The sequence below is a fragment of the Ambystoma mexicanum genome, chromosome 7q (genome assembly GCF_040938575.1).
Source record: "Ambystoma mexicanum isolate Mex_15411 chromosome 7q, UKY_AmexF1_1, whole genome shotgun sequence".
Taxonomy (NCBI): domain Eukaryota; kingdom Metazoa; phylum Chordata; class Amphibia; order Caudata; family Ambystomatidae; genus Ambystoma; species Ambystoma mexicanum.
The window spans coordinates 1,137,478,692-1,137,622,870 of record NC_090941.1 but is presented as its reverse complement, the minus strand read 5'-3'; positions in this window follow the sequence as shown (position 1 = coordinate 1,137,622,870).

Here is a 144,179-nt window from a genome sequence, read left to right as displayed (position 1 = left end):
CAACAATTGCTCACCTAACATAGAAGCACTTACTAACTAAAGAAAAATAGAAAGAACTCCTGTTAGGTGAACACCTGATGCTCAAATGCAATCCATCCCTAAATAGTATACCATGTACTTCCAGAGTTGTTGTTTATTTCACAGAACTTCAAACTCAAAAGGTAAGCACTTATAACCATGAAGCTGTATTTCTATGAGGTTTCAAGACATCTGAAATTCAAAACTGCAATGTTCAGCCAGTTGGCCTGCATCACTGTTGTCATCCGAGGCCGTTCCTGCTATGGGCACTGTGGAGAAGGGCCCACCTTTTTATCCCTTGAAAGGCCCTCAAGGCACCAGACCATTAAGTAGCTCCTCCCACATTTTTCCCGCTCTTTTCTGAGGTTGCTTGGTGAAGATTTTGAAAGTATAGAGAGATGGTTTTCTGTAGTGGGGATATTGCAACAATTGCTCACCTAACATGGAAGCACTTACTAACTAAAGAAAAATAGAAAGAACTCCTGTTAGGTGAACACCTGATGCTCAAATGCAATCCATCCCTAAATATTATACCATGTACTTCCAGAGTTGTTGTTTATTTCACAGAACTTCAAACTCAAAAGGTAAGCACTTACAAGCTTGAAGCTGTATTTCTATGAGGTTTCAAGGCATCTGAAATTCAAAACTGCAATGTTCAGCCAAAGGGTCTGCATCCCTGTTCTTGTCAGAGGCTGTTTCTGGTATGGGCACTGTGGAATAAGTGCTCGCCTTTTTATCCCTTGAAAGGCCCTGAAGGCACCAAACCATTAAGTAGCTCCTCCCACATTTTTCCCGTTCTTTTCTGAGCTTGCTTGGTGAAGATTTTAAAAGTATAGAGGGGTGGTTTTCTGCAGTGGAGATATTGCAACAATTGCTCACCTAACATGGAAGCACTTACTAACTAAAGAAAAATAGAAAGAACTCCTGTTAGGTGAGCACCTGATGCTCAAATGCAATTATTCTCTAAATATTATAACATACACTTCCAGAGCTGTTGTTTAGTTAACAGAACTTCAACCTCAATAGGTAAGCACTTACAAGCTTGAAGCTGTATTTCTATGAGGTTTCAAGACATCTGAAATTCAAAACTGCAATGTTCAGCCAGTTGGCCTGCATCACTGTTCTCATCCGAGGCCGTTCCTGCTATGGGCACTGTGGAAGAAGTGCCCACCTTTTTATCCCTTGAAAGGCCCTGAAGGCACCAAACCATTAAGTAGCTCCTCCCACATTTTTCCCGCTCTTTTCTGAGCTTGCTTGGTGAAGATTTTGAAAGTATAGAGAGATGGTTTTCTGTAGTGGAGATATTGTAACAATTGCTCACCTAACATGGAAGCACTTACTAACTAAAGAAAAATAGAAAGAACTCCTGTTAGGTGAGCACCTGATGCTCAAATGCAATTATTATCTAAATATTATAACATACACTTCCAGAGCTGTTGTTTAGTTAACAGAACTTCAACCTCAATAGGTAAGCACTTACAAGCTTGAAGCTGTATTTCTATGAGGTTTCAAGACATCTGAAATTCAAAACTGCAATGTTCAGCCAGTTGGCCTGCATCACTGTTCTCATCCGAGGCCGTTCCTGCTATGGGCACTGTGGAAGAAGTGCCCACCTTTTTATCCCTTGAAAGGCCCTCAAGGCACCAAACCATTAAGTAGCTCCTCCCACATTTGTCCCGCTCTTTTCTGAGCTTGCTTGGTGAAGATTTTGAAAGTATAGAGAGATGGTTTTCTGTAGTAGAGATATTGCAACAATTGCTCACCTAACATGGAAGCACTTACTAACTAAAGAAAAATAGAAAGAACTCCTGTTAGGTGAGCACCTGATGCGCAAATGCAATTATTCTCTAAATATTATAACATACACTTCCAGAGCTGTTGTTTAGTTAACAGAACTTCAACCTCAATAGGTAAGCACTTACAAGCTTGAAGCTGTATTTCTATGAGGTTTCAAGACATCTGAAATTCAAAACTGCAATGTTCAGCCAGTTGGCCTGCATCACTGTTCTCATCCGAGGCCGTTCCTGCTATGGGCACTGTGGAAGAAGTGCCCACCTTTTTATCCCTTGAAAGGCCCTCAAGGCACCAAACCATTAAGTAGCTCCTCCCACATTTTTCCCGCTCTTTTCTGAGCTTGCTTGGTGAAGATTTTGAAAGTATAGAGAGATGGTTTTCTGTAGTGGGGATATTGCAACAATTGCTCACCTAACATGGAAGCACTTACTAACTAAAGAAAAATAGAAAGAACTCCTGTTAGGTGAGCACCTGATGTTCAAATGCAATCCATCCTAAATATTATAACATACACTTCCAAAGTTGCTGTTTAGTTCACAGAACTTCAACCTCAAAAGGTAAGCACTTATAACCATGAAGCTGTATTTCTATGAGGTTTCAAGACATCTGAAATTCAAAACTGCAATGTTCAGCCAATGGGTCTGCATCCCTGTTCTTGTCTGAGGCTGTTACTGTTATGGGCACTGTGGAAGAAGTGCTCGCCTTTTTATCCCTTGAAAGGCCCTGAAGGCACCAAACCATTAAGTAGCTCCTCCCACATTTTTCCCGCTCTTTTCTGAGCTTGCTTGGTGAAGATTTTGAAAGTATAGAGAGATGGTTTTCTGTAGTGGAGATATTGCAACAATTGCTCACCTAACATGGAAGCACTTACTAACTAAAGAAAAATAGAAAGAACTCCTGTTAGGTGAGCACCCGATGCTCAAATGCAATTATTCTCTAAATATTATAACATACACTTCCAGAGCTGTTGTTTAGTTAACAGAACTTCAACCTCAATAGGTAAGCACTTACAAGCTTGAAGCTGTATTTCTATGAGGTTTCAAGACATCTGAAATTCAAAACTGCAATGTTCAGCCAGTTGGCCTGCATCACTGTTCTCATCCGAGGCCGTTCCTGCTATGGGCACTGTGGAAGAAGTGCCCACCTTTTTATCCCTTGAAAGGCCCTGAAGGCACCAAACCATTAAGTAGCTCCTCCCACATTTTTCCCGCTCTTTTCTGAGCTTGCTTGGTGAAGATTTTGAAAGTATAGAGAGATGGTTTTCTGTAGTGGAGATATTGCAACAATTGCTCACCTAACATGGAAGCACTTACTAACTAAAGAAAAATAGAAAGAACTCCTGTTAGGTGAGCACCTGATGCTCAAATGCAATTATTCTCTAAATATTATAACATACACTTCCAGAGCTGTTGTTTAGTTAACAGAACTTCAACCTCAATAGGTAAGCACTTACAAGCTTGAAGCTGTATTTCTATGAGGTTTCAAGACATCTGAAATTCAAAACTGCAATGTTCAGCCAGTTGGCCTGCATCACTGTTCTCATCCGAGGCCGTTCCTGCTATGGGCACTGTGGAAGAAGTGCCCACCTTTTTATCCCTTGAAAGGCCCTCAAGGCACCAAACCATTAAGTAGCTCCTCCCACATTTGTCCCGCTCTTTTCTGAGCTTGCTTGGTGAAGATTTTGAAAGTATAGAGAGATGGTTTTCTGTAGTAGAGATATTGCAACAATTGCTCACCTAACATGGAAGCACTTACTAACTAAAGAAAAATAGAAAGAACTCCTGTTAGGTGAGCACCTGATGCTCAAATGCAATTATTCTCTAAATATTATAACATACACTTCCAGAGCTGTTGTTTAGTTAACAGAACTTCAACCTCAATAGGTAAGCACTTACAAGCTTGAAGCTGTATTTCTATGAGGTTTCAAGACATCTGAAATTCAAAACTGCAATGTTCAGCCAGTTGGCCTGCATCACTGTTCTCATCCGAGGCCGTTCCTGCTATGGGCACTGTGGAAGAAGTGCCCACCTTTTTATCCCTTGAAAGGCCCTCAAGGCACCAAACCATTAAGTAGCTCCTCCCACATTTTTCCCGCTCTTTTCTGAGCTTGCTTGGTGAAGATTTTGAAAGTATAGAGAGATGGTTTTCTGTAGTGGGGATATTGCAACAATTGCTCACCTAACATGGAAGCACTTACTAACTAAAGAAAAATAGAAAGAACTCCTGTTAGGTGAGCACCTGATGTTCAAATGCAATCCATCCTAAATATTATAACATACACTTCCAAAGTTGCTGTTTAGTTCACACAACTTCAACCTCAAAAGGTAAGCACTTATAACCATGAAGCTGTATTTCTATGAGGTTTCAAGACATCTGAAATTCAAAACTGCAATGTTCAGCCAGTGGGTCTGCATCCCTGTTCTTGTCTGAGGCTGTTCCTGTTATGGGCACTGTGGAAGAAGTGCTCGCCTTTTTATCCCTTGAAAGGCCCTGAAGGCACCAAAACATTAAGTAGCTCCTCCCACATTTTTCCCGCTCTTTTCTGAGCTTGATTGGTGAAGATTTTAAAAGTATAGAGAGATGGTTTTCTGTAGTGGGGATATTGCAACAATTGCTCACCTAACATGGAAGCACTTACTAACTAAAGAAAAATAGAAAGAACTCCTGTTAGGTGAGCACCTGATGCTCAAATGCAATTATTCTCTAAATATTATAACATACACTTCCAGAGCTGTTGTTTAGTTAACAGAATTGTTGTTTATTTCACAGAACTTCAAACTCAAAAGGTAAGCACTTACAAGCTTGAAGCTGTATTTCTATGAGGTTTCAAGGCATCTGAAATTCAAAACTGCAATGTTCAGCCAAAGGGTCTGCATCCCTGTTCTTGTCAGAGGCTGTTTCTGGTATGGGCACTGTGGAAGAAGTGCCCACCTTTTTATCCCTTGAAAGGCCCTCAAGGCACCAAACCATTAAGTAGCTCCTCCCACATTTTTCCCGCTCTTTTCCGAGCTTGCTTGGTGAAGATTTTGAAAGTATAGAGAGATGGTTTTCTGTAGTGGGGATAGTGCAAAAATCGCTCACCTAACATAGAAGCACTTACTAACTAAAGAAAAATAGAAAGAACTCCTGTTAGGTGAACACCTGATGCTCAAATGCAATCCATCCCTAAATAGTATACCATGTACTTCCAGAGTTGTTGTTTATTTCACAGAACTTCAAACTCAAAAGGTAAGCACTTATAACCATGAAGCTGTATTTCTATGAGGTTTCAAGACATCTGAAATTCAAAACTGCAATGTTCAGCCAGTTGGCCTGCATCACTGTTGTCATCCGAGGCCGTTCCTGCTATGGGCACTGTGGAGAAGGGCCCACCTTTTTATCCCTTGAAAGGCCCTCAAGGCACCAGACCATTAAGTAGCTCCTCCCACATTTTTCCCGCTCTTTTCTGAGGTTGCTTGGTGAAGATTTTGAAAGTATAGAGAGATGGTTTTCTGTAGTGGGGATATTGCAACAATTGCTCACCTAACATGGAAGCACTTACTAACTAAAGAAAAATAGAAAGAACTCCTGTTAGGTGAACACCTGATGCTCAAATGCAATCCATCCCTAAATATTATACCATGTACTTCCAGAGTTGTTGTTTATTTCACAGAACTTCAAACTCAAAAGGTAAGCACTTACAAGCTTGAAGCTGTATTTCTATGAGGTTTCAAGGCATCTGAAATTCAAAACTGCAATGTTCAGCCAAAGGGTCTGCATCCCTGTTCTTGTCAGAGGCTGTTTCTGGTATGGGCACTGTGGAATAAGTGCTCGCCTTTTTATCCCTTGAAAGGCCCTGAAGGCACCAAACCATTAAGTAGCTCCTCCCACATTTTTCCCGCTCTTTTCTGAGCTTGCTTGGTGAAGATTTTAAAAGTATAGAGGGATGGTTTTCTGCAGTGGAGATATTGCAACAATTGCTCACCTAACATGGAAGCACTTACTAACTAAAGAAAAATAGAAAGAACTCCTGTTAGGTGAGCACCTGATGCTCAAATGCAATTATTCTCTAAATATTATAACATACACTTCCAGAGCTGTTGTTTAGTTAACAGAACTTCAACCTCAATAGGTAAGCACTTACAAGCTTGAAGCTGTATTTCTATGAGGTTTCAAGACATCTGAAATTCAAAACTGCAATGTTCAGCCAGTTGGCCTGCATCACTGTTCTCATCCGAGGCCGTTCCTGCTATGGGCACTGTGGAAGAAGTGCCCACCTTTTTATCCCTTGAAAGGCCCTGAAGGCACCAAACCATTAAGTAGCTCCTCCCACATTTTTCCCGCTCTTTTCTGAGCTTGCTTGGTGAAGATTTTGAAAGTATAGAGAGATGGTTTTCTGTAGTGGAGATATTGTAACAATTGCTCACCTAACATGGAAGCACCTACTAACTAAAGAAAAATAGAAAGAACTCCTGTTAGGTGAGCACCTGATGCTCAAATGCAATTATTATCTAAATATTATAACATACACTTCCAGAGCTGTTGTTTAGTTAACAGAACTTCAACCTCAATAGGTAAGCACTTACAAGCTTGAAGCTGTATTTCTATGAGGTTTCAAGACATCTGAAATTCAAAACTGCAATGTTCAGCCAGTTGGCCTGCATCACTGTTCTCATCCGAGGCCGTTCCTGCTATGGGCACTGTGGAAGAAGTGCCCACCTTTTTATCCCTTGAAAGGCCCTCAAGGCACCAAACCATTAAGTAGCTCCTCCCACATTTGTCCCGCTCTTTTCTGAGCTTGCTTGGTGAAGATTTTGAAAGTATAGAGAGATGGTTTTCTGTAGTAGAGATATTGCAACAATTGCTCACCTAACATGGAAGCACTTACTAACTAAAGAAAAATAGAAAGAACTCCTGTTAGGTGAGCACCTGATGCGCAAATGCAATTATTCTCTAAATATTATAACATACACTTCCAGAGCTGTTGTTTAGTTAACAGAACTTCAACCTCAATAGGTAAGCACTTACAAGCTTGAAGCTGTATTTCTATGAGGTTTCAAGACATCTGAAATTCAAAACTGCAATGTTCAGCCAGTTGGCCTGCATCACTGTTCTCATCCGAGGCCGTTCCTGCTATGGGCACTGTGGAAGAAGTGCCCACCTTTTTATCCCTTGAAAGGCCCTCAAGGCACCAAACCATTAAGTAGCTCCTCCCACATTTTTCCCGCTCTTTTCTGAGCTTGCTTGGTGAAGATTTTGAAAGTATAGAGAGATGGTTTTCTGTAGTGGGGATATTGCAACAATTGCTCACCTAACATGGAAGCACTTACTAACTAAAGAAAAATAGAAAGAACTCCTGTTAGGTGAGCACCTGATGTTCAAATGCAATCCATCCTAAATATTATAACATACACTTCCAAAGTTGCTGTTTAGTTCACAGAACTTCAACCTCAAAAGGTAAGCACTTATAACCATGAAGCTGTATTTCTATGAGGTTTCAAGACATCTGAAATTCAAAACTGCAATGTTCAGCCAATGGGTCTGCATCCCTGTTCTTGTCTGAGGCTGTTACTGTTATGGGCACTGTGGAAGAAGTGCTCGCCTTTTTATCCCTTGAAAGGCCCTGAAGGCACCAAACCATTAAGTAGCTCCTCCCACATTTTTCCCGCTCTTTTCTGAGCTTGCTTGGTGAAGATTTTGAAAGTATAGAGAGATGGTTTTCTGTAGTGGAGATATTGCAACAATTGCTCACCTAACATGGAAGCACTTACTAACTAAAGAAAAATAGAAAGAACTCCTGTTAGGTGAGCACCCGATGCTCAAATGCAATTATTCTCTAAATATTATAACATACACTTCCAGAGCTGTTGTTTAGTTAACAGAACTTCAACCTCAATAGGTAAGCACTTACAAGCTTGAAGCTGTATTTCTATGAGGTTTCAAGACATCTGAAATTCAAAACTGCAATGTTCAGCCAGTTGGCCTGCATCACTGTTCTCATCCGAGGCCGTTCCTGCTATGGGCACTGTGGAAGAAGTGCCCACCTTTTTATCCCTTGAAAGGCCCTGAAGGCACCAAACCATTAAGTAGCTCCTCCCACATTTTTCCCGCTCTTTTCTGAGCTTGCTTGGTGAAGATTTTGAAAGTATAGAGAGATGGTTTTCTGTAGTGGAGATATTGCAACAATTGCTCACCTAACATGGAAGCACTTACTAACTAAAGAAAAATAGAAAGAACTCCTGTTAGGTGAGCACCTGATGCTCAAATGCAATTATTCTCTAAATATTATAACATACACTTCCAGAGCTGTTGTTTAGTTAACAGAACTTCAACCTCAATAGGTAAGCACTTACAAGCTTGAAGCTGTATTTCTATGAGGTTTCAAGACATCTGAAATTCAAAACTGCAATGTTCAGCCAGTTGGCCTGCATCACTGTTCTCATCCGAGGCCGTTCCTGCTATGGGCACTGTGGAAGAAGTGCCCACCTTTTTATCCCTTGAAAGGCCCTCAAGGCACCAAACCATTAAGTAGCTCCTCCCACATTTGTCCCGCTCTTTTCTGAGCTTGCTTGGTGAAGATTTTGAAAGTATAGAGAGATGGTTTTCTGTAGTAGAGATATTGCAACAATTGCTCACCTAACATGGAAGCACTTACTAACTAAAGAAAAATAGAAAGAACTCCTGTTAGGTGAGCACCTGATGCGCAAATGCAATTATTCTCTAAATATTATAACATACACTTCCAGAGCTGTTGTTTAGTTAACAGAACTTCAACCTCAATAGGTAAGCACTTACAAGCTTGAAGCTGTATTTCTATGAGGTTTCAAGACATCTGAAATTCAAAACTGCAATGTTCAGCCAGTTGGCCTGCATCACTGTTCTCATCCGAGGCCGTTCCTGCTATGGGCACTGTGGAAGAAGTGCCCACCTTTTTATCCCTTGAAAGGCCCTCAAGGCACCAAACCATTAAGTAGCTCCTCCCACATTTTTCCCGCTCTTTTCTGAGCTTGCTTGGTGAAGATTTTGAAAGTATAGAGAGATGGTTTTCTGTAGTGGAGATATTGCAACAATTGCTCACCTAACATGGAAGCACTTACTAACTAAAGAAAAATAGAAAGAACTGTTAGGTGAGCACCTGATGCTCAAATGCAATTATTCTCTAAATATTATAACATACACTTCCAGAGCTGTTGTTTAGTTAACAGAACTTCAACCTCAATAGGTAAGCACTTACAAGCTTGAAGCTGTATTTCTATGAGGTTTCAAGACATCTGAAATTCAAAACTGCAATGTTCAGCCAGTTGGCCTGCATCACTGTTCTCATCCGAGGCCGTTCCTGCTATGGGCACTGTGGAAGAAGTGCCCACCTTTTTATCCCTTGAAAGGCCCTCAAGGCACCAAACCATTAAGTAGCTCCTCCCACATTTGTCCCGCTCTTTTCTGAGCTTGCTTGGTGAAGATTTTGAAAGTATAGAGAGATGGTTTTCTGTAGTAGAGATATTGCAACAATTGCTCACCTAACATGGAAGCACTTACTAACTAAAGAAAAATAGAAAGAACTCCTGTTAGGTGAGCACCTGATGCGCAAATGCAATTATTCTCTAAATATTATAACATACACTTCCAGAGCTGTTGTTTAGTTAACAGAACTTCAACCTCAATAGGTAAGCACTTACAAGCTTGAAGCTGTATTTCTATGAGGTTTCAAGACATCTGAAATTCAAAACTGCAATGTTCAGCCAGTTGGCCTGCATCACTGTTCTCATCCGAGGCCGTTCCTGCTATGGGCACTGTGGAAGAAGTGCCCACCTTTTTATCCCTTGAAAGGCCCTCAAGGCACCAAACCATTAAGTAGCTCCTCCCACATTTTTCCCGCTCTTTTCTGAGCTTGCTTGGTGAAGATTTTGAAAGTATAGAGAGATGGTTTTCTGTAGTGGGGATATTGCAACAATTGCTCACCTAACATGGAAGCACTTACTAACTAAAGAAAAATAGAAAGAACTCCTGTTAGGTGAGCACCTGATGTTCAAATGCAATCCATCATAAATATTATAACATACACTTCCAAAGTTGTTGTTTAGTTCACAGAACTTCAACCTCAAAAGGTAAGCACTTACAAGCTTGAAGCTGTATTTCTATGAGGTTTCAAGACATCTGAAATTCAAAACTGCAATGTTCAGCCAATGGGTCTGCATCCCTGTTCTTGTCTGAGGCTGTTACTGTTATGGGCACTGTGGAAGAAGTGCTCGCCTTTTTATCCCTTGAAAGGCCCTGAAGGCACCAAACCATTAAGTAGCTCCTCCCACATTTTTCCCGCTCTTTTCTGAGCTTGCTTGGTGAAGATTTTAAAAGTATAGAGGGATGGTTTTCTGCAGTGGAGATATTGCAACAATTGCTCACCTAACATGGAAGCACTTACTAACTAAAGAAAAATAGAAAGAACTCCTGTTAGGTGAGCACCTGATGCTCAAATGCAATTATTCTCTAAATATTATAACATACACTTCCAGAGCTGTTGTTTAGTTAACAGAACTTCAACCTCAATAACTAAGCACTTACAAGCTTGAAGCTGTATTTCTATGAGGTTTCAAGACATCTGAAATTCAAAACTGCAATGTTCAGCCAGTTGGCCTGCATCACTGTTCTCATCCGAGGCCGTTCCTGCTATGGGCACTGTGGAAGAAGTGCCCACCTTTTTATCCCTTGAAAGGCCCTGAAGGCACCAAACCATTAAGTAGCTCCTCCCACATTTTTCCCGCTCTTTTCTGAGCTTGCTTGGTGAAGATTTTGAAAGTATAGAGAGATGGTTTTCTGTAGTGGAGATATTGTAACAATTGCTCACCTAACATGGAAGCACCTACTAACTAAAGAAAAATAGAAAGAACTCCTGTTAGGTGAGCACCTGATGCTCAAATGCAATTATTATCTAAATATTATAACATACACTTCCAGAGCTGTTGTTTAGTTAACAGAACTTCAACCTCAATAGGTAAGCACTTACAAGCTTGAAGCTGTATTTCTATGAGGTTTCAAGACATCTGAAATTCAAAACTGCAATGTTCAGCCAGTTGGCCTGCATCACTGTTCTCATCCGAGGCCGTTCCTGCTATGGGCACTGTGGAAGAAGTGCCCACCTTTTTATCCCTTGAAAGGCCCTCAAGGCACCAAACCATTAAGTAGCTCCTCCCACATTTGTCCCGCTCTTTTCTGAGCTTGCTTGGTGAAGATTTTGAAAGTATAGAGAGATGGTTTTCTGTAGTAGAGATATTGCAACAATTGCTCACCTAACATGGAAGCACTTACTAACTAAAGAAAAATAGAAAGAACTCCTGTTAGGTGAGCACCTGATGTTCAAATGCAATCCATCCTAAATATTATAACATACACTTCCAAAGTTGCTGTTTAGTTCACAGAACTTCAACCTCAAAAGGTAAGCACTTACAAGCTTGAAGCTGTATTTCTATGAGGTTTCAAGACATCTGAAATTCAAAACTGCAATGTTCAGCCAGTTGGCCTGCATCACTGTTCTCATCCGAGGCCGTTCCTGCTATGGGCACTGTGGAAGAAGTGCCCACCTTTTTATCCCTTGAAAGGCCCTGAAGGCACCAAACCATTAAGTAGCTCCTCCCACATTTTTCCCGCTCTTTTCTGAGCTTGCTTGGTGAAGATTTTGAAAGTATAGAGAGATGATTTTCTGTAGTGGAGATATTGCAACAATTGCTCACCTAACATGGAAGCACTTACTAACTAAAGAAAAATAGAAAGAACTCCTGTTAGGTGAGCACCTGATGCTCAAATGCAATTATTCTCTAAATATTATAACATACACTTCCAGAGCTGTTGTTTAGTTAACAGAACTTCAACCTCAATAGGTAAGCACTTACAAGCTTGAAGCTGTATTTCTATGAGGTTTCAAGACATCTGAAATTCAAAACTGCAATGTTCAGCCAGTTGGCCTGCATCACTGTTCTCATCCGAGGCCGTTCCTGCTATGGGCACTGTGGAAGAAGTGCCCACCTTTTTATCCCTTGAAAGGCCCTCAAGGCACCAAACCATTAAGTAGCTCCTCCCACATTTGTCCCGCTCTTTTCTGAGCTTGCTTGGTGAAGATTTTGAAAGTATAGAGAGATGGTTTTCTGTAGTAGAGATATTGCAACAATTGCTCACCTAACATGGAAGCACTTACTAACTAAAGAAAAATAGAAAGAACTCCTGTTAGGTGAGCACCTGATGCTCAAATGCAATTATTCTCTAAATATTATAACATACACTTCCAGAGCTGTTGTTTAGTTAACAGAACTTCAACCTCAATAGGTAAGCACTTACAAGCTTGAAGCTGTATTTCTATGAGGTTTCATGACATCTGAAATTCAAAACTGCAATGTTCAGCCAGTTGGCCTGCATCACTGTTCTCATCCGAGGCCGTTCCTGCTATGGGCACTGTGGAAGAAGTGCCCACCTTTTTATCCCTTGAAAGGCCCTCAAGGCACCAAACCATTAAGTAGCTCCTCCCACATTTTTCCCGCTCTTTTCTGAGCTTGCTTGGTGAAGATTTTGAAAGTATAGAGAGATGGTTTTCTGTAGTGGGGATATTGCAACAATTGCTCACCTAACATGGAAGCACTTACTTACTAAAGAAAAATAGAAAGAACTCCTGTTAGGTGAGCACCTGATGTTCAAATGCAATCCATCCTAAATATTATAACATACACTTCCAAAGTTGCTGTTTAGTTCACACAACTTCAACCTCAAAAGGTAAGCACTTATAACCATGAAGCTGTATTTCTATGAGGTTTCAAGACATCTGAAATTCAAAACTGCAATGTTCAGCCAATGGGTCTGCATCCCCGTTCTTGTCTGAGGCTGTTCCTGTTATGGGCAATGTGGAAGAAGTGCTCGCCTTTTTATCCCTTGAAAGGCCCTGAAGGCACCAAACCATTAAGTAGCTCCTCCCACATTTTTCCCGCTCTTTCTGAGCTTGCTTGGTGAAGATTTTGAAAGTATAGAGAGATGGTTTTCTGTAGTGGGGATATTGCAACAATTGCTCACCTAACATGGAAGCACTTACTAACTAAAGAAAAATAGAAAGAACTCCTGTTAGGTGAACACCTGATGCTCAAATGTAATCCATCCCTAAATATTATACCATGTACTTCCAGAGTTGTTGTTTATTTCACAGAACTTCAAACTCAAAAGGTAAGCACTTACAAGCTTGAAGCTGTATTTCTATGAGGTTTCAAGACATCTGAAATTCAAAACTGCAATGTTCAGCCAAAGGGTCTGCATCCCTGTTCTTGTCTGAGGCTGTTCCTGGTATGGGCACTGTGGAAGAAGTTCTAGCCTTTTTATCCCTTGAAAGTCCCTGAAGGCACCAAACCATTAAGAAGCTCCTCCCACATTTTTCCCGCTCTTTTCTGAGCTTGCTTGGTGAAGATTTTGAAAGTATAGAGAGATGGTTTTCTGTAGTGGAGATATTGCAACAATTGCTCACCTAACATGGAAGCACTTACTAACTAAAGAAAAATAGAAATAACTCCTGTTAGGTGAGCACCTGATGTTCAAATGCAATCCATCCTAAATATTATAACATACACTTCCAAAATTGCTGTTTAGTTCACAGAACTTCAACCTCAAAAGGGAAGCACTTACACATATATAAAACGCAGGTGCCAACCTTGAAGCTGTATTTCTGTGAGGTTCCAAGACATCTGAAATTCAAAACTGCAATGTTCAGCCAGTGGGTCTGCATCCCTGTTCTTGTCTGAGGCTGTTCCTGTTATGGGCACTGTGGAAGAAGTGCTCGCCTTTTTATCCCTTGAAAGGCCCTGAAGGCACCAAAACATTAAGTAGCTCCTCCCACATTTTTCCCGCTCTTTTCTGAGCTTGATTGGTGAAGATTTTAAAAGTATAGAGTGATGGTTTTCTGTAGTGGGGATATTGCAACAATTGCTCACCTAACATGGAAGCACTTACTAACTAAAGAAAAATAGAAAGAACTCCTGTTAGGTGAGCACCTGATACTCAAATGCAATTATTCTCTAAATATTATAACATACACTTCCAGAGCTGTTGTTTAGTTAACAGAGTTGTTGTTTATTTCACAGAACTTCAAACTCAAAAGGTAAGCACTTACAAGCTTGAAGCTGTATTTCTATGAGGTTTCAAGGCATCTGAAATTCAAAACTGCAATGTTCAGCCAAAGGGTATGCATCCCTGTTCTTGTCAGAGGCTGTTTCTGGTATGGGCACTGTGGAAGAAGTGCCCACCTTTTTATCCCTTGAAAGGCCCTCAAGGCACCAAACCATTAAGTAGCTCCTCCCACATTTTTCCCGCTCTTTTCCGAGCTTGCTTGGTGAAGATTTTGAAAGTATAGAGAGATGGTTTTCTGTAGTGGGGATAGTGCAACAATTGCTCACCTAACATAGAAGCACTTACTAACTAAAGAAAAATAGAAAGAACTCCTGTTAGGTGAACACCTGATGCTCAAATGCAATCCATCCCTAAATAGTATACCATGTACTTCCAGAGTTGTTGTTTATTTCACAGAACTTCAAACTCAAAAGGTAAGCACTTATAACCATGAAGCTGTATTTCTATGAGGTTTCAAGACATCTGAAATTCAAAACTGCAATGTTCAGCCAGTTGGCCTGCATCACTGTTGTCATCCGAGGCCGTTCCTGCTATGGGCACTGTGGAGAAGGGCCCACCTTTTTATCCCTTGAAAGGCCCTCAAGGCACCAGACCATTAAGTAGCTCCTCCCACATTTTTCCCGCTCTTTTCTGAGGTTGCTTGGTGAAGATTTTGAAAGTATAGAGAGATGGTTTTCTGTAGTGGGGATATTGCAACAATTGCTCACCTAACATGGAAGCACTTACTAACTAAAGAAAAATAGAAAGAACTCCTGTTAGGTGAACACCTGATGCTCAAATGCAATCCATCCCTAAATATTATACCATGTACTTCCAGAGTTGTTGTTTATTTCACAGAACTTCAAACTCAAAAGGTAAGCACTTACAAGCTTGAAGCTGTATTTCTATGAGGTTTCAAGGCATCTGAAATTCAAAACTGCAATGTTCAGCCAAAGGGTCTGCATCCCTGTTCTTGTCAGAGGCTGTTTCTGGTATGGGCACTGTGGAATAAGTGCTCGCCTTTTTATCCCTTGAAAGGCCCTGAAGGCACCAAACCATTAAGTAGCTCCTCCCACATTTTTCCCGCTCTTTTCTGAGCTTGCTTGGTGAAGATTTTAAAAGTATAGAGGGATGGTTTTCTGCAGTGGAGATATTGCAACAATTGCTCACCTAACATGGAAGCACTTACTAACTAAAGAAAAATAGAAAGAACTCCTGTTAGGTGAGCACCTGATGCTCAAATGCAATTATTCTCTAAATATTATAACATACACTTCCAGAGCTGTTGTTTAGTTAACAGAACTTCAACCTCAATAGGTAAGCACTTACAAGCTTGAAGCTGTATTTCTATGAGGTTTCAAGACATCTGAAATTCAAAACTGCAATGTTCAGCCAGTTGGCCTGCATCACTGTTCTCATCCGAGGCCGTTCCTGCTATGGGCACTGTGGAAGAAGTGCCCACCTTTTTATCCCTTGAAAGGCCCTGAAGGCACCAAACCATTAAGTAGCTCCTCCCACATTTTTCCCGCTCTTTTCTGAGCTTGCTTGGTGAAGATTTTGAAAGTATAGAGAGATGGTTTTCTGTAGTGGAGATATTGTAACAATTGCTCACCTAACATGGAAGCACTTACTAACTAAAGAAAAATAGAAAGAACTCCTGTTAGGTGAGCACCTGATGCTCAAATGCAATTATTATCTAAATATTATAACATACACTTCCAGAGCTGTTGTTTAGTTAACAGAACTTCAACCTCAATAGGTAAGCACTTACAAGCTTGAAGCTGTATTTCTATGAGGTTTCAAGACATCTGAAATTCAAAACTGCAATGTTCAGCCAGTTGGCCTGCATCACTGTTCTCATCCGAGGCCGTTCCTGCTATGGGCACTGTGGAAGAAGTGCCCACCTTTTTATCCCTTGAAAGGCCCTCAAGGCACCAAACCATTAAGTAGCTCCTCCCACATTTGTCCCGCTCTTTTCTGAGCTTGCTTGGTGAAGATTTTGAAAGTATAGAGAGATGGTTTTCTGTAGTAGAGATATTGCAACAATTGCTCACCTAACATGGAAGCACTTACTAACTAAAGAAAAATAGAAAGAACTCCTGTTAGGTGAGCACCTGATGCGCAAATGCAATTATTCTCTAAATATTATAACATACACTTCCAGAGCTGTTGTTTAGTTAACAGAACTTCAACCTCAATAGGTAAGCACTTACAAGCTTGAAGCTGTATTTCTATGAGGTTTCAAGACATCTGAAATTCAAAACTGCAATGTTCAGCCAGTTGGCCTGCATCACTGTTCTCATCCGAGGCCGTTCCTGCTATGGGCACTGTGGAAGAAGTGCCCACCTTTTTATCCCTTGAAAGGCCCTCAAGGCACCAAACCATTAAGTAGCTCCTCCCACATTTTTCCCGCTCTTTTCTGAGCTTGCTTGGTGAAGATTTTGAAAGTATAGAGAGATGGTTTTCTGTAGTGGGGATATTGCAACAATTGCTCACCTAACATGGAAGCACTTACTAACTAAAGAAAAATAGAAAGAACTCCTGTTAGGTGAGCACCTGATGCTCAAATGCAATTATTCTCTAAATATTATAACATACACTTCCAGAGCTGTTGTTTAGTTAACAGAACTTCAACCTCAATAGGTAAGCACTTACAAGCTTGAAGCTGTATTTCTATGAGGTTTCAAGACATCTGAAATTCAAAACTGCAATGTTCAGCCAGTTGGCCTGCATCACTGTTCTCATCCGAGGCCGTTCCTGCTATGGGCACTGTGGAAGAAGTGCCCACCTTTTTATCCCTTGAAAGGCCCTGAAGGCACCAAACCATTAAGTAGCTCCTCCCACATTTTTCCCGCTCTTTTCTGAGCTTGCTTGGTGAAGATTTTGAAAGTATAGAGAGATGGTTTTCTGTAGTGGAGATATTGCAACAATTGCTCACCTAACATGGAAGCACTTACTAACTAAAGAAAAATAGAAAGAACTCCTGTTAGGTGAGCACCCGATGCTCAAATGCAATTATTCTCTAAATATTATAACATACACTTCCAGAGCTGTTGTTTAGTTAACAGAACTTCAACCTCAATAGGTAAGCACTTACAAGCTTGAAGCTGTATTTCTATGAGGTTTCAAGACATCTGAAATTCAAAACTGCAATGTTCAGCCAGTTGGCCTGCATCACTGTTCTCATCCGAGGCCGTTCCTGCTATGGGCACTGTGGAAGAAGTGCCCACCTTTTTATCCCTTGAAAGGCCCTGAAGGCACCAAACCATTAAGTAGCTCCTCCCACATTTTTCCCGCTCTTTTCTGAGCTTGCTTGGTGAAGATTTTGAAAGTATAGAGAGATGGTTTTCTGTAGTGGAGATATTGCAACAATTGCTCACCTAACATGGAAGCACTTACTAACTAAAGAAAAATAGAAAGAACTCCTGTTAGGTGAGCACCTGATGCTCAAATGCAATTATTCTCTAAATATTATAACATACACTTCCAGAGCTGTTGTTTAGTTAACAGAACTTCAACCTCAATAGGTAAGCACTTACAAGCTTGAAGCTGTATTTCTATGAGGTTTCAAGACATCTGAAATTCAAAACTGCAATGTTCAGCCAGTTGGCCTGCATCACTGTTCTCATCCGAGGCCGTTCCTGCTATGGGCACTGTGGAAGAAGTGCCCACCTTTTTATCCCTTGAAAGGCCCTCAAGGCACCAAACCATTAAGTAGCTCCTCCCACATTTGTCCCGCTCTTTTCTGAGCTTGCTTGGTGAAGATTTTGAAAGTATAGAGAGATGGTTTTCTGTAGTAGAGATATTGCAACAATTGCTCACCTAACATGGAAGCACTTACTAACTAAAGAAAAATAGAAAGAACTCCTGTTAGGTGAGCACCTGATGCGCAAATGCAATTATTCTCTAAATATTATAACATACACTTCCAGAGCTGTTGTTTAGTTAACATAACTTCAACCTCAATAGGTAAGCACTTACAAGCTTGAAGCTGTATTTCTATGAGGTTTCAAGACATCTGAAATTCAAAACTGCAATGTTCAGCCAGTTGGCCTGCATCACTGTTCTCATCCGAGGCCGTTCCTGCTATGGGCACTGTGGAAGAAGTGCCCACCTTTTTATCCCTTGAAAGGCCCTCAAGGCACCAAACCATTAAGTAGCTCCTCCCACATTTTTCCCGCTCTTTTCTGAGCTTGCTTGGTGAAGATTTTGAAAGTATAGAGAGATGGTTTTCTGTAGTGGGGATATTGCAACAATTGCTCACCTAACATGGAAGCACTTACTAACTAAAGAAAAATAGAAAGAACTCCTGTTAGGTGAGCACCTGATGTTCAAATGCAATCCATCCTAAATATTATAACATACACTTCCAAAGTTGCTGTTTAGTTCACAGAACTTCAACCTCAAAAGGTAAGCACTTATAACCATGAAGCTGTATTTCTATGAGGTTTCAAGACATCTGAAATTCAAAACTGCAATGTTCAGCCAATGGGTCTGCATCCCTGTTCTTGTCTGAGGCTGTTACTGTTATGGGCACTGTGGAAGAAGTGCTCGCCTTTTTATCCCTTGAAAGGCCCTGAAGGCACCAAACCATTAAGTAGCTCCTCCCACATTTTTCCCGCTCTTTTCTGAGCTTGCTTGGTGAAGATTTTGAAAGTATAGAGAGATGGTTTTCTGTAGTGGAGATATTGCAACAATTGCTCACCTAACATGGAAGCACTTACTAACTAAAGAAAAATAGAAAGAACTCCTGTTAGGTGAGCACCCGATGCTCAAATGCAATTATTCTCTAAATATTATAACATACACTTCCAGAGCTGTTGTTTAGTTAACAGAACGTCAACCTCAATAGGTAAGCACTTACAAGCTTGAAGCTGTATTTCTATGAGGTTTCAAGACATCTGAAATTCAAAACTGCAATGTTCAGCCAGTTGGCCTGCATCACTGTTCTCATCCGAGGCCGTTCCTGCTATGGGCACTGTGGAAGAAGTGCCCACCTTTTTATCCCTTGAAAGGCCCTGAAGGCACCAAACCATTAAGTAGCTCCTCCCACATTTTTGCCGCTCTTTTCTGAGCTTGCTTGGTGAAGATTTTGAAAGTATAGAGAGATGGTTTTCTGTAGTGGAGATATTGCAACAATTGCTCACCTAACATGGAAGCACTTACTAACTAAAGAAAAATAGAAAGAACTCCTGTTAGGTGAGCACCTGATGCTCAAATGCAATTATTCTCTAAATATTATAACATACACTTCCAGAGCTGTTGTTTAGTTAACAGAACTTCAACCTCAATAGGTAAGCACTTACAAGCTTGAAGCTGTATTTCTATGAGGTTTCAAGACATCTGAAATTCAAAACTGCAATGTTCAGCCAGTTGGCCTGCATCACTGTTCTCATCCGAGGCCGTTCCTGCTATGGGCACTGTGGAAGAAGTGCCCACCTTTTTATCCCTTGAAAGGCCCTCAAGGCACCAAACCATTAAGTAGCTCCTCCCACATTTGTCCCGCTCTTTTCTGAGCTTGCTTGGTGAAGATTTTGAAAGTATAGAGAGATGGTTTTCTGTAGTAGAGATATTGCAACAATTGCTCACCTAACATGGAAGCACTTACTAACTAAAGAAAAATAGAAAGAACTCCTGTTAGGTGAGCACCTGATGCTCAAATGCAATTATTCTCTAAATATTATAACATACACTTCCAGAGCTGTTGTTTAGTTAACAGAACTTCAACCTCAATAGGTAAGCACTTACAAGCTTGAAGCTGTATTTCTATGAGGTTTCAAGACATCTGAAATTCAAAACTGCAATGTTCAGCCAGTTGGCCTGCATCACTGTTCTCATCCGAGGCCGTTCCTGCTATGGGCACTGTGGAAGAAGTGCCCACCTTTTTATCCCTTGAAAGGCCCTCAAGGCACCAAACCATTAAGTAGCTCCTCCCACATTTTTCCCGCTCTTTTCTGAGCTTGCTTGGTGAAGATTTTGAAAGTATAGAGAGATGGTTTTCTGTAGTGGGGATATTGCAACAATTGCTCACCTAACATGGAAGCACTTACTTACTAAAGAAAAATAGAAAGAACTCCTGTTAGGTGAGCACCTGATGTTCAAATGCAATCCATCCTAAATATTATAACATACACTTCCAAAGTTGCTGTTTAGTTCACACAACTTCAACCTCAAAAGGTAAGCACTTATAACCATGAAGCTGTATTTCTATGAGGTTTCAAGACATCTGAAATTCAAAACTGCAATGTTCAGCCAATGGGTCTGCATCCCCGTTCTTGTCTGAGGCTGTTCCTGTTATGGGCAATGTGGAAGAAGTGCTCGCCTTTTTATCCCTTGAAAGGCCCTGAAGGCACCAAACCATTAAGTAGCTCCTCCCACATTTTTCCCGCTCTTTCTGAGCTTGCTTGGTGAAGATTTTGAAAGTATAGAGAGATGGTTTTCTGTAGTGGGGATATTGCAACAATTGCTCACCTAACATGGAAGCACTTACTAACTAAAGAAAAATAGAAAGAACTCCTGTTAGGTGAACACCTGATGCTCAAATGTAATCCATCCCTAAATATTATACCATGTACTTCCAGAGTTGTTGTTTATTTCACAGAACTTCAAACTCAAAAGGTAAGCACTTACAAGCTTGAAGCTGTATTTCTATGAGGTTTCAAGACATCTGAAATTCAAAACTGCAATGTTCAGCCAAAGGGTCTGCATCCCTGTTCTTGTCTGAGGCTGTTCCTGGTATGGGCACTGTGGAAGAAGTTCTAGCCTTTTTATCCCTTGAAAGTCCCTGAAGGCACCAAACCATTAAGAAGCTCCTCCCACATTTTTCCCGCTCTTTTCTGAGCTTGCTTGGTGAAGATTTTGAAAGTATAGAGAGATGGTTTTCTGTAGTGGAGATATTGCAACAATTGCTCACCTAACATGGAAGCACTTACTAACTAAAGAAAAATAGAAATAACTCCTGTTAGGTGAGCACCTGATGTTCAAATGCAATCCATCCTAAATATTATAACATACACTTCCAAAATTGCTGTTTAGTTCACAGAACTTCAACCTCAAAAGGGAAGCACTTACACATATATAAAACGCAGGTGCCAACCTTGAAGCTGTATTTCTGTGAGGTTCCAAGACATCTGAAATTCAAAACTGCAATGTTCAGCCAGTGGGTCTGCATCCCTGTTCTTGTCTGAGGCTGTTCCTGTTATGGGCACTGTGGAAGAAGTGCTCGCCTTTTTATCCCTTGAAAGGCCCTGAAGGCACCAAAACATTAAGTAGCTCCTCCCACATTTTTCCCGCTCTTTTCTGAGCTTGATTGGTGAAGATTTTAAAAGTATAGAGAGATGGTTTTCTGTAGTGGGGATATTGCAACAATTGCTCACCTAACATGGAAGCACTTACTAACTAAAGAAAAATAGAAAGAACTCCTGTTAGGTGAGCACCTGATGCTCAAATGCAATTATTCTCTAAATATTATAACATACACTTCCAGAGCTGTTGTTTAGTTAACAGAGTTGTTGTTTATTTCACAGAACTTCAAACTCAAAAGGTAAGCACTTACAAGCTTGAAGCTGTATTTCTATGAGGTTTCAAGGCATCTGAAATTCAAAACTGCAATGTTCAGCCAAAGGGTCTGCATCCCTGTTCTTGTCAGAGGCTGTTTCTGGTATGGGCACTGTGGAAGAAGTGCCCACCTTTTTATCCCTTGAAAGGCCCTCAAGGCACCAAACCATTAAGTAGCTCCTCCCACATTTTTCCCGCTCTTTTCCGAGCTTGCTTGGTGAAGATTTTGAAAGTATAGAGAGATGGTTTTCTGTAGTGGGGATAGTGCAACAATTGCTCACCTAACATAGAAGCACTTACTAACTAAAGAAAAATAGAAAGAACTCCTGTTAGGTGAACACCTGATGCTCAAATGCAATCCATCCCTAAATAGTATACCATGTACTTCCAGAGTTGTTGTTTATTTCACAGAACTTCAAACTCAAAAGGTAAGCACTTATAACCATGAAGCTGTATTTCTATGAGGTTTCAAGACATCTGAAATTCAAAACTGCAATGTTCAGCCAGTTGGCCTGCATCACTGTTGTCATCCGAGGCCGTTCCTGCTATGGGCACTGTGGAGAAGGGCCCACCTTTTTATCCCTTGAAAGGCCCTCAAGGCACCAGACCATTAAGTAGCTCCTCCCACATTTTTCCCGCTCTTTTCTGAGGTTGCTTGGTGAAGATTTTGAAAGTATAGAGAGATGGTTTTCTGTAGTGGGGATATTGCAACAATTGCTCACCTAACATGGAAGCACTTACTAACTAAAGAAAAATAGAAAGAACTCCTGTTAGGTGAACACCTGATGCTCAAATGCAATCCATCCCTAAATATTATACCATGTACTTCCAGAGTTGTTGTTTATTTCACAGAACTTCAAACTCAAAAGGTAAGCACTTACAAGCTTGAAGCTGTATTTCTATGAGGTTTCAAGGCATCTGAAATTCAAAACTGCAATGTTCGGCCAAAGGGTCTGCATCCCTGTTCTTGTCAGAGGCTGTTTCTGGTATGGGCACTGTGGAATAAGTGCTCGCCTTTTTATCCCTTGAAAGGCCCTGAAGGCACCAAACCATTAAGTAGCTCCTCCCACATTTTTCCCGCTCTTTTCTGAGCTTGCTTGGTGAAGATTTTAAAAGTATAGAGGGATGGTTTTCTGCAGTGGAGATATTGCAACAATTGCTCACCTAACATGGAAGCACTTACTAACTAAAGAAAAATAGAAAGAACTCCTGTTAGGTGAGCACCTGATGCTCAAATGCAATTATTCTCTAAATATTATAACATACACTTCCAGAGCTGTTGTTTAGTTAACAGAACTTCAACCTCAATAGGTAAGCACTTACAAGCTTGAAGCTGTATTTCTATGAGGTTTCAAGACATCTGAAATTCAAAACTGCAATGTTCAGCCAGTTGGCCTGCATCACTGTTCTCATCCGAGGCCGTTCCTGCTATGGGCACTGTGGAAGAAGTGCCCACCTTTTTATCCCTTGAAAGGCCCTGAAGGCACCAAACCATTAAGTAGCTCCTCCCACATTTTTCCCGCTCTTTTCTGAGCTTGCTTGGTGAAGATTTTGAAAGTATAGAGAGATGGTTTTCTGTAGTGGAGATATTGTAACAATTGCTCACCTAACATGGAAGCACTTACTAACTAAAGAAAAATAGAAAGAACTCCTGTTAGGTGAGCACCTGATGCTCAAATGCAATTATTATCTAAATATTATAACATACACTTCCAGAGCTGTTGTTTAGTTAACAGAACTTCAACCTCAATAGGTAAGCACTTACAAGCTTGAAGCTGTATTTCTATGAGGTTTCAAGACATCTGAAATTCAAAACTGCAATGTTCAGCCAGTTGGCCTGCATCACTGTTCTCATCCGAGGCCGTTCCTGCTATGGGCACTGTGGAAGAAGTGCCCACCTTTTTATCCCTTGAAAGGCCCTCAAGGCACCAAACCATTAAGTAGCTCCTCCCACATTTGTCCCGCTCTTTTCTGAGCTTGCTTGGTGAAGATTTTGAAAGTATAGAGAGATGGTTTTCTGTAGTAGAGATATTGCAACAATTGCTCACCTAACATGGAAGCACTTACTAACTAAAGAAAAATAGAAAGAACTCCTGTTAGGTGAGCACCTGATGCGCAAATGCAATTATTCTCTAAATATTATAACATACACTTCCAGAGCTGTTGTTTAGTTAACAGAACTTCAACCTCAATAGGTAAGCACTTACAAGCTTGAAGCTGTATTTCTATGAGGTTTCAAGACATCTGAAATTCAAAACTGCAATGTTCAGCCAGTTGGCCTGCATCACTGTTCTCATCCGAGGCCGTTCCTGCTATGGGCACTGTGGAAGAAGTGCCCACCTTTTTATCCCTTGAAAGGCCCTCAAGGCACCAAACCATTAAGTAGCTCCTCCCACATTTTTCCCGCTCTTTTCTGAGCTTGCTTGGTGAAGATTTTGAAAGTATAGAGAGATGGTTTTCTGTAGTGGGGATATTGCAACAATTGCTCACCTAACATGGAAGCACTTACTAACTAAAGAAAAATAGAAAGAACTCCTGTTAGGTGAGCACCTGATGTTCAAATGCAATCCATCCTAAATATTATAACATACACTTCCAAAGTTGCTGTTTAGTTCACAGAACTTCAACCTCAAAAGGTAAGCACTTATAACCATGAAGCTGTATTTCTATGAGGTTTCAAGACATCTGAAATTCAAAACTGCAATGTTCAGCCAATGGGTCTGCATCCCTGTTCTTGTCTGAGGCTGTTACTGTTATGGGCACTGTGGAAGAAGTGCTCGCCTTTTTATCCCTTGAAAGGCCCTGAAGGCACCAAACCATTAAGTAGCTCCTCCCACATTTTTCCCGCTCTTTTCTGAGCTTGCTTGGTGAAGATTTTGAAAGTATAGAGAGATGGTTTTCTGTAGTGGAGATATTGCAACAATTGCTCACCTAACATGGAAGCACTTACTAACTAAAGAAAAATAGAAAGAACTCCTGTTAGGTGAGCACCCGATGCTCAAATGCAATTATTCTCTAAATATTATAACATACACTTCCAGAGCTGTTGTTTAGTTAACAGAACTTCAACCTCAATAGGTAAGCACTTACAAGCTTGAAGCTGTATTTCTATGAGGTTTCAAGACATCTGAAATTCAAAACTGCAATGTTCAGCCAGTTGGCCTGCATCACTGTTCTCATCCGAGGCCGTTCCTGCTATGGGCACTGTGGAAGAAGTGCCCACCTTTTTATCCCTTGAAAGGCCCTGAAGGCACCAAACCATTAAGTAGCTCCTCCCACATTTTTCCCGCTCTTTTCTGAGCTTGCTTGGTGAAGATTTTGAAAGTATAGAGAGATGGTTTTCTGTAGTGGAGATATTGCAACAATTGCTCACCTAACATGGAAGCACTTACTAACTAAAGAAAAATAGAAAGAACTCCTGTTAGGTGAGCACCTGATGCTCAAATGCAATTATTCTCTAAATTTTATAACATACACTTCCAGAGCTGTTGTTTAGTTAACAGAACTTCAACCTCAATAGGTAAGCACTTACAAGCTTGAAGCTGTATTTCTATGAGGTTTCAAGACATCTGAAATTCAAAACTGCAATGTTCAGCCAGTTGGCCTGCATCACTGTTCTCATCCGAGGCCGTTCCTGCTATGGGCACTGTGGAAGAAGTGCCCACCTTTTTATCCCTTGAAAGGCCCTCAAGGCACCAAACCATTAAGTAGCTCCTCCCACATTTGTCCCGCTCTTTTCTGAGCTTGCTTGGTGAAGATTTTGAAAGTATAGAGAGATGGTTTTCTGTAGTAGAGATATTGCAACAATTGCTCACCTAACATGGAAGCACTTACTAACTAAAGAAAAATAGAAAGAACTCCTGTTAGGTGAGCACCTGATGCTCAAATGCAATTATTCTCTAAATATTATAACATACACTTCCAGAGCTGTTGTTTAGTTAACAGAACTTCAACCTCAATAGGTAAGCACTTACAAGCTTGAAGCTGTATTTCTATGAGGTTTCAAGACATCTGAAATTCAAAACTGCAATGTTCAGCCAGTTGGCCTGCATCACTGTTCTCATCCGAGGCCGTTCCTGCTATGGGCACTGTGGAAGAAGTGCCCACCTTTTTATCCCTTGAAAGGCCCTCAAGGCACCAAACCATTAAGTAGCTCCTCCCACATTTTTCCCGCTCTTTTCTGAGCTTGCTTGGTGAAGATTTTGAAAGTATAGAGAGATGGTTTTCTGTAGTGGGGATATTGCAACAATTGCTCACCTAACATGGAAGCACTTACTAACTAAAGAAAAATAGAAAGAACTCCTGTTAGGTGAGCACCTGATGTTCAAATGCAATCCATCCTAAATATTATAACATACACTTCCAAAGTTGCTGTTTAGTTCACACAACTTCAACCTCAAAAGGTAAGCACTTATAACCATGAAGCTGTATTTCTATGAGGTTTCAAGACATCTGAAATTCAAAACTGCAATGTTCAGCCAGTGGGTCTGCATCCCTGTTCTTGTCTGAGGCTGTTCCTGTTATGGGCACTGTGGAAGAAGTGCTCGCCTTTTTATCCCTTGAAAGGCCCTGAAGGCACCAAAACATTAAGTAGCTCCTCCCACATTTTTCCCGCTCTTTTCTGAGCTTGATTGGTGAAGATTTTAAAAGTATAGAGAGATGGTTTTCTGTAGTGGGGATATTGCAACAATTGCTCACCTAACATGGAAGCACTTACTAACTAAAGAAAATTAGAAAGAACTCCTGTTAGGTGAGCACCTGATGCTCAAATGCAATTATTCTCTAAATATTATAACATACACTTCCAGAGCTGTTGTTTAGTTAACAGAATTGTTGTTTATTTCACAGAACTTCAAACTCAAAAGGTAAGCACTTACAAGCTTGAAGCTGTATTTCTATGAGGTTTCAAGGCATCTGAAATTCAAAACTGCAATGTTCAGCCAAAGGGTCTGCATCCCTGTTCTTGTCAGAGGCTGTTTCTGGTATGGGCACTGTGGAAGAAGTGCCCACCTTTTTATCCCTTGAAAGGCCCTCAAGGCACCAAACCATTAAGTAGCTCCTCCCACATTTTTCCCGCTCTTTTCCGAGCTTGCTTGGTGAAGATTTTGAAAGTATAGAGAGATGGTTTTCTGTAGTGGGGATAGTGCAAAAATTGCTCACCTAACATAGAAGCACTTACTAACTAAAGAAAAATAGAAAGAACTCCTGTTAGGTGAACACCTGATGCTCAAATGCAATCCATCCCTAAATAGTATACCATGTACTTCCAGAGTTGTTGTTTATTTCACAGAACTTCAAACTCAAAAGGTAAGCACTTATAACCATGAAGCTGTATTTCTATGAGGTTTCAAGACATCTGAAATTCAAAACTGCAATGTTCAGCCAGTTGGCCTGCATCACTGTTGTCATCCGAGCCCGTTCCTGCTATGGGCACTGTGGAGAAGGGCCCACCTTTTTATCCCTTGAAAGGCCCTCAAGGCACCAGACCATTAAGTAGCTCCTCCCACATTTTTCCCGCTCTTTTCTGAGGTTGCTTGGTGAAGATTTTGAAAGTATAGAGAGATGGTTTTCTGTAGTGGGGATATTGCAACAATTGCTCACCTAACATGGAAGCACTTACTAACTAAAGAAAAATAGAAAGAACTCCTGTTAGGTGAACACCTGATGCTCAAATGCAATCCATCCCTAAATATTATACCATGTACTTCCAGAGTTGTTGTTTATTTCACAGAACTTCAAACTCAAAAGGTAAGCACTTACAAGCTTGAAGCTGTATTTCTATGAGGTTTCAAGGCATCTGAAATTCAAAACTGCAATGTTCAGCCAAAGGGTCTGCATCCCTGTTCTTGTCAGAGGCTGTTTCTGGTATGGGCACTGTGGAATAAGTGCTCGCCTTTTTATCCCTTGAAAGGCCCTGAAGGCACCAAACCATTAAGTAGCTCCTCCCACATTTTTCCCGCTCTTTTCTGAGCTTGCTTGGTGAAGATTTTGAAAGTATAGAGAGATGGTTTTCTGTAGTGGAGATATTGCAACAATTGCTCACCTAACATGGAAGCACTTACTAACTAAAGAAAAATAGAAAGAACTCCTGTTAGGTGAGCACCTGATGCTCAAATGCAATTATTCTCTAAATATTATAACATACACTTCCAGAGCTGTTGTTTAGTTAACAGAACTTCAACCTCAATAGGTAAGCACTTACAAGCTTGAAGCTGTATTTCTATGAGGTTTCAAGACATCTGAAATTCAAAACTGCAATGTTCAGCCAGTTGGCCTGCATCACTGTTCTCATCCGAGGCCGTTCCTGCTATGGGCACTGTGGAAGAAGTGCCCACCTTTTTATCCCTTGAAAGGCCCTCAAGGCACCAAACCATTAAGTAGCTCCTCCCACATTTGTCCCGCTCTTTTCTGAGCTTGCTTGGTGAAGATTTTGAAAGTATAGAGAGATGGTTTTCTGTAGTAGAGATATTGCAACAATTGCTCACCTAACATGGAAGCACTTACTAACTAAAGAAAAATAGAAAGAACTCCTGTTAGGTGAGCACCTGATGCTCAAATGCAATTATTCTCTAAATATTATAACATACACTTCCAGAGCTGTTGTTTAGTTAACAGAACTTCAACCTCAATAGGTAAGCACTTACAAGCTTGAAGCTGTATTTCTATGAGGTTTCAAGACATCTGAAATTCAAAACTGCAATGTTCAGCCAGTTGGCCTGCATCACTGTTCTCATCCGAGGCCGTTCCTGCTATGGGCACTGTGGAAGAAGTGCCCACCTTTTTATCCCTTGAAAGGCCCTCAAGGCACCAAACCATTAAGTAGCTCCTCCCACATTTTTCCCGCTCTTTTCTGAGCTTGCTTGGTGAAGATTTTGAAAGTATAGAGAGATGGTTTTCTGTAGTGGGGATATTGCAACAATTGCTCACCTAACATGGAAGCACTTACTTACTAAAGAAAAATAGAAAGAACTCCTGTTAGGTGAGCACCTGATGTTCAAATGCAATCCATCCTAAATATTATAACATACACTTCCAAAGTTGCTGTTTAGTTCACACAACTTCAACCTCAAAAGGTAAGCACTTATAACCATGAAGCTGTATTTCTATGAGGTTTCAAGACATCTGAAATTCAAAACTGCAATGTTCAGCCAATGGGTCTGCATCCCCGTTCTTGTCTGAGGCTGTTCCTGTTATGGGCAATGTGGAAGAAGTGCTCGCCTTTTTATCCCTTGAAAGGCCCTGAAGGCACCAAACCATTAAGTAGCTCCTCCCACATTTTTCCCGCTCTTTCTGAGCTTGCTTGGTGAAGATTTTGAAAGTATAGAGAGATGGTTTTCTGTAGTGGGGATATTGCAACAATTGCTCACCTAACATGGAAGCACTTACTAACTAAAGAAAAATAGAAAGAACTCCTGTTAGGTGAACACCTGATGCTCAAATGTAATCCATCCCTAAATATTATACCATGTACTTCCAGAGTTGTTGTTTATTTCACAGAACTTCAAACTCAAAAGGTAAGCACTTACAAGCTTGAAGCTGTATTTCTATGAGGTTTCAAGACATCTGAAATTCAAAACTGCAATGTTCAGCCAAAGGGTCTGCATCCCTGTTCTTGTCTGAGGCTGTTCCTGGTATGGGCACTGTGGAAGAAGTTCTAGCCTTTTTATCCCTTGAAAGTCCCTGAAGGCACCAAACCATTAAGAAGCTCCTCCCACATTTTTCCCGCTCTTTTCTGAGCTTGCTTGGTGAAGATTTTGAAAGTATAGAGAGATGGTTTTCTGTAGTGGAGATATTGCAACAATTGCTCACCTAACATGGAAGCACTTACTAACTAAAGAAAAATAGAAATAACTCCTGTTAGGTGAGCACCTGATGTTCAAATGCAATCCATCCTAAATATTATAACATACACTTCCAAAATTGCTGTTTAGTTCACAGAACTTCAACCTCAAAAGGGAAGCACTTACACATATATAAAACGCAGGTGCCAACCTTGAAGCTGTATTTCTGTGAGGTTCCAAGACATCTGAAATTCAAAACTGCAATGTTCAGCCAGTGGGTCTGCATCCCTGTTCTTGTCTGAGGCTGTTCCTGTTATGGGCACTGTGGAGGAAGTGCTCGCCTTTTTATCCCTTGAAAGGCCCTGAAGGCACCAAAACATTAAGTAGCTCCTCCCACATTTTTCCCGCTCTTTTCTGAGCTTGATTGGTGAAGATTTTAAAAGTATAGAGAGATGGTTTTCTGTAGTGGGGATATTGCAACAATTGCTCACCTAACATGGAAGCACTTACTAACTAAAGAAAAATAGAAAGAACTCCTGTTAGGTGAGCACCTGATGCTCAAATGCAATTATTCTCTAAATATTATAACATACACTTCCAGAGCTGTTGTTTAGTTAACAGAGTTGTTGTTTATTTCACAGAACTTCAAACTCAAAAGGTAAGCACTTACAAGCTTGAAGCTGTATTTCTATGAGGTTTCAAGGCATCTGAAATTCAAAACTGCAATGTTCAGCCAAAGGGTCTGCATCCCTGTTCTTGTCAGAGGCTGTTTCTGGTATGGGCACTGTGGAAGAAGTGCCCACCTTTTTATCCCTTGAAAGGCCCTCAAGGCACCAAACCATTAAGTAGCTCCTCCCACATTTTTCCCGCTCTTTTCCGAGCTTGCTTGGTGAAGATTTTGAAAGTATAGAGAGATGGTTTTCTGTAGTGGGGATAGTGCAACAATTGCTCACCTAACATAGAAGCACTTACTAACTAAAGAAAAATAGAAAGAACTCCTGTTAGGTGAACACCTGATGCTCAAATGCAATCCATCCCTAAATAGTATACCATGTACTTCCAGAGTTGTTGTTTATTTCACAGAACTTCAAACTCAAAAGGTAAGCACTTATAACCATGAAGCTGTATTTCTATGAGGTTTCAAGACATCTGAAATTCAAAACTGCAATGTTCAGCCAGTTGGCCTGCATCACTGTTGTCATCCGAGGCCGTTCCTGCTATGGGCACTGTGGAGAAGGGCCCACCTTTTTATCCCTTGAAAGGCCCTCAAGGCACCAGACCATTAAGTAGCTCCTCCCACATTTTTCCCGCTCTTTTCTGAGGTTGCTTGGTGAAGATTTTGAAAGTATAGAGAGATGGTTTTCTGTAGTGGGGATATTGCAACAATTGCTCACCTAACATGGAAGCACTTACTAACTAAAGAAAAATAGAAAGAACTCCTGTTAGGTGAACACCTGATGCTCAAATGCAATCCATCCCTAAATATTATACCATGTACTTCCAGAGTTGTTGTTTATTTCACAGAACTTCAAACTCAAAAGGTAAGCACTTACAAGCTTGAAGCTGTATTTCTATGAGGTTTCAAGGCATCTGAAATTCAAAACTGCAATGTTCAGCCAAAGGGTCTGCATCCCTGTTCTTGTCAGAGGCTGTTTCTGGTATGGGCACTGTGGAATAAGTGCTCGCCTTTTTATCCCTTGAAAGGCCCTGAAGGCACCAAACCATTAAGTAGCTCCTCCCACATTTTTCCCGCTCTTTTCTGAGCTTGCTTGGTGAAGATTTTAAAAGTATAGAGGGATGGTTTTCTGCAGTGGAGATATTGCAACAATTGCTCACCTAACATGGAAGCACTTACTAACTAAAGAAAAATAGAAAGAACTCCTGTTAGGTGAGCACCTGATGCTCAAATGCAATTATTCTCTAAATATTATAACATACACTTCCAGAGCTGTTGTTTAGTTAACAGAACTTCAACCTCAATAGGTAAGCACTTACAAGCTTGAAGCTGTATTTCTATGAGGTTTCAAGACATCTGAAATTCAAAACTGCAATGTTCAGCCAGTTGGCCTGCATCACTGTTCTCATCCGAGGCCGTTCCTGCTATGGGCACTGTGGAAGAAGTGCCCACCTTTTTATCCCTTGAAAGGCCCTGAAGGCACCAAACCATTAAGTAGCTCCTCCCACATTTTTCCCGCTCTTTTCTGAGCTTGCTTGGTGAAGATTTTGAAAGTATAGAGAGATGGTTTTCTGTAGTGGAGATATTGTAACAATTGCTCACCTAACATGGAAGCACTTACTAACTAAAGAAAAATAGAAAGAACTCCTGTTAGGTGAGCACCTGATGCTCAAATGCAATTATTATCTAAATATTATAACATACACTTCCAGAGCTGTTGTTTAGTTAACAGAACTTCAACCTCAATAGGTAAGCACTTACAAGCTTGAAGCTGTATTTCTATGAGGTTTCAAGACATCTGAAATTCAAAACTGCAATGTTCAGCCAGTTGGCCTGCATCACTGTTCTCATCCGAGGCCGTTCCTGCTATGGGCACTGTGGAAGAAGTGCCCACCTTTTTATCCCTTGAAAGGCCCTCAAGGCACCAAACCATTAAGTAGCTCCTCCCACATTTGTCCCGCTCTTTTCTGAGCTTGCTTGGTGAAGATTTTGAAAGTATAGAGAGATGGTTTTCTGTAGTAGAGATATTGCAACAATTGCTCACCTAACATGGAAGCACTTACTAACTAAAGAAAAATAGAAAGAACTCCTGTTAGGTGAGCACCTGATGCGCAAATGCAATTATTCTCTAAATATTATAACATACACTTCCAGAGCTGTTGTTTAGTTAACAGAACTTCAACCTCAATAGGTAAGCACTTACAAGCTTGAAGCTGTATTTCTATGAGGTTTCAAGACATCTGAAATTCAAAACTGCAATGTTCAGCCAGTTGGCCTGCATCACTGTTCTCATCCGAGGCCGTTCCTGCTATGGGCACTGTGGAAGAAGTGCCCACCTTTTTATCCCTTGAAAGGCCCTCAAGGCACCAAACCATTAAGTAGCTCCTCCCACATTTTTCCCGCTCTTTTCTGAGCTTGCTTGGTGAAGATTTTGAAAGTATAGAGAGATGGTTTTCTGTAGTGGGGATATTGCAACAATTGCTCACCTAACATGGAAGCACTTACTAACTAAAGAAAAATAGAAAGAACTCCTGTTAGGTGAGCACCTGATGTTCAAATGCAATCCATCCTAAATATTATAACATACACTTCCAAAGTTGCTGTTTAGTTCACAGAACTTCAACCTCAAAAGGTAAGCACTTATAACCATGAAGCTGTATTTCTATGAGGTTTCAAGACATCTGAAATTCAAAACTGCAATGTTCAGCCAATGGGTCTGCATCCCTGTTCTTGTCTGAGGCTGTTACTGTTATGGGCACTGTGGAAGAAGTGCTCGCCTTTTTATCCCTTGAAAGGCCCTGAAGGCACCAAACCATTAAGTAGCTCCTCCCACATTTTTCCCGCTCTTTTCTGAGCTTGCTTGGTGAAGATTTTGAAAGTATAGAGAGATGGTTTTCTGTAGTGGAGATATTGCAACAATTGCTCACCTAACATGGAAGCACTTACTAACTAAAGAAAAATAGAAAGAACTCCTGTTAGGTGAGCACCCGATGCTCAAATGCAATTATTCTCTAAATATTATAACATACACTTCCAGAGCTGTTGTTTAGTTAACAGAACTTCAACCTCAATAGGTAAGCACTTACAAGCTTGAAGCTGTATTTCTATGAGGTTTCAAGACATCTGAAATTCAAAACTGCAATGTTCAGCCAGTTGGCCTGCATCACTGTTCTCATCCGAGGCCGTTCCTGCTATGGGCACTGTGGAAGAAGTGCCCACCTTTTTATCCCTTGAAAGGCCCTGAAGGCACCAAACCATTAAGTAGCTCCTCCCACATTTTTCCCGCTCTTTTCTGAGCTTGCTTGGTGAAGATTTTGAAAGTATAGAGAGATGGTTTTCTGTAGTGGAGATATTGCAACAATTGCTCACCTAACATGGAAGCACTTACTAACTAAAGAAAAATAGAAAGAACTCCTGTTAGGTGAGCACCTGATGCTCAAATGCAATTATTCTCTAAATATTATAACATACACTTCCAGAGCTGTTGTTTAGTTAACAGAACTTCAACCTCAATAGGTAAGCACTTACAAGCTTGAAGCTGTATTTCTATGAGGTTTCAAGACATCTGAAATTCAAAACTGCAATGTTCAGCCAGTTGGCCTGCATCACTGTTCTCATCCGAGGCCGTTCCTGCTATGGGCACTGTGGAAGAAGTGCCCACCTTTTTATCCCTTGAAAGGCCCTCAAGGCACCAAACCATTAAGTAGCTCCTCCCACATTTGTCCCGCTCTTTTCTGAGCTTGCTTGGTGAAGATTTTGAAAGTATAGAGAGATGGTTTTCTGTAGTAGAGATATTGCAACAATTGCTCACCTAACATGGAAGCACTTACTAACTAAAGAAAAATAGAAAGAACTCCTGTTAGGTGAGCACCTGATGCTCAAATGCAATTATTCTCTAAATATTATAACATACACTTCCAGAGCTGTTGTTTAGTTAACAGAACTTCAACCTCAATAGGTAAGCACTTACAAGCTTGAAGCTGTATTTCTATGAGGTTTCAAGACATCTGAAATTCAAAACTGCAATGTTCAGCCAGTTGGCCTGCATCACTGTTCTCATCCGAGGCCGTTCCTGCTATGGGCACTGTGGAAGAAGTGCCCACCTTTTTATCCCTTGAAAGGCCCTCAAGGCACCAAACCATTAAGTAGCTCCTCCCACATTTTTCCCGCTCTTTTCTGAGCTTGCTTGGTGAAGATTTTGAAAGTATAGAGAGATGGTTTTCTGTAGTGGGGATATTGCAACAATTGCTCACCTAACATGGAAGCACTTACTAACTAAAGAAAAATAGAAAGAACTCCTGTTAGGTGAGCACCTGATGTTCAAATGCAATCCATCCTAAATATTATAACATACACTTCCAAAGTTGCTGTTTAGTTCACACAACTTCAACCTCAAAAGGTAAGCACTTATAACCATGAAGCTGTATTTCTATGAGGTTTCAAGACATCTGAAATTCAAAACTGCAATGTTCAGCCAGTGGGTCTGCATCCCTGTTCTTGTCTGAGGCTGTTCCTGTTATGGGCACTGTGGAAGAAGTGCTCGCCTTTTTATCCCTTGAAAGGCCCTGAAGGCACCAAAACATTAAGTAGCTCCTCCCACATTTTTCCCGCTCTTTTCTGAGCTTGATTGGTGAAGATTTTAAAAGTATAGAGAGATGGTTTTCTGTAGTGGGGATATTGCAACAATTGCTCACCTAACATGGAAGCACTTACTAACTAAAGAAAAATAGAAAGAACTCCTGTTAGGTGAGCACCTGATGCTCAAATGCAATTATTCTCTAAATATTATAACATACACTTCCAGAGCTGTTGTTTAGTTAACAGAATTGTTGTTTATTTCACAGAACTTCAAACTCAAAAGGTAAGCACTTACAAGCTTGAAGCTGTATTTCTATGAGGTTTCAAGGCATCTGAAATTCAAAACTGCAATGTTCAGCCAAAGGGTCTGCATCCCTGTTCTTGTCAGAGGCTGTTTCTGGTATGGGCACTGTGGAAGAAGTGCCCACCTTTTTATCCCTTGAAAGGCCCTCAAGGCACCAAACCATTAAGTAGCTCCTCCCACATTTTTCCCGCTCTTTTCCGAGCTTGCTTGGTGAAGATTTTGAAAGTATAGAGAGATGGTTTTCTGTAGTGGGGATAGTGCAAAAATCGCTCACCTAACATAGAAGCACTTACTAACTAAAGAAAAATAGAAAGAACTCCTGTTAGGTGAACACCTGATGCTCAAATGCAATCCATCCCTAAATAGTATACCATGTACTTCCAGAGTTGTTGTTTATTTCACAGAACTTCAAACTCAAAAGGTAAGCACTTATAACCATGAAGCTGTATTTCTATGAGGTTTCAAGACATCTGAAATTCAAAACTGCAATGTTCAGCCAGTTGGCCTGCATCACTGTTGTCATCCGAGGCCGTTCCTGCTATGGGCACTGTGGAGAAGGGCCCACCTTTTTATCCCTTGAAAGGCCCTCAAGGCACCAGACCATTAAGTAGCTCCTCCCACATTTTTCCCGCTCTTTTCTGAGGTTGCTTGGTGAAGATTTTGAAAGTATAGAGAGATGGTTTTCTGTAGTGGGGATATTGCAACAATTGCTCACCTAACATGGAAGCACTTACTAACTAAAGAAAAATAGAAAGAACTCCTGTTAGGTGAACACCTGATGCTCAAATGCAATCCATCCCTAAATATTATACCATGTACTTCCAGAGTTGTTGTTTATTTCACAGAACTTCAAACTCAAAAGGTAAGCACTTACAAGCTTGAAGCTGTATTTCTATGAGGTTTCAAGGCATCTGAAATTCAAAACTGCAATGTTCAGCCAAAGGGTCTGCATCCCTGTTCTTGTCAGAGGCTGTTTCTGGTATGGGCACTGTGGAGTAAGTGCTCGCCTTTTTATCCCTTGAAAGGCCCTGAAGGCACCAAACCATTAAGTAGCTCCTCCCACATTTTTCCCGCTCTTTTCTGAGCTTGCTTGGTGAAGATTTTAAAAGTATAGAGGGATGGTTTTCTGCAGTGGAGATATTGCAACAATTGCTCACCTAACATGGAAGCACTTACTAACTAAAGAAAAATAGAAAGAACTCCTGTTAGGTGAGCACCTGATGCTCAAATGCAATTATTCTCTAAATATTATAACATACACTTCCAGAGCTGTTGTTTAGTTAACAGAACTTCAACCTCAATAGGTAAGCACTTACAAGCTTGAAGCTGTATTTCTATGAGGTTTCAAGACATCTGAAATTCAAAACTGCAATGTTCAGCCAGTTGGCCTGCATCACTGTTCTCATCCGAGGCCGTTCCTGCTATGGGCACTGTGGAAGAAGTGCCCACCTTTTTATCCCTTGAAAGGCCCTGAAGGCACCAAACCATTAAGTAGCTCCTCCCACATTTTTCCCGCTCTTTTCTGAGCTTGCTTGGTGAAGATTTTGAAAGTATAGAGAGATGGTTTTCTGTAGTGGAGATATTGTAACAATTGCTCACCTAACATGGAAGCACCTACTAACTAAAGAAAAATAGAAAGAACTCCTGTTAGGTGAGCACCTGATGCTCAAATGCAATTATTATCTAAATATTATAACATACACTTCCAGAGCTGTTGTTTAGTTAACAGAACTTCAACCTCAATAGGTAAGCACTTACAAGCTTGAAGCTGTATTTCTATGAGGTTTCAAGACATCTGAAATTCAAAACTGCAATGTTCAGCCAGTTGGCCTGCATCACTGTTCTCATCCGAGGCCGTTCCTGCTATGGGCACTGTGGAAGAAGTGCCCACCTTTTTATCCCTTGAAAGGCCCTCAAGGCACCAAACCATTAAGTAGCTCCTCCCACATTTGTCCCGCTCTTTTCTGAGCTTGCTTGGTGAAGATTTTGAAAGTATAGAGAGATGGTTTTCTGTAGTAGAGATATTGCAACAATTGCTCACCTAACATGGAAGCACTTACTAACTAAAGAAAAATAGAAAGAACTCCTGTTAGGTGAGCACCTGATGCGCAAATGCAATTATTCTCTAAATATTATAACATACACTTCCAGAGCTGTTGTTTAGTTAACAGAACTTCAACCTCAATAGGTAAGCACTTACAAGCTTGAAGCTGTATTTCTATGAGGTTTCAAGACATCTGAAATTCAAAACTGCAATGTTCAGCCAGTTGGCCTGCATCACTGTTCTCATCCGAGGCCGTTCCTGCTATGGGCACTGTGGAAGAAGTGCCCACCTTTTTATCCCTTGAAAGGCCCTCAAGGCACCAAACCATTAAGTAGCTCCTCCCACATTTTTCCCGCTCTTTTCTGAGCTTGCTTGGTGAAGATTTTGAAAGTATAGAGAGATGGTTTTCTGTAGTGGGGATATTGCAACAATTGCTCACCTAACATGGAAGCACTTACTAACTAAAGAAAAATAGAAAGAACTCCTGTTAGGTGAGCACCTGATGTTCAAATGCAATCCATCCTAAATATTATAACATACACTTCCAAAGTTGCTGTTTAGTTCACAGAACTTCAACCTCAAAAGGTAAGCACTTATAACCATGAAGCTGTATTTCTATGAGGTTTCAAGACATCTGAAATTCAAAACTGCAATGTTCAGCCAATGGGTCTGCATCCCTGTTCTTGTCTGAGGCTGTTACTGTTATGGGCACTGTGGAAGAAGTGCTCGCCTTTTTATCCCTTGAAAGGCCCTGAAGGCACCAAACCATTAAGTAGCTCCTCCCACATTTTTCCCGCTCTTTTCTGAGCTTGCTTGGTGAAGATTTTGAAAGTATAGAGAGATGGTTTTCTGTAGTGGAGATATTGCAACAATTGCTCACCTAACATGGAAGCACTTACTAACTAAAGAAAAATAGAAAGAACTCCTGTTAGGTGAGCACCCGATGCTCAAATGCAATTATTCTCTAAATATTATAACATACACTTCCAGAGCTGTTGTTTAGTTAACAGAACTTCAACCTCAATAGGTAAGCACTTACAAGCTTGAAGCTGTATTTCTATGAGGTTTCAAGACATCTGAAATTCAAAACTGCAATGTTCAGCCAGTTGGCCTGCATCACTGTTCTCATCCGAGGCCGTTCCTGCTATGGGCACTGTGGAAGAAGTGCCCACCTTTTTATCCCTTGAAAGGCCCTGAAGGCACCAAACCATTAAGTAGCTCCTCCCACATTTTTCCCGCTCTTTTCTGAGCTTGCTTGGTGAAGATTTTGAAAGTATAGAGAGATGGTTTTCTGTAGTGGAGATATTGCAACAATTGCTCACCTAACATGGAAGCACTTACTAACTAAAGAAAAATAGAAAGAACTCCTGTTAGGTGAGCACCTGATGCTCAAATGCAATTATTCTCTAAATATTATAACATACACTTCCAGAGCTGTTGTTTAGTTAACAGAACTTCAACCTCAATAGGTAAGCACTTACAAGCTTGAAGCTGTATTTCTATGAGGTTTCAAGACATCTGAAATTCAAAACTGCAATGTTCAGCCAGTTGGCCTGCATCACTGTTCTCATCCGAGGCCGTTCCTGCTATGGGCACTGTGGAAGAAGTGCCCACCTTTTTATCCCTTGAAAGGCCCTCAAGGCACCAAACCATTAAGTAGCTCCTCCCACATTTGTCCCGCTCTTTTCTGAGCTTGCTTGGTGAAGATTTTGAAAGTATAGAGAGATGGTTTTCTGTAGTAGAGATATTGCAACAATTGCTCACCTAACATGGAAGCACTTACTAACTAAAGAAAAATAGAAAGAACTCCTGTTAGGTGAGCACCTGATGCGCAAATGCAATTATTCTCTAAATATTATAACATACACTTCCAGAGCTGTTGTTTAGTTAACAGAACTTCAACCTCAATAGGTAAGCACTTACAAGCTTGAAGCTGTATTTCTATGAGGTTTCAAGACATCTGAAATTCAAAACTGCAATGTTCAGCCAGTTGGCCTGCATCACTGTTCTCATCCGAGGCCGTTCCTGCTATGGGCACTGTGGAAGAAGTGCCCACCTTTTTATCCCTTGAAAGGCCCTCAAGGCACCAAACCATTAAGTAGCTCCTCCCACATTTTTCCCGCTCTTTTCTGAGCTTGCTTGGTGAAGATTTTGAAAGTATAGAGAGATGGTTTTCTGTAGTGGAGATATTGCAACAATTGCTCACCTAACATGGAAGCACTTACTAACTAAAGAAAAATAGAAAGAACTGTTAGGTGAGCACCTGATGCTCAAATGCAATTATTCTCTAAATATTATAACATACACTTCCAGAGCTGTTGTTTAGTTAACAGAACTTCAACCTCAATAGGTAAGCACTTACAAGCTTGAAGCTGTATTTCTATGAGGTTTCAAGACATCTGAAATTCAAAACTGCAATGTTCAGCCAGTTGGCCTGCATCACTGTTCTCATCCGAGGCCGTTCCTGCTATGGGCACTGTGGAAGAAGTGCCCACCTTTTTATCCCTTGAAAGGCCCTCAAGGCACCAAACCATTAAGTAGCTCCTCCCACATTTGTCCCGCTCTTTTCTGAGCTTGCTTGGTGAAGATTTTGAAAGTATAGAGAGATGGTTTTCTGTAGTAGAGATATTGCAACAATTGCTCACCTAACATGGAAGCACTTACTAACTAAAGAAAAATAGAAAGAACTCCTGTTAGGTGAGCACCTGATGCGCAAATGCAATTATTCTCTAAATATTATAACATACACTTCCAGAGCTGTTGTTTAGTTAACAGAACTTCAACCTCAATAGGTAAGCACTTACAAGCTTGAAGCTGTATTTCTATGAGGTTTCAAGACATCTGAAATTCAAAACTGCAATGTTCAGCCAGTTGGCCTGCATCACTGTTCTCATCCGAGGCCGTTCCTGCTATGGGCACTGTGGAAGAAGTGCCCACCTTTTTATCCCTTGAAAGGCCCTCAAGGCACCAAACCATTAAGTAGCTCCTCCCACATTTTTCCCGCTCTTTTCTGAGCTTGCTTGGTGAAGATTTTGAAAGTATAGAGAGATGGTTTTCTGTAGTGGGGATATTGCAACAATTGCTCACCTAACATGGAAGCACTTACTAACTAAAGAAAAATAGAAAGAACTCCTGTTAGGTGAGCACCTGATGTTCAAATGCAATCCATCATAAATATTATAACATACACTTCCAAAGTTGCTGTTTAGTTCACAGAACTTCAACCTCAAAAGGTAAGCACTTATAACCATGAAGCTGTATTTCTATGAGGTTTCAAGACATCTGAAATTCAAAACTGCAATGTTCAGCCAATGGGTCTGCATCCCTGTTCTTGTCTGAGGCTGTTACTGTTATGGGCACTGTGGAAGAAGTGCTCGCCTTTTTATCCCTTGAAAGGCCCTGAAGGCACCAAACCATTAAGTAGCTCCTCCCACATTTTTCCCGCTCTTTTCTGAGCTTGCTTGGTGAAGATTTTGAAAGTATAGAGAGATGGTTTTCTGTAGTGGAGATATTGCAACAATTGCTCACCTAACATGGAAGCACTTACTAACTAAAGAAAAATAGAAAGAACTCCTGTTAGGTGAGCACCCGATGCTCAAATGCAATTATTCTCTAAATATTATAACATACACTTCCAGAGCTGTTGTTTAGTTAACAGAACTTCAACCTCAATAGGTAAGCACTTACAAGCTTGAAGCTGTATTTCTATGAGGTTTCAAGACATCTGAAATTCAAAACTGCAATGTTCAGCCAGTTGGCCTGCATCACTGTTCTCATCCGAGGCCGTTCCTGCTATGGGCACTGTGGAAGAAGTGCCCACCTTTTTATCCCTTGAAAGGCCCTCAAGGCACCAAACCATTAAGTAGCTCCTCCCACATTTTTCCCGCTCTTTTCTGAGCTTGCTTGGTGAAGATTTTGAAAGTATAGAGAGATGGTTTTCTGTAGTGGGGATATTGCAACAATTGCTCACCTAACATGGAAGCACTTACTAACTAAAGAAAAATAGAAAGAACTCCTGTTAGGTGAGCACCTGATGTTCAAATGCAATCCATCCTAAATATTATAACATACACTTCCAAAGTTGCTGTTTAGTTCACACAACTTCAACCTCAAAAGGTAAGCACTTATAACCATGAAGCTGTATTTCTATGAGGTTTCAAGACATCTGAAATTCAAAACTGCAATGTTCAGCCAGTGGGTCTGCATCCCTGTTCTTGTCTGAGGCTGTTCCTGTTATGGGCACTGTGGAAGAAGTGCTCGCCTTTTTATCCCTTGAAAGGCCCTGAAGGCACCAAAACATTAAGTAGCTCCTCCCACATTTTTCCCGCTCTTTTCTGAGCTTGATTGGTGAAGATTTTAAAAGTATAGAGAGATGGTTTTCTGTAGTGGGGATATTGCAACAATTGCTCACCTAACATGGAAGCACTTACTAACTAAAGAAAATTAGAAAGAACTCCTGTTAGGTGAGCACCTGATGCTCAAATGCAATTATTCTCTAAATATTATAACATACACTTCCAGAGCTGTTGTTTAGTTAACAGAATTGTTGTTTATTTCACAGAACTTCAAACTCAAAAGGTAAGCACTTACAAGCTTGAAGCTGTATTTCTATGAGGTTTCAAGGCATCTGAAATTCAAAACTGCAATGTTCAGCCAAAGGGTCTGCATCCCTGTTCTTGTCAGAGGCTGTTTCTGGTATGGGCACTGTGGAAGAAGTGCCCACCTTTTTATCCCTTGAAAGGCCCTCAAGGCACCAAACCATTAAGTAGCTCCTCCCACATTTTTCCCGCTCTTTTCCGAGCTTGCTTGGTGAAGATTTTGAAAGTATAGAGAGATGGTTTTCTGTAGTGGGGATAGTGCAAAAATTGCTCACCTAACATAGAAGCACTTACTAACTAAAGAAAAATAGAAAGAACTCCTGTTAGGTGAACACCTGATGCTCAAATGCAATCCATCCCTAAATAGTATACCATGTACTTCCAGAGTTGTTGTTTATTTCACAGAACTTCAAACTCAAAAGGTAAGCACTTATAACCATGAAGCTGTATTTCTATGAGGTTTCAAGACATCTGAAATTCAAAACTGCAATGTTCAGCCAGTTGGCCTGCATCACTGTTGTCATCCGAGCCCGTTCCTGCTATGGGCACTGTGGAGAAGGGCCCACCTTTTTATCCCTTGAAAGGCCCTCAAGGCACCAGACCATTAAGTAGCTCCTCCCACATTTTTCCCGCTCTTTTCTGAGGTTGCTTGGTGAAGATTTTGAAAGTATAGAGAGATGGTTTTCTGTAGTGGGGATATTGCAACAATTGCTCACCTAACATGGAAGCACTTACTAACTAAAGAAAAATAGAAAGAACTCCTGTTAGGTGAACACCTGATGCTCAAATGCAATCCATCCCTAAATATTATACCATGTACTTCCAGAGTTGTTGTTTATTTCACAGAACTTCAAACTCAAAAGGTAAGCACTTACAAGCTTGAAGCTGTATTTCTATGAGGTTTCAAGGCATCTGAAATTCAAAACTGCAATGTTCAGCCAAAGGGTCTGCATCCCTGTTCTTGTCAGAGGCTGTTTCTGGTATGGGCACTGTGGAATAAGTGCTCGCCTTTTTATCCCTTGAAAGGCCCTGAAGGCACCAAACCATTAAGTAGCTCCTCCCACATTTTTCCCGCTCTTTTCTGAGCTTGCTTGGTGAAGATTTTGAAAGTATAGAGAGATGGTTTTCTGTAGTGGAGATATTGCAACAATTGCTCACCTAACATGGAAGCACTTACTAACTAAAGAAAAATAGAAAGAACTCCTGTTAGGTGAGCACCTGATGCTCAAATGCAATTATTCTCTAAATATTATAACATACACTTCCAGAGCTGTTGTTTAGTTAACAGAACTTCAACCTCAATAGGTAAGCACTTACAAGCTTGAAGCTGTATTTCTATGAGGTTTCAAGACATCTGAAATTCAAAACTGCAATGTTCAGCCAGTTGGCCTGCATCACTGTTCTCATCCGAGGCCGTTCCTGCTATGGGCACTGTGGAAGAAGTGCCCACCTTTTTATCCCTTGAAAGGCCCTCAAGGCACCAAACCATTAAGTAGCTCCTCCCACATTTGTCCCGCTCTTTTCTGAGCTTGCTTGGTGAAGATTTTGAAAGTATAGAGAGATGGTTTTCTGTAGTAGAGATATTGCAACAATTGCTCACCTAACATGGAAGCACTTACTAACTAAAGAAAAATAGAAAGAACTCCTGTTAGGTGAGCACCTGATGCTCAAATGCAATTATTCTCTAAATATTATAACATACACTTCCAGAGCTGTTGTTTAGTTAACAGAACTTCAACCTCAATAGGTAAGCACTTACAAGCTTGAAGCTGTATTTCTATGAGGTTTCAAGACATCTGAAATTCAAAACTGCAATGTTCAGCCAGTTGGCCTGCATCACTGTTCTCATCCGAGGCCGTTCCTGCTATGGGCACTGTGGAAGAAGTGCCCACCTTTTTATCCCTTGAAAGGCCCTCAAGGCACCAAACCATTAAGTAGCTCCTCCCACATTTTTCCCGCTCTTTTCTGAGCTTGCTTGGTGAAGATTTTGAAAGTATAGAGAGATGGTTTTCTGTAGTGGGGATATTGCAACAATTGCTCACCTAACATGGAAGCACTTACTTACTAAAGAAAAATAGAAAGAACTCCTGTTAGGTGAGCACCTGATGTTCAAATGCAATCCATCCTAAATATTATAACATACACTTCCAAAGTTGCTGTTTAGTTCACACAACTTCAACCTCAAAAGGTAAGCACTTATAACCATGAAGCTGTATTTCTATGAGGTTTCAAGACATCTGAAATTCAAAACTGCAATGTTCAGCCAATGGGTCTGCATCCCCGTTCTTGTCTGAGGCTGTTCCTGTTATGGGCAATGTGGAAGAAGTGCTCGCCTTTTTATCCCTTGAAAGGCCCTGAAGGCACCAAACCATTAAGTAGCTCCTCCCACATTTTTCCCGCTCTTTCTGAGCTTGCTTGGTGAAGATTTTGAAAGTATAGAGAGATGGTTTTCTGTAGTGGGGATATTGCAACAATTGCTCACCTAACATGGAAGCACTTACTAACTAAAGAAAAATAGAAAGAACTCCTGTTAGGTGAACACCTGATGCTCAAATGTAATCCATCCCTAAATATTATACCATGTACTTCCAGAGTTGTTGTTTATTTCACAGAACTTCAAACTCAAAAGGTAAGCACTTACAAGCTTGAAGCTGTATTTCTATGAGGTTTCAAGACATCTGAAATTCAAAACTGCAATGTTCAGCCAAAGGGTCTGCATCCCTGTTCTTGTCTGAGGCTGTTCCTGGTATGGGCACTGTGGAAGAAGTTCTAGCCTTTTTATCCCTTGAAAGTCCCTGAAGGCACCAAACCATTAAGAAGCTCCTCCCACATTTTTCCCGCTCTTTTCTGAGCTTGCTTGGTGAAGATTTTGAAAGTATAGAGAGATGGTTTTCTGTAGTGGAGATATTGCAACAATTGCTCACCTAACATGGAAGCACTTACTAACTAAAGAAAAATAGAAATAACTCCTGTTAGGTGAGCACCTGATGTTCAAATGCAATCCATCCTAAATATTATAACATACACTTCCAAAATTGCTGTTTAGTTCACAGAACTTCAACCTCAAAAGGGAAGCACTTACACATATATAAAACGCAGGTGCCAACCTTGAAGCTGTATTTCTGTGAGGTTCCAAGACATCTGAAATTCAAAACTGCAATGTTCAGCCAGTGGGTCTGCATCCCTGTTCTTGTCTGAGGCTGTTCCTGTTATGGGCACTGTGGAGGAAGTGCTCGCCTTTTTATCCCTTGAAAGGCCCTGAAGGCACCAAAACATTAAGTAGCTCCTCCCACATTTTTCCCGCTCTTTTCTGAGCTTGATTGGTGAAGATTTTAAAAGTATAGAGAGATGGTTTTCTGTAGTGGGGATATTGCAACAATTGCTCACCTAACATGGAAGCACTTACTAACTAAAGAAAAATAGAAAGAACTCCTGTTAGGTGAGCACCTGATGCTCAAATGCAATTATTCTCTAAATATTATAACATACACTTCCAGAGCTGTTGTTTAGTTAACAGAGTTGTTGTTTATTTCACAGAACTTCAAACTCAAAAGGTAAGCACTTACAAGCTTGAAGCTGTATTTCTATGAGGTTTCAAGGCATCTGAAATTCAAAACTGCAATGTTCAGCCAAAGGGTCTGCATCCCTGTTCTTGTCAGAGGCTGTTTCTGGTATGGGCACTGTGGAAGAAGTGCCCACCTTTTTATCCCTTGAAAGGCCCTCAAGGCACCAAACCATTAAGTAGCTCCTCCCACATTTTTCCCGCTCTTTTCCGAGCTTGCTTGGTGAAGATTTTGAAAGTATAGAGAGATGGTTTTCTGTAGTGGGGATAGTGCAACAATTGCTCACCTAACATAGAAGCACTTACTAACTAAAGAAAAATAGAAAGAACTCCTGTTAGGTGAACACCTGATGCTCAAATGCAATCCATCCCTAAATAGTATACCATGTACTTCCAGAGTTGTTGTTTATTTCACAGAACTTCAAACTCAAAAGGTAAGCACTTATAACCATGAAGCTGTATTTCTATGAGGTTTCAAGACATCTGAAATTCAAAACTGCAATGTTCAGCCAGTTGGCCTGCATCACTGTTGTCATCCGAGGCCGTTCCTGCTATGGGCACTGTGGAGAAGGGCCCACCTTTTTATCCCTTGAAAGGCCCTCAAGGCACCAGACCATTAAGTAGCTCCTCCCACATTTTTCCCGCTCTTTTCTGAGGTTGCTTGGTGAAGATTTTGAAAGTATAGAGAGATGGTTTTCTGTAGTGGGGATATTGCAACAATTGCTCACCTAACATGGAAGCACTTACTAACTAAAGAAAAATAGAAAGAACTCCTGTTAGGTGAACACCTGATGCTCAAATGCAATCCATCCCTAAATATTATACCATGTACTTCCAGAGTTGTTGTTTATTTCACAGAACTTCAAACTCAAAAGGTAAGCACTTACAAGCTTGAAGCTGTATTTCTATGAGGTTTCAAGGCATCTGAAATTCAAAACTGCAATGTTCAGCCAAAGGGTCTGCATCCCTGTTCTTGTCAGAGGCTGTTTCTGGTATGGGCACTGTGGAATAAGTGCTCGCCTTTTTATCCCTTGAAAGGCCCTGAAGGCACCAAACCATTAAGTAGCTCCTCCCACATTTTTCCCGCTCTTTTCTGAGCTTGCTTGGTGAAGATTTTAAAAGTATAGAGGGATGGTTTTCTGCAGTGGAGATATTGCAACAATTGCTCACCTAACATGGAAGCACTTACTAACTAAAGAAAAATAGAAAGAACTCCTGTTAGGTGAGCACCTGATGCTCAAATGCAATTATTCTCTAAATATTATAACATACACTTCCAGAGCTGTTGTTTAGTTAACAGAACTTCAACCTCAATAGGTAAGCACTTACAAGCTTGAAGCTGTATTTCTATGAGGTTTCAAGACATCTGAAATTCAAAACTGCAATGTTCAGCCAGTTGGCCTGCATCACTGTTCTCATCCGAGGCCGTTCCTGCTATGGGCACTGTGGAAGAAGTGCCCACCTTTTTATCCCTTGAAAGGCCCTGAAGGCACCAAACCATTAAGTAGCTCCTCCCACATTTTTCCCGCTCTTTTCTGAGCTTGCTTGGTGAAGATTTTGAAAGTATAGAGAGATGGTTTTCTGTAGTGGAGATATTGTAACAATTGCTCACCTAACATGGAAGCACTTACTAACTAAAGAAAAATAGAAAGAACTCCTGTTAGGTGAGCACCTGATGCTCAAATGCAATTATTATCTAAATATTATAACATACACTTCCAGAGCTGTTGTTTAGTTAACAGAACTTCAACCTCAATAGGTAAGCACTTACAAGCTTGAAGCTGTATTTCTATGAGGTTTCAAGACATCTGAAATTCAAAACTGCAATGTTCAGCCAGTTGGCCTGCATCACTGTTCTCATCCGAGGCCGTTCCTGCTATGGGCACTGTGGAAGAAGTGCCCACCTTTTTATCCCTTGAAAGGCCCTCAAGGCACCAAACCATTAAGTAGCTCCTCCCACATTTGTCCCGCTCTTTTCTGAGCTTGCTTGGTGAAGATTTTGAAAGTATAGAGAGATGGTTTTCTGTAGTAGAGATATTGCAACAATTGCTCACCTAACATGGAAGCACTTACTAACTAAAGAAAAATAGAAAGAACTCCTGTTAGGTGAGCACCTGATGCGCAAATGCAATTATTCTCTAAATATTATAACATACACTTCCAGAGCTGTTGTTTAGTTAACAGAACTTCAACCTCAATAGGTAAGCACTTACAAGCTTGAAGCTGTATTTCTATGAGGTTTCAAGACATCTGAAATTCAAAACTGCAATGTTCAGCCAGTTGGCCTGCATCACTGTTCTCATCCGAGGCCGTTCCTGCTATGGGCACTGTGGAAGAAGTGCCCACCTTTTTATCCCTTGAAAGGCCCTCAAGGCACCAAACCATTAAGTAGCTCCTCCCACATTTTTCCCGCTCTTTTCTGAGCTTGCTTGGTGAAGATTTTGAAAGTATAGAGAGATGGTTTTCTGTAGTGGGGATATTGCAACAATTGCTCACCTAACATGGAAGCACTTACTAACTAAAGAAAAATAGAAAGAACTCCTGTTAGGTGAGCACCTGATGTTCAAATGCAATCCATCCTAAATATTATAACATACACTTCCAAAGTTGCTGTTTAGTTCACAGAACTTCAACCTCAAAAGGTAAGCACTTATAACCATGAAGCTGTATTTCTATGAGGTTTCAAGACATCTGAAATTCAAAACTGCAATGTTCAGCCAATGGGTCTGCATCCCTGTTCTTGTCTGAGGCTGTTACTGTTATGGGCACTGTGGAAGAAGTGCTCGCCTTTTTATCCCTTGAAAGGCCCTGAAGGCACCAAACCATTAAGTAGCTCCTCCCACATTTTTCCCGCTCTTTTCTGAGCTTGCTTGGTGAAGATTTTGAAAGTATAGAGAGATGGTTTTCTGTAGTGGAGATATTGCAACAATTGCTCACCTAACATGGAAGCACTTACTAACTAAAGAAAAATAGAAAGAACTCCTGTTAGGTGAGCACCCGATGCTCAAATGCAATTATTCTCTAAATATTATAACATACACTTCCAGAGCTGTTGTTTAGTTAACAGAACTTCAACCTCAATAGGTAAGCACTTACAAGCTTGAAGCTGTATTTCTATGAGGTTTCAAGACATCTGAAATTCAAAACTGCAATGTTCAGCCAGTTGGCCTGCATCACTGTTCTCATCCGAGGCCGTTCCTGCTATGGGCACTGTGGAAGAAGTGCCCACCTTTTTATCCCTTGAAAGGCCCTGAAGGCACCAAACCATTAAGTAGCTCCTCCCACATTTTTCCCGCTCTTTTCTGAGCTTGCTTGGTGAAGATTTTGAAAGTATAGAGAGATGGTTTTCTGTAGTGGAGATATTGCAACAATTGCTCACCTAACATGGAAGCACTTACTAACTAAAGAAAAATAGAAAGAACTCCTGTTAGGTGAGCACCTGATGCTCAAATGCAATTATTCTCTAAATATTATAACATACACTTCCAGAGCTGTTGTTTAGTTAACAGAACTTCAACCTCAATAGGTAAGCACTTACAAGCTTGAAGCTGTATTTCTATGAGGTTTCAAGACATCTGAAATTCAAAACTGCAATGTTCAGCCAGTTGGCCTGCATCACTGTTCTCATCCGAGGCCGTTCCTGCTATGGGCACTGTGGAAGAAGTGCCCACCTTTTTATCCCTTGAAAGGCCCTCAAGGCACCAAACCATTAAGTAGCTCCTCCCACATTTGTCCCGCTCTTTTCTGAGCTTGCTTGGTGAAGATTTTGAAAGTATAGAGAGATGGTTTTCTGTAGTAGAGATATTGCAACAATTGCTCACCTAACATGGAAGCACTTACTAACTAAAGAAAAATAGAAAGAACTCCTGTTAGGTGAGCACCTGATGCTCAAATGCAATTATTCTCTAAATATTATAACATACACTTCCAGAGCTGTTGTTTAGTTAACAGAACTTCAACCTCAATAGGTAAGCACTTACAAGCTTGAAGCTGTATTTCTATGAGGTTTCAAGACATCTGAAATTCAAAACTGCAATGTTCAGCCAGTTGGCCTGCATCACTGTTCTCATCCGAGGCCGTTCCTGCTATGGGCACTGTGGAAGAAGTGCCCACCTTTTTATCCCTTGAAAGGCCCTCAAGGCACCAAACCATTAAGTAGCTCCTCCCACATTTTTCCCGCTCTTTTCTGAGCTTGCTTGGTGAAGATTTTGAAAGTATAGAGAGATGGTTTTCTGTAGTGGGGATATTGCAACAATTGCTCACCTAACATGGAAGCACTTACTAACTAAAGAAAAATAGAAAGAACTCCTGTTAGGTGAGCACCTGATGTTCAAATGCAATCCATCCTAAATATTATAACATACACTTCCAAAGTTGCTGTTTAGTTCACACAACTTCAACCTCAAAAGGTAAGCACTTATAACCATGAAGCTGTATTTCTATGAGGTTTCAAGACATCTGAAATTCAAAACTGCAATGTTCAGCCAGTGGGTCTGCATCCCTGTTCTTGTCTGAGGCTGTTCCTGTTATGGGCACTGTGGAAGAAGTGCTCGCCTTTTTATCCCTTGAAAGGCCCTGAAGGCACCAAAACATTAAGTAGCTCCTCCCACATTTTTCCCGCTCTTTTCTGAGCTTGATTGGTGAAGATTTTAAAAGTATAGAGAGATGGTTTTCTGTAGTGGGGATATTGCAACAATTGCTCACCTAACATGGAAGCACTTACTAACTAAAGAAAAATAGAAAGAACTCCTGTTAGGTGAGCACCTGATGCTCAAATGCAATTATTCTCTAAATATTATAACATACACTTCCAGAGCTGTTGTTTAGTTAACAGAATTGTTGTTTATTTCACAGAACTTCAAACTCAAAAGGTAAGCACTTACAAGCTTGAAGCTGTATTTCTATGAGGTTTCAAGGCATCTGAAATTCAAAACTGCAATGTTCAGCCAAAGGGTCTGCATCCCTGTTCTTGTCAGAGGCTGTTTCTGGTATGGGCACTGTGGAAGAAGTGCCCACCTTTTTATCCCTTGAAAGGCCCTCAAGGCACCAAACCATTAAGTAGCTCCTCCCACATTTTTCCCGCTCTTTTCCGAGCTTGCTTGGTGAAGATTTTGAAAGTATAGAGAGATGGTTTTCTGTAGTGGGGATAGTGCAAAAATCGCTCACCTAACATAGAAGCACTTACTAACTAAAGAAAAATAGAAAGAACTCCTGTTAGGTGAACACCTGATGCTCAAATGCAATCCATCCCTAAATAGTATACCATGTACTTCCAGAGTTGTTGTTTATTTCACAGAACTTCAAACTCAAAAGGTAAGCACTTATAACCATGAAGCTGTATTTCTATGAGGTTTCAAGACATCTGAAATTCAAAACTGCAATGTTCAGCCAGTTGGCCTGCATCACTGTTGTCATCCGAGGCCGTTCCTGCTATGGGCACTGTGGAGAAGGGCCCACCTTTTTATCCCTTGAAAGGCCCTCAAGGCACCAGACCATTAAGTAGCTCCTCCCACATTTTTCCCGCTCTTTTCTGAGGTTGCTTGGTGAAGATTTTGAAAGTATAGAGAGATGGTTTTCTGTAGTGGGGATATTGCAACAATTGCTCACCTAACATGGAAGCACTTACTAACTAAAGAAAAATAGAAAGAACTCCTGTTAGGTGAACACCTGATGCTCAAATGCAATCCATCCCTAAATATTATACCATGTACTTCCAGAGTTGTTGTTTATTTCACAGAACTTCAAACTCAAAAGGTAAGCACTTACAAGCTTGAAGCTGTATTTCTATGAGGTTTCAAGGCATCTGAAATTCAAAACTGCAATGTTCAGCCAAAGGGTCTGCATCCCTGTTCTTGTCAGAGGCTGTTTCTGGTATGGGCACTGTGGAGTAAGTGCTCGCCTTTTTATCCCTTGAAAGGCCCTGAAGGCACCAAACCATTAAGTAGCTCCTCCCACATTTTTCCCGCTCTTTTCTGAGCTTGCTTGGTGAAGATTTTAAAAGTATAGAGGGATGGTTTTCTGCAGTGGAGATATTGCAACAATTGCTCACCTAACATGGAAGCACTTACTAACTAAAGAAAAATAGAAAGAACTCCTGTTAGGTGAGCACCTGATGCTCAAATGCAATTATTCTCTAAATATTATAACATACACTTCCAGAGCTGTTGTTTAGTTAACAGAACTTCAACCTCAATAGGTAAGCACTTACAAGCTTGAAGCTGTATTTCTATGAGGTTTCAAGACATCTGAAATTCAAAACTGCAATGTTCAGCCAGTTGGCCTGCATCACTGTTCTCATCCGAGGCCGTTCCTGCTATGGGCACTGTGGAAGAAGTGCCCACCTTTTTATCCCTTGAAAGGCCCTGAAGGCACCAAACCATTAAGTAGCTCCTCCCACATTTTTCCCGCTCTTTTCTGAGCTTGCTTGGTGAAGATTTTGAAAGTATAGAGAGATGGTTTTCTGTAGTGGAGATATTGTAACAATTGCTCACCTAACATGGAAGCACCTACTAACTAAAGAAAAATAGAAAGAACTCCTGTTAGGTGAGCACCTGATGCTCAAATGCAATTATTATCTAAATATTATAACATACACTTCCAGAGCTGTTGTTTAGTTAACAGAACTTCAACCTCAATAGGTAAGCACTTACAAGCTTGAAGCTGTATTTCTATGAGGTTTCAAGACATCTGAAATTCAAAACTGCAATGTTCAGCCAGTTGGCCTGCATCACTGTTCTCATCCGAGGCCGTTCCTGCTATGGGCACTGTGGAAGAAGTGCCCACCTTTTTATCCCTTGAAAGGCCCTCAAGGCACCAAACCATTAAGTAGCTCCTCCCACATTTGTCCCGCTCTTTTCTGAGCTTGCTTGGTGAAGATTTTGAAAGTATAGAGAGATGGTTTTCTGTAGTAGAGATATTGCAACAATTGCTCACCTAACATGGAAGCACTTACTAACTAAAGAAAAATAGAAAGAACTCCTGTTAGGTGAGCACCTGATGCGCAAATGCAATTATTCTCTAAATATTATAACATACACTTCCAGAGCTGTTGTTTAGTTAACAGAACTTCAACCTCAATAGGTAAGCACTTACAAGCTTGAAGCTGTATTTCTATGAGGTTTCAAGACATCTGAAATTCAAAACTGCAATGTTCAGCCAGTTGGCCTGCATCACTGTTCTCATCCGAGGCCGTTCCTGCTATGGGCACTGTGGAAGAAGTGCCCACCTTTTTATCCCTTGAAAGGCCCTCAAGGCACCAAACCATTAAGTAGCTCCTCCCACATTTTTCCCGCTCTTTTCTGAGCTTGCTTGGTGAAGATTTTGAAAGTATAGAGAGATGGTTTTCTGTAGTGGGGATATTGCAACAATTGCTCACCTAACATGGAAGCACTTACTAACTAAAGAAAAATAGAAAGAACTCCTGTTAGGTGAGCACCTGATGTTCAAATGCAATCCATCCTAAATATTATAACATACACTTCCAAAGTTGCTGTTTAGTTCACAGAACTTCAACCTCAAAAGGTAAGCACTTATAACCATGAAGCTGTATTTCTATGAGGTTTCAAGACATCTGAAATTCAAAACTGCAATGTTCAGCCAATGGGTCTGCATCCCTGTTCTTGTCTGAGGCTGTTACTGTTATGGGCACTGTGGAAGAAGTGCTCGCCTTTTTATCCCTTGAAAGGCCCTGAAGGCACCAAACCATTAAGTAGCTCCTCCCACATTTTTCCCGCTCTTTTCTGAGCTTGCTTGGTGAAGATTTTGAAAGTATAGAGAGATGGTTTTCTGTAGTGGAGATATTGCAACAATTGCTCACCTAACATGGAAGCACTTACTAACTAAAGAAAAATAGAAAGAACTCCTGTTAGGTGAGCACCCGATGCTCAAATGCAATTATTCTCTAAATATTATAACATACACTTCCAGAGCTGTTGTTTAGTTAACAGAACTTCAACCTCAATAGGTAAGCACTTACAAGCTTGAAGCTGTATTTCTATGAGGTTTCAAGACATCTGAAATTCAAAACTGCAATGTTCAGCCAGTTGGCCTGCATCACTGTTCTCATCCGAGGCCGTTCCTGCTATGGGCACTGTGGAAGAAGTGCCCACCTTTTTATCCCTTGAAAGGCCCTGAAGGCACCAAACCATTAAGTAGCTCCTCCCACATTTTTCCCGCTCTTTTCTGAGCTTGCTTGGTGAAGATTTTGAAAGTATAGAGAGATGGTTTTCTGTAGTGGAGATATTGCAACAATTGCTCACCTAACATGGAAGCACTTACTAACTAAAGAAAAATAGAAAGAACTCCTGTTAGGTGAGCACCTGATGCTCAAATGCAATTATTCTCTAAATATTATAACATACACTTCCAGAGCTGTTGTTTAGTTAACAGAACTTCAACCTCAATAGGTAAGCACTTACAAGCTTGAAGCTGTATTTCTATGAGGTTTCAAGACATCTGAAATTCAAAACTGCAATGTTCAGCCAGTTGGCCTGCATCACTGTTCTCATCCGAGGCCGTTCCTGCTATGGGCACTGTGGAAGAAGTGCCCACCTTTTTATCCCTTGAAAGGCCCTCAAGGCACCAAACCATTAAGTAGCTCCTCCCACATTTGTCCCGCTCTTTTCTGAGCTTGCTTGGTGAAGATTTTGAAAGTATAGAGAGATGGTTTTCTGTAGTAGAGATATTGCAACAATTGCTCACCTAACATGGAAGCACTTACTAACTAAAGAAAAATAGAAAGAACTCCTGTTAGGTGAGCACCTGATGCGCAAATGCAATTATTCTCTAAATATTATAACATACACTTCCAGAGCTGTTGTTTAGTTAACAGAACTTCAACCTCAATAGGTAAGCACTTACAAGCTTGAAGCTGTATTTCTATGAGGTTTCAAGACATCTGAAATTCAAAACTGCAATGTTCAGCCAGTTGGCCTGCATCACTGTTCTCATCCGAGGCCGTTCCTGCTATGGGCACTGTGGAAGAAGTGCCCACCTTTTTATCCCTTGAAAGGCCCTCAAGGCACCAAACCATTAAGTAGCTCCTCCCACATTTTTCCCGCTCTTTTCTGAGCTTGCTTGGTGAAGATTTTGAAAGTATAGAGAGATGGTTTTCTGTAGTGGAGATATTGCAACAATTGCTCACCTAACATGGAAGCACTTACTAACTAAAGAAAAATAGAAAGAACTGTTAGGTGAGCACCTGATGCTCAAATGCAATTATTCTCTAAATATTATAACATACACTTCCAGAGCTGTTGTTTAGTTAACAGAACTTCAACCTCAATAGGTAAGCACTTACAAGCTTGAAGCTGTATTTCTATGAGGTTTCAAGACATCTGAAATTCAAAACTGCAATGTTCAGCCAGTTGGCCTGCATCACTGTTCTCATCCGAGGCCGTTCCTGCTATGGGCACTGTGGAAGAAGTGCCCACCTTTTTATCCCTTGAAAGGCCCTCAAGGCACCAAACCATTAAGTAGCTCCTCCCACATTTGTCCCGCTCTTTTCTGAGCTTGCTTGGTGAAGATTTTGAAAGTATAGAGAGATGGTTTTCTGTAGTAGAGATATTGCAACAATTGCTCACCTAACATGGAAGCACTTACTAACTAAAGAAAAATAGAAAGAACTCCTGTTAGGTGAGCACCTGATGCGCAAATGCAATTATTCTCTAAATATTATAACATACACTTCCAGAGCTGTTGTTTAGTTAACAGAACTTCAACCTCAATAGGTAAGCACTTACAAGCTTGAAGCTGTATTTCTATGAGGTTTCAAGACATCTGAAATTCAAAACTGCAATGTTCAGCCAGTTGGCCTGCATCACTGTTCTCATCCGAGGCCGTTCCTGCTATGGGCACTGTGGAAGAAGTGCCCACCTTTTTATCCCTTGAAAGGCCCTCAAGGCACCAAACCATTAAGTAGCTCCTCCCACATTTTTCCCGCTCTTTTCTGAGCTTGCTTGGTGAAGATTTTGAAAGTATAGAGAGATGGTTTTCTGTAGTGGGGATATTGCAACAATTGCTCACCTAACATGGAAGCACTTACTAACTAAAGAAAAATAGAAAGAACTCCTGTTAGGTGAGCACCTGATGTTCAAATGCAATCCATCATAAATATTATAACATACACTTCCAAAGTTGCTGTTTAGTTCACAGAACTTCAACCTCAAAAGGTAAGCACTTATAACCATGAAGCTGTATTTCTATGAGGTTTCAAGACATCTGAAATTCAAAACTGCAATGTTCAGCCAATGGGTCTGCATCCCTGTTCTTGTCTGAGGCTGTTACTGTTATGGGCACTGTGGAAGAAGTGCTCGCCTTTTTATCCCTTGAAAGGCCCTGAAGGCACCAAACCATTAAGTAGCTCCTCCCACATTTTTCCCGCTCTTTTCTGAGCTTGCTTGGTGAAGATTTTGAAAGTATAGAGAGATGGTTTTCTGTAGTGGAGATATTGCAACAATTGCTCACCTAACATGGAAGCACTTACTAACTAAAGAAAAATAGAAAGAACTCCTGTTAGGTGAGCACCCGATGCTCAAATGCAATTATTCTCTAAATATTATAACATACACTTCCAGAGCTGTTGTTTAGTTAACAGAACTTCAACCTCAATAGGTAAGCACTTACAAGCTTGAAGCTGTATTTCTATGAGGTTTCAAGACATCTGAAATTCAAAACTGCAATGTTCAGCCAGTTGGCCTGCATCACTGTTCTCATCCGAGGCCGTTCCTGCTATGGGCACTGTGGAAGAAGTGCCCACCTTTTTATCCCTTGAAAGGCCCTGAAGGCACCAAACCATTAAGTAGCTCCTCCCACATTTTTCCCGCTCTTTTCTGAGCTTGCTTGGTGAAGATTTTGAAAGTATAGAGAGATGGTTTTCTGTAGTGGAGATATTGCAACAATTGCTCACCTAACATGGAAGCACTTACTAACTAAAGAAAAATAGAAAGAACTCCTGTTAGGTGAGCACCTGATGCTCAAATGCAATTATTCTCTAAATATTATAACATACACTTCCAGAGCTGTTGTTTAGTTAACAGAACTTCAACCTCAATAGGTAAGCACTTACAAGCTTGAAGCTGTATTTCTATGAGGTTTCAAGACATCTGAAATTCAAAACTGCAATGTTCAGCCAGTTGGCCTGCATCACTGTTCTCATCCGAGGCCGTTCCTGCTATGGGCACTGTGGAAGAAGTGCCCACCTTTTTATCCCTTGAAAGGCCCTCAAGGCACCAAACCATTAAGTAGCTCCTCCCACATTTGTCCCGCTCTTTTCTGAGCTTGCTTGGTGAAGATTTTGAAAGTATAGAGAGATGGTTTTCTGTAGTAGAGATATTGCAACAATTGCTCACCTAACATGGAAGCACTTACTAACTAAAGAAAAATAGAAAGAACTCCTGTTAGGTGAGCACCCGATGCTCAAATGCAATTATTCTCTAAATATTATAACATACACTTCCAGAGCTGTTGTTTAGTTAACAGAACTTCAACCTCAATAGGTAAGCACTTACAAGCTTGAAGCTGTATTTCTATGAGGTTTCAAGACATCTGAAATTCAAAACTGCAATGTTCAGCCAGTTGGCCTGCATCACTGTTCTCATCCGAGGCCGTTCCTGCTATGGGCACTGTGGAAGAAGTGCCCACCTTTTTATCCCTTGAAAGGCCCTCAAGGCACCAAACCATTAAGTAGCTCCTCCCACATTTTTCCCGCTCTTTTCTGAGCTTGCTTGGTGAAGATTTTGAAAGTATAGAGAGATGGTTTTCTGTAGTGGGGATATTGCAACAATTGCTCACCTAACATGGAAGCACTTACTAACTAAAGAAAAATAGAAAGAACTCCTGTTAGGTGAGCACCTGATGTTCAAATGCAATCCATCCTAAATATTATAACATACACTTCCAAAGTTGCTGTTTAGTTCACACAACTTCAACCTCAAAAGGTAAGCACTTATAACCATGAAGCTGTATTTCTATGAGGTTTCAAGACATCTGAAATTCAAAACTGCAATGTTCAGCCAGTGGGTCTGCATCCCTGTTCTTGTCTGAGGCTGTTCCTGTTATGGGCACTGTGGAAGAAGTGCTCGCCTTTTTATCCCTTGAAAGGCCCTGAAGGCACCAAAACATTAAGTAGCTCCTCCCACATTTTTCCCGCTCTTTTCTGAGCTTGATTGGTGAAGATTTTAAAAGTATAGAGAGATGGTTTTCTGTAGTGGGGATATTGCAACAATTGCTCACCTAACATGGAAGCACTTACTAACTAAAGAAAAATAGAAAGAACTCCTGTTAGGTGAGCACCTGATGCTCAAATGCAATTATTCTCTAAATATTATAACATACACTTCCAGAGCTGTTGTTTAGTTAACAGAATTGTTGTTTATTTCACAGAACTTCAAACTCAAAAGGTAAGCACTTACAAGCTTGAAGCTGTATTTCTATGAGGTTTCAAGGCATCTGAAATTCAAAACTGCAATGTTCAGCCAAAGGGTCTGCATCCCTGTTCTTGTCAGAGGCTGTTTCTGGTATGGGCACTGTGGAAGAAGTGCCCACCTTTTTATCCCTTGAAAGGCCCTCAAGGCACCAAACCATTAAGTAGCTCCTCCCACATTTTTCCCGCTCTTTTCCGAGCTTGCTTGGTGAAGATTTTGAAAGTATAGAGAGATGGTTTTCTGTAGTGGGGATAGTGCAAAAATTGCTCACCTAACATAGAAGCACTTACTAACTAAAGAAAAATAGAAAGAACTCCTGTTAGGTGAACACCTGATGCTCAAATGCAATCCATCCCTAAATAGTATACCATGTACTTCCAGAGTTGTTGTTTATTTCACAGAACTTCAAACTCAAAAGGTAAGCACTTATAACCATGAAGCTGTATTTCTATGAGGTTTCAAGACATCTGAAATTCAAAACTGCAATGTTCAGCCAGTTGGCCTGCATCACTGTTGTCATCCGAGGCCGTTCCTGCTATGGGCACTGTGGAGAAGGGCCCACCTTTTTATCCCTTGAAAGGCCCTCAAGGCACCAGACCATTAAGTAGCTCCTCCCACATTTTTCCCGCTCTTTTCTGAGGTTGCTTGGTGAAGATTTTGAAAGTATAGAGAGATGGTTTTCTGTAGTGGGGATATTGCAACAATTGCTCACCTAACATGGAAGCACTTACTAACTAAAGAAAAATAGAAAGAACTCCTGTTAGGTGAACACCTGATGCTCAAATGCAATCCATCCCTAAATATTATACCATGTACTTCCAGAGTTGTTGTTTATTTCACAGAACTTCAAACTCAAAAGGTAAGCACTTACAAGCTTGAAGCTGTATTTCTATGAGGTTTCAAGGCATCTGAAATTCAAAACTGCAATGTTCAGCCAAAGGGTCTGCATCCCTGTTCTTGTCAGAGGCTGTTTCTGGTATGGGCACTGTGGAATAAGTGCTCGCCTTTTTATCCCTTGAAAGGCCCTGAAGGCACCAAACCATTACGTAGCTCCTCCCACATTTTTCCCGCTCTTTTCTGAGCTTGCTTGGTGAAGATTTTAAAAGTATAGAGGGATGGTTTTCTGCAGTGGAGATATTGCAACAATTGCTCACCTAACATGGAAGCACTTACTAACTAAAGAAAAATAGAAAGAACTCCTGTTAGGTGAGCACCTGATGCTCAAATGCAATTATTCTCTAAATATTATAACATACACTTCCAGAGCTGTTGTTTAGTTAACAGAACTTCAACCTCAATAGGTAAGCACTTACAAGCTTGAAGCTGTATTTCTATGAGGTTTCAAGACATCTGAAATTCAAAACTGCAATGTTCAGCCAGTTGGCCTGCATCACTGTTCTCATCCGAGGCCGTTCCTGCTATGGGCACTGTGGAAGAAGTGCCCACCTTTTTATCCCTTGAAAGGCCCTGAAGGCACCAAACCATTAAGTAGCTCCTCCCACATTTTTCCCGCTCTTTTCTGAGCTTGCTTGGTGAAGATTTTGAAAGTATAGAGAGATGGTTTTCTGTAGTGGAGATATTGTAACAATTGCTCACCTAACATGGAAGCACCTACTAACTAAAGAAAAATAGAAAGAACTCCTGTTAGGTGAGCACCTGATGCTCAAATGCAATTATTATCTAAATATTATAACATACACTTCCAGAGCTGTTGTTTAGTTAACAGAACTTCAACCTCAATAGGTAAGCACTTACAAGCTTGAAGCTGTATTTCTATGAGGTTTCAAGACATCTGAAATTCAAAACTGCAATGTTCAGCCAGTTGGCCTGCATCACTGTTCTCATCCGAGGCCGTTCCTGCTATGGGCACTGTGGAAGAAGTGCCCACCTTTTTATCCCTTGAAAGGCCCTCAAGGCACCAAACCATTAAGTAGCTCCTCCCACATTTGTCCCGCTCTTTTCTGAGCTTGCTTGGTGAAGATTTTGAAAGTATAGAGAGATGGTTTTCTGTAGTAGAGATATTGCAACAATTGCTCACCTAACATGGAAGCACTTACTAACTAAAGAAAAATAGAAAGAACTCCTGTTAGGTGAGCACCTGATGCGCAAATGCAATTATTCTCTAAATATTATAACATACACTTCCAGAGCTGTTGTTTAGTTAACAGAACTTCAACCTCAATAGGTAAGCACTTACAAGCTTGAAGCTGTATTTCTATGAGGTTTCAAGACATCTGAAATTCAAAACTGCAATGTTCAGCCAGTTGGCCTGCATCACTGTTCTCATCCGAGGCCGTTCCTGCTATGGGCACTGTGGAAGAAGTGCCCACCTTTTTATCCCTTGAAAGGCCCTCAAGGCACCAAACCATTAAGTAGCTCCTCCCACATTTTTCCCGCTCTTTTCTGAGCTTGCTTGGTGAAGATTTTGAAAGTATAGAGAGATGGTTTTCTGTAGTGGGGATATTGCAACAATTGCTCACCTAACATGGAAGCACTTACTAACTAAAGAAAAATAGAAAGAACTCCTGTTAGGTGAGCACCTGATGTTCAAATGCAATCCATCCTAAATATTATAACATACACTTCCAAAGTTGCTGTTTAGTTCACAGAACTTCAACCTCAAAAGGTAAGCACTTATAACCATGAAGCTGTATTTCTATGAGGTTTCAAGACATCTGAAATTCAAAACTGCAATGTTTAGCCAATGGGTCTGCATCCCTGTTCTTGTCTGAGGCTGTTACTGTTATGGGCACTGTGGAAGAAGTGCTCGCCTTTTTATCCCTTGAAAGGCCCTGAAGGCACCAAACCATTAAGTAGCTCCTCCCACATTTTTCCCGCTCTTTTCTGAGCTTGCTTGGTGAAGATTTTGAAAGTATAGAGAGATGGTTTTCTGTAGTGGAGATATTGCAACAATTGCTCACCTAACATGGAAGCACTTACTAACTAAAGAAAAGTAGAAAGAACTCCTGTTAGGTGAGCACCCGATGCTCAAATGCAATTATTCTCTAAATATTATAACATACACTTCCAGAGCTGTTGTTTAGTTAACAGAACTTCAACCTCAATAGGTAAGCACTTACAAGCTTGAAGCTGTATTTCTACGAGGTTTCAAGACATCTGAAATTCAAAACTGCAATGTTCAGCCAGTTGGCCTGCATCACTGTTCTCATCCGAGGCCGTTCCTGCTATGGGCACTGTGGAAGAAGTGCCCACCTTTTTATCCCTTGAAAGGCCCTGAAGGCACCAAACCATTAAGTAGCTCCTCCCACATTTTTCCCGCTCTTTTCTGAGCTTGCTTGGTGAAGATTTTGAAAGTATAGAGAGATGGTTTTCTGTAGTGGAGATATTGCAACAATTGCTCACCTAACATGGAAGCACTTACTAACTAAAGAAAAATAGAAAGAACTCCTGTTAGGTGAGCACCTGATGCTCAAATGCAATTATTCTCTAAATATTATAACATACACTTCCAGAGCTGTTGTTTAGTTAACAGAACTTCAACCTCAATAGGTAAGCACTTACAAGCTTGAAGCTGTATTTCTATGAGGTTTCAAGACATCTGAAATTCAAAACTGCAATGTTCAGCCAGTTGGCCTGCATCACTGTTCTCATCCGAGGCCGTTCCTGCTATGGGCACTGTGGAAGAAGTGCCCACCTTTTTATCCCTTGAAAGGCCCTCAAGGCACCAAACCATTAAGTAGCTCCTCCCACATTTGTCCCGCTCTTTTCTGAGCTTGCTTGGTGAAGATTTTGAAAGTATAGAGAGATGGTTTTCTGTAGTAGAGATATTGCAACAATTGCTCACCTAACATGGAAGCACTTACTAACTAAAGAAAAATAGAAAGAACTCCTGTTAGGTGAGCACCTGATGCGCAAATGCAATCCATCCTAAATATTATAACATACACTTCCAAAGTTGCTGTTTAGTTCACAGAACTTCAACCTCAAAAGGTAAGCACTTATAACCATGAAGCTGTATTTCTATGAGGTTTCAAGACATCTGAAATTCAAAACTGCAATGTTCAGCCAATGGGTCTGCATCCCTGTTCTTGTCTGAGGCTGTTACTGTTATGGGCACTGTGGAAGAAGTGCTCGCCTTTTTATCCCTTGAAAGGCCCTGAAGGCACCAAAACATTAAGTAGCTCCTCCCACATTTTTCCCGCTCTTTTCTGAGCTTGATTGGTGAAGATTTTAAAAGTATAGAGAGATGGTTTTCTGTAGTGGGGATATTGCAACAATTGCTCACCTAACATGGAAGCACTTACTAACTAAAGAAAAATAGAAAGAACTCCTGTTAGGTGAGCACCTGATGCTCAAATGCAATTATTCTCTAAATATTATAACATACACTTCCAGAGCTGTTGTTTAGTTAACAGAATTGTTGTTTATTTCACAGAACTTCAAACTCAAAAGGTAAGCACTTACAAGCTTGAAGCTGTATTTCTATGAGGTTTCAAGGCATCTGAAATTCAAAACTGCAATGTTCAGCCAAAGGGTCTGCATCCCTGTTCTTGTCAGAGGCTGTTTCTGGTATGGGCACTGTGGAAGAAGTGCCCACCTTTTTATCCCTTGAAAGGCCCTCAAGGCACCAAACCATTAAGTAGCTCCTCCCACATTTTTCCCGCTCTTTTCCGAGCTTGCTTGGTGAAGATTTTGAAAGTATAGAGAGATGGTTTTCTGTAGTGGGGATAGTGCAAAAATTGCTCACCTAACATAGAAGCACTTACTAACTAAAGAAAAATAGAAAGAACTCCTGTTAGGTGAACACCTGATGCTCAAATGCAATCCATCCCTAAATAGTATACCATGTACTTCCAGAGTTGTTGTTTATTTCACAGAACTTCAAACTCAAAAGGTAAGCACTTATAACCATGAAGCTGTATTTCTATGAGGTTTCAAGACATCTGAAATTCAAAACTGCAATGTTCAGCCAGTTGGCCTGCATCACTGTTGTCATCCGAGGCCGTTCCTGCTATGGGCACTGTGGAGAAGGGCCCACCTTTTTATCCCTTGAAAGGCCCTCAAGGCACCAGACCATTAAGTAGCTCCTCCCACATTTTTCCCGCTCTTTTCTGAGGTTGCTTGGTGAAGATTTTGAAAGTATAGAGAGATGGTTTTCTGTAGTGGGGATATTGCAACAATTGCTCACCTAACATGGAAACACTTACTAACTAAAGAAAAATAGAAAGAACTCCTGTTAGGTGAACACCTGATGCTCAAATGCAATCCATCCCTAAATATTATACCATGTACTTCCAGAGTTGTTGTTTATTTCACAGAACTTCAAACTCAAAAGGTAAGCACTTACAAGCTTGAAGCTGTATTTCTATGAGGTTTCAAGGCATCTGAAATTCAAAACTGCAATGTTCAGCCAAAGGGTCTGCATCCCTGTTCTTGTCAGAGGCTGTTTCTGGTATGGGCACTGTGGAATAAGTGCTCGCCTTTTTATCCCTTGAAAGGCCCTGAAGGCACCAAACCATTACGTAGCTCCTCCCACATTTTTCCCGCTCTTTTCTGAGCTTGCTTGGTGAAGATTTTAAAAGTATAGAGGGATGGTTTTCTGCAGTGGAGATATTGCAACAATTGCTCACCTAACATGGAAGCACTTACTAACTAAAGAAAAATAGAAAGAACTCCTGTTAGGTGAGCACCTGATGCTCAAATGCAATTATTCTCTAAATATTATAACATACACTTCCAGAGCTGTTGTTTAGTTAACAGAACTTCAACCTCAATAGGTAAGCACTTACAAGCTTGAAGCTGTATTTCTATGAGGTTTCAAGACATCTGAAATTCAAAACTGCAATGTTCAGCCAGTTGGCCTGCATCACTGTTCTCATCCGAGGCCGTTCCTGCTATGGGCACTGTGGAAGAAGTGCCCACCTTTTTATCCCTTGAAAGGCCCTGAAGGCACCAAACCATTAAGTAGCTCCTCCCACATTTTTCCCGCTCTTTTCTGAGCTTGCTTGGTGAAGATTTTGAAAGTATAGAGAGATGGTTTTCTGTAGTGGAGATATTGTAACAATTGCTCACCTAACATGGAAGCACCTACTAACTAAAGAAAAATAGAAAGAACTCCTGTTAGGTGAGCACCTGATGCTCAAATGCAATTATTATCTAAATATTATAACATACACTTCCAGAGCTGTTGTTTAGTTAACAGAACTTCAACCTCAATAGGTAAGCACTTACAAGCTTGAAGCTGTATTTCTATGAGGTTTCAAGACATCTGAAATTCAAAACTGCAATGTTCAGCCAGTTGGCCTGCATCACTGTTCTCATCCGAGGCCGTTCCTGCTATGGGCACTGTGGAAGAAGTGCCCACCTTTTTATCCCTTGAAAGGCCCTCAAGGCACCAAACCATTAAGTAGCTCCTCCCACATTTGTCCCGCTCTTTTCTGAGCTTGCTTGGTGAAGATTTTGAAAGTATAGAGAGATGGTTTTCTGTAGTAGAGATATTGCAACAATTGCTCACCTAACATGGAAGCACTTACTAACTAAAGAAAAATAGAAAGAACTCCTGTTAGGTGAGCACCTGATGCGCAAATGCAATTATTCTCTAAATATTATAACATACACTTCCAGAGCTGTTGTTTAGTTAACAGAACTTCAACCTCAATAGGTAAGCACTTACAAGCTTGAAGCTGTATTTCTATGAGGTTTCAAGACATCTGAAATTCAAAACTGCAATGTTCAGCCAGTTGGCCTGCATCACTGTTCTCATCCGAGGCCGTTCCTGCTATGGGCACTGTGGAAGAAGTGCCCACCTTTTTATCCCTTGAAAGGCCCTCAATGCACCAAACCATTAAGTAGCTCCTCCCACATTTTTCCCGCTCTTTTCTGAGCTTGCTTGGTGAAGATTTTGAAAGTATAGAGAGATGGTTTTCTGTAGTGGGGATATTGCAACAATTGCTCACCTAACATGGAAGCACTTACTAACTAAAGAAAAATAGAAAGAACTCCTGTTAGGTGAGCACCTGATGTTCAAATGCAATCCATCCTAAATATTATAACATACACTTCCAAAGTTGCTGTTTAGTTCACAGAACTTCAACCTCAAAAGGTAAGCACTTATAACCATGAAGCTGTATTTCTATGAGGTTTCAAGACATCTGAAATTCAAAACTGCAATGTTTAGCCAATGGGTCTGCATCCCTGTTCTTGTCTGAGGCTGTTACTGTTATGGGCACTGTGGAAGAAGTGCTCGCCTTTTTATCCCTTGAAAGGCCCTGAAGGCACCAAACCATTAAGTAGCTCCTCCCACATTTTTCCCGCTCTTTTCTGAGCTTGCTTGGTGAAGATTTTGAAAGTATAGAGAGATGGTTTTCTGTAGTGGAGATATTGCAACAATTGCTCACCTAACATGGAAGCACTTACTAACTAAAGAAAAGTAGAAAGAACTCCTGTTAGGTGAGCACCCGATGCTCAAATGCAATTATTCTCTAAATATTATAACATACACTTCCAGAGCTGTTGTTTAGTTAACAGAACTTCAACCTCAATAGGTAAGCACTTACAAGCTTGAAGCTGTATTTCTACGAGGTTTCAAGACATCTGAAATTCAAAACTGCAATGTTCAGCCAGTTGGCCTGCATCACTGTTCTCATCCGAGGCCGTTCCTGCTATGGGCACTGTGGAAGAAGTGCCCACCTTTTTATCCCTTGAAAGGCCCTGAAGGCACCAAACCATTAAGTAGCTCCTCCCACATTTTTCCCGCTCTTTTCTGAGCTTGCTTGGTGAAGATTTTGAAAGTATAGAGAGATGGTTTTCTGTAGTGGAGATATTGCAACAATTGCTCACCTAACATGGAAGCACTTACTAACTAAAGAAAAATAGAAAGAACTCCTGTTAGGTGAGCACCTGATGCTCAAATGCAATTATTCTCTAAATATTATAACATACACTTCCAGAGCTGTTGTTTAGTTAACAGAACTTCAACCTCAATAGGTAAGCACTTACAAGCTTGAAGCTGTATTTCTATGAGGTTTCAAGACATCTGAAATTCAAAACTGCAATGTTCAGCCAGTTGGCCTGCATCACTGTTCTCATCCGAGGCCGTTCCTGCTATGGGCACTGTGGAAGAAGTGCCCACCTTTTTATCCCTTGAAAGGCCCTCAAGGCACCAAACCATTAAGTAGCTCCTCCCACATTTGTCCCGCTCTTTTCTGAGCTTGCTTGGTGAAGATTTTGAAAGTATAGAGAGATGGTTTTCTGTAGTAGAGATATTGCAACAATTGCTCACCTAACATGGAAGCACTTACTAACTAAAGAAAAATAGAAAGAACTCCTGTTAGGTGAGCACCTGATGCGCAAATGCAATCCATCCTAAATATTATAACATACACTTCCAAAGTTGCTGTTTAGTTCACAGAACTTCAACCTCAAAAGGTAAGCACTTATAACCATGAAGCTGTATTTCTATGAGGTTTCAAGACATCTGAAATTCAAAACTGCAATGTTCAGCCAATGGGTCTGCATCCCTGTTCTTGTCTGAGGCTGTTACTGTTATGGGCACTGTGGAAGAAGTGCTCGCCTTTTTATCCCTTGAAAGGCCCTGAAGGCACCAAACCATTAAGTAGCTCCTCCCACATTTTTCCCGCTCTTTTCTGAGCTTGCTTGGTGAAGATTTTGAAAGTATAGAGAGATGGTTTTCTGTAGTGGAGATATTGCAACAATTGCTCACCTAACATGGAAGCACTTACTAACTAAAGAAAAATAGAAAGAACTCCTGTTAGGTGAGCACCCGATGCTCAAATGCAATTATTCTCTAAATATTATAACATACACTTCCAGAGCTGTTGTTTAGTTAACAGAACTTCAACCTCAATAGGTAAGCACTTACAAGCTTGAAGCTGTATTTCTATGAGGTTTCAAGACATCTGAAATTCAAAACTGCAATGTTCAGCCAGTTGGCCTGCATCACTGTTCTCATCCGAGGCCGTTCCTGCTATGGGCACTGTGGAAGAAGTGCCCACCTTTTTATCCCTTGAAAGGCCCTGAAGGCACCAAACCATTAAGTAGCTCCTCCCACATTTTTCCCGCTCTTTTCTGAGCTTGCTTGGTGAAGATTTTGAAAGTATAGAGAGATGGTTTTCTGTAGTGGAGATATTGCAACAATTGCTCACCTAACATGGAAGCACTTACTAACTAAAGAAAAATAGAAAGAACTCCTGTTAGGTGAGCACCTGATGCTCAAATGCAATTATTCTCTAAATTTTATAACATACACTTCCAGAGCTGTTGTTTAGTTAACAGAACTTCAACCTCAATAGGTAAGCACTTACAAGCTTGAAGCTGTATTTCTATGAGGTTTCAAGACATCTGAAATTCAAAACTGCAATGTTCAGCCAGTTGGCCTGCATCACTGTTCTCATCCGAGGCCGTTCCTGCTATGGGCACTGTGGAAGAAGTGCCCACCTTTTTATCCCTTGAAAGGCCCTCAAGGCACCAAACCATTAAGTAGCTCCTCCCACATTTGTCCCGCTCTTTTCTGAGCTTGCTTGGTGAAGATTTTGAAAGTATAGAGAGATGGTTTTCTGTAGTAGAGATATTGCAACAATTGCTCACCTAACATGGAAGCATTTACTAACTAAAGAAAAATAGAAAGAACTCCTGTTAGGTGAGCACCTGATGCTCAAATGCAATTATTCTCTAAATATTATAACATACACTTCCAGAGCTGTTGTTTAGTTAACAGAACTTCAACCTCAATAGGTAAGCACTTACAAGCTTGAAGCTGTATTTCTATGAGGTTTCAAGACATCTGAAATTCAAAACTGCAATGTTCAGCCAGTTGGCCTGCATCACTGTTCTCATCCGAGGCCGTTCCTGCTATGGGCACTGTGGAAGAAGTGCCCACCTTTTTATCCCTTGAAAGGCCCTCAAGGCACCAAACCATTAAGTAGCTCCTCCCACATTTTTCCCGCTCTTTTCTGAGCTTGCTTGGTGAAGATTTTGAAAGTATAGAGAGATGGTTTTCTGTAGTGGGGATATTGCAACAATTGCTCACCTAACATGGAAGCACTTACTAACTAAAGAAAAATAGAAAGAACTCCTGTTAGGTGAGCACCTGATGTTCAAATGCAATCCATCCTAAATATTATAACATACACTTCCAAAGTTGCTGTTTAGTTCACACAACTTCAACCTCAAAAGGTAAGCACTTATAACCATGAAGCTGTATTTCTATGAGGTTTCAAGACATCTGAAATTCAAAACTGCAATGTTCAGCCAGTGGGTCTGCATCCCTGTTCTTGTCTGAGGCTGTTCCTGTTATGGGCACTGTGGAAGAAGTGCTCGCCTTTTTATCCCTTGAAAGGCCCTGAAGGCACCAAAACATTAAGTAGCTCCTCCCACATTTTTCCCGCTCTTTTCTGAGCTTGATTGGTGAAGATTTTAAAAGTATAGAGAGATGGTTTTCTGTAGTGGGGATATTGCAACAATTGCTCACCTAACATGGAAGCACTTACTAACTAAAGAAAATTAGAAAGAACTCCTGTTAGGTGAGCACCTGATGCTCAAATGCAATTATTCTCTAAATATTATAACATACACTTCCAGAGCTGTTGTTTAGTTAACAGAATTGTTGTTTATTTCACAGAACTTCAAACTCAAAAGGTAAGCACTTACAAGCTTGAAGCTGTATTTCTATGAGGTTTCAAGGCATCTGAAATTCAAAACTGCAATGTTCAGCCAAAGGGTCTGCATCCCTGTTCTTGTCAGAGGCTGTTTCTGGTATGGGCACTGTGGAAGAAGTGCCCACCTTTTTATCCCTTGAAAGGCCCTCAAGGCACCAAACCATTAAGTAGCTCCTCCCACATTTTTCCCGCTCTTTTCCGAGCTTGCTTGGTGAAGATTTTGAAAGTATAGAGAGATGGTTTTCTGTAGTGGGGATAGTGCAAAAATTGCTCACCTAACATAGAAGCACTTACTAACTAAAGAAAAATAGAAAGAACTCCTGTTAGGTGAACACCTGATGCTCAAATGCAATCCATCCCTAAATAGTATACCATGTACTTCCAGAGTTGTTGTTTATTTCACAGAACTTCAAACTCAAAAGGTAAGCACTTATAACCATGAAGCTGTATTTCTATGAGGTTTCAAGACATCTGAAATTCAAAACTGCAATGTTCAGCCAGTTGGCCTGCATCACTGTTGTCATCCGAGGCCGTTCCTGCTATGGGCACTGTGGAGAAGGGCCCACCTTTTTATCCCTTGAAAGGCCCTCAAGGCACCAGACCATTAAGTAGCTCCTCCCACATTTTTCCCGCTCTTTTCTGAGGTTGCTTGGTGAAGATTTTGAAAGTATAGAGAGATGGTTTTCTGTAGTGGGGATATTGCAACAATTGCTCACCTAACATGGAAGCACTTACTAACTAAAGAAAAATAGAAAGAACTCCTGTTAGGTGAACACCTGATGCTCAAATGCAATCCATCCCTAAATATTATACCATGTACTTCCAGAGTTGTTGTTTATTTCACAGAACTTCAAACTCAAAAGGTAAGCACTTACAAGCTTGAAGCTGTATTTCTATGAGGTTTCAAGGCATCTGAAATTCAAAACTGCAATGTTCAGCCAAAGGGTCTGCATCCCTGTTCTTGTCAGAGGCTGTTTCTGGTATGGGCACTGTGGAATAAGTGCTCGCCTTTTTATCCCTTGAAAGGCCCTGAAGGCACCAAACCATTAAGTAGCTCCTCCCACATTTTTCCCGCTCTTTTCTGAGCTTGCTTGGTGAAGATTTTGAAAGTATAGAGAGATGGTTTTCTGTAGTGGAGATATTGCAACAATTGCTCACCTAACATGGAAGCACTTACTAACTAAAGAAAAATAGAAAGAACTCCTGTTAGGTGAGCACCTGATGCTCAAATGCAATTATTCTCTAAATATTATAACATACACTTCCAGAGCTGTTGTTTAGTTAACAGAACTTCAACCTCAATAGGTAAGCACTTACAAGCTTGAAGCTGTATTTCTATGAGGTTTCAAGACATCTGAAATTCAAAACTGCAATGTTCAGCCAGTTGGCCTGCATCACTGTTCTCATCCGAGGCCGTTCCTGCTATGGGCACTGTGGAAGAAGTGCCCACCTTTTTATCCCTTGAAAGGCCCTCAAGGCACCAAACCATTAAGTAGCTCCTCCCACATTTGTCCCGCTCTTTTCTGAGCTTGCTTGGTGAAGATTTTGAAAGTATAGAGAGATGGTTTTCTGTAGTAGAGATATTGCAACAATTGCTCACCTAACATGGAAGCACTTACTAACTAAAGAAAAATAGAAAGAACTCCTGTTAGGTGAGCACCTGATGCTCAAATGCAATTATTCTCTAAATATTATAACATACACTTCCAGAGCTGTTGTTTAGTTAACAGAACTTCAACCTCAATAGGTAAGCACTTACAAGCTTGAAGCTGTATTTCTATGAGGTTTCAAGACATCTGAAATTCAAAACTGCAATGTTCAGCCAGTTGGCCTGCATCACTGTTCTCATCCGAGGCCGTTCCTGCTATGGGCACTGTGGAAGAAGTGCCCACCTTTTTATCCCTTGAAAGGCCCTCAAGGCACCAAACCATTAAGTAGCTCCTCCCACATTTTTCCCGCTCTTTTCTGAGCTTGCTTGGTGAAGATTTTGAAAGTATAGAGAGATGGTTTTCTGTAGTGGGGATATTGCAACAATTGCTCACCTAACATGGAAGCACTTACTTACTAAAGAAAAATAGAAAGAACTCCTGTTAGGTGAGCACCTGATGTTCAAATGCAATCCATCCTAAATATTATAACATACACTTCCAAAGTTGCTGTTTAGTTCACACAACTTCAACCTCAAAAGGTAAGCACTTATAACCATGAAGCTGTATTTCTATGAGGTTTCAAGACATCTGAAATTCAAAACTGCAATGTTCAGCCAATGGGTCTGCATCCCCGTTCTTGTCTGAGGCTGTTCCTGTTATGGGCAATGTGGAAGAAGTGCTCGCCTTTTTATCCCTTGAAAGGCCCTGAAGGCACCAAACCATTAAGTAGCTCCTCCCACATTTTTCCCGCTCTTTCTGAGCTTGCTTGGTGAAGATTTTGAAAGTATAGAGAGATGGTTTTCTGTAGTGGGGATATTGCAACAATTGCTCACCTAACATGGAAGCACTTACTAACTAAAGAAAAATAGAAAGAACTCCTGTTAGGTGAACACCTGATGCTCAAATGTAATCCATCCCTAAATATTATACCATGTACTTCCAGAGTTGTTGTTTATTTCACAGAACTTCAAACTCAAAAGGTAAGCACTTACAAGCTTGAAGCTGTATTTCTATGAGGTTTCAAGACATCTGAAATTCAAAACTGCAATGTTCAGCCAAAGGGTCTGCATCCCTGTTCTTGTCTGAGGCTGTTCCTGGTATGGGCACTGTGGAAGAAGTTCTAGCCTTTTTATCCCTTGAAAGTCCCTGAAGGCACCAAACCATTAAGAAGCTCCTCCCACATTTTTCCCGCTCTTTTCTGAGCTTGCTTGGTGAAGATTTTGAAAGTATAGAGAGATGGTTTTCTGTAGTGGAGATATTGCAACAATTGCTCACCTAACATGGAAGCACTTACTAACTAAAGAAAAATAGAAATAACTCCTGTTAGGTGAGCACCTGATGTTCAAATGCAATCCATCCTAAATATTATAACATACACTTCCAAAATTGCTGTTTAGTTCACAGAACTTCAACCTCAAAAGGGAAGCACTTACACATATATAAAACGCAGGTGCCAACCTTGAAGCTGTATTTCTGTGAGGTTCCAAGACATCTGAAATTCAAAACTGCAATGTTCAGCCAGTGGGTCTGCATCCCTGTTCTTGTCTGAGGCTGTTCCTGTTATGGGCACTGTGGAGGAAGTGCTCGCCTTTTTATCCCTTGAAAGGCCCTGAAGGCACCAAAACATTAAGTAGCTCCTCCCACATTTTTCCCGCTCTTTTCTGAGCTTGATTGGTGAAGATTTTAAAAGTATAGAGAGATGGTTTTCTGTAGTGGGGATATTGCAACAATTGCTCACCTAACATGGAAGCACTTACTAACTAAAGAAAAATAGAAAGAACTCCTGTTAGGTGAGCACCTGATGCTCAAATGCAATTATTCTCTAAATATTATAACATACACTTCCAGAGCTGTTGTTTAGTTAACAGAGTTGTTGTTTATTTCACAGAACTTCAAACTCAAAAGGTAAGCACTTACAAGCTTGAAGCTGTATTTCTATGAGGTTTCAAGGCATCTGAAATTCAAAACTGCAATGTTCAGCCAAAGGGTCTGCATCCCTGTTCTTGTCAGAGGCTGTTTCTGGTATGGGCACTGTGGAAGAAGTGCCCACCTTTTTATCCCTTGAAAGGCCCTCAAGGCACCAAACCATTAAGTAGCTCCTCCCACATTTTTCCCGCTCTTTTCCGAGCTTGCTTGGTGAAGATTTTGAAAGTATAGAGAGATGGTTTTCTGTAGTGGGGATAGTGCAACAATTGCTCACCTAACATAGAAGCACTTACTAACTAAAGAAAAATAGAAAGAACTCCTGTTAGGTGAACACCTGATGCTCAAATGCAATCCATCCCTAAATAGTATACCATGTACTTCCAGAGTTGTTGTTTATTTCACAGAACTTCAAACTCAAAAGGTAAGCACTTATAACCATGAAGCTGTATTTCTATGAGGTTTCAAGACATCTGAAATTCAAAACTGCAATGTTCAGCCAGTTGGCCTGCATCACTGTTGTCATCCGAGGCCGTTCCTGCTATGGGCACTGTGGAGAAGGGCCCACCTTTTTATCCCTTGAAAGGCCCTCAAGGCACCAGACCATTAAGTAGCTCCTCCCACATTTTTCCCGCTCTTTTCTGAGGTTGCTTGGTGAAGATTTTGAAAGTATAGAGAGATGGTTTTCTGTAGTGGGGATATTGCAACAATTGCTCACCTAACATGGAAGCACTTACTAACTAAAGAAAAATAGAAAGAACTCCTGTTAGGTGAACACCTGATGCTCAAATGCAATCCATCCCTAAATATTATACCATGTACTTCCAGAGTTGTTGTTTATTTCACAGAACTTCAAACTCAAAAGGTAAGCACTTACAAGCTTGAAGCTGTATTTCTATGAGGTTTCAAGGCATCTGAAATTCAAAACTGCAATGTTCAGCCAAAGGGTCTGCATCCCTGTTCTTGTCAGAGGCTGTTTCTGGTATGGGCACTGTGGAATAAGTGCTCGCCTTTTTATCCCTTGAAAGGCCCTGAAGGCACCAAACCATTAAGTAGCTCCTCCCACATTTTTCCCGTTCTTTTCTGAGCTTGCTTGGTGAAGATTTTAAAAGTATAGAGGGGTGGTTTTCTGCAGTGGAGATATTGCAACAATTGCTCACCTAACATGGAAGCACTTACTAACTAAAGAAAAATAGAAAGAACTCCTGTTAGGTGAGCACCTGATGCTCAAATGCAATTATTCTCTAAATATTATAACATACACTTCCAGAGCTGTTGTTTAGTTAACAGAACTTCAACCTCAATAGGTAAGCACTTACAAGCTTGAAGCTGTATTTCTATGAGGTTTCAAGACATCTGAAATTCAAAACTGCAATGTTCAGCCAGTTGGCCTGCATCACTGTTCTCATCCGAGGCCGTTCCTGCTATGGGCACTGTGGAAGAAGTGCCCACCTTTTTATCCCTTGAAAGGCCCTGAAGGCACCAAACCATTAAGTAGCTCCTCCCACATTTTTCCCGCTCTTTTCTGAGCTTGCTTGGTGAAGATTTTGAAAGTATAGAGAGATGGTTTTCTGTAGTGGAGATATTGTAACAATTGCTCACCTAACATGGAAGCACTTACTAACTAAAGAAAAATAGAAAGAACTCCTGTTAGGTGAGCACCTGATGCTCAAATGCAATTATTATCTAAATATTATAACATACACTTCCAGAGCTGTTGTTTAGTTAACAGAACTTCAACCTCAATAGGTAAGCACTTACAAGCTTGAAGCTGTATTTCTATGAGGTTTCAAGACATCTGAAATTCAAAACTGCAATGTTCAGCCAGTTGGCCTGCATCACTGTTCTCATCCGAGGCCGTTCCTGCTATGGGCACTGTGGAAGAAGTGCCCACCTTTTTATCCCTTGAAAGGCCCTCAAGGCACCAAACCATTAAGTAGCTCCTCCCACATTTGTCCCGCTCTTTTCTGAGCTTGCTTGGTGAAGATTTTGAAAGTATAGAGAGATGGTTTTCTGTAGTAGAGATATTGCAACAATTGCTCACCTAACATGGAAGCACTTACTAACTAAAGAAAAATAGAAAGAACTCCTGTTAGGTGAGCACCTGATGCGCAAATGCAATTATTCTCTAAATATTATAACATACACTTCCAGAGCTGTTGTTTAGTTAACAGAACTTCAACCTCAATAGGTAAGCACTTACAAGCTTGAAGCTGTATTTCTATGAGGTTTCAAGACATCTGAAATTCAAAACTGCAATGTTCAGCCAGTTGGCCTGCATCACTGTTCTCATCCGAGGCCGTTCCTGCTATGGGCACTGTGGAAGAAGTGCCCACCTTTTTATCCCTTGAAAGGCCCTCAAGGCACCAAACCATTAAGTAGCTCCTCCCACATTTTTCCCGCTCTTTTCTGAGCTTGCTTGGTGAAGATTTTGAAAGTATAGAGAGATGGTTTTCTGTAGTGGGGATATTGCAACAATTGCTCACCTAACATGGAAGCACTTACTAACTAAAGAAAAATAGAAAGAACTCCTGTTAGGTGAGCACCTGATGTTCAAATGCAATCCATCCTAAATATTATAACATACACTTCCAAAGTTGCTGTTTAGTTCACAGAACTTCAACCTCAAAAGGTAAGCACTTATAACCATGAAGCTGTATTTCTATGAGGTTTCAAGACATCTGAAATTCAAAACTGCAATGTTCAGCCAATGGGTCTGCATCCCTGTTCTTGTCTGAGGCTGTTACTGTTATGGGCACTGTGGAAGAAGTGCTCGCCTTTTTATCCCTTGAAAGGCCCTGAAGGCACCAAACCATTAAGTAGCTCCTCCCACATTTTTCCCGCTCTTTTCTGAGCTTGCTTGGTGAAGATTTTGAAAGTATAGAGAGATGGTTTTCTGTAGTGGAGATATTGCAACAATTGCTCACCTAACATGGAAGCACTTACTAACTAAAGAAAAATAGAAAGAACTCCTGTTAGGTGAGCACCCGATGCTCAAATGCAATTATTCTCTAAATATTATAACATACACTTCCAGAGCTGTTGTTTAGTTAACAGAACTTCAACCTCAATAGGTAAGCACTTACAAGCTTGAAGCTGTATTTCTATGAGGTTTCAAGACATCTGAAATTCAAAACTGCAATGTTCAGCCAGTTGGCCTGCATCACTGTTCTCATCCGAGGCCGTTCCTGCTATGGGCACTGTGGAAGAAGTGCCCACCTTTTTATCCCTTGAAAGGCCCTGAAGGCACCAAACCATTAAGTAGCTCCTCCCACATTTTTCCCGCTCTTTTCTGAGCTTGCTTGGTGAAGATTTTGAAAGTATAGAGAGATGGTTTTCTGTAGTGGAGATATTGCAACAATTGCTCACCTAACATGGAAGCACTTACTAACTAAAGAAAAATAGAAAGAACTCCTGTTAGGTGAGCACCTGATGCTCAAATGCAATTATTCTCTAAATATTATAACATACACTTCCAGAGCTGTTGTTTAGTTAACAGAACTTCAACCTCAATAGGTAAGCACTTACAAGCTTGAAGCTGTATTTCTATGAGGTTTCAAGACATCTGAAATTCAAAACTGCAATGTTCAGCCAGTTGGCCTGCATCACTGTTCTCATCCGAGGCCGTTCCTGCTATGGGCACTGTGGAAGAAGTGCCCACCTTTTTATCCCTTGAAAGGCCCTCAAGGCACCAAACCATTAAGTAGCTCCTCCCACATTTGTCCCGCTCTTTTCTGAGCTTGCTTGGTGAAGATTTTGAAAGTATAGAGAGATGGTTTTCTGTAGTAGAGATATTGCAACAATTGCTCACCTAACATGGAAGCACTTACTAACTAAAGAAAAATAGAAAGAACTCCTGTTAGGTGAGCACCTGATGCTCAAATGCAATTATTCTCTAAATATTATAACATACACTTCCAGAGCTGTTGTTTAGTTAACAGAACTTCAACCTCAATAGGTAAGCACTTACAAGCTTGAAGCTGTATTTCTATGAGGTTTCAAGACATCTGAAATTCAAAACTGCAATGTTCAGCCAGTTGGCCTGCATCACTGTTCTCATCCGAGGCCGTTCCTGCTATGGGCACTGTGGAAGAAGTGCCCACCTTTTTATCCCTTGAAAGGCCCTCAAGGCACCAAACCATTAAGTAGCTCCTCCCACATTTTTCCCGCTCTTTTCTGAGCTTGCTTGGTGAAGATTTTGAAAGTATAGAGAGATGGTTTTCTGTAGTGGGGATATTGCAACAATTGCTCACCTAACATGGAAGCACTTACTAACTAAAGAAAAATAGAAAGAACTCCTGTTAGGTGAGCACCTGATGTTCAAATGCAATCCATCCTAAATATTATAACATACACTTCCAAAGTTGCTGTTTAGTTCACACAACTTCAACCTCAAAAGGTAAGCACTTATAACCATGAAGCTGTATTTCTATGAGGTTTCAAGACATCTGAAATTCAAAACTGCAATGTTCAGCCAGTGGGTCTGCATCCCTGTTCTTGTCTGAGGCTGTTCCTGTTATGGGCACTGTGGAAGAAGTGCTCGCCTTTTTATCCCTTGAAAGGCCCTGAAGGCACCAAAACATTAAGTAGCTCCTCCCACATTTTTCCCGCTCTTTTCTGAGCTTGATTGGTGAAGATTTTAAAAGTATAGAGAGATGGTTTTCTGTAGTGGGGATATTGCAACAATTGCTCACCTAACATGGAAGCACTTACTAACTAAAGAAAAATAGAAAGAACTCCTGTTAGGTGAGCACCTGATGCTCAAATGCAATTATTCTCTAAATATTATAACATACACTTCCAGAGCTGTTGTTTAGTTAACAGAATTGTTGTTTATTTCACAGAACTTCAAACTCAAAAGGTAAGCACTTACAAGCTTGAAGCTGTATTTCTATGAGGTTTCAAGGCATCTGAAATTCAAAACTGCAATGTTCAGCCAAAGGGTCTGCATCCCTGTTCTTGTCAGAGGCTGTTTCTGGTATGGGCACTGTGGAAGAAGTGCCCACCTTTTTATCCCTTGAAAGGCCCTCAAGGCACCAAACCATTAAGTAGCTCCTCCCACATTTTTCCCGCTCTTTTCCGAGCTTGCTTGGTGAAGATTTTGAAAGTATAGAGAGATGGTTTTCTGTAGTGGGGATAGTGCAAAAATCGCTCACCTAACATAGAAGCACTTACTAACTAAAGAAAAATAGAAAGAACTCCTGTTAGGTGAACACCTGATGCTCAAATGCAATCCATCCCTAAATAGTATACCATGTACTTCCAGAGTTGTTGTTTATTTCACAGAACTTCAAACTCAAAAGGTAAGCACTTATAACCATGAAGCTGTATTTCTATGAGGTTTCAAGACATCTGAAATTCAAAACTGCAATGTTCAGCCAGTTGGCCTGCATCACTGTTGTCATCCGAGGCCGTTCCTGCTATGGGCACTGTGGAGAAGGGCCCACCTTTTTATCCCTTGAAAGGCCCTCAAGGCACCAGACCATTAAGTAGCTCCTCCCACATTTTTCCCGCTCTTTTCTGAGGTTGCTTGGTGAAGATTTTGAAAGTATAGAGAGATGGTTTTCTGTAGTGGGGATATTGCAACAATTGCTCACCTAACATGGAAGCACTTACTAACTAAAGAAAAATAGAAAGAACTCCTGTTAGGTGAACACCTGATGCTCAAATGCAATCCATCCCTAAATATTATACCATGTACTTCCAGAGTTGTTGTTTATTTCACAGAACTTCAAACTCAAAAGGTAAGCACTTACAAGCTTGAAGCTGTATTTCTATGAGGTTTCAAGGCATCTGAAATTCAAAACTGCAATGTTCAGCCAAAGGGTCTGCATCCCTGTTCTTGTCAGAGGCTGTTTCTGGTATGGGCACTGTGGAATAAGTGCTCGCCTTTTTATCCCTTGAAAGGCCCTGAAGGCACCAAACCATTAAGTAGCTCCTCCCACATTTTTCCCGCTCTTTTCTGAGCTTGCTTGGTGAAGATTTTAAAAGTATAGAGGGATGGTTTTCTGCAGTGGAGATATTGCAACAATTGCTCACCTAACATGGAAGCACTTACTAACTAAAGAAAAATAGAAAGAACTCCTGTTAGGTGAGCACCTGATGCTCAAATGCAATTATTCTCTAAATATTATAACATACACTTCCAGAGCTGTTGTTTAGTTAACAGAACTTCAACCTCAATAGGTAAGCACTTACAAGCTTGAAGCTGTATTTCTATGAGGTTTCAAGACATCTGAAATTCAAAACTGCAATGTTCAGCCAGTTGGCCTGCATCACTGTTCTCATCCGAGGCCGTTCCTGCTATGGGCACTGTGGAAGAAGTGCCCACCTTTTTATCCCTTGAAAGGCCCTGAAGGCACCAAACCATTAAGTAGCTCCTCCCACATTTTTCCCGCTCTTTTCTGAGCTTGCTTGGTGAAGATTTTGAAAGTATAGAGAGATGGTTTTCTGTAGTGGAGATATTGTAACAATTGCTCACCTAACATGGAAGCACCTACTAACTAAAGAAAAATAGAAAGAACTCCTGTTAGGTGAGCACCTGATGCTCAAATGCAATTATTATCTAAATATTATAACATACACTTCCAGAGCTGTTGTTTAGTTAACAGAACTTCAACCTCAATAGGTAAGCACTTACAAGCTTGAAGCTGTATTTCTATGAGGTTTCAAGACATCTGAAATTCAAAACTGCAATGTTCAGCCAGTTGGCCTGCATCACTGTTCTCATCCGAGGCCGTTCCTGCTATGGGCACTGTGGAAGAAGTGCCCACCTTTTTATCCCTTGAAAGGCCCTCAAGGCACCAAACCATTAAGTAGCTCCTCCCACATTTGTCCCGCTCTTTTCTGAGCTTGCTTGGTGAAGATTTTGAAAGTATAGAGAGATGGTTTTCTGTAGTAGAGATATTGCAACAATTGCTCACCTAACATGGAAGCACTTACTAACTAAAGAAAAATAGAAAGAACTCCTGTTAGGTGAGCACCTGATGCGCAAATGCAATTATTCTCTAAATATTATAACATACACTTCCAGAGCTGTTGTTTAGTTAACAGAACTTCAACCTCAATAGGTAAGCACTTACAAGCTTGAAGCTGTATTTCTATGAGGTTTCAAGACATCTGAAATTCAAAACTGCAATGTTCAGCCAGTTGGCCTGCATCACTGTTCTCATCCGAGGCCGTTCCTGCTATGGGCACTGTGGAAGAAGTGCCCACCTTTTTATCCCTTGAAAGGCCCTCAAGGCACCAAACCATTAAGTAGCTCCTCCCACATTTTTCCCGCTCTTTTCTGAGCTTGCTTGGTGAAGATTTTGAAAGTATAGAGAGATGGTTTTCTGTAGTGGGGATATTGCAACAATTGCTCACCTAACATGGAAGCACTTACTAACTAAAGAAAAATAGAAAGAACTCCTGTTAGGTGAGCACCTGATGTTCAAATGCAATCCATCCTAAATATTATAACATACACTTCCAAAGTTGCTGTTTAGTTCACAGAACTTCAACCTCAAAAGGTAAGCACTTATAACCATGAAGCTGTATTTCTATGAGGTTTCAAGACATCTGAAATTCAAAACTGCAATGTTCAGCCAATGGGTCTGCATCCCTGTTCTTGTCTGAGGCTGTTACTGTTATGGGCACTGTGGAAGAAGTGCTCGCCTTTTTATCCCTTGAAAGGCCCTGAAGGCACCAAACCATTAAGTAGCTCCTCCCACATTTTTCCCGCTCTTTTCTGAGCTTGCTTGGTGAAGATTTTGAAAGTATAGAGAGATGGTTTTCTGTAGTGGAGATATTGCAACAATTGCTCACCTAACATGGAAGCACTTACTAACTAAAGAAAAATAGAAAGAACTCCTGTTAGGTGAGCACCCGATGCTCAAATGCAATTATTCTCTAAATATTATAACATACACTTCCAGAGCTGTTGTTTAGTTAACAGAACTTCAACCTCAATAGGTAAGCACTTACAAGCTTGAAGCTGTATTTCTATGAGGTTTCAAGACATCTGAAATTCAAAACTGCAATGTTCAGCCAGTTGGCCTGCATCACTGTTCTCATCCGAGGCCGTTCCTGCTATGGGCACTGTGGAAGAAGTGCCCACCTTTTTATCCCTTGAAAGGCCCTGAAGGCACCAAACCATTAAGTAGCTCCTCCCACATTTTTCCCGCTCTTTTCTGAGCTTGCTTGGTGAAGATTTTGAAAGTATAGAGAGATGGTTTTCTGTAGTGGAGATATTGCAACAATTGCTCACCTAACATGGAAGCACTTACTAACTAAAGAAAAATAGAAAGAACTCCTGTTAGGTGAGCACCTGATGCTCAAATGCAATTATTCTCTAAATATTATAACATACACTTCCAGAGCTGTTGTTTAGTTAACAGAACTTCAACCTCAATAGGTAAGCACTTACAAGCTTGAAGCTGTATTTCTATGAGGTTTCAAGACATCTGAAATTCAAAACTGCAATGTTCAGCCAGTTGGCCTGCATCACTGTTCTCATCCGAGGCCGTTCCTGCTATGGGCACTGTGGAAGAAGTGCCCACCTTTTTATCCCTTGAAAGGCCCTCAAGGCACCAAACCATTAAGTAGCTCCTCCCACATTTGTCCCGCTCTTTTCTGAGCTTGCTTGGTGAAGATTTTGAAAGTATAGAGAGATGGTTTTCTGTAGTAGAGATATTGCAACAATTGCTCACCTAACATGGAAGCACTTACTAACTAAAGAAAAATAGAAAGAACTCCTGTTAGGTGAGCACCTGATGCGCAAATGCAATTATTCTCTAAATATTATAACATACACTTCCAGAGCTGTTGTTTAGTTAACAGAACTTCAACCTCAATAGGTAAGCACTTACAAGCTTGAAGCTGTATTTCTATGAGGTTTCAAGACATCTGAAATTCAAAACTGCAATGTTCAGCCAGTTGGCCTGCATCACTGTTCTCATCCGAGGCCGTTCCTGCTATGGGCACTGTGGAAGAAGTGCCCACCTTTTTATCCCTTGAAAGGCCCTCAAGGCACCAAACCATTAAGTAGCTCCTCCCACATTTTTCCCGCTCTTTTCTGAGCTTGCTTGGTGAAGATTTTGAAAGTATAGAGAGATGGTTTTCTGTAGTGGAGATATTGCAACAATTGCTCACCTAACATGGAAGCACTTACTAACTAAAGAAAAATAGAAAGAACTGTTAGGTGAGCACCTGATGCTCAAATGCAATTATTCTCTAAATATTATAACATACACTTCCAGAGCTGTTGTTTAGTTAACAGAACTTCAACCTCAATAGGTAAGCACTTACAAGCTTGAAGCTGTATTTCTATGAGGTTTCAAGACATCTGAAATTCAAAACTGCAATGTTCAGCCAGTTGGCCTGCATCACTGTTCTCATCCGAGGCCGTTCCTGCTATGGGCACTGTGGAAGAAGTGCCCACCTTTTTATCCCTTGAAAGGCCCTCAAGGCACCAAACCATTAAGTAGCTCCTCCCACATTTGTCCCGCTCTTTTCTGAGCTTGCTTGGTGAAGATTTTGAAAGTATAGAGAGATGGTTTTCTGTAGTAGAGATATTGCAACAATTGCTCACCTAACATGGAAGCACTTACTAACTAAAGAAAAATAGAAAGAACTCCTGTTAGGTGAGCACCTGATGCGCAAATGCAATTATTCTCTAAATATTATAACATACACTTCCAGAGCTGTTGTTTAGTTAACAGAACTTCAACCTCAATAGGTAAGCACTTACAAGCTTGAAGCTGTATTTCTATGAGGTTTCAAGACATCTGAAATTCAAAACTGCAATGTTCAGCCAGTTGGCCTGCATCACTGTTCTCATCCGAGGCCGTTCCTGCTATGGGCACTGTGGAAGAAGTGCCCACCTTTTTATCCCTTGAAAGGCCCTCAAGGCACCAAACCATTAAGTAGCTCCTCCCACATTTTTCCCGCTCTTTTCTGAGCTTGCTTGGTGAAGATTTTGAAAGTATAGAGAGATGGTTTTCTGTAGTGGGGATATTGCAACAATTGCTCACCTAACATGGAAGCACTTACTAACTAAAGAAAAATAGAAAGAACTCCTGTTAGGTGAGCACCTGATGTTCAAATGCAATCCATCATAAATATTATAACATACACTTCCAAAGTTGTTGTTTAGTTCACAGAACTTCAACCTCAAAAGGTAAGCACTTACAAGCTTGAAGCTGTATTTCTATGAGGTTTCAAGACATCTGAAATTCAAAACTGCAATGTTCAGCCAATGGGTCTGCATCCCTGTTCTTGTCTGAGGCTGTTACTGTTATGGGCACTGTGGAAGAAGTGCTCGCCTTTTTATCCCTTGAAAGGCCCTGAAGGCACCAAACCATTAAGTAGCTCCTCCCACATTTTTCCCGCTCTTTTCTGAGCTTGCTTGGTGAAGATTTTGAAAGTATAGAGAGATGGTTTTCTGTAGTGGAGATATTGCAACAATTGCTCACCTAACATGGAAGCACTTACTAACTAAAGAAAAATAGAAAGAACTCCTGTTAGGTGAGCACCCGATGCTCAAATGCAATTATTCTCTAAATATTATAACATACACTTCCAGAGCTGTTGTTTAGTTAACAGAACTTCAACCTCAATAGGTAAGCACTTACAAGCTTGAAGCTGTATTTCTATGAGGTTTCAAGACATCTGAAATTCAAAACTGCAATGTTCAGCCAGTTGGCCTGCATCACTGTTCTCATCCGAGGCCGTTCCTGCTATGGGCACTGTGGAAGAAGTGCCCACCTTTTTATCCCTTGAAAGGCCCTGAAGGCACCAAACCATTAAGTAGCTCCTCCCACATTTTTCCCGCTCTTTTCTGAGCTTGCTTGGTGAAGATTTTGAAAGTATAGAGAGATGGTTTTCTGTAGTGGAGATATTGCAACAATTGCTCACCTAACATGGAAGCACTTACTAACTAAAGAAAAATAGAAAGAACTCCTGTTAGGTGAGCACCTGATGCTCAAATGCAATTATTCTCTAAATATTATAACATACACTTCCAGAGCTGTTGTTTAGTTAACAGAACTTCAACCTCAATAGGTAAGCACTTACAAGCTTGAAGCTGTATTTCTATGAGGTTTCAAGACATCTGAAATTCAAAACTGCAATGTTCAGCCAGTTGGCCTGCATCACTGTTCTCATCCGAGGCCGTTCCTGCTATGGGCACTGTGGAAGAAGTGCCCACCTTTTTATCCCTTGAAAGGCCCTCAAGGCACCAAACCATTAAGTAGCTCCTCCCACATTTGTCCCGCTCTTTTCTGAGCTTGCTTGGTGAAGATTTTGAAAGTATAGAGAGATGGTTTTCTGTAGTAGAGATATTGCAACAATTGCTCACCTAACATGGAAGCACTTACTAACTAAAGAAAAATAGAAAGAACTCCTGTTAGGTGAGCACCTGATGCTCAAATGCAATTATTCTCTAAATATTATAACATACACTTCCAGAGCTGTTGTTTAGTTAACAGAACTTCAACCTCAATAGGTAAGCACTTACAAGCTTGAAGCTGTATTTCTATGAGGTTTCAAGACATCTGAAATTCAAAACTGCAATGTTCAGCCAGTTGGCCTGCATCACTGTTCTCATCCGAGGCCGTTCCTGCTATGGGCACTGTGGAAGAAGTGCCCACCTTTTTATCCCTTGAAAGGCCCTCAAGGCACCAAACCATTAAGTAGCTCCTCCCACATTTTTCCCGCTCTTTTCTGAGCTTGCTTGGTGAAGATTTTGAAAGTATAGAGAGATGGTTTTCTGTAGTGGGGATATTGCAACAATTGCTCACCTAACATGGAAGCACTTACTAACTAAAGAAAAATAGAAAGAACTCCTGTTAGGTGAGCACCTGATGTTCAAATGCAATCCATCCTAAATATTATAACATACACTTCCAAAGTTGCTGTTTAGTTCACACAACTTCAACCTCAAAAGGTAAGCACTTATAACCATGAAGCTGTATTTCTATGAGGTTTCAAGACATCTGAAATTCAAAACTGCAATGTTCAGCCAGTGGGTCTGCATCCCTGTTCTTGTCTGAGGCTGTTCCTGTTATGGGCACTGTGGAAGAAGTGCTCGCCTTTTTATCCCTTGAAAGGCCCTGAAGGCACCAAAACATTAAGTAGCTCCTCCCACATTTTTCCCGCTCTTTTCTGAGCTTGATTGGTGAAGAATTTAAAAGTATAGAGAGATGGTTTTCTGTAGTGGGGATATTGCAACAATTGCTCACCTAACATGGAAGCACTTACTAACTAAAGAAAAATAGAAAGAACTCCTGTTAGGTGAGCACCTGATGCTCAAATGCAATTATTCTCTAAATATTATAACATACACTTCCAGAGCTGTTGTTTAGTTAACAGAATTGTTGTTTATTTCACAGAACTTCAAACTCAAAAGGTAAGCACTTACAAGCTTGAAGCTGTATTTCTATGAGGTTTCAAGGCATCTGAAATTCAAAACTGCAATGTTCAGCCAAAGGGTCTGCATCCCTGTTCTTGTCAGAGGCTGTTTCTGGTATGGGCACTGTGGAAGAAGTGCCCACCTTTTTATCCCTTGAAAGGCCCTCAAGGCACCAAACCATTAAGTAGCTCCTCCCACATTTTTCCCGCTCTTTTCCGAGCTTGCTTGGTGAAGATTTTGAAAGTATAGAGAGATGGTTTTCTGTAGTGGGGATAGTGCAAAAATTGCTCACCTAACATAGAAGCACTTACTAACTAAAGAAAAATAGAAAGAACTCCTGTTAGGTGAACACCTGATGCTCAAATGCAATCCATCCCTAAATAGTATACCATGTACTTCCAGAGTTGTTGTTTATTTCACAGAACTTCAAACTCAAAAGGTAAGCACTTATAACCATGAAGCTGTATTTCTATGAGGTTTCAAGACATCTGAAATTCAAAACTGCAATGTTCAGCCAGTTGGCCTGCATCACTGTTGTCATCCGAGGCCGTTCCTGCTATGGGCACTGTGGAGAAGGGCCCACCTTTTTATCCCTTGAAAGGCCCTCAAGGCACCAGACCATTAAGTAGCTCCTCCCACATTTTTCCCGCTCTTTTCTGAGGTTGCTTGGTGAAGATTTTGAAAGTATAGAGAGATGGTTTTCTGTAGTGGGGATATTGCAACAATTGCTCACCTAACATGGAAGCACTTACTAACTAAAGAAAAATAGAAAGAACTCCTGTTAGGTGAACACCTGATGCTCAAATGCAATCCATCCCTAAATATTATACCATGTACTTCCAGAGTTGTTGTTTATTTCACAGAACTTCAAACTCAAAAGGTAAGCACTTACAAGCTTGAAGCTGTATTTCTATGAGGTTTCAAGGCATCTGAAATTCAAAACTGCAATGTTCAGCCAAAGGGTCTGCATCCCTGTTCTTGTCAGAGGCTGTTTCTGGTATGGGCACTGTGGAATAAGTGCTCGCCTTTTTATCCCTTGAAAGGCCCTGAAGGCACCAAACCATTACGTAGCTCCTCCCACATTTTTCCCGCTCTTTTCTGAGCTTGCTTGGTGAAGATTTTAAAAGTATAGAGGGATGGTTTTCTGCAGTGGAGATATTGCAACAATTGCTCACCTAACATGGAAGCACTTACTAACTAAAGAAAAATAGAAAGAACTCCTGTTAGGTGAGCACCTGATGCTCAAATGCAATTATTCTCTAAATATTATAACATACACTTCCAGAGCTGTTGTTTAGTTAACAGAACTTCAACCTCAATAACTAAGCACTTACAAGCTTGAAGCTGTATTTCTATGAGGTTTCAAGACATCTGAAATTCAAAACTGCAATGTTCAGCCAGTTGGCCTGCATCACTGTTCTCATCCGAGGCCGTTCCTGCTATGGGCACTGTGGAAGAAGTGCCCACCTTTTTATCCCTTGAAAGGCCCTGAAGGCACCAAACCATTAAGTAGCTCCTCCCACATTTTTCCCGCTCTTTTCTGAGCTTGCTTGGTGAAGATTTTGAAAGTATAGAGAGATGGTTTTCTGTAGTGGAGATATTGTAACAATTGCTCACCTAACATGGAAGCACCTACTAACTAAAGAAAAATAGAAAGAACTCCTGTTAGGTGAGCACCTGATGCTCAAATGCAATTATTATCTAAATATTATAACATACACTTCCAGAGCTGTTGTTTAGTTAACAGAACTTCAACCTCAATAGGTAAGCACTTACAAGCTTGAAGCTGTATTTCTATGAGGTTTCAAGACATCTGAAATTCAAAACTGCAATGTTCAGCCAGTTGGCCTGCATCACTGTTCTCATCCGAGGCCGTTCCTGCTATGGGCACTGTGGAAGAAGTGCCCACCTTTTTATCCCTTGAAAGGCCCTCAAGGCACCAAACCATTAAGTAGCTCCTCCCACATTTGTCCCGCTCTTTTCTGAGCTTGCTTGGTGAAGATTTTGAAAGTATAGAGAGATGGTTTTCTGTAGTAGAGATATTGCAACAATTGCTCACCTAACATGGAAGCACTTACTAACTAAAGAAAAATAGAAAGAACTCCTGTTAGGTGAGCACCTGATGCGCAAATGCAATTATTCTCTAAATATTATAACATACACTTCCAGAGCTGTTGTTTAGTTAACAGAACTTCAACCTCAATAGGTAAGCACTTACAAGCTTGAAGCTGTATTTCTATGAGGTTTCAAGACATCTGAAATTCAAAACTGCAATGTTCAGCCAGTTGGCCTGCATCACTGTTCTCATCCGAGGCCGTTCCTGCTATGGGCACTGTGGAAGAAGTGCCCACCTTTTTATCCCTTGAAAGGCCCTCAAGGCACCAAACCATTAAGTAGCTCCTCCCACATTTTTCCCGCTCTTTTCTGAGCTTGCTTGGTGAAGATTTTGAAAGTATAGAGAGATGGTTTTCTGTAGTGGGGATATTGCAACAATTGCTCACCTAACATGGAAGCACTTACTAACTAAAGAAAAATAGAAAGAACTCCTGTTAGGTGAGCACCTGATGTTCAAATGCAATCCATCCTAAATATTATAACATACACTTCCAAAGTTGCTGTTTAGTTCACAGAACTTCAACCTCAAAAGGTAAGCACTTATAACCATGAAGCTGTATTTCTATGAGGTTTCAAGACATCTGAAATTCAAAACTGCAATGTTTAGCCAATGGGTCTGCATCCCTGTTCTTGTCTGAGGCTGTTACTGTTATGGGCACTGTGGAAGAAGTGCTCGCCTTTTTATCCCTTGAAAGGCCCTGAAGGCACCAAACCATTAAGTAGCTCCTCCCACATTTTTCCCGCTCTTTTCTGAGCTTGCTTGGTGAAGATTTTGAAAGTATAGAGAGATGGTTTTCTGTAGTGGAGATATTGCAACAATTGCTCACCTAACATGGAAGCACTTACTAACTAAAGAAAAGTAGAAAGAACTCCTGTTAGGTGAGCACCCGATGCTCAAATGCAATTATTCTCTAAATATTATAACATACACTTCCAGAGCTGTTGTTTAGTTAACAGAACTTCAACCTCAATAGGTAAGCACTTACAAGCTTGAAGCTGTATTTCTATGAGGTTTCAAGACATCTGAAATTCAAAACTGCAATGTTCAGCCAGTTGGCCTGCATCACTGTTCTCATCCGAGGCCGTTCCTGCTATGGGCACTGTGGAAGAAGTGCCCACCTTTTTATCCCTTGAAAGGCCCTGAAGGCACCAAACCATTAAGTAGCTCCTCCCACATTTTTCCCGCTCTTTTCTGAGCTTGCTTGGTGAAGATTTTGAAAGTATAGAGAGATGGTTTTCTGTAGTGGAGATATTGCAACAATTGCTCACCTAACATGGAAGCACTTACTAACTAAAGAAAAATAGAAAGAACTCCTGTTAGGTGAGCACCTGATGCTCAAATGCAATTATTCTCTAAATATTATAACATACACTTCCAGAGCTGTTGTTTAGTTAACAGAACTTCAACCTCAATAGGTAAGCACTTACAAGCTTGAAGCTGTATTTCTATGAGGTTTCAAGACATCTGAAATTCAAAACTGCAATGTTCAGCCAGTTGGCCTGCATCACTGTTCTCATCCGAGGCCGTTCCTGCTATGGGCACTGTGGAAGAAGTGCCCACCTTTTTATCCCTTGAAAGGCCCTCAAGGCACCAAACCATTAAGTAGCTCCTCCCACATTTGTCCCGCTCTTTTCTGAGCTTGCTTGGTGAAGATTTTGAAAGTATAGAGAGATGGTTTTCTGTAGTAGAGATATTGCAACAATTGCTCACCTAACATGGAAGCACTTACTAACTAAAGAAAAATAGAAAGAACTCCTGTTAGGTGAGCACCTGATGCGCAAATGCAATTATTCTCTAAATATTATAACATACACTTCCAGAGCTGTTGTTTAGTTAACAGAACTTCAACCTCAATAGGTAAGCACTTACAAGCTTGAAGCTGTATTTCTATGAGGTTTCAAGACATCTGAAATTCAAAACTGCAATGTTCAGCCAGTTGGCCTGCATCACTGTTCTCATCCGAGGCCGTTCCTGCTATGGGCACTGTGGAAGAAGTGCCCACCTTTTTATCCCTTGAAAGGCCCTCAAGGCACCAAACCATTAAGTAGCTCCTCCCACATTTTTCCCGCTCTTTTCTGAGCTTGCTTGGTGAAGATTTTGAAAGTATAGAGAGATGGTTTTCTGTAGTGGAGATATTGCAACAATTGCTCACCTAACATGGAAGCACTTACTAACTAAAGAAAAATAGAAAGAACTGTTAGGTGAGCACCTGATGCTCAAATGCAATTATTCTCTAAATATTATAACATACACTTCCAGAGCTGTTGTTTAGTTAACAGAACTTCAACCTCAATAGGTAAGCACTTACAAGCTTGAAGCTGTATTTCTATGAGGTTTCAAGACATCTGAAATTCAAAACTGCAATGTTCAGCCAGTTGGCCTGCATCACTGTTCTCATCCGAGGCCGTTCCTGCTATGGGCACTGTGGAAGAAGTGCCCACCTTTTTATCCCTTGAAAGGCCCTCAAGGCACCAAACCATTAAGTAGCTCCTCCCACATTTGTCCCGCTCTTTTCTGAGCTTGCTTGGTGAAGATTTTGAAAGTATAGAGAGATGGTTTTCTGTAGTAGAGATATTGCAACAATTGCTCACCTAACATGGAAGCACTTACTAACTAAAGAAAAATAGAAAGAACTCCTGTTAGGTGAGCACCTGATGCGCAAATGCAATTATTCTCTAAATATTATAACATACACTTCCAGAGCTGTTGTTTAGTTAACAGAACTTCAACCTCAATAGGTAAGCACTTACAAGCTTGAAGCTGTATTTCTATGAGGTTTCAAGACATCTGAAATTCAAAACTGCAATGTTCAGCCAGTTGGCCTGCATCACTGTTCTCATCCGAGGCCGTTCCTGCTATGGGCACTGTGGAAGAAGTGCCCACCTTTTTATCCCTTGAAAGGCCCTCAAGGCACCAAACCATTAAGTAGCTCCTCCCACATTTTTCCCGCTCTTTTCTGAGCTTGCTTGGTGAAGATTTTGAAAGTATAGAGAGATGGTTTTCTGTAGTGGGGATATTGCAACAATTGCTCACCTAACATGGAAGCACTTACTAACTAAAGAAAAATAGAAAGAACTCCTGTTAGGTGAGCACCTGATGTTCAAATGCAATCCATCCTAAATATTATAACATACACTTCCAAAGTTGCTGTTTAGTTCACAGAACTTCAACCTCAAAAGGTAAGCACTTATAACCATGAAGCTGTATTTCTATGAGGTTTCAAGACATCTGAAATTCAAAACTGCAATGTTCAGCCAATGGGTCTGCATCCCTGTTCTTGTCTGAGGCTGTTACTGTTATGGGCACTGTGGAAGAAGTGCTCGCCTTTTTATCCCTTGGAAGGCCCTGAAGGCACCAAACCATTAAGTAGCTCCTCCCACATTTTTCCCGCTCTTTTCTGAGCTTGCTTGGTGAAGATTTTGAAAGTATAGAGAGATGGTTTTCTGTAGTGGAGATATTGCAACAATTGCTCACCTAACATGGAAGCACTTACTAACTAAAGAAAAATAGAAAGAACTCCTGTTAGGTGAGCACCCGATGCTCAAATGCAATTATTCTCTAAATATTATAACATACACTTCCAGAGCTGTTGTTTAGTTAACAGAACGTCAACCTCAATAGGTAAGCACTTACAAGCTTGAAGCTGTATTTCTATGAGGTTTCAAGACATCTGAAATTCAAAACTGCAATGTTCAGCCAGTTGGCCTGCATCACTGTTCTCATCCGAGGCCGTTCCTGCTATGGGCACTGTGGAAGAAGTGCCCACCTTTTTATCCCTTGAAAGGCCCTGAAGGCACCAAACCATTAAGTAGCTCCTCCCACATTTTTCCCGCTCTTTTCTGAGCTTGCTTGGTGAAGATTTTGAAAGTATAGAGAGATGGTTTTCTGTAGTGGAGATATTGCAACAATTGCTCACCTAACATGGAAGCACTTACTAACTAAAGAAAAATAGAAAGAACTCCTGTTAGGTGAGCACCTGATGCTCAAATGCAATTATTCTCTAAATATTATAACATACACTTCCAGAGCTGTTGTTTAGTTAACAGAACTTCAACCTCAATAGGTAAGCACTTACAAGCTTGAAGCTGTATTTCTATGAGGTTTCAAGACATCTGAAATTCAAAACTGCAATGTTCAGCCAGTTGGCCTGCATCACTGTTCTCATCCGAGGCCGTTCCTGCTATGGGCACTGTGGAAGAAGTGCCCACCTTTTTATCCCTTGAAAGGCCCTCAAGGCACCAAACCATTAAGTAGCTCCTCCCACATTTGTCCCGCTCTTTTCTGAGCTTGCTTGGTGAAGATTTTGAAAGTATAGAGAGATGGTTTTCTGTAATAGAGATATTGCAACAATTGCTCACCTAACATGGAAGCACTTACTAACTAAAGAAAAATAGAAAGAACTCCTGTTAGGTGTGCACCTGATGCTCAAATGCAATTATTCTCTAAATATTAAAACATACACTTCCAGAGCTGTTGTTTAGTTAACAGAACTTCAACCTCAATAGGTAAGCACTTACAAGCTTGAAGCTGTATTTCTATGAGGTTTCAAGACATCTGAAATTCAAAACTGCAATGTTCAGCCAGTTGGCCTGCATCACTGTTCTCATCCGAGGCCGTTCCTGCTATGGGCACTGTGGAAGAAGTGCCCACCTTTTTATCCCTTGAAAGGCCCTCAAGGCACCAAACCATTAAGTAGCTCCTCCCACATTTTTCCCGCTCTTTTCTGAGCTTGCTTGGTGAAGATTTTGAAAGTATAGAGAGATGGTTTTCTGTAGTGGGGATATTGCAACAATTGCTCACCTAACATGGAAGCACTTACTTACTAAAGAAAAATAGAAAGAACTCCTGTTAGGTGAGCACCTGATGTTCAAATGCAATCCATCCTAAATATTATAACATACACTTCCAAAGTTGCTGTTTAGTTCACAGAACTTCAACCTCAAAAGGTAAGCACTTATAACCATGAAGCTGTATTTCTATGAGGTTTCAAGACACCTGAAATTCAAAACTGCAATGTTCAGCCAATGGGTCTGCATCCCTGTTCTTGTCTGAGGCTGTTACTGTTATGGGCACTGTGGAAGAAGTGCTCGCCTTTTTATCCCTTGAAAGGCCCTGAAGGCACCAAACCATTAAGTAGCTCCTCCCACATTTTTCCCGCTCTTTTCTGAGCTTGCTTGGTGAAGATTTTGAAAGTATAGAGAGATGGTTTTCTGTAGTGGAGATATTGCAACAATTGCTCACCTAACATGGAAGCACTTACTAACTAAAGAAAAATAGAAAGAACTCCTGTTAGGTGAGCACCCGATGCTCAAATGCAATTATTCTCTAAATATTATAACATACACTTCCAGAGCTGTTGTTTAGTTAACAGAACGTCAACCTCAATAGGTAAGCACTTACAAGCTTGAAGCTGTATTTCTATGAGGTTTCAAGACATCTGAAATTCAAAACTGCAATGTTCAGCCAGTTGGCCTGCATCACTGTTCTCATCCGAGGCCGTTCCTGCTATGGGCACTGTGGAAGAAGTGCCCACCTTTTTATCCCTTGAAAGGCCCTGAAGGCACCAAACCATTAAGTAGCTCCTCCCACATTTTTCCCGCTCTTTTCTGAGCTTGCTTGGTGAAGATTTTGAAAGTATAGAGAGATGGTTTTCTGTAGTGGAGATATTGCAACAATTGCTCACCTAACATGGAAGCACTTACTAACTAAAGAAAAATAGAAAGAACTCCTGTTAGGTGAGCACCTGATGCTCAAATGCAATTATTCTCTAAATATTATAACATACACTTCCAGAGCTGTTGTTTAGTTAACAGAACTTCAACCTCAATAGGTAAGCACTTACAAGCTTGAAGCTGTATTTCTATGAGGTTTCAAGACATCTGAAATTCAAAACTGCAATGTTCAGCCAGTTGGCCTGCATCACTGTTCTCATCCGAGGCCGTTCCTGCTATGGGCACTGTGGAAGAAGTGCCCACCTTTTTATCCCTTGAAAGGCCCTCAAGGCACCAAACCATTAAGTAGCTCCTGCCACATTTGTCCCGCTCTTTTCTGAGCTTGCTTGGTGAAGATTTTGAAAGTATAGAGAGATGGTTTTCTGTAATAGAGATATTGCAACAATTGCTCACCTAACATGGAAGCACTTACTAACTAAAGAAAAATAGAAAGAACTCCTGTTAGGTGAGCACCTGATGCTCAAATGCAATTATTCTCTAAATATTATAACATACACTTCCAGAGCTGTTGTTTAGTTAACAGAACTTCAACCTCAATAGGTAAGCACTTACAAGCTTGAAGCTGTATTTCTATGAGGTTTCAAGACATCTGAAATTCAAAACTGCAATGTTCAGCCAGTTGGCCTGCATCACTGTTCTCATCCGAGGCCGTTCCTGCTATGGGCACTGTGGAAGAAGTGCCCACCTTTTTATCCCTTGAAAGGCCCTCAAGGCACCAAACCATTAAGTAGCTCCTCCCACATTTTTCCCGCTCTTTTCTGAGCTTGCTTGGTGAAGATTTTGAAAGTATAGAGAGATGGTTTTCTGTAGTGGGGATATTGCAACAATTGCTCACCTAACATGGAAGCACTTACTTACTAAAGAAAAATAGAAAGAACTCCTGTTAGGTGAGCACCTGATGTTCAAATGCAATCCATCCTAAATATTATAACATACACTTCCAAAGTTGCTGTTTAGTTCACACAACTTCAACCTCAAAAGGTAAGCACTTATAACCATGAAGCTGTATTTCTATGAGGTTTCAAGACATCTGAAATTCAAAACTGCAATGTTCAGCCAATGGGTCTGCATCCCCGTTCTTGTCTGAGGCTGTTCCTGTTATGGGCAATGTGGAAGAAGTGCTCGCCTTTTTATCCCTTGAAAGGCCCTGAAGGCACCAAACCATTAAGTAGCTCCTCCCACATTTTTCCCGCTCTTTCTGAGCTTGCTTGGTGAAGATTTTGAAAGTATAGAGAGATGGTTTTCTGTAGTGGGGATATTGCAACAATTGCTCACCTAACATGGAAGCACTTACTAACTAAAGAAAAATAGAAAGAACTCCTGTTAGGTGAACACCTGATGCTCAAATGTAATCCATCCCTAAATATTATACCATGTACTTCCAGAGTTGTTGTTTATTTCACAGAACTTCAAACTCAAAAGGTAAGCACTTACAAGCTTGAAGCTGTATTTCTATGAGGTTTCAAGACATCTGAAATTCAAAACTGCAATGTTCAGCCAAAGGGTCTGCATCCCTGTTCTTGTCTGAGGCTGTTCCTGGTATGGGCACTGTGGAAGAAGTTCTAGCCTTTTTATCCCTTGAAAGTCCCTGAAGGCACCAAACCATTAAGAAGCTCCTCCCACATTTTTCCCGCTCTTTTCTGAGCTTGCTTGGTGAAGATTTTGAAAGTATAGAGAGATGGTTTTCTGTAGTGGAGATATTGCAACAATTGCTCACCTAACATGGAAGCACTTACTAACTAAAGAAAAATAGAAATAACTCCTGTTAGGTGAGCACCTGATGTTCAAATGCAATCCATCCTAAATATTATAACATAAACTTCCAAAATTGCTGTTTAGTTCACAGAACTTCAACCTCAAAAGGGAAGCACTTACACATATATAAAACGCAGGTGCCAACCTTGAAGCTGTATTTCTGTGAGGTTCCAAGACATCTGAAATTCAAAACTGCAATGTTCAGCCAGTGGGTCTGCATCCCTGTGCTTGTCTGAGGCCGTTCCTGTTATGGGCACTGTGGAAGAAGTGCTCGCCTTTTTATCCCTTGAAAGGCCCTGAAGGCACCAAAACATTAAGTAGCTCCTCCCACATTTTTCCCGCTCTTTTCTGAGCTTGATTGGTGAAGATTTTAAAAGTATAGAGAGATGGTTTTCTGTAGTGGGGATATTGCAACAATTGCTCACCTAACATGGAAGCACTTACTACCTAAAGAAAAATAGAAAGAACTCCTGTTAGGTGAGCACCCGATGCTCAAATGCAATTATTCTCTAAATATTATAACATACACTTCCGGAGCTGTTGTTTAGTTAACAGAACTTCAACCTCAATAGGTAAGCACTTACAAGCTTGAAGCTGTATTTCTATGAGGTTTCAAGACATCTGAAATTCAAAACTGCAATGTTCAGCCAGTTGGCCTGCATCACTGTTCTCATCCGAGGCCGTTCCTGCTATGGGCACTGTGGAAGAAGTGCCCACCTTTTTATCCCTTGAAAGGCCCTCAAGGCACCAAACCATTAAGTAGCTCCTCCCACATTTTTCCCGCTCTTTTCTGAGCTTGCTTGGTGAAGATTTTGAAAGTATAGAGAGATGGTTTTCTGTAGTGGAGATATTGCAACAATTGCTCACCTAACATGGAAGCACTTACTAACTAAAGAAAAATAGAAAGAACTGTTAGGTGAGCACCTGATGCTCAAATGCAATTATTCTCTAAATATTATAACATACACTTCCAGAGCTGTTGTTTAGTTAACAGAACTTCAACCTCAATAGGTAAGCACTTACAAGCTTGAAGCTGTATTTCTATGAGGTTTCAAGACATCTGAAATTCAAAACTGCAATGTTCAGCCAGTTGGCCTGCATCACTGTTCTCATCCGAGGCCGTTCCTGCTATGGGCACTGTGGAAGAAGTGCCCACCTTTTTATCCCTTGAAAGGCCCTCAAGGCACCAAACCATTAAGTAGCTCCTCCCACATTTGTCCCGCTCTTTTCTGAGCTTGCTTGGTGAAGATTTTGAAAGTATAGAGAGATGGTTTTCTGTAGTAGAGATATTGCAACAATTGCTCACCTAACATGGAAGCACTTACTAACTAAAGAAAAATAGAAAGAACTCCTGTTAGGTGAGCACCTGATGCGCAAATGCAATTATTCTCTAAATATTATAACATACACTTCCAGAGCTGTTGTTTAGTTAACAGAACTTCAACCTCAATAGGTAAGCACTTACAAGCTTGAAGCTGTATTTCTATGAGGTTTCAAGACATCTGAAATTCAAAACTGCAATGTTCAGCCAGTTGGCCTGCATCACTGTTCTCATCCGAGGCCGTTCCTGCTATGGGCACTGTGGAAGAAGTGCCCACCTTTTTATCCCTTGAAAGGCCCTCAAGGCACCAAACCATTAAGTAGCTCCTCCCACATTTTTCCCGCTCTTTTCTGAGCTTGCTTGGTGAAGATTTTGAAAGTATAGAGAGATGGTTTTCTGTAGTGGGGATATTGCAACAATTGCTCACCTAACATGGAAGCACTTACTAACTAAAGAAAAATAGAAAGAACTCCTGTTAGGTGAGCACCTGATGTTCAAATGCAATCCATCATAAATATTATAACATACACTTCCAAAGTTGCTGTTTAGTTCACAGAACTTCAACCTCAAAAGGTAAGCACTTATAACCATGAAGCTGTATTTCTATGAGGTTTCAAGACATCTGAAATTCAAAACTGCAATGTTCAGCCAATGGGTCTGCATCCCTGTTCTTGTCTGAGGCTGTTACTGTTATGGGCACTGTGGAAGAAGTGCTCGCCTTTTTATCCCTTGAAAGGCCCTGAAGGCACCAAACCATTAAGTAGCTCCTCCCACATTTTTCCCGCTCTTTTCTGAGCTTGCTTGGTGAAGATTTTGAAAGTATAGAGAGATGGTTTTCTGTAGTGGAGATATTGCAACAATTGCTCACCTAACATGGAAGCACTTACTAACTAAAGAAAAATAGAAAGAACTCCTGTTAGGTGAGCACCCGATGCTCAAATGCAATTATTCTCTAAATATTATAACATACACTTCCAGAGCTGTTGTTTAGTTAACAGAACTTCAACCTCAATAGGTAAGCACTTACAAGCTTGAAGCTGTATTTCTATGAGGTTTCAAGACATCTGAAATTCAAAACTGCAATGTTCAGCCAGTTGGCCTGCATCACTGTTCTCATCCGAGGCCGTTCCTGCTATGGGCACTGTGGAAGAAGTGCCCACCTTTTTATCCCTTGAAAGGCCCTGAAGGCACCAAACCATTAAGTAGCTCCTCCCACATTTTTCCCGCTCTTTTCTGAGCTTGCTTGGTGAAGATTTTGAAAGTATAGAGAGATGGTTTTCTGTAGTGGAGATATTGCAACAATTGCTCACCTAACATGGAAGCACTTACTAACTAAAGAAAAATAGAAAGAACTCCTGTTAGGTGAGCACCTGATGCTCAAATGCAATTATTCTCTAAATATTATAACATACACTTCCAGAGCTGTTGTTTAGTTAACAGAACTTCAACCTCAATAGGTAAGCACTTACAAGCTTGAAGCTGTATTTCTATGAGGTTTCAAGACATCTGAAATTCAAAACTGCAATGTTCAGCCAGTTGGCCTGCATCACTGTTCTCATCCGAGGCCGTTCCTGCTATGGGCACTGTGGAAGAAGTGCCCACCTTTTTATCCCTTGAAAGGCCCTCAAGGCACCAAACCATTAAGTAGCTCCTCCCACATTTGTCCCGCTCTTTTCTGAGCTTGCTTGGTGAAGATTTTGAAAGTATAGAGAGATGGTTTTCTGTAGTAGAGATATTGCAACAATTGCTCACCTAACATGGAAGCACTTACTAACTAAAGAAAAATAGAAAGAACTCCTGTTAGGTGAGCACCTGATGCTCAAATGCAATTATTCTCTAAATATTATAACATACACTTCCAGAGCTGTTGTTTAGTTAACAGAACTTCAACCTCAATAGGTAAGCACTTACAAGCTTGAAGCTGTATTTCTATGAGGTTTCAAGACATCTGAAATTCAAAACTGCAATGTTCAGCCAGTTGGCCTGCATCACTGTTCTCATCCGAGGCCGTTCCTGCTATGGGCACTGTGGAAGAAGTGCCCACCTTTTTATCCCTTGAAAGGCCCTCAAGGCACCAAACCATTAAGTAGCTCCTCCCACATTTTTCCCGCTCTTTTCTGAGCTTGCTTGGTGAAGATTTTGAAAGTATAGAGAGATGGTTTTCTGTAGTGGGGATATTGCAACAATTGCTCACCTAACATGGAAGCACTTACTAACTAAAGAAAAATAGAAAGAACTCCTGTTAGGTGAGCACCTGATGTTCAAATGCAATCCATCCTAAATATTATAACATACACTTCCAAAGTTGCTGTTTAGTTCACACAACTTCAACCTCAAAAGGTAAGCACTTATAACCATGAAGCTGTATTTCTATGAGGTTTCAAGACATCTGAAATTCAAAACTGCAATGTTCAGCCAGTGGGTCTGCATCCCTGTTCTTGTCTGAGGCTGTTCCTGTTATGGGCACTGTGGAAGAAGTGCTCGCCTTTTTATCCCTTGAAAGGCCCTGAAGGCACCAAAACATTAAGTAGCTCCTCCCACATTTTTCCCGCTCTTTTCTGAGCTTGATTGGTGAAGATTTTAAAAGTATAGAGAGATGGTTTTCTGTAGTGGGGATATTGCAACAATTGCTCACCTAACATGGAAGCACTTACTAACTAAAGAAAAATAGAAAGAACTCCTGTTAGGTGAGCACCTGATGCTCAAATGCAATTATTCTCTAAATATTATAACATACACTTCCAGAGCTGTTGTTTAGTTAACAGAATTGTTGTTTATTTCACAGAACTTCAAACTCAAAAGGTAAGCACTTACAAGCTTGAAGCTGTATTTCTATGAGGTTTCAAGGCATCTGAAATTCAAAACTGCAATGTTCAGCCAAAGGGTCTGCATCCCTGTTCTTGTCAGAGGCTGTTTCTGGTATGGGCACTGTGGAAGAAGTGCCCACCTTTTTATCCCTTGAAAGGCCCTCAAGGCACCAAACCATTAAGTAGCTCCTCCCACATTTTTCCCGCTCTTTTCCGAGCTTGCTTGGTGAAGATTTTGAAAGTATAGAGAGATGGTTTTCTGTAGTGGGGATAGTGCAAAAATTGCTCACCTAACATAGAAGCACTTACTAACTAAAGAAAAATAGAAAGAACTCCTGTTAGGTGAACACCTGATGCTCAAATGCAATCCATTCCCTAAATAGTATACCATGTACTTCCAGAGTTGTTGTTTATTTCACAGAACTCAAAAGGTAAGCACTTATAACCATGAAGCTGTATTTCTATGAGGTTTCAAGACATCTGAAATTCAAAACTGCAATGTTCAGCCAGTTGGCCTGCATCACTGTTGTCATCCGAGGCCGTTCCTGCTATGGGCACTGTGGAGAAGGGCCCACCTTTTTATCCCTTGAAAGGCCCTCAAGGCACCAGACCATTAAGTAGCTCCTCCCACATTTTTCCCGCTCTTTTCTGAGGTTGCTTGGTGAAGATTTTGAAAGTATAGAGAGATGGTTTTCTGTAGTGGGGATATTGCAACAATTGCTCACCTAACATGGAAGCACTTACTAACTAAAGAAAAATAGAAAGAACTCCTGTTAGGTGAACACCTGATGCTCAAATGCAATCCATCCCTAAATATTATACCATGTACTTCCAGAGTTGTTGTTTATTTCACAGAACTTCAAACTCAAAAGGTAAGCACTTACAAGCTTGAAGCTGTATTTCTATGAGGTTTCAAGGCATCTGAAATTCAAAACTGCAATGTTCAGCCAAAGGGTCTGCATCCCTGTTCTTGTCAGAGGCTGTTTCTGGTATGGGCACTGTGGAATAAGTGCTCGCCTTTTTATCCCTTGAAAGGCCCTGAAGGCACCAAACCATTACGTAGCTCCTCCCACATTTTTCCCGCTCTTTTCTGAGCTTGCTTGGTGAAGATTTTAAAAGTATAGAGGGATGGTTTTCTGCAGTGGAGATATTGCAACAATTGCTCACCTAACATGGAAGCACTTACTAACTAAAGAAAAATAGAAAGAACTCCTGTTAGGTGAGCACCTGATGCTCAAATGCAATTATTCTCTAAATATTATAACATACACTTCCAGAGCTGTTGTTTAGTTAACAGAACTTCAACCTCAATAGGTAAGCACTTACAAGCTTGAAGCTGTATTTCTATGAGGTTTCAAGACATCTGAAATTCAAAACTGCAATGTTCAGCCAGTTGGCCTGCATCACTGTTCTCATCCGAGGCCGTTCCTGCTATGGGCACTGTGGAAGAAGTGCCCACCTTTTTATCCCTTGAAAGGCCCTGAAGGCACCAAACCATTAAGTAGCTCCTCCCACATTTTTCCCGCTCTTTTCTGAGCTTGCTTGGTGAAGATTTTGAAAGTATATAGAGATGGTTTTCTGTAGTGGAGATATTGTAACAATTGCTCACCTAACATGGAAGCACCTACTAACTAAAGAAAAATAGAAAGAACTCCTGTTAGGTGAGCACCTGATGCTCAAATGCAATTATTATCTAAATATTATAACATACACTTCCAGAGCTGTTGTTTAGTTAACAGAACTTCAACCTCAATAGGTAAGCACTTACAAGCTTGAAGCTGTATTTCTATGAGGTTTCAAGACATCTGAAATTCAAAACTGCAATGTTCAGCCAGTTGGCCTGCATCACTGTTCTCATCCGAGGCCGTTCCTGCTATGGGCACTGTGGAAGAAGTGCCCACCTTTTTATCCCTTGAAAGGCCCTCAAGGCACCAAACCATTAAGTAGCTCCTCCCACATTTGTCCCGCTCTTTTCTGAGCTTGCTTGGTGAAGATTTTGAAAGTATAGAGAGATGGTTTTCTGTAGTAGAGATATTGCAACAATTGCTCACCTAACATGGAAGCACTTACTAACTAAAGAAAAATAGAAAGAACTCCTGTTAGGTGAGCACCTGATGCGCAAATGCAATTATTCTCTAAATATTATAACATACACTTCCAGAGCTGTTGTTTAGTTAACAGAACTTCAACCTCAATAGGTAAGCACTTACAAGCTTGAAGCTGTATTTCTATGAGGTTTCAAGACATCTGAAATTCAAAACTGCAATGTTCAGCCAGTTGGCCTGCATCACTGTTCTCATCCGAGGCCGTTCCTGCTATGGGCACTGTGGAAGAAGTGCCCACCTTTTTATCCCTTGAAAGGCCCTCAAGGCACCAAACCATTAAGTAGCTCCTCCCACATTTTTCCCGCTCTTTTCTGAGCTTGCTTGGTGAAGATTTTGAAAGTATAGAGAGATGGTTTTCTGTAGTGGGGATATTGCAACAATTGCTCACCTAACATGGAAGCACTTACTAACTAAAGAAAAATAGAAAGAACTCCTGTTAGGTGAGCACCTGATGTTCAAATGCAATCCATCCTAAATATTATAACATACACTTCCAAAGTTGCTGTTTAGTTCACAGAACTTCAACCTCAAAAGGTAAGCACTTATAACCATGAAGCTGTATTTCTATGAGGTTTCAAGACATCTGAAATTCAAAACTGCAATGTTTAGCCAATGGGTCTGCATCCCTGTTCTTGTCTGAGGCTGTTACTGTTATGGGCACTGTGGAAGAAGTGCTCGCCTTTTTATCCCTTGAAAGGCCCTGAAGGCACCAAACCATTAAGTAGCTCCTCCCACATTTTTCCCGCTCTTTTCTGAGCTTGCTTGGTGAAGATTTTGAAAGTATAGAGAGATGGTTTTCTGTAGTGGAGATATTGCAACAATTGCTCACCTAACATGGAAGCACTTACTAACTAAAGAAAAATAGAAAGAACTCCTGTTAGGTGAGCACCCGATGCTCAAATGCAATTATTCTCTAAATATTATAACATACACTTCCAGAGCTGTTGTTTAGTTAACAGAACTTCAACCTCAATAGGTAAGCACTTACAAGCTTGAAGCTGTATTTCTATGAGGTTTCAAGACATCTGAAATTCAAAACTGCAATGTTCAGCCAGTTGGCCTGCATCACTGTTCTCATCCGAGGCCGTTCCTGCTATGGGCACTGTGGAAGAAGTGCCCACCTTTTTATCCCTTGAAAGGCCCTCAAGGCACCAAACCATTAAGTAGCTCCTCCCACATTTGTCCCGCTCTTTTCTGAGCTTGCTTGGTGAAGATTTTGAAAGTATAGAGAGATGGTTTTCTGTAGTAGAGATATTGCAACAATTGCTCACCTAACATGGAAGCACTTACTAACTAAAGAAAAATAGAAAGAACTCCTGTTAGGTGAGCACCTGATGCTCAAATGCAATTATTCTCTAAATATTATAACATACACTTCCAGAGCTGTTGTTTAGTTAACAGAACTTCAACCTCAATAGGTAAGCACTTACAAGCTTGAAGCTGTATTTCTATGAGGTTTCAAGACATCTGAAATTCAAAACTGCAATGTTCAGCCAGTTGGCCTGCATCACTGTTCTCATCCGAGGCCGTTCCTGCTATGGGCACTGTGGAAGAAGTGCCCACCTTTTTATCCCTTGAAAGGCCCTCAAGGCACCAAACCATTAAGTAGCTCCTCCCACATTTTTCCCGCTCTTTTCTGAGCTTGCTTGGTGAAGATTTTGAAAGTATAGAGAGATGGTTTTCTGTAGTGGGGATATTGCAACAATTGCTCACCTAACATGGAAGCACTTACTAACTAAAGAAAAATAGAAAGAACTCCTGTTAGGTGAGCACCTGATGTTCAAATGCAATCCATCCTAAATATTATAACATACACTTCCAAAGTTGCTGTTTAGTTCACACAACTTCAACCTCAAAAGGTAAGCACTTATAACCATGAAGCTGTATTTCTATGAGGTTTCAAGACATCTGAAATTCAAAACTGCAATGTTCAGCCAGTGGGTCTGCATCCCTGTTCTTGTCTGAGGCTGTTCCTGTTATGGGCACTGTGGAAGAAGTGCTCGCCTTTTTATCCCTTGAAAGGCCCTGAAGGCACCAAAACATTAAGTAGCTCCTCCCACATTTTTCCCGCTCTTTTCTGAGCTTGATTGGTGAAGATTTTAAAAGTATAGAGAGATGGTTTTCTGTAGTGGGGATATTGCAACAATTGCTCACCTAACATGGAAGCACTTACTAACTAAAGAAAAATAGAAAGAACTCCTGTTAGGTGAGCACCTGATGCTCAAATGCAATTATTCTCTAAATATTATAACATACACTTCCAGAGCTGTTGTTTAGTTAACAGAATTGTTGTTTATTTCACAGAACTTCAAACTCAAAAGGTAAGCACTTACAAGCTTGAAGCTGTATTTCTATGAGGTTTCAAGGCATCTGAAATTCAAAACTGCAATGTTCAGCCAAAGGGTCTGCATCCCTGTTCTTGTCAGAGGCTGTTTCTGGTATGGGCACTGTGGAAGAAGTGCCCACCTTTTTATCCCTTGAAAGGCCCTCAAGGCACCAAACCATTAAGTAGCTCCTCCCACATTTTTCCCGCTCTTTTCCGAGCTTGCTTGGTGAAGATTTTGAAAGTATAGAGAGATGGTTTTCTGTAGTGGGGATAGTGCAAAAATTGCTCACCTAACATAGAAGCACTTACTAACTAAAGAAAAATAGAAAGAACTCCTGTTAGGTGAACACCTGATGCTCAAATGCAATCCATTCCCTAAATAGTATACCATGTACTTCCAGAGTTGTTGTTTATTTCACAGAACTCAAAAGGTAAGCACTTATAACCATGAAGCTGTATTTCTATGAGGTTTCAAGACATCTGAAATTCAAAACTGCAATGTTCAGCCAGTTGGCCTGCATCACTGTTGTCATCCGAGGCCGTTCCTGCTATGGGCACTGTGGAGAAGGGCCCACCTTTTTATCCCTTGAAAGGCCCTCAAGGCACCAGACCATTAAGTAGCTCCTCCCACATTTTTCCCGCTCTTTTCTGAGGTTGCTTGGTGAAGATTTTGAAAGTATAGAGAGATGGTTTTCTGTAGTGGGGATATTGCAACAATTGCTCACCTAACATGGAAGCACTTACTAACTAAAGAAAAATAGAAAGAACTCCTGTTAGGTGAACACCTGATGCTCAAATGCAATCCATCCCTAAATATTATACCATGTACTTCCAGAGTTGTTGTTTATTTCACAGAACTTCAAACTCAAAAGGTAAGCACTTACAAGCTTGAAGCTGTATTTCTATGAGGTTTCAAGGCATCTGAAATTCAAAACTGCAATGTTCAGCCAAAGGGTCTGCATCCCTGTTCTTGTCAGAGGCTGTTTCTGGTATGGGCACTGTGGAATAAGTGCTCGCCTTTTTATCCCTTGAAAGGCCCTGAAGGCACCAAACCATTACGTAGCTCCTCCCACATTTTTCCCGCTCTTTTCTGAGCTTGCTTGGTGAAGATTTTAAAAGTATAGAGGGATGGTTTTCTGCAGTGGAGATATTGCAACAATTGCTCACCTAACATGGAAGCACTTACTAACTAAAGAAAAATAGAAAGAACTCCTGTTAGGTGAGCACCTGATGCTCAAATGCAATTATTCTCTAAATATTATAACATACACTTCCAGAGCTGTTGTTTAGTTAACAGAACTTCAACCTCAATAGGTAAGCACTTACAAGCTTGAAGCTGTATTTCTATGAGGTTTCAAGACATCTGAAATTCAAAACTGCAATGTTCAGCCAGTTGGCCTGCATCACTGTTCTCATCCGAGGCCGTTCCTGCTATGGGCACTGTGGAAGAAGTGCCCACCTTTTTATCCCTTGAAAGGCCCTGAAGGCACCAAACCATTAAGTAGCTCCTCCCACATTTTTCCCGCTCTTTTCTGAGCTTGCTTGGTGAAGATTTTGAAAGTATATAGAGATGGTTTTCTGTAGTGGAGATATTGTAACAATTGCTCACCTAACATGGAAGCACCTACTAACTAAAGAAAAATAGAAAGAACTCCTGTTAGGTGAGCACCTGATGCTCAAATGCAATTATTATCTAAATATTATAACATACACTTCCAGAGCTGTTGTTTAGTTAACAGAACTTCAACCTCAATAGGTAAGCACTTACAAGCTTGAAGCTGTATTTCTATGAGGTTTCAAGACATCTGAAATTCAAAACTGCAATGTTCAGCCAGTTGGCCTGCATCACTGTTCTCATCCGAGGCCGTTCCTGCTATGGGCACTGTGGAAGAAGTGCCCACCTTTTTATCCCTTGAAAGGCCCTCAAGGCACCAAACCATTAAGTAGCTCCTCCCACATTTGTCCCGCTCTTTTCTGAGCTTGCTTGGTGAAGATTTTGAAAGTATAGAGAGATGGTTTTCTGTAGTAGAGATATTGCAACAATTGCTCACCTAACATGGAAGCACTTACTAACTAAAGAAAAATAGAAAGAACTCCTGTTAGGTGAGCACCTGATGCGCAAATGCAATTATTCTCTAAATATTATAACATACACTTCCAGAGCTGTTGTTTAGTTAACAGAACTTCAACCTCAATAGGTAAGCACTTACAAGCTTGAAGCTGTATTTCTATGAGGTTTCAAGACATCTGAAATTCAAAACTGCAATGTTCAGCCAGTTGGCCTGCATCACTGTTCTCATCCGAGGCCGTTCCTGCTATGGGCACTGTGGAAGAAGTGCCCACCTTTTTATCCCTTGAAAGGCCCTCAAGGCACCAAACCATTAAGTAGCTCCTCCCACATTTTTCCCGCTCTTTTCTGAGCTTGCTTGGTGAAGATTTTGAAAGTATAGAGAGATGGTTTTCTGTAGTGGGGATATTGCAACAATTGCTCACCTAACATGGAAGCACTTACTAACTAAAGAAAAATAGAAAGAACTCCTGTTAGGTGAGCACCTGATGTTCAAATGCAATCCATCCTAAATATTATAACATACACTTCCAAAGTTGCTGTTTAGTTCACAGAACTTCAACCTCAAAAGGTAAGCACTTATAACCATGAAGCTGTATTTCTATGAGGTTTCAAGACATCTGAAATTCAAAACTGCAATGTTTAGCCAATGGGTCTGCATCCCTGTTCTTGTCTGAGGCTGTTACTGTTATGGGCACTGTGGAAGAAGTGCTCGCCTTTTTATCCCTTGAAAGGCCCTGAAGGCACCAAACCATTAAGTAGCTCCTCCCACATTTTTCCCGCTCTTTTCTGAGCTTGCTTGGTGAAGATTTTGAAAGTATAGAGAGATGGTTTTCTGTAGTGGAGATATTGCAACAATTGCTCACCTAACATGGAAGCACTTACTAACTAAAGAAAAGTAGAAAGAACTCCTGTTAGGTGAGCACCCGATGCTCAAATGCAATTATTCTCTAAATATTATAACATACACTTCCAGAGCTGTTGTTTAGTTAACAGAACTTCAACCTCAATAGGTAAGCACTTACAAGCTTGAAGCTGTATTTCTATGAGGTTTCAAGACATCTGAAATTCAAAACTGCAATGTTCAGCCAGTTGGCCTGCATCACTGTTCTCATCCGAGGCCGTTCCTGCTATGGGCACTGTGGAAGAAGTGCCCACCTTTTTATCCCTTGAAAGGCCCTGAAGGCACCAAACCATTAAGTAGCTCCTCCCACATTTTTCCCGCTCTTTTCTGAGCTTGCTTGGTGAAGATTTTGAAAGTATAGAGAGATGGTTTTCTGTAGTGGAGATATTGCAACAATTGCTCACCTAACATGGAAGCACTTACTAACTAAAGAAAAATAGAAAGAACTCCTGTTAGGTGAGCACCTGATGCTCAAATGCAATTATTCTCTAAATATTATAACATACACTTCCAGAGCTGTTGTTTAGTTAACAGAACTTCAACCTCAATAGGTAAGCACTTACAAGCTTGAAGCTGTATTTCTATGAGGTTTCAAGACATCTGAAATTCAAAACTGCAATGTTCAGCCAGTTGGCCTGCATCACTGTTCTCATCCGAGGCTGTTCCTGCTATGGGCACTGTGGAAGAAGTGCCCACCTTTTTATCCCTTGAAAGGCCCTCAAGGCACCAAACCATTAAGTAGCTCCTCCCACATTTGTCCCGCTCTTTTCTGAGCTTGCTTGGTGAAGATTTTGAAAGTATAGAGAGATGGTTTTCTGTAGTAGAGATATTGCAACAATTGCTCACCTAACATGGAAGCACTTACTAACTAAAGAAAAATAGAAAGAACTCCTGTTAGGTGAGCACCTGATGCGCAAATGCAATTATTCTCTAAATATTATAACATACACTTCCAGAGCTGTTGTTTAGTTAACAGAACTTCAACCTCAATAGGTAAGCACTTACAAGCTTGAAGCTGTATTTCTATGAGGTTTCAAGACATCTGAAATTCAAAACTGCAATGTTCAGCCAGTTGGCCTGCATCACTGTTCTCATCCGAGGCCGTTCCTGCTATGGGCACTGTGGAAGAAGTGCCCACCTTTTTATCCCTTGAAAGGCCCTCAAGGCACCAAACCATTAAGTAGCTCCTCCCACATTTTTCCCGCTCTTTTCTGAGCTTGCTTGGTGAAGATTTTGAAAGTATAGAGAGATGGTTTTCTGTAGTGGAGATATTGCAACAATTGCTCACCTAACATGGAAGCACTTACTAACTAAAGAAAAATAGAAAGAACTGTTAGGTGAGCACCTGATGCTCAAATGCAATTATTCTCTAAATATTATAACATACACTTCCAGAGCTGTTGTTTAGTTAACAGAACTTCAACCTCAATAGGTAAGCACTTACAAGCTTGAAGCTGTATTTCTATGAGGTTTCAAGACATCTGAAATTCAAAACTGCAATGTTCAGCCAGTTGGCCTGCATCACTGTTCTCATCCGAGGCCGTTCCTGCTATGGGCACTGTGGAAGAAGTGCCCACCTTTTTATCCCTTGAAAGGCCCTCAAGGCACCAAACCATTAAGTAGCTCCTCCCACATTTGTCCCGCTCTTTTCTGAGCTTGCTTGGTGAAGATTTTGAAAGTATAGAGAGATGGTTTTCTGTAGTAGAGATATTGCAACAATTGCTCACCTAACATGGAAGCACTTACTAACTAAAGAAAAATAGAAAGAACTCCTGTTAGGTGAGCACCTGATGCGCAAATGCAATTATTCTCTAAATATTATAACATACACTTCCAGAGCTGTTGTTTAGTTAACAGAACTTCAACCTCAATAGGTAAGCACTTACAAGCTTGAAGCTGTATTTCTATGAGGTTTCAAGACATCTGAAATTCAAAACTGCAATGTTCAGCCAGTTGGCCTGCATCACTGTTCTCATCCGAGGCCGTTCCTGCTATGGGCACTGTGGAAGAAGTGCCCACCTTTTTATCCCTTGAAAGGCCCTCAAGGCACCAAACCATTAAGTAGCTCCTCCCACATTTTTCCCGCTCTTTTCTGAGCTTGCTTGGTGAAGATTTTGAAAGTATAGAGAGATGGTTTTCTGTAGTGGGGATATTGCAACAATTGCTCACCTAACATGGAAGCACTTACTAACTAAAGAAAAATAGAAAGAACTCCTGTTAGGTGAGCACCTGATGTTCAAATGCAATCCATCCTAAATATTATAACATACACTTCCAAAGTTGCTGTTTAGTTCACAGAACTTCAACCTCAAAAGGTAAGCACTTATAACCATGAAGCTGTATTTCTATGAGGTTTCAAGACATCTGAAATTCAAAACTGCAATGTTCAGCCAATGGGTCTGCATCCCTGTTCTTGTCTGAGGCTGTTACTGTTATGGGCACTGTGGAAGAAGTGCTCGCCTTTTTATCCCTTGGAAGGCCCTGAAGGCACCAAACCATTAAGTAGCTCCTCCCACATTTTTCCCGCTCTTTTCTGAGCTTGCTTGGTGAAGATTTTGAAAGTATAGAGAGATGGTTTTCTGTAGTGGAGATATTGCAACAATTGCTCACCTAACATGGAAGCACTTACTAACTAAAGAAAAATAGAAAGAACTCCTGTTAGGTGAGCACCCGATGCTCAAATGCAATTATTCTCTAAATATTATAACATACACTTCCAGAGCTGTTGTTTAGTTAACAGAACGTCAACCTCAATAGGTAAGCACTTACAAGCTTGAAGCTGTATTTCTATGAGGTTTCAAGACATCTGAAATTCAAAACTGCAATGTTCAGCCAGTTGGCCTGCATCACTGTTCTCATCCGAGGCCGTTCCTGCTATGGGCACTGTGGAAGAAGTGCCCACCTTTTTATCCCTTGAAAGGCCCTGAAGGCACCAAACCATTAAGTAGCTCCTCCCACATTTTTCCCGCTCTTTTCTGAGCTTGCTTGGTGAAGATTTTGAAAGTATAGAGAGATGGTTTTCTGTAGTGGAGATATTGCAACAATTGCTCACCTAACATGGAAGCACTTACTAACTAAAGAAAAATAGAAAGAACTCCTGTTAGGTGAGCACCTGATGCTCAAATGCAATTATTCTCTAAATATTATAACATACACTTCCAGAGCTGTTGTTTAGTTAACAGAACTTCAACCTCAATAGGTAAGCACTTACAAGCTTGAAGCTGTATTTCTATGAGGTTTCAAGACATCTGAAATTCAAAACTGCAATGTTCAGCCAGTTGGCCTGCATCACTGTTCTCATCCGAGGCCGTTCCTGCTATGGGCACTGTGGAAGAAGTGCCCACCTTTTTATCCCTTGAAAGGCCCTCAAGGCACCAAACCATTAAGTAGCTCCTCCCACATTTGTCCCGCTCTTTTCTGAGCTTGCTTGGTGAAGATTTTGAAAGTATAGAGAGATGGTTTTCTGTAGTAGAGATATTGCAACAATTGCTCACCTAACATGGAAGCACTTACTAACTAAAGAAAAATAGAAAGAACTCCTGTTAGGTGAGCACCTGATGCGCAAATGCAATTATTCTCTAAATATTATAACATACACTTCCAGAGCTGTTGTTTAGTTAACAGAACTTCAACCTCAATAGGTAAGCACTTACAAGCTTGAAGCTGTATTTCTATGAGGTTTCAAGACATCTGAAATTCAAAACTGCAATGTTCAGCCAGTTGGCCTGCATCACTGTTCTCATCCGAGGCCGTTCCTGCTATGGGCACTGTGGAAGAAGTGCCCACCTTTTTATCCCTTGAAAGGCCCTCAAGGCACCAAACCATTAAGTAGCTCCTCCCACATTTTTCCCGCTCTTTTCTGAGCTTGCTTGGTGAAGATTTTGAAAGTATAGAGAGATGGTTTTCTGTAGTGGGGATATTGCAACAATTGCTCACCTAACATGGAAGCACTTACTAACTAAAGAAAAATAGAAAGAACTCCTGTTAGGTGAGCACCTGATGTTCAAATGCAATCCATCCTAAATATTATAACATACACTTCCAAAGTTGCTGTTTAGTTCACAGAACTTCAACCTCAAAAGGTAAGCACTTATAACCATGAAGCTGTATTTCTATGAGGTTTCAAGACATCTGAAATTCAAAACTGCAATGTTTAGCCAATGGGTCTGCATCCCTGTTCTTGTCTGAGGCTGTTACTGTTATGGGCACTGTGGAAGAAGTGCTCGCCTTTTTATCCCTTGAAAGGCCCTGAAGGCACCAAACCATTAAGTAGCTCCTCCCACATTTTTCCCGCTCTTTTCTGAGCTTGCTTGGTGAAGATTTTGAAAGTATAGAGAGATGGTTTTCTGTAGTGGAGATATTGCAACAATTGCTCACCTAACATGGAAGCACTTACTAACTAAAGAAAAGTAGAAAGAACTCCTGTTAGGTGAGCACCCGATGCTCAAATGCAATTATTCTCTAAATATTATAACATACACTTCCAGAGCTGTTGTTTAGTTAACAGAACTTCAACCTCAATAGGTAAGCACTTACAAGCTTGAAGCTGTATTTCTATGAGGTTTCAAGACATCTGAAATTCAAAACTGCAATGTTCAGCCAGTTGGCCTGCATCACTGTTCTCATCCGAGGCCGTTCCTGCTATGGGCACTGTGGAAGAAGTGCCCACCTTTTTATCCCTTGAAAGGCCCTGAAGGCACCAAACCATTAAGTAGCTCCTCCCACATTTTTCCCGCTCTTTTCTGAGCTTGCTTGGTGAAGATTTTGAAAGTATAGAGAGATGGTTTTCTGTAGTGGAGATATTGCAACAATTGCTCACCTAACATGGAAGCACTTACTAACTAAAGAAAAATAGAAAGAACTCCTGTTAGGTGAGCACCTGATGCTCAAATGCAATTATTCTCTAAATATTATAACATACACTTCCAGAGCTGTTGTTTAGTTAACAGAACTTCAACCTCAATAGGTAAGCACTTACAAGCTTGAAGCTGTATTTCTATGAGGTTTCAAGACATCTGAAATTCAAAACTGCAATGTTCAGCCAGTTGGCCTGCATCACTGTTCTCATCCGAGGCTGTTCCTGCTATGGGCACTGTGGAAGAAGTGCCCACCTTTTTATCCCTTGAAAGGCCCTCAAGGCACCAAACCATTAAGTAGCTCCTCCCACATTTGTCCCGCTCTTTTCTGAGCTTGCTTGGTGAAGATTTTGAAAGTATAGAGAGATGGTTTTCTGTAGTAGAGATATTGCAACAATTGCTCACCTAACATGGAAGCACTTACTAACTAAAGAAAAATAGAAAGAACTCCTGTTAGGTGAGCACCTGATGCGCAAATGCAATTATTCTCTAAATATTATAACATACACTTCCAGAGCTGTTGTTTAGTTAACAGAACTTCAACCTCAATAGGTAAGCACTTACAAGCTTGAAGCTGTATTTCTATGAGGTTTCAAGACATCTGAAATTCAAAACTGCAATGTTCAGCCAGTTGGCCTGCATCACTGTTCTCATCCGAGGCCGTTCCTGCTATGGGCACTGTGGAAGAAGTGCCCACCTTTTTATCCCTTGAAAGGCCCTCAAGGCACCAAACCATTAAGTAGCTCCTCCCACATTTTTCCCGCTCTTTTCTGAGCTTGCTTGGTGAAGATTTTGAAAGTATAGAGAGATGGTTTTCTGTAGTGGAGATATTGCAACAATTGCTCACCTAACATGGAAGCACTTACTAACTAAAGAAAAATAGAAAGAACTGTTAGGTGAGCACCTGATGCTCAAATGCAATTATTCTCTAAATATTATAACATACACTTCCAGAGCTGTTGTTTAGTTAACAGAACTTCAACCTCAATAGGTAAGCACTTACAAGCTTGAAGCTGTATTTCTATGAGGTTTCAAGACATCTGAAATTCAAAACTGCAATGTTCAGCCAGTTGGCCTGCATCACTGTTCTCATCCGAGGCCGTTCCTGCTATGGGCACTGTGGAAGAAGTGCCCACCTTTTTATCCCTTGAAAGGCCCTCAAGGCACCAAACCATTAAGTAGCTCCTCCCACATTTGTCCCGCTCTTTTCTGAGCTTGCTTGGTGAAGATTTTGAAAGTATAGAGAGATGGTTTTCTGTAGTAGAGATATTGCAACAATTGCTCACCTAACATGGAAGCACTTACTAACTAAAGAAAAATAGAAAGAACTCCTGTTAGGTGAGCACCTGATGCGCAAATGCAATTATTCTCTAAATATTATAACATACACTTCCAGAGCTGTTGTTTAGTTAACAGAACTTCAACCTCAATAGGTAAGCACTTACAAGCTTGAAGCTGTATTTCTATGAGGTTTCAAGACATCTGAAATTCAAAACTGCAATGTTCAGCCAGTTGGCCTGCATCACTGTTCTCATCCGAGGCCGTTCCTGCTATGGGCACTGTGGAAGAAGTGCCCACCTTTTTATCCCTTGAAAGGCCCTCAAGGCACCAAACCATTAAGTAGCTCCTCCCACATTTTTCCCGCTCTTTTCTGAGCTTGCTTGGTGAAGATTTTGAAAGTATAGAGAGATGGTTTTCTGTAGTGGGGATATTGCAACAATTGCTCACCTAACATGGAAGCACTTACTAACTAAAGAAAAATAGAAAGAACTCCTGTTAGGTGAGCACCTGATGTTCAAATGCAATCCATCCTAAATATTATAACATACACTTCCAAAGTTGCTGTTTAGTTCACAGAACTTCAACCTCAAAAGGTAAGCACTTATAACCATGAAGCTGTATTTCTATGAGGTTTCAAGACATCTGAAATTCAAAACTGCAATGTTCAGCCAATGGGTCTGCATCCCTGTTCTTGTCTGAGGCTGTTACTGTTATGGGCACTGTGGAAGAAGTGCTCGCCTTTTCATCCCTTGGAAGGCCCTGAAGGCACCAAACCATTAAGTAGCTCCTCCCACATTTTTCCCGCTCTTTTCTGAGCTTGCTTGGTTAAGATTTTGAAAGTATAGAGAGATGGTTTTCTGTAGTGGAGATATTGCAACAATTGCTCACCTAACATGGAAGCACTTACTAACTAAAGAAAAATAGAAAGAACTCCTGTTAGGTGAGCACCCGATGCTCAAATGCAATTATTCTCTAAATATTATAACATACACTTCCAGAGCTGTTGTTTAGTTAACAGAACGTCAACCTCAATAGGTAAGCACTTACAAGCTTGAAGCTGTATTTCTATGAGGTTTCAAGACATCTGAAATTCAATACTGCAATGTTCAGCCAGTTGGCCTGCATCACTGTTCTCATCCGAGGCCGTTCCTGCTATGGGCACTGTGGAAGAAGTGCCCACCTTTTTATCCCTTGAAAGGCCCTGAAGGCACCAAACCATTAAGTAGCTCCTCCCACATTTTTCCCGCTCTTTTCTGAGCTTGCTTGGTGAAGATTTTGAAAGTATAGAGAGATGGTTTTCTGTAGTGGAGATATTGCAACAATTGCTCACCTAACATGGAAGCACTTACTAACTAAAGAAAAATAGAAAGAACTCCTGTTAGGTGAGCACCTGATGCTCAAATGCAATTATTCTCTAAATATTATAACATACACTTCCAGAGCTGTTGTTTAGTTAACAGAACTTCAACCTCAATAGGTAAGCACTTACAAGCTTGAAGCTGTATTTCTATGAGGTTTCAAGACATCTGAAATTCAAAACTGCAATGTTCAGCCAGTTGGCCTGCATCACTGTTCTCATCCGAGGCCGTTCCTGCTATGGGCACTGTGGAAGAAGTGCCCACCTTTTTATCCCTTGAAAGGCCCTCAAGGCACCAAACCATTAAGTAGCTCCTCCCACATTTGTCCCGCTCTTTTCTGAGCTTGCTTGGTGAAGATTTTGAAAGTATAGAGAGATGGTTTTCTGTAATAGAGATATTGCAACAATTGCTCACCTAACATGGAAGCACTTACTAACTAAAGAAAAATAGAAAGAACTCCTGTTAGGTGTGCACCTGATGCTCAAATGCAATTATTCTCTAAATATTAAAACATACACTTCCAGAGCTGTTGTTTAGTTAACAGAACTTCAACCTCAATAGGTAAGCACTTACAAGCTTGAAGCTGTATTTCTATGAGGTTTCAAGACATCTGAAATTCAAAACTGCAATGTTCAGCCAGTTGGCCTGCATCACTGTTCTCATCCGAGGCCGTTCCTGCTATGGGCACTGTGGAAGAAGTGCCCACCTTTTTATCCCTTGAAAGGCCCTCAAGGCACCAAACCATTAAGTAGCTCCTCCCACATTTTTCCCGCTCTTTTCTGAGCTTGCTTGGTGAAGATTTTGAAAGTATAGAGAGATGGTTTTCTGTAGTGGGGATATTGCAACAATTGCTCACCTAACATGGAAGCACTTACTTACTAAAGAAAAATAGAAAGAACTCCTGTTAGGTGAGCACCTGATGTTCAAATGCAATCCATCCTAAATATTATAACATACACTTCCAAAGTTGCTGTTTAGTTCACAGAACTTCAACCTCAAAAGGTAAGCACTTATAACCATGAAGCTGTATTTCTATGAGGTTTCAAGACACCTGAAATTCAAAACTGCAATGTTCAGCCAATGGGTCTGCATCCCTGTTCTTGTCTGAGGCTGTTACTGTTATGGGCACTGTGGAAGAAGTGCTCGCCTTTTTATCCCTTGAAAGGCCCTGAAGGCACCAAACCATTAAGTAGCTCCTCCCACATTTTTCCCGCTCTTTTCTGAGCTTGCTTGGTGAAGATTTTGAAAGTATAGAGAGATGGTTTTCTGTAGTGGAGATATTGCAACAATTGCTCACCTAACATGGAAGCACTTACTAACTAAAGAAAAATAGAAAGAACTCCTGTTAGGTGAGCACCCGATGCTCAAATGCAATTATTCTCTAAATATTATAACATACACTTCCAGAGCTGTTGTTTAGTTAACAGAACGTCAACCTCAATAGGTAAGCACTTACAAGCTTGAAGCTGTATTTCTATGAGGTTTCAAGACATCTGAAATTCAAAACTGCAATGTTCAGCCAGTTGGCCTGCATCACTGTTCTCATCCGAGGCCGTTCCTGCTATGGGCACTGTGGAAGAAGTGCCCACCTTTTTATCCCTTGAAAGGCCCTGAAGGCACCAAACCATTAAGTAGCTCCTCCCACATTTTTCCCGCTCTTTTCTGAGCTTGCTTGGTGAAGATTTTGAAAGTATAGAGAGATGGTTTTCTGTAGTGGAGATATTGCAACAATTGCTCACCTAACATGGAAGCACTTACTAACTAAAGAAAAATAGAAAGAACTCCTGTTAGGTGAGCACCTGATGCTCAAATGCAATTATTCTCTAAATATTATAACATACACTTCCAGAGCTGTTGTTTAGTTAACAGAACTTCAACCTCAATAGGTAAGCACTTACAAGCTTGAAGCTGTATTTCTATGAGGTTTCAAGACATCTGAAATTCAAAACTGCAATGTTCAGCCAGTTGGCCTGCATCACTGTTCTCATCCGAGGCCGTTCCTGCTATGGGCACTGTGGAAGAAGTGCCCACCTTTTTATCCCTTGAAAGGCCCTCAAGGCACCAAACCATTAAGTAGCTCCTCCCACATTTTTCCCGCTCTTTTCCGAGCTTGCTTGGTGAAGATTTTGAAAGTATAGAGAGATGGTTTTCTGTAGTGGGGATAGTGCAAAAATTGCTCACCTAACATAGAAGCACTTACTAACTAAAGAAAAATAGAAAGAACTCCTGTTAGGTGAACACCTGATGCTCAAATGCAATCCATCCCTAAATAGTATACCATGTACTTCCAGAGTTGTTGTTTATTTCACAGAACTTCAAACTCAAAAGGTAAGCACTTATAACCATGAAGCTGTATTTCTATGAGGTTTCAAGACATCTGAAATTCAAAACTGCAATGTTCAGCCAGTTGGCCTGCATCACTGTTGTCATCCGAGGCCGTTCCTGCTATGGGCACTGTGGAGAAGGGCCCACCTTTTTATCCCTTGAAAGGCCCTCAAGGCACCAGACCATTAAGTAGCTCCTCCCACATTTTTCCCGCTCTTTTCTGAGGTTGCTTGGTGAAGATTTTGAAAGTATAGAGAGATGGTTTTCTGTAGTGGGGATATTGCAACAATTGCTCACCTAACATGGAAGCACTTACTAACTAAAGAAAAATAGAAAGAACTCCTGTTAGGTGAACACCTGATGCTCAAATGCAATCCATCCCTAAATATTATACCATGTACTTCCAGAGTTGTTGTTTATTTCACAGAACTTCAAACTCAAAAGGTAAGCACTTACAAGCTTGAAGCTGTATTTCTATGAGGTTTCAAGGCATCTGAAATTCAAAACTGCAATGTTCAGCCAAAGGGTCTGCATCCCTGTTCTTGTCAGAGGCTGTTTCTGGTATGGGCACTGTGGAATAAGTGCTCGCCTTTTTATCCCTTGAAAGGCCCTGAAGGCACCAAACCATTAAGTAGCTCCTCCCACATTTTTCCCGCTCTTTTCTGAGCTTGCTTGGTGAAGATTTTGAAAGTATAGAGAGATGGTTTTCTGTAGTGGAGATATTGCAACAATTGCTCACCTAACATGGAAGCACTTACTAACTAAAGAAAAATAGAAAGAACTCCTGTTAGGTGAGCACCTGATGCTCAAATGCAATTATTCTCTAAATATTATAACATACACTTCCAGAGCTGTTGTTTAGTTAACAGAACTTCAACCTCAATAGGTAAGCACTTACAAGCTTGAAGCTGTATTTCTATGAGGTTTCAAGACATCTGAAATTCAAAACTGCAATGTTCAGCCAGTTGGCCTGCATCACTGTTCTCATCCGAGGCCGTTCCTGCTATGGGCACTGTGGAAGAAGTGCCCACCTTTTTATCCCTTGAAAGGCCCTCAAGGCACCAAACCATTAAGTAGCTCCTCCCACATTTGTCCCGCTCTTTTCTGAGCTTGCTTGGTGAAGATTTTGAAAGTATAGAGAGATGGTTTTCTGTAGTAGAGATATTGCAACAATTGCTCACCTAACATGGAAGCACTTACTAACTAAAGAAAAATAGAAAGAACTCCTGTTAGGTGAGCACCTGATGCTCAAATGCAATTATTCTCTAAATATTATAACATACACTTCCAGAGCTGTTGTTTAGTTAACAGAACTTCAACCTCAATAGGTAAGCACTTACAAGCTTGAAGCTGTATTTCTATGAGGTTTCAAGACATCTGAAATTCAAAACTGCAATGTTCAGCCAGTTGGCCTGCATCACTGTTCTCATCCGAGGCCGTTCCTGCTATGGGCACTGTGGAAGAAGTGCCCACCTTTTTATCCCTTGAAAGGCCCTCAAGGCACCAAACCATTAAGTAGCTCCTCCCACATTTTTCACGCTCTTTTCTGAGCTTGCTTGGTGAAGATTTTGAAAGTATAGAGAGATGGTTTTCTGTAGTGGGGATATTGCAACAATTGCTCACCTAACATGGAAGCACTTACTTACTAAAGAAAAATAGAAAGAACTCCTGTTAGGTGAGCACCTGATGTTCAAATGCAATCCATCCTAAATATTATAACATACACTTCCAAAGTTGCTGTTTAGTTCACACAACTTCAACCTCAAAAGGTAAGCACTTATAACCATGAAGCTGTATTTCTATGAGGTTTCAAGACATCTGAAATTCAAAACTGCAATGTTCAGCCAATGGGTCTGCATCCCCGTTCTTGTCTGAGGCTGTTCCTGTTATGGGCAATGTGGAAGAAGTGCTCGCCTTTTTATCCCTTGAAAGGCCCTGAAGGCACCAAACCATTAAGTAGCTCCTCCCACATTTTTCCCGCTCTTTCTGAGCTTGCTTGGTGAAGATTTTGAAAGTATAGAGAGATGGTTTTTTGTAGTGGGGATATTGCAACAATTGCTCACCTAACATGGAAGCACTTACTAACTAAAGAAAAATAGAAAGAACTCCTGTTAGGTGAACACCTGATGCTCAAATGTAATCCATCCCTAAATATTATACCATGTACTTCCAGAGTTGTTGTTTATTTCACAGAACTTCAAACTCAAAAGGTAAGCACTTACAAGCTTGAAGCTGTATTTCTATGAGGTTTCAAGACATCTGAAATTCAAAACTGCAATGTTCAGCCAAAGGGTCTGCATCCCTGTTCTTGTCTGAGGCTGTTCCTGGTATGGGCACTGTGGAAGAAGTTCTAGCCTTTTTATCCCTTGAAAGTCCCTGAAGGCACCAAACCATTAAGAAGCTCCTCCCACATTTTTCCCGCTCTTTTCTGAGCTTGCTTGGTGAAGATTTTGAAAGTATAGAGAGATGGTTTTCTGTAGTGGAGATATTGCAACAATTGCTCACCTAACATGGAAGCACTTACTAACTAAAGAAAAATAGAAATAACTCCTGTTAGGTGAGCACCTGATGTTCAAATGCAATCCATCCTAAATATTATAACATACACTTCCAAAATTGCTGTTTAGTTCACAGAACTTCAACCTCAAAAGGGAAGCACTTACACATATCTAAAACGCAGGTGCCAACCTTGAAGCTGTATTTCTGTGAGGTTCCAAGACATCTGAAATTCAAAACTGCAATGTTCAGCCAGTGGGTCTGCATCCCTGTTCTTGTCTGAGGCTGTTCCTGTTATGGGCACTGTGGAGGAAGTGCTCGCCTTTTTATCCCTTGAAAGGCCCTGAAGGCACCAAAACATTAAGTAGCTCCTCCCACATTTTTCCCGCTCTTTTCTGAGCTTGATTGGTGAAGATTTTAAAAGTATAGAGAGATGGTTTTCTGTAGTGGGGATATTGCAACAATTGCTCACCTAACATGGAAGCACTTACTAACTAAAGAAAAATAGAAAGAACTCCTGTTAGGTGAGCACCTGATGCTCAAATGCAATTATTCTCTAAATATTATAACATACACTTCCAGAGCTGTTGTTTAGTTAACAGAGTTGTTGTTTATTTCACAGAACTTCAAACTCAAAAGGTAAGCACTTACAAGCTTGAAGCTGTATTTCTATGAGGTTTCAAGGCATCTGAAATTCAAAACTGCAATGTTCAGCCAAAGGGTCTGCATCCCTGTTCTTGTCAGAGGCTGTTTCTGGTATGGGCACTGTGGAAGAAGTGCCCACCTTTTTATCCCTTGAAAGGCCCTCAAGGCACCAAACCATTAAGTAGCTCCTCCCACATTTTTCCCGCTCTTTTCCGAGCTTGCTTGGTGAAGATTTTGAAAGTATAGAGAGATGGTTTTCTGTAGTGGGGATAGTGCAACAATTGCTCACCTAACATAGAAGCACTTACTAACTAAAGAAAAATAGAAAGAACTCCTGTTAGGTGAACACCTGATGCTCAAATGCAATCCATCCCTAAATAGTATACCATGTACTTCCAGAGTTGTTGTTTATTTCACAGAACTTCAAACTCAAAAGGTAAGCACTTATAACCATGAAGCTGTATTTCTATGAGGTTTCAAGACATCTGAAATTCAAAACTGCAATGTTCAGCCAGTTGGCCTGCATCACTGTTGTCATCCGAGGCCGTTCCTGCTATGGGCACTGTGGAGAAGGGCCCACCTTTTTATCCCTTGAAAGGCCCTCAAGGCACCAGACCATTAAGTAGCTCCTCCCACATTTTTCCCGCTCTTTTCTGAGGTTGCTTGGTGAAGATTTTGAAAGTATAGAGAGATGGTTTTCTGTAGTGGGGATATTGCAACAATTGCTCACCTAACATGGAAGCACTTACTAACTAAAGAAAAATAGAAAGAACTCCTGTTAGGTGAACACCTGATGCTCAAATGCAATCCATCCCTAAATATTATACCATGTACTTCCAGAGTTGTTGTTTATTTCACAGAACTTCAAACTCAAAAGGTAAGCACTTACAAGCTTGAAGCTGTATTTCTATGAGGTTTCAAGGCATCTGAAATTCAAAACTGCAATGTTCAGCCAAAGGGTCTGCATCCCTGTTCTTGTCAGAGGCTGTTTCTGGTATGGGCACTGTGGAATAAGTGCTCGCCTTTTTATCCCTTGAAAGGCCCTGAAGGCACCAAACCATTAAGTAGCTCCTCCCACATTTTTCCCGTTCTTTTCTGAGCTTGCTTGGTGAAGATTTTAAAAGTATAGAGGGGTGGTTTTCTGCAGTGGAGATATTGCAACAATTGCTCACCTAACATGGAAGCACTTACTAACTAAAGAAAAATAGAAAGAACTCCTGTTAGGTGAGCACCTGATGCTCAAATGCAATTATTCTCTAAATATTATAACATACACTTCCAGAGCTGTTGTTTAGTTAACAGAACTTCAACCTCAATAGGTAAGCACTTACAAGCTTGAAGCTGTATTTCTATGAGGTTTCAAGACATCTGAAATTCAAAACTGCAATGTTCAGCCAGTTGGCCTGCATCACTGTTCTCATCCGAGGCCGTTCCTGCTATGGGCACTGTGGAAGAAGTGCCCACCTTTTTATCCCTTGAAAGGCCCTGAAGGCACCAAACCATTAAGTAGCTCCTCCCACATTTTTCCCGCTCTTTTCTGAGCTTGCTTGGTGAAGATTTTGAAAGTATAGAGAGATGGTTTTCTGTAGTGGAGATATTGTAACAATTGCTCACCTAACATGGAAGCACTTACTAACTAAAGAAAAATAGAAAGAACTCCTGTTAGGTGAGCACCTGATGCTCAAATGCAATTATTATCTAAATATTATAACATACACTTCCAGAGCTGTTGTTTAGTTAACAGAACTTCAACCTCAATAGGTAAGCACTTACAAGCTTGAAGCTGTATTTCTATGAGGTTTCAAGACATCTGAAATTCAAAACTGCAATGTTCAGCCAGTTGGCCTGCATCACTGTTCTCATCCGAGGCCGTTCCTGCTATGGGCACTGTGGAAGAAGTGCCCACCTTTTTATCCCTTGAAAGGCCCTCAAGGCACCAAACCATTAAGTAGCTCCTCCCACATTTGTCCCGCTCTTTTCTGAGCTTGCTTGGTGAAGATTTTGAAAGTATAGAGAGATGGTTTTCTGTAGTAGAGATATTGCAACAATTGCTCACCTAACATGGAAGCACTTACTAACTAAAGAAAAATAGAAAGAACTCCTGTTAGGTGAGCACCTGATGCGCAAATGCAATTATTCTCTAAATATTATAACATACACTTCCAGAGCTGTTGTTTAGTTAACAGAACTTCAACCTCAATAGGTAAGCACTTACAAGCTTGAAGCTGTATTTCTATGAGGTTTCAAGACATCTGAAATTCAAAACTGCAATGTTCAGCCAGTTGGCCTGCATCACTGTTCTCATCCGAGGCCGTTCCTGCTATGGGCACTGTGGAAGAAGTGCCCACCTTTTTATCCCTTGAAAGGCCCTCAAGGCACCAAACCATTAAGTAGCTCCTCCCACATTTTTCCCGCTCTTTTCTGAGCTTGCTTGGTGAAGATTTTGAAAGTATAGAGAGATGGTTTTCTGTAGTGGGGATATTGCAACAATTGCTCACCTAACATGGAAGCACTTACTAACTAAAGAAAAATAGAAAGAACTCCTGTTAGGTGAGCACCTGATGTTCAAATGCAATCCATCCTAAATATTATAACATACACTTCCAAAGTTGCTGTTTAGTTCACAGAACTTCAACCTCAAAAGGTAAGCACTTATAACCATGAAGCTGTATTTCTATGAGGTTTCAAGACATCTGAAATTCAAAACTGCAATGTTCAGCCAATGGGTCTGCATCCCTGTTCTTGTCTGAGGCTGTTACTGTTATGGGCACTGTGGAAGAAGTGCTCGCCTTTTTATCCCTTGAAAGGCCCTGAAGGCACCAAACCATTAAGTAGCTCCTCCCACATTTTTCCCGCTCTTTTCTGAGCTTGCTTGGTGAAGATTTTGAAAGTATAGAGAGATGGTTTTCTGTAGTGGAGATATTGCAACAATTGCTCACCTAACATGGAAGCACTTACTAACTAAAGAAAAATAGAAAGAACTCCTGTTAGGTGAGCACCCGATGCTCAAATGCAATTATTCTCTAAATATTATAACATACACTTCCAGAGCTGTTGTTTAGTTAACAGAACTTCAACCTCAATAGGTAAGCACTTACAAGCTTGAAGCTGTATTTCTATGAGGTTTCAAGACATCTGAAATTCAAAACTGCAATGTTCAGCCAGTTGGCCTGCATCACTGTTCTCATCCGAGGCCGTTCCTGCTATGGGCACTGTGGAAGAAGTGCCCACCTTTTTATCCCTTGAAAGGCCCTGAAGGCACCAAACCATTAAGTAGCTCCTCCCACATTTTTCCCGCTCTTTTCTGAGCTTGCTTGGTGAAGATTTTGAAAGTATAGAGAGATGGTTTTCTGTAGTGGAGATATTGCAACAATTGCTCACCTAACATGGAAGCACTTACTAACTAAAGAAAAATAGAAAGAACTCCTGTTAGGTGAGCACCTGATGCTCAAATGCAATTATTCTCTAAATATTATAACATACACTTCCAGAGCTGTTGTTTAGTTAACAGAACTTCAACCTCAATAGGTAAGCACTTACAAGCTTGAAGCTGTATTTCTATGAGGTTTCAAGACATCTGAAATTCAAAACTGCAATGTTCAGCCAGTTGGCCTGCATCACTGTTCTCATCCGAGGCCGTTCCTGCTATGGGCACTGTGGAAGAAGTGCCCACCTTTTTATCCCTTGAAAGGCCCTCAAGGCACCAAACCATTAAGTAGCTCCTCCCACATTTGTCCCGCTCTTTTCTGAGCTTGCTTGGTGAAGATTTTGAAAGTATAGAGAGATGGTTTTCTGTAGTAGAGATATTGCAACAATTGCTCACCTAACATGGAAGCACTTACTAACTAAAGAAAAATAGAAAGAACTCCTGTTAGGTGAGCACCTGATGCTCAAATGCAATTATTCTCTAAATATTATAACATACACTTCCAGAGCTGTTGTTTAGTTAACAGAACTTCAACCTCAATAGGTAAGCACTTACAAGCTTGAAGCTGTATTTCTATGAGGTTTCAAGACATCTGAAATTCAAAACTGCAATGTTCAGCCAGTTGGCCTGCATCACTGTTCTCATCCGAGGCCGTTCCTGCTATGGGCACTGTGGAAGAAGTGCCCACCTTTTTATCCCTTGAAAGGCCCTCAAGGCACCAAACCATTAAGTAGCTCCTCCCACATTTTTCCCGCTCTTTTCTGAGCTTGCTTGGTGAAGATTTTGAAAGTATAGAGAGATGGTTTTCTGTAGTGGGGATATTGCAACAATTGCTCACCTAACATGGAAGCACTTACTAACTAAAGAAAAATAGAAAGAACTCCTGTTAGGTGAGCACCTGATGTTCAAATGCAATCCATCCTAAATATTATAACATACACTTCCAAAGTTGCTGTTTAGTTCACACAACTTCAACCTCAAAAGGTAAGCACTTATAACCATGAAGCTGTATTTCTATGAGGTTTCAAGACATCTGAAATTCAAAACTGCAATGTTCAGCCAGTGGGTCTGCATCCCTGTTCTTGTCTGAGGCTGTTCCTGTTATGGGCACTGTGGAAGAAGTGCTCGCCTTTTTATCCCTTGAAAGGCCCTGAAGGCACCAAAACATTAAGTAGCTCCTCCCACATTTTTCCCGCTCTTTTCTGAGCTTGATTGGTGAAGATTTTAAAAGTATAGAGAGATGGTTTTCTGTAGTGGGGATATTGCAACAATTGCTCACCTAACATGGAAGCACTTACTAACTAAAGAAAAATAGAAAGAACTCCTGTTAGGTGAGCACCTGATGCTCAAATGCAATTATTCTCTAAATATTATAACATACACTTCCAGAGCTGTTGTTTAGTTAACAGAATTGTTGTTTATTTCACAGAACTTCAAACTCAAAAGGTAAGCACTTACAAGCTTGAAGCTGTATTTCTATGAGGTTTCAAGGCATCTGAAATTCAAAACTGCAATGTTCAGCCAAAGGGTCTGCATCCCTGTTCTTGTCAGAGGCTGTTTCTGGTATGGGCACTGTGGAAGAAGTGCCCACCTTTTTATCCCTTGAAAGGCCCTCAAGGCACCAAACCATTAAGTAGCTCCTCCCACATTTTTCCCGCTCTTTTCCGAGCTTGCTTGGTGAAGATTTTGAAAGTATAGAGAGATGGTTTTCTGTAGTGGGGATAGTGCAAAAATCGCTCACCTAACATAGAAGCACTTACTAACTAAAGAAAAATAGAAAGAACTCCTGTTAGGTGAACACCTGATGCTCAAATGCAATCCATCCCTAAATAGTATACCATGTACTTCCAGAGTTGTTGTTTATTTCACAGAACTTCAAACTCAAAAGGTAAGCACTTATAACCATGAAGCTGTATTTCTATGAGGTTTCAAGACATCTGAAATTCAAAACTGCAATGTTCAGCCAGTTGGCCTGCATCACTGTTGTCATCCGAGGCCGTTCCTGCTATGGGCACTGTGGAGAAGGGCCCACCTTTTTATCCCTTGAAAGGCCCTCAAGGCACCAGACCATTAAGTAGCTCCTCCCACATTTTTCCCGCTCTTTTCTGAGGTTGCTTGGTGAAGATTTTGAAAGTATAGAGAGATGGTTTTCTGTAGTGGGGATATTGCAACAATTGCTCACCTAACATGGAAGCACTTACTAACTAAAGAAAAATAGAAAGAACTCCTGTTAGGTGAACACCTGATGCTCAAATGCAATCCATCCCTAAATATTATACCATGTACTTCCAGAGTTGTTGTTTATTTCACAGAACTTCAAACTCAAAAGGTAAGCACTTACAAGCTTGAAGCTGTATTTCTATGAGGTTTCAAGGCATCTGAAATTCAAAACTGCAATGTTCAGCCAAAGGGTCTGCATCCCTGTTCTTGTCAGAGGCTGTTTCTGGTATGGGCACTGTGGAATAAGTGCTCGCCTTTTTATCCCTTGAAAGGCCCTGAAGGCACCAAACCATTAAGTAGCTCCTCCCACATTTTTCCCGCTCTTTTCTGAGCTTGCTTGGTGAAGATTTTAAAAGTATAGAGGGATGGTTTTCTGCAGTGGAGATATTGCAACAATTGCTCACCTAACATGGAAGCACTTACTAACTAAAGAAAAATAGAAAGAACTCCTGTTAGGTGAGCACCTGATGCTCAAATGCAATTATTCTCTAAATATTATAACATACACTTCCAGAGCTGTTGTTTAGTTAACAGAACTTCAACCTCAATAGGTAAGCACTTACAAGCTTGAAGCTGTATTTCTATGAGGTTTCAAGACATCTGAAATTCAAAACTGCAATGTTCAGCCAGTTGGCCTGCATCACTGTTCTCATCCGAGGCCGTTCCTGCTATGGGCACTGTGGAAGAAGTGCCCACCTTTTTATCCCTTGAAAGGCCCTGAAGGCACCAAACCATTAAGTAGCTCCTCCCACATTTTTCCCGCTCTTTTCTGAGCTTGCTTGGTGAAGATTTTGAAAGTATAGAGAGATGGTTTTCTGTAGTGGAGATATTGTAACAATTGCTCACCTAACATGGAAGCACCTACTAACTAAAGAAAAATAGAAAGAACTCCTGTTAGGTGAGCACCTGATGCTCAAATGCAATTATTATCTAAATATTATAACATACACTTCCAGAGCTGTTGTTTAGTTAACAGAACTTCAACCTCAATAGGTAAGCACTTACAAGCTTGAAGCTGTATTTCTATGAGGTTTCAAGACATCTGAAATTCAAAACTGCAATGTTCAGCCAGTTGGCCTGCATCACTGTTCTCATCCGAGGCCGTTCCTGCTATGGGCACTGTGGAAGAAGTGCCCACCTTTTTATCCCTTGAAAGGCCCTCAAGGCACCAAACCATTAAGTAGCTCCTCCCACATTTGTCCCGCTCTTTTCTGAGCTTGCTTGGTGAAGATTTTGAAAGTATAGAGAGATGGTTTTCTGTAGTAGAGATATTGCAACAATTGCTCACCTAACATGGAAGCACTTACTAACTAAAGAAAAATAGAAAGAACTCCTGTTAGGTGAGCACCTGATGCGCAAATGCAATTATTCTCTAAATATTATAACATACACTTCCAGAGCTGTTGTTTAGTTAACAGAACTTCAACCTCAATAGGTAAGCACTTACAAGCTTGAAGCTGTATTTCTATGAGGTTTCAAGACATCTGAAATTCAAAACTGCAATGTTCAGCCAGTTGGCCTGCATCACTGTTCTCATCCGAGGCCGTTCCTGCTATGGGCACTGTGGAAGAAGTGCCCACCTTTTTATCCCTCAAGGCACCAAACCATTAAGTAGCTCCTCCCACATTTTTCCCGCTCTTTTCTGAGCTTGCTTGGTGAAGATTTTGAAAGTATAGAGAGATGGTTTTCTGTAGTGGGGATATTGCAACAATTGCTCACCTAACATGGAAGCACTTACTAACTAAAGAAAAATAGAAAGAACTCCTGTTAGGTGAGCACCTGATGTTCAAATGCAATCCATCCTAAATATTATAACATACACTTCCAAAGTTGCTGTTTAGTTCACAGAACTTCAACCTCAAAAGGTAAGCACTTATAACCATGAAGCTGTATTTCTATGAGGTTTCAAGACATCTGAAATTCAAAACTGCAATGTTCAGCCAATGGGTCTGCATCCCTGTTCTTGTCTGAGGCTGTTACTGTTATGGGCACTGTGGAAGAAGTGCTCGCCTTTTTATCCCTTGAAAGGCCCTGAAGGCACCAAACCATTAAGTAGCTCCTCCCACATTTTTCCCGCTCTTTTCTGAGCTTGCTTGGTGAAGATTTTGAAAGTATAGAGAGATGGTTTTCTGTAGTGGAGATATTGCAACAATTGCTCACCTAACATGGAAGCACTTACTAACTAAAGAAAAATAGAAAGAACTCCTGTTAGGTGAGCACCCGATGCTCAAATGCAATTATTCTCTAAATATTATAACATACACTTCCAGAGCTGTTGTTTAGTTAACAGAACTTCAACCTCAATAGGTAAGCACTTACAAGCTTGAAGCTGTATTTCTATGAGGTTTCAAGACATCTGAAATTCAAAACTGCAATGTTCAGCCAGTTGGCCTGCATCACTGTTCTCATCCGAGGCCGTTCCTGCTATGGGCACTGTGGAAGAAGTGCCCACCTTTTTATCCCTTGAAAGGCCCTGAAGGCACCAAACCATTAAGTAGCTCCTCCCACATTTTTCCCGCTCTTTTCTGAGCTTGCTTGGTGAAGATTTTGAAAGTATAGAGAGATGGTTTTCTGTAGTGGAGATATTGCAACAATTGCTCACCTAACATGGAAGCACTTACTAACTAAAGAAAAATAGAAAGAACTCCTGTTAGGTGAGCACCTGATGCTCAAATGCAATTATTCTCTAAATATTATAACATACACTTCCAGAGCTGTTGTTTAGTTAACAGAACTTCAACCTCAATAGGTAAGCACTTACAAGCTTGAAGCTGTATTTCTATGAGGTTTCAAGACATCTGAAATTCAAAACTGCAATGTTCAGCCAGTTGGCCTGCATCACTGTTCTCATCCGAGGCCGTTCCTGCTATGGGCACTGTGGAAGAAGTGCCCACCTTTTTATCCCTTGAAAGGCCCTCAAGGCACCAAACCATTAAGTAGCTCCTCCCACATTTGTCCCGCTCTTTTCTGAGCTTGCTTGGTGAAGATTTTGAAAGTATAGAGAGATGGTTTTCTGTAGTAGAGATATTGCAACAATTGCTCACCTAACATGGAAGCACTTACTAACTAAAGAAAAATAGAAAGAACTCCTGTTAGGTGAGCACCTGATGCGCAAATGCAATTATTCTCTAAATATTATAACATACACTTCCAGAGCTGTTGTTTAGTTAACAGAACTTCAACCTCAATAGGTAAGCACTTACAAGCTTGAAGCTGTATTTCTATGAGGTTTCAAGACATCTGAAATTCAAAACTGCAATGTTCAGCCAGTTGGCCTGCATCACTGTTCTCATCCGAGGCCGTTCCTGCTATGGGCACTGTGGAAGAAGTGCCCACCTTTTTATCCCTTGAAAGGCCCTCAAGGCACCAAACCATTAAGTAGCTCCTCCCACATTTTTCCCGCTCTTTTCTGAGCTTGCTTGGTGAAGATTTTGAAAGTATAGAGAGATGGTTTTCTGTAGTGGAGATATTGCAACAATTGCTCACCTAACATGGAAGCACTTACTAACTAAAGAAAAATAGAAAGAACTGTTAGGTGAGCACCTGATGCTCAAATACAATTATTCTCTAAATATTATAACATACACTTCCAGAGCTGTTGTTTAGTTAACAGAACTTCAACCTCAATAGGTAAGCACTTACAAGCTTGAAGCTGTATTTCTATGAGGTTTCAAGACATCTGAAATTCAAAACTGCAATGTTCAGCCAGTTGGCCTGCATCACTGTTCTCATCCGAGGCCGTTCCTGCTATGGGCACTGTGGAAGAAGTGCCCACCTTTTTATCCCTTGAAAGGCCCTCAAGGCACCAAACCATTAAGTAGCTCCTCCCACATTTGTCCCGCTCTTTTCTGAGCTTGCTTGGTGAAGATTTTGAAAGTATAGAGAGATGGTTTTCTGTAGTAGAGATATTGCAACAATTGCTCACCTAACATGGAAGCACTTACTAACTAAAGAAAAATAGAAAGAACTCCTGTTAGGTGAGCACCTGATGCGCAAATGCAATTATTCTCTAAATATTATAACATACACTTCCAGAGCTGTTGTTTAGTTAACAGAACTTCAACCTCAATAGGTAAGCACTTACAAGCTTGAAGCTGTATTTCTATGAGGTTTCAAGACATCTGAAATTCAAAACTGCAATGTTCAGCCAGTTGGCCTGCATCACTGTTCTCATCCGAGGCCGTTCCTGCTATGGGCACTGTGGAAGAAGTGCCCACCTTTTTATCCCTTGAAAGGCCCTCAAGGCACCAAACCATTAAGTAGCTCCTCCCACATTTTTCCCGCTCTTTTCTGAGCTTGCTTGGTGAAGATTTTGAAAGTATAGAGAGATGGTTTTCTGTAGTGGGGATATTGCAACAATTGCTCACCTAACATGGAAGCACTTACTAACTAAAGAAAAATAGAAAGAACTCCTGTTAGGTGAGCACCTGATGTTCAAATGCAATCCATCATAAATATTATAACATACACTTCCAAAGTTGCTGTTTAGTTCACAGAACTTCAACCTCAAAAGGTAAGCACTTATAACCATGAAGCTGTATTTCTATGAGGTTTCAAGACATCTGAAATTCAAAACTGCAATGTTCAGCCAATGGGTCTGCATCCCTGTTCTTGTCTGAGGCTGTTACTGTTATGGGCACTGTGGAAGAAGTGCTCGCCTTTTTATCCCTTGAAAGGCCCTGAAGGCACCAAACCATTAAGTAGCTCCTCCCACATTTTTCCCGCTCTTTTCTGAGCTTGCTTGGTGAAGATTGTGAAAGTATAGAGAGATGGTTTTCTGTAGTGGAGATATTGCAACAATTGCTCACCTAACATGGAAGCACTTACTAACTAAAGAAAAATAGAAAGAACTCCTGTTAGGTGAGCACCCGATGCTCAAATGCAATTATTCTCTAAATATTATAACATACACTTCCAGAGCTGTTGTTTAGTTAACAGAACTTCAACCTCAATAGGTAAGCACTTACAAGCTTGAAGCTGTATTTCTATGAGGTTTCAAGACATCTGAAATTCAAAACTGCAATGTTCAGCCAGTTGGCCTGCATCACTGTTCTCATCCGAGGCCGTTCCTGCTATGGGCACTGTGGAAGAAGTGCCCACCTTTTTATCCCTTGAAAGGCCCTGAAGGCACCAAACCATTAAGTAGCTCCTCCCACATTTTTCCCGCTCTTTTCTGAGCTTGCTTGGTGAAGATTTTGAAAGTATAGAGAGATGGTTTTCTGTAGTGGAGATATTGCAACAATTGCTCACCTAACATGGAAGCACTTACTAACTAAAGAAAAATAGAAAGAACTCCTGTTAGGTGAGCACCTGATGCTCAAATGCAATTATTCTCTAAATATTATAACATACACTTCCAGAGCTGTTGTTTAGTTAACAGAACTTCAACCTCAATAGGTAAGCACTTACAAGCTTGAAGCTGTATTTCTATGAGGTTTCAAGACATCTGAAATTCAAAACTGCAATGTTCAGCCAGTTGGCCTGCATCACTGTTCTCATCCGAGGCCGTTCCTGCTATGGGCACTGTGGAAGAAGTGCCCACCTTTTTATCCCTTGAAAGGCCCTCAAGGCACCAAACCATTAAGTAGCTCCTCCCACATTTGTCCCGCTCTTTTCTGAGCTTGCTTGGTGAAGATTTTGAAAGTATAGAGAGATGGTTTTCTGTAGTAGAGATATTGCAACAATTGCTCACCTAACATGGAAGCACTTACTAACTAAAGAAAAATAGAAATAACTCCTGTTAGGTGAGCACCTGATGCTCAAATGCAATTATTCTCTAAATATTATAACATACACTTCCAGAGCTGTTGTTTAGTTAACAGAACTTCAACCTCAATAGGTAAGCACTTACAAGCTTGAAGCTGTATTTCTATGAGGTTTCAAGACATCTGAAATTCAAAACTGCAATGTTCAGCCAGTTGGCCTGCATCACTGTTCTCATCCGAGGCCGTTCCTGCTATGGGCACTGTGGAAGAAGTGCCCACCTTTTTATCCCTTGAAAGGCCCTCAAGGCACCAAACCATTAAGTAGCTCCTCCCACATTTTTCCCGCTCTTTTCTGAGCTTGCTTGGTGAAGATTTTGAAAGTATAGAGAGATGGTTTTCTGTAGTGGGGATATTGCAACAATTGCTCACCTAACATGGAAGCACTTACTAACTAAAGAAAAATAGAAAGAACTCCTGTTAGGTGAGCACCTGATGTTCAAATGCAATCCATCCTAAATATTATAACATACACTTCCAAAGTTGCTGTTTAGTTCACACAACTTCAACCTCAAAAGGTAAGCACTTATAACCATGAAGCTGTATTTCTATGAGGTTTCAAGACATCTGAAATTCAAAACTGCAATGTTCAGCCAGTGGGTCTGCATCCCTGTTCTTGTCTGAGGCTGTTCCTGTTATGGGCACTGTGGAAGAAGTGCTCGCCTTTTTATCCCTTGAAAGGCCCTGAAGGCACCAAAACATTAAGTAGCTCCTCCCACATTTTTCCCGCTCTTTTCTGAGCTTGATTGGTGAAGATTTTAAAAGTATAGAGAGATGGTTTTCTGTAGTGGGGATATTGCAACAATTGCTCACCTAACATGGAAGCACTTACTAACTAAAGAAAAATAGAAAGAACTCCTGTTAGGTGAGCACCTGATGCTCAAATGCAATTATTCTCTAAATATTATAACATACACTTCCAGAGCTGTTGTTTAGTTAACAGAATTGTTGTTTATTTCACAGAACTTCAAACTCAAAAGGTAAGCACTTACAAGCTTGAAGCTGTATTTCTATGAGGTTTCAAGGCATCTGAAATTCAAAACTGCAATGTTCAGCCAAAGGGTCTGCATCCCTGTTCTTGTCAGAGGCTGTTTCTGGTATGGGCACTGTGGAAGAAGTGCCCACCTTTTTATCCCTTGAAAGGCCCTCAAGGCACCAAACCATTAAGTAGCTCCTCCCACATTTTTCCCGCTCTTTTCCGAGCTTGCTTGGTGAAGATTTTGAAAGTATAGAGAGGTGGTTTTCTGTAGTGGGGATAGTGCAAAAATTGCTCACCTAACATAGAAGCACTTACTAACTAAAGAAAAATAGAAAGAACTCCTGTTAGGTGAACACCTGATGCTCAAATGCAATCCATCCCTAAATAGTATACCATGTACTTCCAGAGTTGTTGTTTATTTCACAGAACTTCAAACTCAAAAGGTAAGCACTTATAACCATGAAGCTGTATTTCTATGAGGTTTCAAGACATCTGAAATTCAAAACTGCAATGTTCAGCCAGTTGGCCTGCATCACTGTTGTCATCCGAGGCCGTTCCTGCTATGGGCACTGTGGAGAAGGGCCCACCTTTTTATCCCTTGAAAGGCCCTCAAGGCACCAGACCATTAAGTAGCTCCTCCCACATTTTTCCCGCTCTTTTCTGAGGTTGCTTGGTGAAGATTTTGAAAGTATAGAGAGATGGTTTTCTGTAGTGGGGATATTGCAACAATTGCTCACCTAACATGGAAGCACTTACTAACTAAAGAAAAATAGAAAGAACTTATGTTAGGTGAACACCTGATGCTCAAATGCAATCCATCCCTAAATATTATACCATGTACTTCCAGAGTTGTTGTTTATTTCACAGAACTTCAAACTCAAAAGGTAAGCACTTACAAGCTTGAAGCTGTATTTCTATGAGGTTTCAAGGCATCTGAAATTCAAAACTGCAATGTTCAGCCAAAGGGTCTGCATCCCTGTTCTTGTCAGAGGCTGTTTCTGGTATGGGCACTGTGGAATAAGTGCTCGCCTTTTTATCCCTTGAAAGGCCCTGAAGGCACCAAACCATTACGTAGCTCCTCCCACATTTTTCCCGCTCTTTTCTGAGCTTGCTTGGTGAAGATTTTAAAAGTATAGAGGGATGGTTTTCTGCAGTGGAGATATTGCAACAATTGCTCACCTAACATGGAAGCACTTACTAACTAAAGAAAAATAGAAAGAACTCCTGTTAGGTGAGCACCTGATGCTCAAATGCAATTATTCTCTAAATATTATAACATACACTTCCAGAGCTGTTGTTTAGTTAACAGAACTTCAACCTCAATAACTAAGCACTTACAAGCTTGAAGCTGTATTTCTATGAGGTTTCAAGACATCTGAAATTCAAAACTGCAATGTTCAGCCAGTTGGCCTGCATCACTGTTCTCATCCGAGGCCGTTCCTGCTATGGGCACTGTGGAAGAAGTGCCCACCTTTTTATCCCTTGAAAGGCCCTGAAGGCACCAAACCATTAAGTAGCTCCTCCCACATTTTTCCCGCTCTTTTCTGAGCTTGCTTGGTGAAGATTTTGAAAGTATAGAGAGATGGTTTTCTGTAGTGGAGATATTGTAACAATTGCTCACCTAACATGGAAGCACCTACTAACTAAAGAAAAATAGAAAGAACTCCTGTTAGGTGAGCACCTGATGCTCAAATGCAATTATTATCTAAATATTATAACATACACTTCCAGAGCTGTTGTTTAGTTAACAGAACTTCAACCTCAATAGGTAAGCACTTACAAGCTTGAAGCTGTATTTCTATGAGGTTTCAAGACATCTGAAATTCAAAACTGCAATGTTCAGCCAGTTGGCCTGCATCACTGTTCTCATCCGAGGCCGTTCCTGCTATGGGCACTGTGGAAGAAGTGCCCACCTTTTTATCCCTTGAAAGGCCCTCAAGGCACCAAACCATTAAGTAGCTCCTCCCACATTTGTCCCGCTCTTTTCTGAGCTTGCTTGGTGAAGATTTTGAAAGTATAGAGAGATGGTTTTCTGTAGTAGAGATATTGCAACAATTGCTCACCTAACATGGAAGCACTTACTAACTAAAGAAAAATAGAAAGAACTCCTGTTAGGTGAGCACCTGATGCGCAAATGCAATTATTCTCTAAATATTATAACATACACTTCCAGAGCTGTTGTTTAGTTAACAGAACTTCAACCTCAATAGGTAAGCACTTACAAGCTTGAAGCTGTATTTCTATGAGGTTTCAAGACATCTGAAATTCAAAACTGCAATGTTCAGCCAGTTGGCCTGCATCACTGTTCTCATCCGAGGCCGTTCCTGCTATGGGCACTGTGGAAGAAGTGCCCACCTTTTTATCCCTTGAAAGGCCCTCAAGGCACCAAACCATTAAGTAGCTCCTCCCACATTTTTCCCGCTCTTTTCTGAGCTTGCTTGGTGAAGATTTTGAAAGTATAGAGAGATGGTTTTCTGTAGTGGGGATATTGCAACAATTGCTCACCTAACATGGAAGCACTTACTAACTAAAGAAAAATAGAAAGAACTCCTGTTAGGTGAGCACCTGATGTTCAAATGCAATCCATCCTAAATATTATAACATACACTTCCAAAGTTGCTGTTTAGTTCACAGAACTTCAACCTCAAAAGGTAAGCACTTATAACCATGAAGCTGTATTTCTATGAGGTTTCAAGACATCTGAAATTCAAAACTGCAATGTTTAGCCAATGGGTCTGCATCCCTGTTCTTGTCTGAGGCTGTTACTGTTATGGGCACTGTGGAAGAAGTGCTCGCCTTTTTATCCCTTGAAAGGCCCTGAAGGCACCAAACCATTAAGTAGCTCCTCCCACATTTTTCCCGCTCTTTTCTGAGCTTGCTTGGTGAAGATTTTGAAAGTATAGAGAGATGGTTTTCTGTAGTGGAGATATTGCAACAATTGCTCACCTAACATGGAAGCACTTACTAACTAAAGAAAAGTAGAAAGAACTCCTGTTAGGTGAGCACCCGATGCTCAAATGCAATTATTCTCTAAATATTATAACATACACTTCCAGAGCTGTTGTTTAGTTAACAGAACTTCAACCTCAATAGGTAAGCACTTACAAGCTTGAAGCTGTATTTCTATGAGGTTTCAAGACATCTGAAATTCAAAACTGCAATGTTCAGCCAGTTGGCCTGCATCACTGTTCTCATCCGAGGCCGTTCCTGCTATGGGCACTGTGGAAGAAGTGCCCACCTTTTTATCCCTTGAAAGGCCCTGAAGGCACCAAACCATTAAGTAGCTCCTCCCACATTTTTCCCGCTCTTTTCTGAGCTTGCTTGGTGAAGATTTTGAAAGTATAGAGAGATGGTTTTCTGTAGTGGAGATATTGCAACAATTGCTCACCTAACATGGAAGCACTTACTAACTAAAGAAAAATAGAAAGAACTCCTGTTAGGTGAGCACCTGATGCTCAAATGCAATTATTCTCTAAATATTATAACATACACTTCCAGAGCTGTTGTTTAGTTAACAGAACTTCAACCTCAATAGGTAAGCACTTACAAGCTTGAAGCTGTATTTCTATGAGGTTTCAAGACATCTGAAATTCAAAACTGCAATGTTCAGCCAGTTGGCCTGCATCACTGTTCTCATCCGAGGCCGTTCCTGCTATGGGCACTGTGGAAGAAGTGCCCACCTTTTTATCCCTTGAAAGGCCCTCAAGGCACCAAACCATTAAGTAGCTCCTCCCACATTTGTCCCGCTCTTTTCTGAGCTTGCTTGGTGAAGATTTTGAAAGTATAGAGAGATGGTTTTCTGTAGTAGAGATATTGCAACAATTGCTCACCTAACATGGAAGCACTTACTAACTAAAGAAAAATAGAAAGAACTCCTGTTAGGTGAGCACCTGATGCGCAAATGCAATTATTCTCTAAATATTATAACATACACTTCCAGAGCTGTTGTTTAGTTAACAGAACTTCAACCTCAATAGGTAAGCACTTACAAGCTTGAAGCTGTATTTCTATGAGGTTTCAAGACATCTGAAATTCAAAACTGCAATGTTCAGCCAGTTGGCCTGCATCACTGTTCTCATCCGAGGCCGTTCCTGCTATGGGCACTGTGGAAGAAGTGCCCACCTTTTTATCCCTTGAAAGGCCCTCAAGGCACCAAACCATTAAGTAGCTCCTCCCACATTTTTCCCGCTCTTTTCTGAGCTTGCTTGGTGAAGATTTTGAAAGTATAGAGAGATGGTTTTCTGTAGTGGAGATATTGCAACAATTGCTCACCTAACATGGAAGCACTTACTAACTAAAGAAAAATAGAAAGAACTGTTAGGTGAGCACCTGATGCTCAAATGCAATTATTCTCTAAATATTATAACATACACTTCCAGAGCTGTTGTTTAGTTAACAGAACTTCAACCTCAATAGGTAAGCACTTACAAGCTTGAAGCTGTATTTCTATGAGGTTTCAAGACATCTGAAATTCAAAACTGCAATGTTCAGCCAGTTGGCCTGCATCACTGTTCTCATCCGAGGCCGTTCCTGCTATGGGCACTGTGGAAGAAGTGCCCACCTTTTTATCCCTTGAAAGGCCCTCAAGGCACCAAACCATTAAGTAGCTCCTCCCACATTTGTCCCGCTCTTTTCTGAGCTTGCTTGGTGAAGATTTTGAAAGTATAGAGAGATGGTTTTCTGTAGTAGAGATATTGCAACAATTGCTCACCTAACATGGAAGCACTTACTAACTAAAGAAAAATAGAAAGAACTCCTGTTAGGTGAGCACCTGATGCGCAAATGCAATTATTCTCTAAATATTATAACATACACTTCCAGAGCTGTTGTTTAGTTAACAGAACTTCAACCTCAATAGGTAAGCACTTACAAGCTTGAAGCTGTATTTCTATGAGGTTTCAAGACATCTGAAATTCAAAACTGCAATGTTCAGCCAGTTGGCCTGCATCACTGTTCTCATCCGAGGCCGTTCCTGCTATGGGCACTGTGGAAGAAGTGCCCACCTTTTTATCCCTTGAAAGGCCCTCAAGGCACCAAACCATTAAGTAGCTCCTCCCACATTTTTCCCGCTCTTTTCTGAGCTTGCTTGGTGAAGATTTTGAAAGTATAGAGAGATGGTTTTCTGTAGTGGGGATATTGCAACAATTGCTCACCTAACATGGAAGCACTTACTAACTAAAGAAAAATAGAAAGAACTCCTGTTAGGTGAGCACCTGATGTTCAAATGCAATCCATCCTAAATATTATAACATACACTTCCAAAGTTGCTGTTTAGTTCACAGAACTTCAACCTCAAAAGGTAAGCACTTATAACCATGAAGCTGTATTTCTATGAGGTTTCAAGACATCTGAAATTCAAAACTGCAATGTTCAGCCAATGGGTCTGCATCCCTGTTCTTGTCTGAGGCTGTTACTGTTATGGGCACTGTGGAAGAAGTGCTCGCCTTTTTATCCCTTGGAAGGCCCTGAAGGCACCAAACCATTAAGTAGCTCCTCCCACATTTTTCCCGCTCTTTTCTGAGCTTGCTTGGTGAAGATTTTGAAAGTATAGAGAGATGGTTTTCTGTAGTGGAGATATTGCAACAATTGCTCACCTAACATGGAAGCACTTACTAACTAAAGAAAAATAGAAAGAACTCCTGTTAGGTGAGCACCCGATGCTCAAATGCAATTATTCTCTAAATATTATAACATACACTTCCAGAGCTGTTGTTTAGTTAACAGAACGTCAACCTCAATAGGTAAGCACTTACAAGCTTGAAGCTGTATTTCTATGAGGTTTCAAGACATCTGAAATTCAAAACTGCAATGTTCAGCCAGTTGGCCTGCATCACTGTTCTCATCCGAGGCCGTTCCTGCTATGGGCACTGTGGAAGAAGTGCCCACCTTTTTATCCCTTGAAAGGCCCTGAAGGCACCAAACCATTAAGTAGCTCCTCCCACATTTTTCCCGCTCTTTTCTGAGCTTGCTTGGTGAAGATTTTGAAAGTATAGAGAGATGGTTTTCTGTAGTGGAGATATTGCAACAATTGCTCACCTAACATGGAAGCACTTACTAACTAAAGAAAAATAGAAAGAACTCCTGTTAGGTGAGCACCTGATGCTCAAATGCAATTATTCTCTAAATATTATAACATACACTTCCAGAGCTGTTGTTTAGTTAACAGAACTTCAACCTCAATAGGTAAGCACTTACAAGCTTGAAGCTGTATTTCTATGAGGTTTCAAGACATCTGAAATTCAAAACTGCAATGTTCAGCCAGTTGGCCTGCATCACTGTTCTCATCCGAGGCCGTTCCTGCTATGGGCACTGTGGAAGAAGTGCCCACCTTTTTATCCCTTGAAAGGCCCTCAAGGCACCAAACCATTAAGTAGCTCCTCCCACATTTGTCCCGCTCTTTTCTGAGCTTGCTTGGTGAAGATTTTGAAAGTATAGAGAGATGGTTTTCTGTAATAGAGATATTGCAACAATTGCTCACCTAACATGGAAGCACTTACTAACTAAAGAAAAATAGAAAGAACTCCTGTTAGGTGAGCACCTGATGCTCAAATGCAATTATTCTCTAAATATTATAACATACACTTCCAGAGCTGTTGTTTAGTTAACAGAACTTCAACCTCAATAGGTAAGCACTTACAAGCTTGAAGCTGTATTTCTATGAGGTTTCAAGACATCTGAAATTCAAAACTGCAATGTTCAGCCAGTTGGCCTGCATCACTGTTCTCATCCGAGGCCGTTCCTGCTATGGGCACTGTGGAAGAAGTGCCCACCTTTTTATCCCTTGAAAGGCCCTCAAGGCACCAAACCATTAAGTAGCTCCTCCCACATTTTTCCCGCTCTTTTCTGAGCTTGCTTGGTGAAGATTTTGAAAGTATAGAGAGATGGTTTTCTGTAGTGGGGATATTGCAACAATTGCTCACCTAACATGGAAGCACTTACTTACTAAAGAAAAATAGAAAGAACTCCTGTTAGGTGAGCACCTGATGTTCAAATGCAATCCATCCTAAATATTATAACATACACTTCCAAAGTTGCTGTTTAGTTCACACAACTTCAACCTCAAAAGGTAAGCACTTATAACCATGAAGCTGTATTTCTATGAGGTTTCAAGACATCTGAAATTCAAAACTGCAATGTTCAGCCAATGGGTCTGCATCCCCGTTCTTGTCTGAGGCTGTTCCTGTTATGGGCAATGTGGAAGAAGTGCTCGCCTTTTTATCCCTTGAAAGGCCCTGAAGGCACCAAACCATTAAGTAGCTCCTCCCACATTTTTCCCGCTCTTTCTGAGCTTGCTTGGTGAAGATTTTGAAAGTATAGAGAGATGGTTTTCTGTAGTGGGGATATTGCAACAATTGCTCACCTAACATGGAAGCACTTACTAACTAAAGAAAAATAGAAAGAACTCCTGTTAGGTGAACACCTGATGCTCAAATGTAATCCATCCCTAAATATTATACCATGTACTTCCAGAGTTGTTGTTTATTTCACAGAACTTCAAACTCAAAAGGTAAGCACTTACAAGCTTGAAGCTGTATTTCTATGAGGTTTCAAGACATCTGAAATTCAAAACTGCAATGTTCAGCCAAAGGGTCTGCATCCCTGTTCTTGTCTGAGGCTGTTCCTGGTATGGGCACTGTGGAAGAAGTTCTAGCCTTTTTATCCCTTGAAAGTCCCTGAAGGCACCAAACCATTAAGAAGCTCCTCCCACATTTTTCCCGCTCTTTTCTGAGCTTGCTTGGTGAAGATTTTGAAAGTATAGAGAGATGGTTTTCTGTAGTGGAGATATTGCAACAATTGCTCACCTAACATGGAAGCACTTACTAACTAAAGAAAAATAGAAATAACTCCTGTTAGGTGAGCACCTGATGTTCAAATGCAATCCATCCTAAATATTATAACATAAACTTCCAAAATTGCTGTTTAGTTCACAGAACTTCAACCTCAAAAGGGAAGCACTTACACATATATAAAACGCAGGTGCCAACCTTGAAGCTGTATTTCTGTGAGGTTCCAAGACATCTGAAATTCAAAACTGCAATGTTCAGCCAGTGGGTCTGCATCCCTGTGCTTGTCTGAGGCCGTTCCTGTTATGGGCACTGTGGAAGAAGTGCTCGCCTTTTTATCCCTTGAAAGGCCCTGAAGGCACCAAAACATTAAGTAGCTCCTCCCACATTTTTCCCGCTCTTTTCTGAGCTTGATTGGTGAAGATTTTAAAAGTATAGAGAGATGGTTTTCTGTAGTGGGGATATTGCAACAATTGCTCACCTAACATGGAAGCACTTACTACCTAAAGAAAAATAGAAAGAACTCCTGTTAGGTGAGCACCCGATGCTCAAATGCAATTATTCTCTAAATATTATAACATACACTTCCAGAGCTGTTGTTTAGTTAACAGAACTTCAACCTCAATAGGTAAGCACTTACAAGCTTGAAGCTGTATTTCTATGAGGTTTCAAGACATCTGAAATTCAAAACTGCAATGTTCAGCCAGTTGGCCTGCATCACTGTTCTCATCCGAGGCCGTTCCTGCTATGGGCACTGTGGAAGAAGTGCCCACCTTTTTATCCCTTGAAAGGCCCTCAAGGCACCAAACCATTAAGTAGCTCCTCCCACATTTTTCCCGCTCTTTTCTGAGCTTGCTTGGTGAAGATTTTGAAAGTATAGAGAGATGGTTTTCTGTAGTGGAGATATTGCAACAATTGCTCACCTAACATGGAAGCACTTACTAACTAAAGAAAAATAGAAAGAACTGTTAGGTGAGCACCTGATGCTCAAATGCAATTATTCTCTAAATATTATAACATACACTTCCAGAGCTGTTGTTTAGTTAACAGAACTTCAACCTCAATAGGTAAGCACTTACAAGCTTGAAGCTGTATTTCTATGAGGTTTCAAGACATCTGAAATTCAAAACTGCAATGTTCAGCCAGTTGGCCTGCATCACTGTTCTCATCCGAGGCCGTTCCTGCTATGGGCACTGTGGAAGAAGTGCCCACCTTTTTATCCCTTGAAAGGCCCTCAAGGCACCAAACCATTAAGTAGCTCCTCCCACATTTGTCCCGCTCTTTTCTGAGCTTGCTTGGTGAAGATTTTGAAAGTATAGAGAGATGGTTTTCTGTAGTAGAGATATTGCAACAATTGCTCACCTAACATGGAAGCACTTACTAACTAAAGAAAAATAGAAAGAACTCCTGTTAGGTGAGCACCTGATGCGCAAATGCAATTATTCTCTAAATATTATAACATACACTTCCAGAGCTGTTGTTTAGTTAACAGAACTTCAACCTCAATAGGTAAGCACTTACAAGCTTGAAGCTGTATTTCTATGAGGTTTCAAGACATCTGAAATTCAAAACTGCAATGTTCAGCCAGTTGGCCTGCATCACTGTTCTCATCCGAGGCCGTTCCTGCTATGGGCACTGTGGAAGAAGTGCCCACCTTTTTATCCCTTGAAAGGCCCTCAAGGCACCAAACCATTAAGTAGCTCCTCCCACATTTTTCCCGCTCTTTTCTGAGCTTGCTTGGTGAAGATTTTGAAAGTATAGAGAGATGGTTTTCTGTAGTGGGGATATTGCAACAATTGCTCACCTAACATGGAAGCACTTACTAACTAAAGAAAAATAGAAAGAACTCCTGTTAGGTGAGCACCTGATGTTCAAATGCAATCCATCATAAATATTATAACATACACTTCCAAAGTTGCTGTTTAGTTCACAGAACTTCAACCTCAAAAGGTAAGCACTTATAACCATGAAGCTGTATTTCTATGAGGTTTCAAGACATCTGAAATTCAAAACTGCAATGTTCAGCCAATGGGTCTGCATCCCTGTTCTTGTCTGAGGCTGTTACTGTTATGGGCACTGTGGAAGAAGTGCTCGCCTTTTTATCCCTTGAAAGGCCCTGAAGGCACCAAACCATTAAGTAGCTCCTCCCACATTTTTCCCGCTCTTTTCTGAGCTTGCTTGGTGAAGATTTTGAAAGTATAGAGAGATGGTTTTCTGTAGTGGAGATATTGCAACAATTGCTCACCTAACATGGAAGCACTTACTAACTAAAGAAAAATAGAAAGAACTCATGTTAGGTGAGCACCCGATGCTCAAATGCAATTATTCTCTAAATATTATAACATACACTTCCAGAGCTGTTGTTTAGTTAACAGAACTTCAACCTCAATAGGTAAGCACTTACAAGCTTGAAGCTGTATTTCTATGAGGTTTCAAGACATCTGAAATTCAAAACTGCAATGTTCAGCCAGTTGGCCTGCATCACTGTTCTCATCCGAGGCCGTTCCTGCTATGGGCACTGTGGAAGAAGTGCCCACCTTTTTATCCCTTGAAAGGCCCTGAAGGCACCAAACCATTAAGTAGCTCCTCCCACATTTTTCCCGCTCTTTTCTGAGCTTGCTTGGTGAAGATTTTGAAAGTATAGAGAGATGGTTTTCTGTAGTGGAGATATTGCAACAATTGCTCACCTAACATGGAAGCACTTACTAACTAAAGAAAAATAGAAAGAACTCCTGTTAGGTGAGCACCTGATGCTCAAATGCAATTATTCTCTAAATATTATAACATACACTTCCAGAGCTGTTGTTTAGTTAACAGAACTTCAACCTCAATAGGTAAGCACTTACAAGCTTGAAGCTGTATTTCTATGAGGTTTCAAGACATCTGAAATTCAAAACTGCAATGTTCAGCCAGTTGGCCTGCATCACTGTTCTCATCCGAGGCCGTTCCTGCTATGGGCACTGTGGAAGAAGTGCCCACCTTTTTATCCCTTGAAAGGCCCTCAAGGCACCAAACCATTAAGTAGCTCCTCCCACATTTGTCCCGCTCTTTTCTGAGCTTGCTTGGTGAAGATTTTGAAAGTATAGAGAGATGGTTTTCTGTAGTAGAGATATTGCAACAATTGCTCACCTAACATGGAAGCACTTACTAACTAAAGAAAAATAGAAAGAACTCCTGTTAGGTGAGCACCTGATGCTCAAATGCAATTATTCTCTAAATATTATAACATACACTTCCAGAGCTGTTGTTTAGTTAACAGAACTTCAACCTCAATAGGTAAGCACTTACAAGCTTGAAGCTGTATTTCTATGAGGTTTCAAGACATCTGAAATTCAAAACTGCAATGTTCAGCCAGTTGGCCTGCATCACTGTTCTCATCCGAGGCCGTTCCTGCTATGGGCACTGTGGAAGAAGTGCCCACCTTTTTATCCCTTGAAAGGCCCTCAAGGCACCAAACCATTAAGTAGCTCCTCCCACATTTTTCCCGCTCTTTTCTGAGCTTGCTTGGTGAAGATTTTGAAAGTATAGAGAGATGGTTTTCTGTAGTGGGGATATTGCAACAATTGCTCACCTAACATGGAAGCACTTACTAACTAAAGAAAAATAGAAAGAACTCCTGTTAGGTGAGCACCTGATGTTCAAATGCAATCCATCCTAAATATTATAACATACACTTCCAAAGTTGCTGTTTAGTTCACACAACTTCAACCTCAAAAGGTAAGCACTTATAACCATGAAGCTGTATTTCTATGAGGTTTCAAGACATCTGAAATTCAAAACTGCAATGTTCAGCCAGTGGGTCTGCATCCCTGTTCTTGTCTGAGGCTGTTCCTGTTATGGGCACTGTGGAAGAAGTGCTCGCCTTTTTATCCCTTGAAAGGCCCTGAAGGCACCAAAACATTAAGTAGCTCCTCCCACATTTTTCCCGCTCTTTTCTGAGCTTGATTGGTGAAGATTTTAAAAGTATAGAGAGATGGTTTTCTGTAGTGGGGATATTGCAACAATTGCTCACCTAACATGGAAGCACTTACTAACTAAAGAAAAATAGAAAGAACTCCTGTTAGGTGAGCACCTGATGCTCAAATGCAATTATTCTCTAAATATTATAACATACACTTCCAGAGCTGTTGTTTAGTTAACAGAATTGTTGTTTATTTCACAGAACTTCAAACTCAAAAGGTAAGCACTTACAAGCTTGAAGCTGTATTTCTATGAGGTTTCAAGGCATCTGAAATTCAAAACTGCAATGTTCAGCCAAAGGGTCTGCATCCCTGTTCTTGTCAGAGGCTGTTTCTGGTATGGGCACTGTGGAAGAAGTGCCCACCTTTTTATCCCTTGAAAGGCCCTCAAGGCACCAAACCATTAAGTAGCTCCTCCCACATTTTTCCCGCTCTTTTCCGAGCTTGCTTGGTGAAGATTTTGAAAGTATAGAGAGATGGTTTTCTGTAGTGGGGATAGTGCAAAAATTGCTCACCTAACATAGAAGCACTTACTAACTAAAGAAAAATAGAAAGAACTCCTGTTAGGTGAACACCTGATGCTCAAATGCAATCCATCCCTAAATAGTATACCATGTACTTCCAGAGTTGTTGTTTATTTCACAGAACTTCAAACTCAAAAGGTAAGCACTTATAACCATGAAGCTGTATTTCTATGAGGTTTCAAGACATCTGAAATTCAAAACTGCAATGTTCAGCCAGTTGGCCTGCATCACTGTTGTCATCCGAGGCCGTTCCTGCTATGGGCACTGTGGAGAAGGGCCCACCTTTTTATCCCTTGAAAGGCCCTCAAGGCACCAGACCATTAAGTAGCTCCTCCCACATTTTTCCCGCTCTTTTCTGAGGTTGCTTGGTGAAGATTTTGAAAGTATAGAGAGATGGTTTTCTGTAGTGGGGATATTGCAACAATTGCTCACCTAACATGGAAGCACTTACTAACTAAAGAAAAATAGAAAGAACTCCTGTTAGGTGAACACCTGATGCTCAAATGCAATCCATCCCTAAATATTATACCATGTACTTCCAGAGTTGTTGTTTATTTCACAGAACTTCAAACTCAAAAGGTAAGCACTTACAAGCTTGAAGCTGTATTTCTATGAGGTTTCAAGGCATCTGAAATTCAAAACTGCAATGTTCAGCCAAAGGGTCTGCATCCCTGTTCTTGTCAGAGGCTGTTTCTGGTATGGGCACTGTGGAATAAGTGCTCGCCTTTTTATCCCTTGAAAGGCCCTGAAGGCACCAAACCATTACGTAGCTCCTCCCACATTTTTCCCGCTCTTTTCTGAGCTTGCTTGGTGAAGATTTTAAAAGTATAGAGGGATGGTTTTCTGCAGTGGAGATATTGCAACAATTGCTCACCTAACATGGAAGCACTTACTAACTAAAGAAAAATAGAAAGAACTCCTGTTAGGTGAGCACCTGATGCTCAAATGCAATTATTCTCTAAATATTATAACATACACTTCCAGAGCTGTTGTTTAGTTAACAGAACTTCAACCTCAATAGGTAAGCACTTACAAGCTTGAAGCTGTATTTCTATGAGGTTTCAAGACATCTGAAATTCAAAACTGCAATGTTCAGCCAGTTGGCCTGCATCACTGTTCTCATCCGAGGCCGTTCCTGCTATGGGCACTGTGGAAGAAGTGCCCACCTTTTTATCCCTTGAAAGGCCCTGAAGGCACCAAACCATTAAGTAGCTCCTCCCACATTTTTCCCGCTCTTTTCTGAGCTTGCTTGGTGAAGATTTTGAAAGTATATAGAGATGGTTTTCTGTAGTGGAGATATTGTAACAATTGCTCACCTAACATGGAAGCACCTACTAACTAAAGAAAAATAGAAAGAACTCCTGTTAGGTGAGCACCTGATGCTCAA